The following is a 144,179-nucleotide window of genomic DNA, read 5'->3' as shown; positions in this document are numbered from 1 at the left end:
AGAACACATCCATCACTCAACAACACTGCAGCTCAAAATGCACACTAGTAGCAGCATTAACATACCATCTATGTCATTTTAAGTCATGTCATGAGTCATCTCAGCCACATCAATAATATGGGCCTCACTGTTGTAGTCAATGTAATGTAACATGGAAGTCTAAGAGACACACATGTAAATATGAGGAGTCATGTAAGTCAAAAATTCATGAGGGAAGTTGAATAGTCACAAGGGTGAGTCTAACCCTTGGTTATAAATACCCCTCATTTGTACATGTAAAATAATTTTCACCTTGCCTCCTCCCACATATCCTTTAGAGTCTGAAATATTTTCTTTGAGGAGCGAGTAGTGGCTCCAATGCCCCGCTATCGAGGTTACTGACGTAATGGTTTATAGATGTGTCTTGGAACATTCACTTAATTCAAAAGCCCGTTAACATGCCAACACAGTTTCACACATGTATTGTATTTGTTTGTAAGACTATTCTTTGGATGCTTGTAATGCATGTTTCTTTAACATATATTTAGATAGTTGAACTATTTCAATTATTTTAGTACATATTATATTGGAAATGTGTTGTATCAGTTGTTAATGTTTTCTTGTCCATCTGGGGCTATCCTACTCGACACTTGACAAATTCATTCTGGTAAACTTTTATAACGCTTAGCGCACTCATGTGGACTATTTTGCTAGGTGTTGTATGTGATATCTATTCACCTTATGTTTGTGAATGCCACATCCATATGGAATAATCTGTCAGAAGATGTGCATGTCCTGATGTGTCGTGTTTGTCTAGTAGAGTTGAGACTATTCCCTTTCAACACGAGGCTCACTTCCACCCTCTCCCTCTACAGTGAAAGAAATTTGACACAAGCGAAACTAAGCACTCACTAGGCATGTGAACCTTGTTTTTAGAAGACAAACCAAACCACTCTCACGTGCCAATAAGCAAGAGCTAAGGCATATCTTTAATATAATGGCAACCGATCCATCGTACCGGATGGGACTCCTACACCAAACAGTGTGAGGTCTAGTTGGGACTTCATACCAGGGAGATCCCATGAATGTTGGCAGGTCTAACACCATTAAAATAACCGAAAAAAATAAAAGGGTACCCTTCCCCTTCAAAATGATAATTTTAATTTTCAAGAAATAGCATTAATTAGAAAAATTAATGTTTTATTAATAATTGTAAATATTTACAGTTACGAAAATATTCAATTTTTACTATCAATCTTTTAGCCATTGTTCAATTTTGTAAAACAAAATATAAAATCTTTTATAAAATCCTTGTTTTAATTTCCAATACTCTTGGAAACCATGCCCACTTCACACAATATTTTAATTATTGGTGTTTTATCATATGTAGCAAGAAATCTAAGAGTGGTTTATCTACTCGACATCAACCACATTGGGTGGTTTATAATCCTCCATGGAAGGTACCCCATGGGGTATGACCAAAAAATTTAGATAGTATTCCTCAATCATAATCACATTTTTTTTATCACAATATTTGAAACCAGATCTTAATCACAATAATTTCAACTATTAGTCATTTACGTAATTAAAGGTAATATTTTTAACTATTAATTATTTATGACAATACCTCAGCAAGTACTCATAGAGCATAAAGTTCTCTCATTCACATAAATTAATAAAGTAGTCATAACACCATAAATTTAATTCTCTCTTAGCCCTTACCAAATACATATACATGTTTAGTATCACGAATTCCTAAAAATATGATAGAGGTCACCCTTGAGCTACAGTCCCAATATTTCCTCCCTAAGCACTAGGCTCATTTCCTCCCTAGGAACTAATCATAAAACTTTCATAGATTTACACTTCCTCAACTGAAGCAATGTCATTCTAGATCAGTGTACATGTTTAGCCTGTATTTCTCACTGGTCATTATCTCCCTCAATCTATTTCAAACCTCATCGACCAATAACATTTATCTCTAGCCATGTTAAACTTTGGTCGTCATATCATCCAAACCGGGTCATCCATTTGGCAAAATGGAGGATATTTATTTTCCCTTCATGTACCATAACTGATTTTCATTGTTTCCTAGACTTTAGGAGTCTAACCTCTTAGGAAGTGGCTCCTTTGATATTCGAAACAATAATAATAAATATAATGTTTTAATTTTATCAACAAAATAAATTTTTACTTTCTCATAAATAATATTTACTTTTAACATTTTGACATTTCAATCACATGGCATCTTAGGAAATCATAAAATTCATTTTAAAAAAGATTTACCACTTTGTCTTGATGTTATTTATCAATCTGCATTTTGAAAATAAAAATCAAAGTCAAAATTTTATTCCCATTATCATTGAATGATTCCCTGAAACATTTTCTAATTAGCAACTTATGCTTCCAAGTAGCTCATAATTCCTTGAAATGTTTGGGGCCCTACTACTTGAGTGTCCTCACAATATTAGCCTTCAACTAGGGTGTCCGTGAAATCCAACAATTTGTAGGAATCATGACTAACATTTCATGTCACATGGATGGTGTTCATTTCAAGTTTTCCACAAATTAATCAACTTGCATTTTAGAAAAAGCATCACTATCCCTTCTATGCAAAAACATTGCATGTCATGTTTGCATAATGGTAAACATTATACCTTCACAATTTGAATCATAATCACAATGCATCCTTTTACCTTTGACTGATTATTATACTCTTTGCTTCCAAAACCTTAGTGATGTCACTACGTTTCCATCATGCTAGCAATATTTGTCACAGTGGTAGGTTTAGTAAACCATACGCTTCACAAAATCATGTTATTTACAAAAATGTCTCATCAAATATAGTAAAGATGTATTTTCAATTTTCACATGCATCAACATTTCTCAGTACTTTAACGAAGTAGAAAGGTATTGGTCCCATCAATATTCCATTTACATAAACAATTTACATGCATTAAGCATAAACATAGAAAATAAGGATACATCCTGCAAATAATATACCCAAGGATACTCAAAAAAATGTTTTCCATGATGATGTTTTCAAAATCAACAATTAAGGGAATGAGACCTTCTAAAAGATATATCCATTATAATTCAATCATTAACATTCACCATACTTATAATTAATGAAAAATGACATTTCGTTTTGTGTATATATGTCTAAGCAAAAATGATTATACAAAATTATTAAATGGAAGTCAATAACACAATTTTTTTTTGGCTAAATAAGACAACAAAATCAAGATACCATTTAAATTTTTGTTCATCGATGATAATGAAGACACCACATTTCTACATCATATGGGACCTAAATAATTTGGTTTAATATGTAGTCTCACTTACAATATTCATGTATATTGAATTAATTTACAAAATATGAACGTACCATATTAATTAGATGCATGATGCATAGTATCTAACACCATCACTAAATCATCAATTTTTAGAACTGCATTGTTCTGTGTGAAGTTTGAGAAGACAATGTAATTAACAACATGTAGCCACTATTATGAGTATGAACTAACACAATCACTTTGTTTACAATCTTAGTTATAATCTTCAATCAAAGAGCAAATGTTTCATATTCCCATAAACTTGCTACAATATACTTTTAAGGATAAGTTCAATATTTTTTCAATAGATCACTTACAATTTATTAGTATTTCAATTACCAACAATGACATCAAGCAATGTGAATTCATAAGATATAGTGCAATATACTACATATCCAATCCTAACCAACTATTAAAAACTGAATCAAAATCCTTGACAAGACACAATCGACTATTAGTTATTACAGTTGACACCTACCGCTTGACTCATTTTTTATTCTCAACATTCAAGAGGTTTATTTTCATCTCTTTTTAAACATTTTATTATCCATTTAAAGGACAACCCATTCATTTCTACATCCTTTAAATATCAAATTTTTTCATTATTGACAAAGCAATGCATACATTCATTCTATCTTATAACAAATGTATTACAGTTGTAAGATTTTTTTATTTTAATGTACCATTAAACACTTTTCTAAAAGTATGCATGACAAGGATGGTAGTTAATGAATACTATCACTATTTATAGTGTGAGTATTCACAATTTTCCATGATCTAGGTATAACCAATGCAACAATATTTTTAATTGTCTTTTATACACCTAAAGACTCAAATTCCATGAGTACAATTATTCTTTAAACTAATTATTAACACTGCCATTCTTCAATGCAATTATTAAAGTCATCATGCATCTCATATTAAATGCAGTCTAGCGTATGAATTTTTGTTTAATGTCGTTAGTGTGATACCTGATCTTGCATAAAATAAAATTACCTCTACTCCTCCTTGTTCTTACGGATCCCAAGAGGTGTCAGCATTACAACCTTTTTTTTTATACCACTTGCAACATCCCCTGAATACCTCTTGCATAAATACATAGGATATAATTTTTTACTTGTTTCACGAGCATATAATATTCCCAAATGACTTATTACTTACTCCTTAACTGATAATAAAATAATACAATCGTGATCATTAAGTGAAGTAATATTATGAAGAGAATAGAGAATATCATGAAGTAATAACAATTAATACAAGTTTCTAATATAATTCTTCCTACTGCAACTTTGCATCTTACTCTAATCTACAACTCTACATGACTGAAGACAACCCAACCTTATGATACTATGAGTTTTTCATAGAATTTAAGTTCACTATATGAATGCGACTTGATTCAGTGCTCTTTTTTAACATATAAAGATGTTCTTTAAATGTTTTTCTTTTAAACATTCTATTGTTCTCTTCAAGTTCAACCCCAACTTCTACATTCTTTAGTTATAAAAAAACCATACATGCATTCATTCTTTATAAGTAGTGCATTGTAACTTTCGTCATGTTTTTTTTTTTAATGCACCATAATCATTATTGTAATATTATGCATGCAAAGGATGGAAATTAATCCTCACTATAATTAGTGAGTGCTCAAGACTTTTCATAGATACAACAAAGGTTTTATTGTTTGTTATCCACATCAATATTCAAATGTCATGTGCACAAATTTTAAAGCAACATTATTGCCTTTTATTCTTTAATGTGGTCATTAATCATGCATCATGCATCTCATGTCAATTACAGTATACTACAAGTTCAGTTAGAATCATACATGAGATGATGCCCACTAACATCATACCTCTACTTCTTTTAGGCTTAACGATTTCCAAAATGTACTAGTGTTGCAACCTTTTTCTCTGATACCACTAGTAACCTCACAAGAAAATGCATGGAGTTAGGAATTTTTTTTGGCATTTACCAATGTTTAACTTTCTAAATTACTTTCTATATTCCCTCAATTATCATTAAAATAACCATCATCATTACATATAGAAATATTTAGTTAAAGAATGGTGAGTTACAGAACCATTAACTGTCCTTATTGTAGTATATTAAATTAAATTTCCTACTATAGCTATGCATCGATTCCATCATTCTTTTAATTTAGTTAGTAAACCACATACTTGATAATATAAATATCACACCATGAAAATAATTAACATCATAAAAATGTCACAAATAATAATCACATCATTTGATACCGATATACCGTAGAAATCTCATAGGGTGAAAACAAACAAACATTTAATTTTATTATATAACACTCGTCAGGGTGTTTACCCCTTACTGAATGGTTATAAGGAGTCCATCGCTTCACCATTGTCATAAAATATTAAATAGAAAAAATAATATTAGATACAACAACTAGCTATAAGCTATTATAATCATCATGGTATCATTTACCCATGAATCCTCAACCTCTATGTTTTTGTGGTCATTGTTTGCATTAGTGGATCATCATGTACTTGGAATTCCATAATCTGCATGTACCAACAAATTTGTATATCCCACAATGTTAAACATGAAATATTCATTGGACAAGTCACCATCCTTTCCTCCCATTTTTTTCATCAACACACTTGATATCATGATTAGATAAAACATAAAATATTGGTTAACTAATAATTAATCCTTATTAATGGCACTTCAACATTTATTGTTTGCATGCATAAAACATAAACAAAACATTGTGAAATTCCTTCTTTAACATTATTTCACATGCATTAATGAAGAGAAATTCATGACCATGCGTTATCTTTCCAACAAAATGCTAACAAAATCTTGCATGCAATTTCATATTCTTTCCGAAGGAAATCTGACATACTAGATAGTATTCTTATGCATGCAAATGCATAACAAGCTTTCAAGAGAACAGGTTCAACAAGCAATTTTCTTTATTCCTACTATTATGTTTTCTTTTCTAATGGGATTGACATAATGGATTATATAATTATGCATGTGAATGTATGATTTTTTCCAAAAACATATTTTCCATATGAGAGTTATTTACAATAGTTATTGCATAAAAATGCAAGCTCTATTTCAACTAAAGTTAACAAAAAATGACATCATAGATTTTTATACTTGGATGTGAAACATATATTTCTTTTCAAAAGGAACTAAATCTTGTATGGAAAAACAAACATTTATTTCCCAAGGGATCAAAACCATAACATTTTTTCTTTCATGTATGAAAAAAGACATTTTATTCTTACCAAAGTATCTAGCCCACTAAATATACATAATATTCTGCCAAAATAAATCTAGTGCCGTATCTAATCACTTTAGGTGTGCAAATGCATATTGTTTTTCAGAAAATAAGCCTAACACAAGCAATATTATGCAATTTCACCTTCCTTTTCACCATAAATCTAGTATCAAAATTATATTTTTCCGCACATGCAAGTGTATATGTTTCTATAAATAATGTTCGAAAGGAATATTAACACAATAAAGCATGTGATCACCAATTTTCCTCTCCAAGAATCTAATTCAATAATGCATTCAAGGACATGCTTTTATATTCCCTCCTTTTTGAAGAGTTGTAACACAACAAATATTTCATTGCATACAAATATATATATTTATTTTCCAAGGAATTTAACACACTACTTATTATTTTTCCAAAAGTTAGCTAACTCACTAGCTATTATACATGCAATAAAAAATATTTTCCTATCATTTAGCACATCACACAAATTTATAATAATTCTTAAAGAAATAGCATGAATTAGAAATCCTTCTCAAATAACACAACCAATTGAATTTTATGCAAAGGTTTTCTGTGAAGTCTTTCTAAAAGAAGTTACTCCTCCTTCAACATGACTCAAGCTTCGCATGCATGTAAAATCATATATTCATTTCTAGTAGATTCAATATACTAGATATCATTCCTATGCGCATAAGCACATATTCCCTTTGGGAGTCCAATATTTCTCTTTAAAACATAAAGGCATATGAATCATGGGAACATCCTTGGTAATATTTGAAATGAAATAACTCAGTTCCTTTTCAAGAATTATGAACATAATTGTTCTATTTTTTCATTCATGCAAATGATTTATTTCTTTTCAAGAAATATCAACACAATTCTTCTATTTTTGTGCATGTGAATAACTTATTTATTTTCAAGAAATATCAAACTTAATAGTTATCTTTTGTGCATGCAATTAATTTATTTCTTTTCGAGAAAATTAACACAATAGTTATCTCTATATGTACATAAACAACTATTCTTATGTGGGTGACAAATCAAATGGAAGCACTCTATTTTAATTTTTTTTTTCCTATTTTAGTCAACAACTTTGGACGTAGTTTTCGAACATTTGGAAATGAATTTTTCAAAACAGGAAGAATTTTTTGGTGGGAAAAATTCATTAAAAAGTCCCTCTCTCAATTTTTACATAGGTGGCACGGTTTGGGAGATTCGAATGAATATTTCCAACCAATTTTTCCATATTTAAATATTAAATAATTTTATGTTTAGTGATCAACTTTGGATATGATTTTTGAGGTGTTGAAAATAAATTTTTCAAATTTGGCAGAGAATTTTGGCGAGAAGGGGCTCATTTACAAAATCATCTTTCAATTTTTACACATATATCATGGTTTGGGAGATAGGAATAGTTATTTAGACCCCATTTTCTAATAACCCATGCAATTCACCCAATTATTTAGCCATGAAAATATTTTAGAAATTCAATACACGTGAAACATTTTAAGAATTCAATGAACAAAAAATTTATTCCTCTTTCAACGAAATTCCTTGGAGGTGTTCCCAAGAAAATAATGTCGAATCTTTATCATATGAAAATTTTTAATCAAATAAATTCAATTCTTATTTTTCTATGTACCATATGAAAACACAATACTAATTTTCAAAGAGCATTTTTACTTATCTTTTAGTGCATGTTTGGAATCTCTCCTTCCTCTCTCTTGGCTTGATTCCACATCTATTATGTCATTAGTTTTCATATTTTCTCATAGGCTTACAATAACTAGTATTAATAAAATGCAATAGCTTTTATAAATCCTAAGAACATTCCATAAATCACCCATAAATCACTCCCTAAATCATATTTTTATAAATTCTAAAATCATGCAATAAATCATCCATAAATCATATTTTTTTAGATTCTAAAATCACTCAATAAATCATTCATGAATCTCTCCATAAATCATATTTTCCTATATTCTAAAATCACTCAATAAATCATCCATAAATATCACATGTTTTTTTAAGTAGATTTTTTTTTGCCTTATGGACAAATTATCACTTATCCATAGTTTTGCTAAAAATATGATTCATTAGTTCTAAAACTCATAAAATATACGAACTTGGAAATATAATTTATTTAGATAGAAGAATATAAATTATTCTCAATATAGGAATTAAGAATTAATTATTGAACACACTCATTTTACAAGTGTTTTTACAGTAGCTTATCTTAGGGATATTACATAAAGTTACAACACTGCTTATAAAGAATGAATGCATGTATGGTTTTTGTGATTAATAAAGAATGTAGAAATTGTAGTTGACCCTGAAGAGAACAATAGAATGTTTTGAAAGAAAACATTCAGAGAACTTGTTTAGATGTTAAGAAATAGAAATGAGTCAAGTGTAATTCATATAATGAACTTAAATTCAGTGAAAAACTCATAGTAGCACAAGGTTGGGTTGTCTTTATTCATGTAGAGTTGTAGATGAAGGTTTGCATTCCCTGTGTTTGACAAAAGTGGTAAATGACTTCCAAAGTTTTTTTGTTTCAAATAATTACATCCCTATGAATTTTGGATTTGATTGAACTAAACATCAGGGCCTATTCATACAATAATACCATGTAACCCCAACTTTGATTCGAGAAAAGTTATTTTTAGACTCAGATTCCTTAATCTAGTCGACTTTTTCGATTTCTCATAGCCTTGTAAGGATTGTTGATTGTGTTGTTTTGCAAAAATTTTACGATCGATGATATTAATATGATTCACACTATTTTGTAAATTCTATTTTTACTATCTCTCTCATAGTTTAAATGTATTTAGGGAAATTTATTTCATGTCCACTAACTAGTTTTTTAAAATTCCTCAATGGCATATATTACATGCTTGTAAATTATTTCTTAAAATGCTTCAATGGTTGTAAATTGCATGCTTCAGAAATGATTTTTAAAATGTCTCAATGGCTGTAGATTTTGTGGTTGCAAACTATTTGATAAAATTCCCAGTGGTTGTAGATTGAATGATTGCAAATTGTTTATCCAAAATTCCCCAATGGTTGTAGCTTACATGTCTATGAACTAATTGTAAAGAAAAAACAATTTAGATTTTGTGTCTTAGTGTTCAATGAGACTGTTATTTCTCTATAATATTGATGGTTGGTAAGGTGGGATCTTACAAAAAGTATAATGTTATGGTAATTAAGATATGTTGCTTTTTTGCTAAGGTGCATGGTTGTTATTATGTGGAAATTTGGAAGGTATACAACCTGTATGACATATGATAATTTTCTATCAATGTACATTTATAAATTGTGGGACCTATGTTGATATTCAAGTATGGATGCATGATGTACATAAATGTTCATTTTCTTTAATGACAATATGCAAATGGAAAACTATATAAATTATAATGGATTTTTAGACATTGAAAATTTTTAGACGTTGAATTATTATTGGATTGAATGGCTATGGAAGTCACCGTGGGATTGATGTGATGATGTAATATTTTCTTTTATTATTGAGTTAATGAATACATTGTTTGGGATATTCAGTAAATAACTCTATAGTTTTAGAAGACTTCTTGCCAACTTATGAAAAGTTATTGGTCATTAAATCCAATATGAACCTTCCCTAAAAGTCTCCTAAAAATTCCTAGGAGACAGTAAGAAAAAAAGAGAATATTAACATAATAGGAGAGAAATATTATGTCAATCACTTAGTTGGAGAGAAATACTAAGTTGGGTGGAATAAACGAAAATGGGAGAGAAAGAAATGTATTAAAGAAAACGAAAAGAATCTTTTTTTCAGAAAAATAAAAACAAAAGGGCCTATGCAAACGGTTGACAGACCTTAAAGTTGGACGTTGCTAAAAATCTGCTGGGAAGAAGCCATGAATGAATCAATGAGGCTTTTGATTCTAGTGGCAAGTATATCTTAGCTCGGAAATGAACTATTGGAGATAGTTCAAGGTTGGGTGGAATTTGCTCGGTTCTTGAATAATTCCAAAACATTAAATATAGTTATGTGAAATTTTGTATATATTTTGTTATTGATTTCAAAATCGTCCAAATATTTTGGATTTTATAATAGACCATAAGTTGCATGTTGTAAATTCACTGTATGTGTTATAGTTTTGCATGCATGATATATTAATTTATATATGTTACAATTTCGATGAAATAGGTTGTGTTTGTAGGCTTTTATGAGCAAACAAACCTATCGTAAAATAATTATCTATATGCATGCATAGACGAAATAAATTGTTGATGTATGTACTTATGATTTAACTTATGATGGAAACAAACAGACCAAAGGAGAATGGTTGGAGATAAATTCCATGAGTTTGAAATTGACTGAAATTACTATGGGAGAGAAAGATAGTAATTTGTAGACAACAGAAGTGGGAAAGAAAGGCAACATTGAATAACGGACAACATTCACTTGATACAATTTTTTTATCATTTTGATTATTATAGGGCCAATGCTCCATGAATACTTGTGGAAGCATTATGACTAAAGTATTATTTGACATTGCATAAATAATTCACAAACAAAAGTATTTCATTCCATAAACATTATTGGTTCTACTTATTAAACATAAAAATCCTTCATTCCGAAGGGAAATGATTGTGTTTTTTGTTATTTGTAGTGTTATATTATGAGTAAAAGTAGGCATCTTACTCTTCATGTAATTATAAATATGTACTTAGTTATTTGTACTCTTCTTTGCATTCCTTTATTGTTATGTGTTTAATTCTCTCACTAATAAACTAAACACATATTGATTTTTTTAGTAGAGTAATACCTTCCTCCCTAGATATGTTTGAATATTAATTACTACATATAGTATATAACAACTATTTATTCAATATATATTATATTCTTACTCTTGTGATACTACATTTTCCCTTCCGTACTCCATATTTTAAGGTTTGCTGCTATGTAAGGAATGAAAAAGTTGATTCTTATGCTTGTTGTATTACACTTAATAAATACGTATTCTATGAAGGTTTTGAATTTTTTACAATATTATGTGTTACCAGAGTTATGTCACCACTTACTTCACTACAGTATTATGCAGGAATTGGCTAGTGTAACATTCATATATATATATATATATATATATATATATATATATATATATATATATATATATGTATATATATATATATATATATATATATATATATATGTATATGTATATATATATATATATATATATATGTATATATATATATATATATATATATATATATATATGTATATATATATATATATATATATATGTATATATATATATATATATATATATGTATATATATATATATATATATATATGTATATATATATATATATATATATATATATATATATATTCCAATGAAATGGATACCTCACAGCATTGTTTAAGAAATTTTTACCATAGATCAGTTTTTAATTTCTTCCCACATCTCTTTACCTCAACCAATCCACTGTTAGCTTCATTCCTTCGTATAGGCCTTAGATTTCCCATATAACGGATAATTTTACTGCAATGAGTTATTAACTTCAATACAATGATAACTTATTGAAGCTCATAAACTATTTTGTATATACTCATAGGCCTTAAATAATTTCCAATTTATAAGCTAGTATATGCCTAAGTTTGTAACAACTTATTTTACGCCTTTATGATATTTTATTTATTACATTTTCTTCTGTCCCCTTGTAGCCCTTCTTTGGAGTTCTAATTTTGTTCATTCAGTAGTCTGTTATCACTAATTTATATATTACCTTCCTAGAACTTCCAGCAATAGCCTTTATTCATTGTTCTTTGTACTATAGATACATTTAGAGGCAAACTCCTCAGTTATTAACTTACTCACTTGAGTTGCAAGCTCATGATGGACTAAGGAGGTTTTGTAGCAAATTTGTGTATAGGGTAACATTTTTTGTGCATTATTAAGTTTGTAGTACTCGACACTAAATAATAACACAAAATAATTAGGAAACCTCATTACACTAATTACATCTCCCATGTATAGTATAATGGTATTGCATTCTCTTTCAATCTAAATATTACATATACCAGTGCTTAATTTTTCTTGGTTCCTTGGTATAATTGTTGGATTAGAACTAGAAACCTTTCTCCTTTTGGAATAACTATTACCAGCTCAAGCATCCCATTTCTTTAAATATTTTCAATTTAGTTGTGTGAGTTATTACTGCTTCTCTCCTTCAACCTATTCAAGAACTATTTTACTACTGGGTAGTTCCAGTTTCTTTTTCTCCTTTTTGCAATTAGATTCTAGGAGGTGATGATTCATATTCTATGTAGACGTAGGTATGATATAGCAATGATAATTTTTGTCATACAATTGTGTGTTGGCCCATAGGCTTCAATATTGAACCTACAACTTTAATATAATATGTAACATACCCAATTTAAGTATCCAATTTTAGCCTCATTTTTTTAATTGTAAAGTCAAAAGTAGTTCGCTATTTCCCATATCTCCTCATTTCTTTCCCATGACTCTCTACTTGAAACAAACCTTTGTAATATTAATTATCACTAAGGACACTATGATTTTGTTTTTTTACTTCTTTAGGTCTTTCAATGTTGTTTTTTAGCAAGTTGTAATATCATATCAATTGAATAGTTTATTTCACACTATGAAGATGGTATAAAATCTTACACAATTATAAAAGTTCATTAGAATTTATTTCCATTTTATTATCTAAGATAAATTCATTAAGGTACCTTAATTTGTTTCCTCGCTTGGCATCCTTATAATTAACTAGTTTTTTTTTGTTTTTACTACTTCCTTATGAACCCATGTTTTGAATACTCAGTATCCACATGGTATAAGTTAAACACCGTGATTCTTCATATACAATTTTTATTGTATATGGAACTTCAAGTCAAGATACTTCCCTCTCATTAGGAATCTCATCTAACTCCTTCATAATATGTGCCTTTTCTAAAGTTTTATTGTATATTTAATAAATAGAAATATACTACTCAAGTCCAAAAAGGTTTAGATATAGACTTGCAGCCAATTTTATAATATTATAGTACAACAACATGGCTTATTTCAAGGTTTTCTCTTGTTTTTCCAGTTTATTTAAGATACCCTACTTTTTATATTAAATGTGGGACATTAAATTCTTGGTTGTCTTCACATTTTACCTATTATCTACTAAGTTTTGCATCCCACTATTCAGTTACTCTGATTTTATATAGGTAGACAATGGAAGGGTCAACAATTTCATTATTGAAATCTGGTCAAGGGTTTTTTAAATATTATCTGAAATATATGGTTTTATCAGGCTCTCCTAATTAAATCGATTAAGCTGTTATATTAGTAGATATATTTATTTAAATGGACCTAGTTTACTTTTTATCACGTTGCATACTATAACATAACCATACTCTCATCGTATGGACCTTGTTGCATAGGTATAATTCTTACTGGCACATTTAAATGCTATATCCATTCCATTTAGACTCTAATGTATGATTTAAGCTTTATTGTTCTTGTAAGTAATTATAGGCTACTTACACCATATAATTGGCAACGCCTAGCTTGTGTCACATGATATCCATCCATGTGAGGTCACATGACAGTCGTACTTACAATGGTTGTGATTCCTCAATTCAATCTAACGGTGGGAAATAACTCGGGTTAGTCAAAATTCCTAACCCTGCTTCTAGAACTTCACTTGCTTCTAATTTTCTCTACTCCAAAGTGCGAGAGCACCGTTCTAGGATTTTACAAGAAGCCATGGCTTTTCTTCTTCATCTTTATTCTTGGTTACACAAAAATGACTCCACCTATAATTTTATGTGTTAATTGTTTTTTCCTAACTATTAACCAGACATTTCCTAGAACAATTTCACTGTGGAGATGAAATGGCTGGATTTTCTTATACAACATTTTCTTGTTTTTCAGAAACTACAAGAGAGGGTTCATTTTCTTGTCCCACGGTTACTTACTTTGTATTGATGGCACACAGGAAACTAGATGTGATAATGTGTTTTCACTTCCATGCACCATATTGTCACAAATTTGGAAGGTTTAACATATCTTTTTGACTACTCATAGCCTCTCTTCTTTGCCCTTGTTTCCAAGGTGTTAAACATTTAACTTTGATGGCTCATTTATGCCACAAACTTAGATTTTTTTTTTGTTATAACAAGGTAGAGACCCTTTCGTCTTTGATTCCTTACTATTAATCTTTATTTATGGAAATGGCTAAAATTTGTATGATGTGGCAAATCTGGGTTATTTTTTAGATTTTATGGATTAACCTTGTTTTCTCCTACCGACGAAAATTTAATTTTCTAGAGTAAGAATTCAATCGTTATTCCTTATGCCCTTGCAGTCATAGTTGTTTTTTTTCTTGTTACCATGGGCAAGGGTTCGTACTCACTTTTCCTCTACAATGTTTTCGGGATGTAACTGGAGTAATATTTTCTTTCACCTTTCTGTAAACTCTAGTAATTTTATTTACCTCCCACTATGGCATCTTGGATTTTTTTTTTTTTTTTCTCGATTAAGTCTAAATCTATTAAGAAAAAATATTGTACAAGAGGGTACATCCCAGAGATGCAAGAAACCGGCAACCGGAAATGATAGACCTATCAACCTCGGTTCCGGAGAAGGAGTTAAGCACGCAAGGAGCTACAACATGACACTAGAAGCTGAAAGAAACAAAGTAAACTACCCTGAGAGGGTAGAGTCTTCAACACGAAGCTTTTTCCCTTTTCGTTTTTTGACTACAACCCAACCATTTTGTGGTGGTTGAGCGATTACAACTTGAAGATTGGGATCCTCCACCGGGGATCCCTCCTTGGGGAAGCCCTCCTTTTCTGAATCCGAGGAGGAGGACACATGGATACGTTTCTGAGCAATGGCTGAGTCAGAGGAAGGCGCTAGACCACCGGTGGAGGGGGCCACGGAATGAGGGGCCTGTTTCAATTCTTCATCGCTGTCTTCATCTTCAGAGCTGGAGGAACCTGGATCCACCACTGGAGGAGGAGAGAAGGGGGTCCAACGCTTGGACTTGGGCTTGGAGGCCTTGGCCTTGTTCTTTTTTGCTGGGCGAGATGGGCATGTATTCTGCAAATGCCCAGATTGGTGGCAATGGCGGCACCGAAAAGCAGTATTCTCGTAGTCCAGAGTCTGGGTCCAGACAAAGTCGTTTATCTTAAGGTTGATTTGTTCTGGAAGGCCTTTGCTCAGGTCTAACTCCACACATATTCTTGCATATGAGTAGAGACCTTTAGCTTCCCGCCATAAATCTCCACAGAGAAAGTTGCCTAAGGTGTCTCATATACCTCTGAAGACATGAGTGCTCCACAGGTGGGTAGGAAAGTTTGGAAGCCTGGTCCATACAGGAGTCTTGGTAATGACTGCAGTGGCTGGATCGAAGTCTGGGAACCAAGGAGTCAAAAATAGCCCTGCATTTCCCATGAGCCAAGGGCCCTCCTCTAAGGCCTTTTCATAGTGCTTGCTGTTATCAAATAGAACAATGAAATAGCCTTTCGAACAAAAAAAGATCTTACAATGATGAGTCCAGTTTGCATGTATCCATGCGTAGAGATCCTGAGAACGCGGCCACAATCCGTTGAATCTGCAGATGATGGCTCTTTCAGCAAAATCTTGATCTTGAGAGGCTAGATCTTCATGGATGAATTCAACAAAGGGAACTTCTTCGATCTTGTCCACCAAGAAGACCTTAGATTTAGGGGCTTCTGGAGGTTTGGGGATATCAGAGTGGACTGCATCTTTGTATGAGAAAGGCTTGGTAGAGGAAGATTGCCCCGCTGCACCCCCCCTTAAACAGAGGGTCGTCGCCACCAAGCTATTCCTGGAAATGCTGTAAGCAGAGAGAGGAAGAGGGTCTTCAAGTTGTTTACCTTGAGAGAGAAGACACAGAAGGCTTGACGGAATCCCCAATCTGCATTCTAGTTTCAGTTTGAGTTCCTGCACCAGATCTGAAGGGCTGACCCATTGCATGATGGTTCTGCCTGAAGGCTGAGAGATTAGAATCTGAAAGGAGTCAGATACAGGCCTTGATCCCATGCCAAGATGATTACAAATCTCTGGATCTGGCAATAGCATGGCCTGTTCTGCCTGCTGGATGACCGGATCTGGCCTGTCGTTGTTGGATCTGAGGCTACAAATGCCTTTCGGAGAGCAGTTGTTCACCCTAGATCCATATGGGGACCATGCGAGTGCTGAGGTCAACTGCTCTGGTTCGTGGCAAGAGCACACATTTATCTGAGCGGCCGAGACCCTAATGGCAGGTGCATCTCTTCCGTTAAGGCAAGGGGACTTCGAGCTGTACTTTCTGCGGCCGTCCTGAACGCTGGGCAGCTTTGCGTGAAGGGCGACTGTGATAACCTGCGCGGCCGTGGGTTGAGATCGAAGCCCCAGTTTGAGTCCAAGCTGAGCATCTGCGGCCTGATAGGTCAGCTCTTTGACCGATCTGCTGCAACAGAAGAAAACATGGACGGTTTTGGCTCTGGACGCCCTCTGATCGAACCCTGACCCCGTCGTCGCTGCTTCTTTCTCTAGAAAGCAATCATCAAGTGACGAGCCCTGGGTATCTGTGCAGAGTTCTGTCCGTCTGATCTGAAATGGTTCTTCCTCCTCAACGGCAGGGAGCCGATGCAAAACGGAGGCCAAGGGCACTGAGTCGGCAGCGGTTGATGGGTTCAACTTCAAGAGCTGCGATCCCTGTGTAGAACTCACATCTGCGTCTGCGACAGGGTCGAACATGGGCCAGGCGGCAGCCGAAACAGGGGAGGCAGCAGAGGAGCTGTTAGGGTTCATCATCGGCCGCGTCCCTCTTCCTAGTCTACAATCGATTAAAAAAAAAAAAAAAAAAAGTTAAAATAAAATAAAATAAAAAATAAATAAAATAAAAAATAAATAAAAAAAATAAAATAAAAAAAAATGGCATCTTGGAATTTTAATGTATTTAACATTTTAATTTTAGTTGACTTTCTGATTTTAGTTCCTACAAACACCGTAAAATAATATGGTTTACCCTATATTTAATTTTTAATTGAGCCTCCTATGAGAATTTTCCCTTAGGAAACTAGTATTTTTTGTTACCCTATATCTGATTTATCTAATAGAGAGGGTTTATAGTGCCTATTTAGGTCATGATGGCCTACACCTAAGGTTTATTTGAAGTCTTTATAGTGTTATAAGGGTTTCTAATCACCATAGCCCTAAGGGTCTTTAGTTTTTCTGAGAAATCATTTAGTTCGATGGCCACGATTCTGAGACTACTATCTCTAATAAAGAGTTATTGTAACTTATCTTTGTCACTTAATATTCATTATTTATTTGACTAACATATATAATGTTTACTTTGCTGATAGATATGAAGAGGAATACTTCAATTTTCACTTCCACGTATGTTTCAATTATGTTCGTCTGTAGACTTAAAGTACCCATTTCTTTGTTTTCTCTCCTTACCATCCTAGTAACAATTTATTTACACTGACACCCACACCGAGTTAGTGCAGGAATAACCTATGGAAAATAGAACGCATTCATTACATAATTACTAAGGGTTGCTACTTATGCTCGAGATTATTTTCAAATTTGTTATTTCCTATAGGTCAACATTTCTGACTTACTTACTTTCCATCTTATTCTACTATATCAAGTTCTTGTGCTAGGATATAAAATTCGAAGTTCCTTCCAAAGTGTTCTTCATTGATTTAGTTTAAGTTCAAACCTTGAAGGGATTCGTATGTATCTATCAATATTGAAATATGACTTTGTATATGATTAGATTTGTTGAGTCTTATCACCTTTGTTAATATATCAATGCAATTTGATTGAATTCAACATGCTTCTACATACGCTATCTCTCATAATAATTCTAGGTTACATCCCTTTTCATGGTATTATTGTTTATCGTTTTTTTTTCTTGTAAAGAATTTGACGTATTACACTAACATGAACATCATTTTGTTTTTCCATTATATTAATACCCATCAATTTGAACCATAACCAATATTCTTCAACTTATAAAATTAAAATCAAGGTCAAGTTCATAAGTTATTTATAAGTTTGTATATTTTTAATTAATAATGGACAACTCCAACGTAACTACATTCAACCATATATGTATTCTTAGTCTTTATTCTAAGATCAATTTTATTTTTAGATTACTTATATTGTTATTCTCGTCGTATGTGATTTCCTCCGACATGTGTTTCTTGCTTGTATGCATATAGAAATCGTTAACAAGTACAATATCCTATAAAGTGACATATATTCTACATGTGGAATCCTACAACATGTATATTTAGCACCAATATGTATCATTTATCTCATGCATTTTATTTTTCATGCATGCATATAGATCTTGAGCGCAGAAAGACAATAACATATGAAATAACTAGTAAAGGATACATGTGTTCTATAGTAATTTCAATGGAGTAAAGATACACATCATTTACTTAAGTCTCTCAATGCATATCATTAAAAAATTCAAAGTCATTCAAAATTAGTCCGAAGATATGAGCCCAATTTCATTAGTCATAACAATTAGTGATAATAATTAAGAGAGTTGAATCTAACTGAAATAAATGGTTGCAGAATAATCAGGAATAGAGCATGCTCCACCCAAACATGAACTGTCACTAGCAGTTCCTCCTGACCTAAGACCCTATTTACCTTACGAATCGACCCCCTTTCGATTCCTATGTGGTTTATTTTATAGATTTTCTTCCCAATAGATTTTTAGCAACGTCCTACTTTAAGGTCTCCCAACCTTTTTCCTAGGGTTTGTGCTTTATTTTTTTCAAAAAGGATTATTTTCTTTTCATTCAAACCATATATTTTCTTTATTCCACCCCACTTAGTATTTCTCTCCAACTAAGTGATTAACATAATATTTCTCTTCCATAATGTTTTTCTTTTATTATTTTCTCCTAGGAATTTTTAGGAGACTTTTTTGGAAGGTCCATGATCAGGACTTGATCGCCACTAGTTTTTTGAAGTGGGAAATAAGTCTTCTAAACTCTAGCGGTATTTCCTAAATATTTCCAAGAAATTTATTTATTAACACAAATAATAGAATAATTTCATCATCACATATCTCTAATCATGGCTTCCATTTCCATTAAATCCAATAATAGTTCAATGTCTAAAAATAGTGAATGTTTAAAAGAAATAGAACCATAATGTTGTGATATCTTCCCCACTTTTAATAAGCAACGTCCTCAATGTTCCTCAATTCCATATTTTCTTACGATGGGAAAGAAACACCTCTTGAATTTCTTCTTTCATTTCTACAACAATATCTTGAATACTAAAGCGCTTTCAATTCACTATATTTTGAGAAATGGTTCAGTTCTAGAGTAAAATATGCTTTTAGTTTCATCTCATGCCCATTCCCTAGCATGGTTTCATACATGTTGAACAAGTGTTTCCTATTTTCATTAGTGCATTCCAACAAAGAATCATCGACTTGCATCCAAACAAAGCTACCCACATGTGCCCAGAAAGGTCAACAATATCAATATAGCATTACATAATACAATACGTCCTTTGGTACATTTATTTTATGGCTATGCCAGTGACATGGGTGTCATGAAATTCAAAAAAAATAAATTTCCATTGATATTACTTACGCAAAGGAAATAATAATGAAAGGACTATTTGCAAAATTCTTGCTTGGGTTGTTATTTTGATACTTTTGACTGTGCTGGACCTGCCAACATCTAAGGGGATCTCCCAGCTAAGAAGTCGAAATTAGACCTCAGACCATTTGGTGTAGGAGTCCTAGCAGTGGGTTGTACGGTAATTCCTTGACCACGATTTCGAACAGAGGCAAGTAAGATGTCTCTGATGGTAGCGAGGGTGTCACAGCTACAAAAAGCCAAGGTATGTGCATGAGAGGTTCTAACACACTAAGGGTGAGGTGAGTGCACCATTGGAAACTTGTAATAGTACATAGCTTGGAAGGGAACACATGAGCGAAGATGCATCACAAGCTAGAAAGAAAGTTAGCAAGCAATCCAAAGTGATGGTTAAACCAACAACACATTTTAGAAAGGTTCATACATACTTATACAAAATAGTGCATACATGCATGAGTAAGCAAACAAATACATATATCATTTAGAGTAAATCATATAGCATAGAATAAAATACAGCGTATGCATGAAACATTTTCTCTCTGTTATATTAAGTGTAAGTTCCAGTCATACAATACATCCATGTCCAACCACTAGTTCCAATAGTGGAACCTTACTACCACAATTGCCTTCTCCTCCAAACATATGTATTAGCTCTGCGCAGTAGAGAAGCCAAGGCTTGTTACAATAATGTCCAAGCTTTCTCTAAGATACTCCTATTGAGGCTTGGCTGACCAAAATCCTTTACAATGAGTTATGAGGTTCTATTTATAGCAAAGGGTGGGGTGACCCTTGACATTGCCCTTTTTGATTGTTCATCTACCCTCATGACTCTTCATCTACTTTCTAACTGTTGCATCCAACTATTGACACTTGAACTTCCACTTGACACGACGTTACATTACAATGCACATGTGCTCATGTGAGAAAAAATGGCCTGAGAAAGCCATGCAAGACATCATTGACACTTGGTCCATTGAGGTGAGACCAACTCTTTGACATGCTTGTGATGGTGAAGGTGGTGAGCTGATGCCAAACTTGTTTGTTCGTGATAGTGTGCATGCGCCCTATGGTGACATATTGCTGAAGTGAACTCATGCCTCCATTGCATCTGGGCGCATTAGTTTGTTAGCATGCACAAGGTCTTCTTGGTGCAACCAGACTGAAAACACATTGATGCATAGTTTTCGTGCTGATCTTATAGTGTGTGTTGGTGGTCATGTGCATCACCTATCAACTACATGTTCAGCTCTAATTGGACTTGCTTCATGTCTTCGCCTTGGTGAGTGTGACGAATGGGTTGGATCACATGCGTGCGCATAATGACATGCATGCTGCTAAATCCCTTGCATGAGATTAAAAACAATGCTGACCATGTCTAATCTGTGGCAGCTACAGGGATGGATCTATAACTTGTATGGGCACAATTTCACCCATTAGTGCATGGTGCACCCCATGTTGTTCATGTTCCTACTGCAACTCATTCTCTTGTCTATGCAGAACAGGTTCTTCCATAAGTTGCTTCTTAGCACATGTAACTCCTTCTTTGTTCCACTCTCTATCTTTGCATGATCTCCATGTCACGTCGTTACCTCATAGCCTAAGTGTCCAAAGTTTCTTTCATCATCAGTGGATCTACTTGAGTTTGCAACTTTGTTCCACCTCTATGATGTCAACAAACTTGCCCTCACTTTCGTTGCATCTGGTATGCTCCCTTTGGCTGATTTCCATGATGTTTTTCACTGTGATGTTGCTGCCATCATATCATGATGTCCTTGTCTATGAACAACTTCATGTCTTCGTGGGTAGGCAAATTCATAGACAATTGATCGACTACATCCCCAAGTGTGCTCTGAATGGTGTCTTCATCTTTGCCTTGCTGGAAACCATTGTACCCATACTCCTAAGAGGCAGATGAACACCTACGATACCTTGAGATATGGCAACACACATGGCAGGAAATATGTCAGTCAAAAACCAAAATGAACTTGAGAAGTGACATGCAACATACCTAGGTAACTGATCATGAAGGTCACACAATTTCCACTGGGAGGTTGAGAGATTGACTACCAAGACTATGCAAGGCATAGTCTCGGCTACTGGAAGGTTGAATGACTACTCAAACTGCATAATGCACAGTCCAATTTGGTTGTTGACTGCTAGAATTATGTAATGCACAATCTCAGCTGGCAATAGTTGTCAGTTCAGTGAATGCATTGCAAAAATTTATGGGCCTGCAGTCACTATCCCTCATAAATGCACAAGGCAGTCCTTGAGGAGAGTGTCTGGGAGGAAATGCATATTTTTGGAGAGGAAGACATACCCTTCCTTCCCTATATTGTTAGATGTGATCTCAGTGAAGGTAGAGTCTTGGTCGAGGTTGCTAAGACTCGTTGATGGGAAATTGAAAGTAAACATGAAAGTGAATGCATGGAAACACTAACTAAAAGTAGAAGAGATTGACAGTGCATGCAAACATTGAATAAAAGATTTAGTAAATAGATGGACATGCATGTGAGTGAGGCGAGTCGCCAAGTCAGTGATCCTTCATGAATAATAGTTTCATGCATGCGACAATAGTGGGATAGCAATGAAAATTGAAATTGTGCTAGTACAAGCTAGTATGTCTTAAAATGACAGCAATCACTCACTGAAATTAGGAAGACAACATTCATACAAAGCAAAACATAGAAAGCACCAGAAATGCAACACAAGACATGTAAAGTGGGCTTACCCCAAAATAGCTGAGCTGAATGTGTCGATACCTCCTAGATGCAACGTGGGATGTTAGAGATGCAAGATTGATGTAAGGAATGAGCTTTGTAGTGTCTGGTTGATGAGTTTTGATAAAATCAAAGTTGCGATGTGCATGCCACAATCTAGGGAAAGCGACACTTGGTGGGAGGTTTCTGAAATCATCCTTGCATGCAACCTCAAACTGCCAAAAACAGATCCCTGAAACAAGGGATGGCTTTGCATGTTGCCTTGGGAGAAGCAGCCCATGCATGCAAGTCTTTTTTCCTCAGTCCGGTAGGGAATTGGTCAACTCAGCTGCACATGCAAGAGGTTGCTCAATCTGCTGGCAGAAAATGCATATTTTTGGCTAGGGGTTGGGCTGAATGCTCCAAATTTTTGTTCAATTTCTTAGTAGAGCAGCTGACTTCTGCCCAGATTTGAACAAATTCTTGGCTAAGTAGCCTATCTGGGAAGGATTGCGTAATTTTTTGGGTGAATCTTACTCAATAGAATTGCACAATTCTGGGGCCCAGTAGGCTACCAGTCAAGATTGCGCAATTTCTAGAGGGAAGGTTGGTTGCCCTCTAGATTTGAGAAAATTCTTGAAGGAGATGCTCAACCTACTACTGGACCAAGTGTGAATGAACAACTTCTGAGGGGAATGCATCAAGGTTTGATCGAAAGATTGTCTTTCTACAAGAAAATCACTGGAGCTTGTGTACTTGATGAAGCAAGAAATGTTATTGTGAATGTTTTTTGGGAGGCTCCAAAACAAAGCTAAGGAAAAATTTTGGAGGGTGGTTATAGCGCTACAACACTTGGTGATACATTGTTAGAACTCTAGCTCTGTGAATGGACCATACTCATGAAAATCATGTTTAACACCTCTGGAAGTATCATTTAGTTCTCAGCTTATCTTGGTTTCACACTAGCTTGATTGTAAGATGTAGCATCCTCCAAGATCTTGGTCGATTGACACACATTCGAAGCCAAGTGAACATAATTGTTTCAATTTGGGTTGAGAGGTATATTGATGCACAAGCATTATAGTTGTCAGAGTCTTAATTTCATTTTTGGTGTTGCTCTACTACTAGCAAGGCTAGACAGTACCCCCGCGGAGACACATAGGACCACAAGCATGGTTTTGCTACTAGTGAGCTTGGTCAGTACCTCAATGGAGTTACTTGCATCACCTCTCTGTGTAGGAAGCCTCTGTCTTCTTTTTCCTTATTCATTTTTCATTTTTTCAAACTTTTTTTCACTTTTTCATTCTTTCATTTTTCATGTTCAAAATTGTGCATAACACTTATTCATTTCAGAGGTGGAAGAGGGATCCTGACTTATTGAGAGTAGAAGAGGTTTTTCCTACAGAGAAGTAGTTTATTATACCTCTAACATTCCTAGTAAGGTTTTCCCGTCACCTTACTCTACTTGACTGAGCTGACGAGGATTAACGGAAAAACAACCAAATAGAGTATGGGATACTAGTGAGCACACAAACATTGTGAGTTCACCAAGGTTCACTTCGAACAATACATATCTTCCATTGATGTATCATGGACTAGAGACAACAACTTCTTAAATAACGGAGTGGACAACAGATAACCAAATGTTGATAGTTGTACAAGTCCTCTTGTACTTTACCAGCTCGTTTCAAGAGTCATAGATGCTTTCATACGAGACTAACCTATGAAAAAAACAAGAAAAAAAATAACAAATCGAAGTAAAAGGAGAAGAAAAAGTGAAAGCAAAGTGAGTAAGCAAACAAGCAAGCAAGAAAACCAACCAACAAAGCAAGTAAGCAAACAAGTATACAAGAAAACATACTGAAAGAAAACACTACTCCTACTCCTAAGCTAAAGGTGCATGGGCCATCTCACGTGAAGTGATACTACCAATGTAGCCATAGTGCATTGGTTGACCCATGTTAGTGAAGGCATGGTTCATGAACAAGACAACTATGCGAGCCATCAAACAAGAAATATATAATAGTGAAGACAAACGCACTCTGATTTTACAAGCAACCACAGAAAAAAGATGAGAGAAAGTGCATGACATGCACTCTGTGGAGTTGCCATGGTATTATTCTACATTGCATGCAAATGTTCAATGTGTGCATTCTCTTGATTGTGACATGCAAGAAAATGTGATAAAAGTAGACCACTTATGTTGTGCATGCATGCTTGCTGTGTAAGATTCCTCCAATGCATGAGCGATGGAATCGTGTAGTTTGAATGGAGGAATTGAAATCTGGGTGTTTGGTTGACCTTCAATGCAAAGCAGAGATTGATGAGGATCCTTGAGTGTTTCAACAATTTCCTGACCGGAAGTGAAACCAACATCAGGATAGTGAGGGCTTGACATAACCATTAGCTCGAGTTGAAGTGCCTCGATAGTCTATGTGGTTTTGACTTCATTGACAGATATATCATTGTACGCCAGTGTCTTAGATATATTAACAATGATTGAATCAAAATCGTGATTAGATCAAGAAGTAGAGAGATCACAACAACCAACATCAGAAAATTTAGGATGTTTTTTGGCATCCTCGTGATTTGATGAATTGGGCAGAGGGGTAGATGAGAAGCAAATATGTTCACCCTCTATGTTTTTAGAAATGATAGATGACAAATCAGACCAATTTCTAGAGGAATATGTGTCCTCTCAGCACTGTGATGATAGATTGACATTTGATGTGTCCTGTGAATGATCGGAAGTAGAAACATTCAAAAATTGGTTTTCATAGGAGAAATCAGCAGCGACAAAATCACAAGGCATGTTAGAAGGAAGTGGATGAGGCGCGGCTGGAAGGAAATCATCCCTCATTTCGGTTTCTTCATTATATTCATGCACACACTCATCATGAATGATGGCACAGGTTGGCTGCATAAAACCAAATCCATCAAAAACTTGATCCTCATTCACAACAAGTGAGAGGTCCAGAATGGAAGAACACAAGACACTACAATTCGCAGGATCAATAGAACGTGGGGATGAAGGTCGAGGGAACGAATCCACATGAAAACAAACAGGCTTGCAAGTAAAGTCTGCACAAATATCAAGAGAAGGTGCGGTGGGAGGATGTGACAGTTCAACAGAGGTATGTGCAAGATCTCCCACATCACTCTGTGGTGGTGGAGTTGTTTGATGAGGTGAAGGTGGACAGTAACTTGTGACAATGATTGTGCCTACTAGTGATTGTGCAGTTCCATCAATGGAGTATGAGTGGGATTCAAGTTATTTCAAGAATTGTGGATTTTCAGGTATGTAAAGAAAATACTGAAATATCCCATCGAGAAATTCCAAATCAATGTAATCTTCAGGAAATCTGTATGCAAGACTTCAAAAGCATGTGTGAAAGTATTCCATGGATTCATTGCATTCTTTTCGTAATTTCCGAATTTCTGTGTTGAGTGCTTTACGATCATAGTGATTGAAAGCACGGTCTATCTCTATGACTAGATGAGCATGAGAATGAATAGATTTTTCGGGCAGTGTGGCACACTAGTGCATTGGGTTCCTATTGATGTCTCAAAAATCGTTGCATCAACATCGGGGAAAACCACCCAGTCTGGACCTTAAAAGCAGCTCCTTTTCCATTTGGTGTGGTGGCTCTGACTGGATATAATGGGACCAATTACCCAATGATTTGTAAATGGGATAGATAAGTGGTTGATTTTCTATTATCTAAAGATAATGATGAATTATTTATTCTAAAATATAAAATTATAAACAACTAATCTATCCCGGGAAATTTCCACTTTAGTGTAACTTTTGATGATCTTTATTTACAAATAGGCATATAGATGACTCCATTGACAAACAAAGACATTCATTCATATGATAATTACTTTGTTCAAGTATTTTAACAAAGTAATCATTAAAACATTATTACATTATTCTTCATATATCATTGACATAAATATGATTGAAAGAAAAACATTCCTTAAACATTCAATAGTGATAAGTCTAAGAACTGCTATTAAAACACATACATATATCCGATGATAACAAGATTGAATAAATGTTGATTCATATAAAAGAATGGAGCAGAGGCATAGATAATAGTACAATATGTTATTTGGATCCCTTATGATATCAATCACATTCAGATTTCGTCTTCTAATTTAGAAATACTCTCACAAAAAGCAGTAGTGCATATCTCATCAAAGTATTCTTCATTAAAATTCAGAATATAGTCCCAGTCTTCATAAAAAAAAATATATCGGAAGCACAATAGTGTGACTCCCGATCCAAGTTTAATACAAAAAGTGAGGATCCTTTCTTAAGATATGAAAGGGTCTACAAATACTATCTAAGCTAACTGATTATGAAATAAAAATGCTATTAGGTGGTATAACCAAATCATGAAAATCTCCTTAAAGTAGGCCTGCTTGGAGTCGGTGGAATGATTCACTGTTTTGGGTAATCATCCTTTGGCTTGAGATGGCAGATAGCAAGCATTGGTTGCAATTCTGGAGCGTGACTCAAACGTGAATGTAGTTGGGCTGTATACGTAGCATCGTGAGATTTGGGGATCATGTAACTGATCGCATCGGTTAAAGATTTGAGTGCTGCCCTTTGACTATATGATTTCACTAGGAAGAACTAAAAGGTAACCCGAGTTAAACTTTGGATGCCTACGATTAATCTCTCCTTCTTTTCCAATTCTTGATTGCATGTTTGTTTCAATGCCTTGGCTGATGGCAATTTAGCTGGAGTGCACTGTGAAATCAAATGGGACAGATAAAGAGTATCATTAATTAACTCAATGAAATTACCGATTGCTGATCTACATCTTGAAGTTTCCCTTTTTGCTTTCATCATTTTTGATTTCCATTCTAGGAAAAGAATTTACTTGTGTGATTCTAGAATTTTAGGTAGATTTGCAGCTCTCCCTTCACTGGTTTCTTTCCAGGCAAGAAAGTTTGTTAATGTCTCATCGACTTGTTCCAAATTCTGTCTTGCGTCAACTGATTTGTCAATCATTGATGAAGCAATCTCTTAGAGGGGCTCAACAAGGGAAATATTATGACATAGTAAATTTAACTATTTAATCAATGCATTATTGATCTGGATAGCTTCGGACCTAAACTGTGCTGGTTGAGGAAAACTTTTGAACCTTTCTATCTGTTGTGATAGTTGAGTGATTTTCTCATATTTTGTTTTGCTCATTTGTTCATTCATTGTCTTTACCTTGGCCAATTCTAAAGATAACTCTTTTTGTTTCTGCACTGCACTCTGATCTATTCTCTAGTTTTCCTTCAGCAATTGCTCATTTAGTTGGTTGTTTATATGCTCTTGTGCTACTAACTGCTGTTCTAATTGCTCTATTCTTTGTTGTCTTTCAGATACCTGTGCCTCCAATGAAACAATTGTCTGATCTTTTTCCTTGAGTAAATTGCTCATTTCTGACGCTTTATCCATAGTGGCTACTGAATATGCCCTGACATATTGAGAGAGCTTTTTGAGGTCTTTGGAAGGATTGAATTCTTCTTTCCATACCACATTAGCCATCTCTTTTTGTGTAGATAAAAGGGAACATTGATCAAGTCTTCTCTTTTTCCTTTGTCTTTTTACAACAACCCTATGCTTAGGGCTGTAAAAGACATCTAAAGGTGGTATTTATTCTATATGCAAAGCAATTTCATCCGATGGATCCCTAGGAATTATCTCTACATCTTCACTTATAGGCAGGCCACTGGTTCCTTCAGTTGGAACCATACTTCTTGCTTTCTTGTGACCAATTATCACTTTAGGTGTGCTGAAACCTTGTGAACTCTCAGGATTGCTTATAATGGAATCGAACTGTTCCCATTCTTTAAGGAGCTTGGGATCAATTTGAGTATCAATATCCATGTATTCACTGTCTTTTCCCTGTTCTTTCTCCTGAGCTGGCGCTTTTCCTTTCTCAAGAATTTTTTTCATATCAGGAGATTTTTCAATAGTTTGGTGTTCAGGCTCGCTTGACTGGATTTTCAGAGTGGTGGCTTGTTCAATAACATTATAGGCAACTTTTCCTGGATCATAATGTCTGTTGGAAGTTGTTGCAAGATTGAGCATTTTATTTTTTCTGTCTCCTTTTTTTTCGTGTTTGTAATCATAGAGAGTGTAAACACCGCATATTAAAGGAAATGTATGCCATAACTGTTTTTTGGAATTTTTAAGGGTTTTGGATGTTCCTTCCATTGTTATCTGGTAGACCAATTCTCGAGCTAACAACTTATCGGGCACATATAGGGGAAGGACATGGGGTTTTGTAAGGCTACCAAAAAGCTTTATATAAGTGAATTTGTCTTATCTCAACCAATTACCTACTGCAGTCAAGTATATCCCTGCTTCCTCGGAAATCCTGGGGGTTGGCTTATCAAAAATAGCATAGTAGACACCCAACATAAAACCATTGCAAATTTTGTACAAATGATCTTTGTAGTGAGCCTTCAATAATATTTTATGATAAATATGGATTGTCTTAGGGTCTTTGGGAGTCCATCTCCATCTTAGTATCGGATATTCAGAATTAAAGAAAGGAGTATCCATAATATAAGCATTCTAATAAAAAGGGGGAATGGTCTTGGTAGTTTTACGTGAATCTAATCTGAATTCAAGAATTGTTGTGGCTAATTTGTCTGAAAAAATGTTTGCTCAGTCCATCACATAACTGTTGATGGCCACCTCCATCAGAGGGACCATTTCAATAATAAACTTGGCAGAGTCATGTATTCCCCACATTCTACACATCATTGCTTCGGCATAATAGTACAGAGAAGCTAATGAGTCCACAGAGTACTTACCTGATGATTCATGCTTGTGCTTCTCGGGAAAATGTCTCCACTACCTAATCGGGGCCGATTCTGTCTTGTTTTCTTTTGGAAATTTTTCGAGGAAGGATTTGCTGTACCGCTTTTTAGGCTCAGGCAAATGATGCATTTTCCTTAGATCGTTAGGTTGAAACAAGCCAATATCCTCTTGTCAATTATGCAAAATGTTTTGTTCGAGACTAGAATTTCCTCTACCAACCATCTCACTATGTTAGTATATAGGAGGATTTTTTCTCATGTTGCTATTCTGTGCAAATATGAACAAGCTAAATCTTTGAGGGACACTTTCGATTTGTTACTCAAGTCAGCTGTAGCTTCCTCTGATATTTCCTCAGTCTCCTTTGCTTCTATTAGATTCTAGATTCTCTCCTAGCTCGTATTTCCAAGACCGAGGCACGTAGTGTCTGAGATTAACCCTTTTTTGCCTGGTCCAGGATCCTTGGCTGGCTGCACTACCGCTGTAGGAGTTGCTGTTGTGGATTTCTTTGATCTCTTTCCCATTTGTTTCAAATTCCTAATTTCAGCGGAATTCCGCACAAGTGATTGGAAAAATAGTGATACAGAGAAATGTTGCTACAAACCAATATGATAATGAAAAAGAGTTATGTCGATCAGCAGGTGGTAATGGATTAGAGTAAGATTGCTGCGGATAAAATATAAAGAAAAGATCTACCCTTAACTTCTTCATTGATTAGCCATTTAACCTGTCAATCATGGTAAAGGAAGTTTTAAATGCCCATCATGTCGTTTATATGCAAAATGATTCATTCAATTGTGGCTTAGATTTTTTTGATGGATAATTAGTGATAATTCACAAATCGGCGATCGGTAGCGTGAAAGGAAAGGATTTAATGCTTTTTTTAAACATCTTCGATCACCTGAAGGTGATATATGCATGCAAACCTTTAAGATATATCCTCAATATACACACCTCATTAATGTATCGCAATTGGGGAATGGATTCGAGCTTTATTGCTATGTCAATGCGGTTTCGCCGATAGCCGATTGCGATATGCTTTATCGCATCAGAGGATTTGAGTCTGCCTACCATCATTTGTTGACTAGTTATTACCGATTGCCAATGGCGATACACTTTATTGCATCGTAGAATTCAAAAGGCTCTATTACATTTCTTCTTTGGCATTTACCTTCTCTGATATCTGATTGCAATATGCTTTTCGGATCGGAGAGAATGGATGTATCTTTGTGCGTGCTTCCCTTTTCATTGCGATATGTGATCTTACAATCAGTTTATCACAATAATGGAGAGTTGTATAATAGTTTAAAGCCATACTTTATTTCTATTCAAAAGGATTTTAAAATTTTCATTTACGTTAAACCTTTTAATAAGAGTTTTTCTTATGATGGGTTGATACCAATTTATTTACACATCTAAGTTTATTTTCAAAGGGACCCATTTCATATTATGATTTTGTATAAAATTTTATGAAATGGGAGGTTGTTGTACAGCACAACAATTTTCAATTTATTGGGAGAAACAGTTATCTCTGAGAAATTAATTAAAATACTTAAACTTTCTTAATCTGGAAATCTTACATGATAGAGAAAATCTAATATAACTAGGTAATCATAAATTTTGAACATAATGATAACTATTTTTGCTATTTCCTTATGTTCTTAAAATTACATACATTCTAAGTTTTAAATAAGCCTTAATTGGTTGATAATGATGAAACAAAATACTTTTCCAACTTAGCTTTTATAATGACTCCTTTGTCATGGGTAGAGCCTTTGCTGCCAACAAAAATTTATAGTCTCGATAGGTTTACCTTTTAACCATTTGATCATTCATTATTCCATCCATTTCAGACTATAATTAAAAAGAATGAATCCAAAAGATATGTTTCCATATCTTTTGTATTACTTTTTCCTTTTTTTCCTTATTTTGTAAGAGAAAAAGCCATTGTCTTGGTTTGGTGGCCAGCTATTGACAATGCCATTCGCAATGTGTAATTTAACTGAAAAAACTGGCTCATGATGAGACCCCTTATCTTATAATTATAAGCCATTACCCTGTTTTGATATGCAATGTTGGTAATGTCAGTTGAACTATTCCCCTTTGATCATAGTAAGCAGGCTTGTAATAAGACCTCTTATCTTTTATATCAAATATATTTTAGAATTACACTCTAAATCATTATAAGCTTTGATGGATGGGAGTAACAATTTTTCTCTTTAAGAGAATATGGATGACAGTGTGGGAGTTGAAGATGCTAAGACTGAATCAGTCTCTGTTTTGTATTGGTAACTATTTTCAGGATACTAAAACTTTAAAATGCTTTACAGTATTTCTAAGTTTTGAGAAGATTTCACAAAAATAAAATGAGATTTTCAAAATCTAATTATACCTAATTTCTTAGAAATTTCTTTTTCCTTTAAGGCTTCCATTTCTTAAAAGTAAATATCAAAACTATTTTCTTTTGGGTAACTTTTTTGATATAGCAAAGACCAATGGGAGGCTTTTGACAACTTTATTTTCCTACGATTTTAAACAAAATAAGTTATTCACACAAATCTTGCTAAAAATTGAACATTTACAGAGCGAGAAGAGGTTACCTCTGCAATTGAAGAATTTTTTCAAGATAAGGTCGTTGACAGGAAGAAGATCTCTCTTTCCTGATAGATATTTCAATATGAATGTAGAAGGGCCTATCTTCTCGCTGATTTGGAATGGTCCAAGCCACATTTTCTAGAACTTAGTGTGTTTTCCTTTATCCTCATGGGCTTTGTCCCACTTCAAAACTAGATCACCAACTTGTAAATGTTTTGAGCCAGTTGAAGTTGCGTCGAAAGATGACTTAATAATCTATTTATTTTTTGCATGTATAATTTGGGTTTTCTCCCTTTCTTCTTCTAATTTCAGGATCTGATCATGTCTTAGTTGAATAGAAGATCAGGGACTTTTTTCAATAAATTGCACTAAAGCTAGTGATGGAAGTACTAAGTTTGCTGGTATGACAGCTTCCTTTCCATACACTAGGTTAAATGGAGAAGTGCTGACGGAAGCCTTCTGTGTTATTTAGTCAGTCCATAGTGCAAATATCAAAGATTTATGCCAGTTTTTATGATTTTGTTCAATAGTTCTCTTAGTGATTGTGATAAGATTTTTATTGGTAGATTCTGCTAAGCCATTACCCTGAGGGTAGTATTTTGCAGAATACTTCAATTTAAATCCCATTTTGATAGCAAACTCAAATATAGAATTTCCAGAGAGGTAAGATGAGTTGTAAAAAATAAGATCATTTGGCAGACCAAACCTGGTAATAATGAACTGATCTATGAATTCAATGATTGCTTCAGAGTTTGTTGTCTTCAAAGGAATTGCTTCAACCCACTTAGTAAAGTAATCGGTAGCTATAAGGATATACCTATGCTATTTGGATGAATGTGGAGTGATTTCCCCAATGATATCCAATCCCCATTGTTCAAAACGCTATTCAATGTTGACTGGTTGCAAAGGAAAAGGTGGTTTCCTTTGTCTTCCCCTAATGGTTTGACGACTTTGGCATTTCCTTACATATTCATGAGAATCTCTGAACAAGGTGGGCCAATAATATCCAGCATGAATGATTTTGTGAGCTATTGTATCAGCTCCAAAATGTCCTCCTGTTGTTCCGTCATGTAGTTTCTGCAAGACATTTTGCACTTCAGGTTTTTCTAAGCATCTTAAAAAAATTGAATCATAATTTCATCTAAATAATACATCGTCTACAATTATGAAGTTTTTTTCTTTCAATCTTATGGCACATTTGTTTTTATAGGAAATATTAGAAGGAGCATGTCCATTTTTCAATTAGAAAATCATATCTGCATATTGGGATTCAGGATTAGAGGTACTTATCTGATTGATTTCTTCAGTATCTTTGGTACTTTCAGGTTCTTGAATGTTAGAAGCTCCTGCTAACAACCTGAAAAAACCTTGGCCTTTGACAATCTTTGCTGGTTTAATTTCCAAGTCATATTCTTGTAATGTTGTGACCCAAGTTGCTCTTTTTTCTCATAATTCCCTTTGAACTAGTAATTGTCTTACTGCTGAAAAAGGGACTATAACTTTTGTGTGAGCTTTTAAGAGAAAAGGTCATGTTTAATGGATTTGTATACAACAAAGGCTTGTTTTGCAACTTCTGAGTAATTAAGTTCGTCACCTTGAAGGTTTGAACTATAAAATGAGATTGGGGCTTCTAAGTTTTGATCGTTAATTTGTGTCAGCACTACTACATAAGATGAATCAGATGCAAGGGTATGTAACATGAAATGATTTGAAGAATTAGGAGTGCTTAAAGTAGAGGCATTTATGATTGATTGTTTGATAGAATCAAATGCCTCTTTTTATGCAGGCCCCCATCTAAACACTGAACTTTTCTTGATCATGGTTTGTAATGGAAAAAGACTTTAGGAGAAATCTAGAACAAATCCTTTTATAAAGTTAATTTTACCTAAAAATGAATGCATGAATTTTTTATTATGATGGAATGGAATATCAGAAATTTCTTGATTCTATCTGGATCAATATAATACCATCTTTTGAAACAATGAAGCCCAAGAGCTTACCTTGATCAGGAGTGAAAAAAGACTTCTTTGGATTAAGTGAAATGCCGTACCTTTTGAAGTGTTGAAAGATTTGTTTCAAATCATGCAAAGGGTTTGACATTTTCTTAGAGAATATAGTAATATCATCCAAATAGACAACTACTAACCTACTGATTAGTCCTTTGAATGATATGTGCATCGCTCTTTGAAATACAACTCCAACATTGATAAGTCCAAAAGGCATTTTTTGGTAGGCACAAGTTCCCACATGGTTCTAAAAATAGTTTTGAGTCTGTCATCAGGGTGTACCAAAATTTGGTTATACCGCGAAAAACCATCTAAAAAGGACATCAGTTCAGAACCTGCTACTGAATGAAGTGATTGTCCCATGGGTAAAGGGAAGTTATCCTTTTGACTTGCTTTGTTAAGATTTCTGAACTCAATACAAATTCTAATGTCATCATTTTTCTTTCATACTGGCACCATATTGGACACCCAGTTTGAATGTCTAACAGAAAAAATTATCTTAGCTTTCAAGAGTTTGTTTAATTCAACTTTTATTTGACTCTTTAACTTAGGATCAATTTTCCTTAACTTATGTTGTACCGGTTTTTGTTAAGAAAACATTGAAATAGTATGTTGAATGATAGATGTATCGTATGTTCTAAAATCATCATATTTCCAAGCAAAGACATTTTTGTATTTATATATTAATCTCATGAACGTAATTCTTTCTTTTGAAGAAATTCCTAATCCTAAAATGATGTTTTGTGGATTACGCTCAATACCAAGGTTTATTAATTCAAATCTCAAACTGGAACTCTGGATCTTTGAATTAGTAACCTGTTTAAACCTGTCTTTGATGTCATAAAGATCTTCAAGTTGACCACTGGTTTAGGTATTGAGTTTTCTTCTTGCTTTCCCTTCATTTGAAGGTCATGATCACTTTCATCAATAATTTGATCATGATAGGATTTGTCAGAAGTTAAGAAATTTAAAATGTCTTCATCGTGATTCAATACTCGCCAATTAGTGACATTATCAGGAATTGATGGTCTAAAAATTAACTCTACTGAGAATCTGTCTGGGCTGTAATCTTCAGATGGAAGGAGTTTGGAAGCAACATTAGCTAGTAAATCTATTGCTGCATTAGGGGACCTAGGGATGGGAGAAATATTGAATGATAAAAATTGATATATAAGGTCATGTACCAAAGACTGATAGTGTTTAAGGTGACTAGAAAGGCAATGAATTGTATTTCTGACTTGTTTTATAATAATTTCTGAATCACCAAACACTTTCAAAAATTGAACTCTTAGACCAATTACTTTGTAGATTCCTTGAATCAAGGTTTCATATTCCGTTGTATTGTTTGTTCATTCAAATTCCAACCTGCATGATAACATGGTCATTTCCCTCTCAGGACTATCTAAAATACATTCTGCTCCTGCACCTTCACTAGATTTAGACCCATCAAAATATAATGACCAAAACAAAGGTTTATCTACAATTTTATTTATAGTTTCCTCAACAATTTTAACACATCTTGATGTATCTGTTTGTGAAAAAATTTCAATTTGAGATGTGAAATTATTAACTGAGAAAGGTGATGGTTGAGCGTTAATATTGCTAAAGAATGATCCAGATAATTAATTCCCCAAAATGTTGTTATTGAATGCTATTGGTTGATTTTCTTATTCGAATTCAGTAACAGTATGGGTGATGTGTTTCTCCAGATCAATCTTGATCTGGTTTGGCTTTCCTTTATAAGGTAGCCATATATGAGACCAATCGCTGGAAATATAACCATGAAGTTTATCAGACCAGTCTCTACTCAAAATCAAGCCATAGAATTCAGGTATATTAGCAATTAAAATATCAATTCTCTGAACCACTCTTGGATCAGCTGATAACCTAATAGTAACTGAGTTGATTTCTCCTAAAACCCGGACCTTAGTTCTATCCAATTGGATAATATGAATTGCAGACTTTTGGGGTTCAATGTTCAATTTAGAACAAACCGAAGCTGGCATTATATTAGACGAAGCCCCTGAGTCAATCAAATAGTTGCGTAGATTTCTATTATAGATCTCGTAGGTTAAGAGAAAAGGAGGAGTATGGGAATTGGAGCTCTCCCCGATTAAAACAACATCAGTAGCTTCTACTTTAGCACGAGGTGGTTTACCTGTCTCATTAGCAGCTTTGGACAATACAGCATTGGGAAGAGGAGAAGAAGGTACAACATTTAACTCCTTAAGAAACAATTTTGGTTGATGTTTGAGTTTACTAAGCTCAAACATAGTGATGTTTGCCTTTGTTTTCTTCATGTCTTCAATAATATTGTAGTCCATAGAAGCCTTAACTACTAATGTTTTAGATGTTGGAGGTGGATTTGAAGCTGATGGCCGATTTTGGGATGGGATCGTTGTAGACTTCTTTGTGGAAAAATTTTCCTTGGTAGTAGTACCTGCATTCCTTTTCTTTTGAGTTATTTGAACAGGTTCAGGAGTACCATTACTCCTGGTAGTCACAGGGAAAGCTTCCTGTTCATTTTCTGTATCAAAATTAGGCAAAATAAAATCCCACATCCCATGACATTCTACAGTTTCCTCTTTTGCAGGTTCTTCGGATGATAAAGTTGTTTCTTCCTCTTCTTCCGCTTTGGGATTTGATTTTGCATTGGATATAGCATTTGGTGGTTTTGATTTAGGTTTCTTAAAGTTTCTAAATGGCCTTTTTGTTGAAGTCTCATCTACTTGCTTCTTGATTTCTACCATTTCATTTGACATAGTCTTGAGAACTTTTTGGAGACCCTCCATATCATATGGATCTTTAGGCATTTTCTTCTTTGAATCATCTTTGAAAGAGACATTTTTGGATTTTCTGTCTTCAAGAGCAACTTTCTTTTCTACAGCAATAATGTGTTTCTCTACAGCAAGTGCCTCTTTCATGTTTTCAGCTAGAGTTGGCTTTGTAGCTTTATCTACAAAAATAGCTATATTTGAAGGTAAAGCTGTTATATACCATTTGCTTCTGATTTGCTCACTCAGTTGATAGGCAGTTGGAATGTTATTCAAGAGTTTATTAAACCGTGAATTGAACTCCTTTATGGGTTCTTTAGATTCTACCCTAAGATTTGAGAGCTCATTGATTAACGTTGCTAGAGATCTGTCATCACCGTATTTAGTCAAGAACTGTTCTTGAAAAATGTTCCAACTTGTAATGGATATTGACGGCAAGGAAAAATACCAAGACCCGGATGATCCTTGTAAGGTATAAGGGAAAAGCCTGAAAACAACATCTTCCTCTATCACTCCTTTTAAGTTAACTTCCACATGAAGTTGTTAATATGCTCATTGGCTTATATTCCTGCATCTGGATTAAATTTCGACAACCATTTTTCAGGATGTGCAGGCAATGGATGTAATGGTGCAGGCATCGTGACTGCACCAGGATTATTCCATGGATTCTGAGCCATTGTAGAACTAATACTAGATGATATTGCCGATGAAATTCCAGATGTTTGGGAAGGAAATGATATTAAGGTTTGAGGTGGTTGAGATGTTGAAGTTCCAGATCCCTGTTGGACAACAATGTGTAATGGAGGAGTGGATGGCTAACTTCACACCAGAGAAGATGAAATGGAGGATGATGATGAGAAAATCTAACTATTAGATCCTTCAGTTTTTTCTTTCCCATTTCCTTTTCAGTAAAGGTAAATCAGTAGGTTCAATACTAAGCTTTCCGCTCTGAAGTCTGGTGAGGTGATGAGGTGGAATGAATTGCGAAGTCTCACTACCTTGAGATACCTCAGATTTCTATGGTGATATTGAAAAGCCTTGAAGTTTATGGAGAAGAGACTGCACTTTAGGAGACTCAGGAGTTAATCGTTCTGGGGTATGTTGGGGTTGAGTAGTGGTAGTAGTCTCCTCTTCTTCTCGTTTGAAGATTGGGGTTCCATCATTCAAAGGAGAGGTCAGAGGTGAAGTGGAGGGATATTTAATCTTAGAATGGGTTGTGGGTTTGGGTTTTCTCGCCATTCACACTTCATGCCCTCCTTCTAGTGCCAAAAATGTTGAAGCCTCGAAAATCGTTGCATCAACATCGGGGAAAACAACCCAATCCGGACCTTAAAGGCAGGTCCTTTTCTGTTTGGTGTGGTGGCTCCAACTAGATATAATGGGACCAGTTTCCCAATGATTTGTAAATAATATGGATAAGTGGTTTATTTTATATTATCTAATGATAATGATGAATGATCTATTCTAAAACGTAAAATTATAAACAACTAATATATCCCGGAAAATTTCCACTTTAGTGTAACTTTTGATGATCTTTATTTACAAATAGGCATATAGATGACTCCATTGATAAACAAAGGCATTCATTCATATGATAAGTACTTTGTTCAAGTAGTTGAGCAAGGTAATCATTAAAACATTATTACACTATTCTTCATATATCATTGACATAAATATGGTTGAAAGAATAACATTCCTTAAACATTCAATAGTGATAAGTATAAGGATAGGTGTTAAAACACATACATATATCCAATGATAACAAGATTGAATAAATGTTGATTCATATAAAACAATGGAGCAAAGGCATAGATTATAGTACCATATGTTATTTGGATGCCTTCTGATATCAATTGCATTCAGATTTCCTCTTCTAACTTCGAAATACTCTCACAAAATTTAGTAGTGCATATCTCATCAAAGTATTCTTCATTAAAATTAAGAATATAGGCCCAGTCTTCATAAAAAATATATATCAGAAGCACAATAGTGTGACTCCCGATCCAAGTTTAATACAAAAATTGAGGACCCTTTCTAAAGACATGAAAGGGTCTATAAATACTATCTAAGCTAACGGATTCTGAAATAAAAATGCTATTAGGTGGTATAACCAAATCATGAAAATCTCCTTAAAGTAGGCCTGCTTGGAGTTGGTAGAATGATTCACTGTTTCGGCTGATCATCCTTTAGCTCGAGCTGGCAGATAGAAAGCATTGGTTTCAATTCTAGAGGGTGACTCAGACGTGAGTGTAGTTGGGCTGAATACATAGCATCGTGAATTTTGGGAATCATGTAACCGATCACATCGATTAAACCTTTGAGTGATGCCCTTTGATTGTATGGTTTCACTAGGAAGAACCAAATGGTGTCCCAAGTTAAACTTTGGATGCCTGCGATTAATCTCTCCTTCTTTTCCAATTCTTAGTTGCATGTCTGTTTCAATGCCTTGGCTAATGGAAATTTACCTAGAGTCCACTGTGAAATCAGTTTGGATAGAAAAATAGAGTATCATTAATTAACTCAATCAAATTATCGGTTGCTGATCTACATCTTGAAGTTTCCATTTCTTTCATCAGTTGTGATTTCCATTCTAGGAAAATAATTTCCTTGTGTGATTCTAGAATTTTAGGTAGATTTGCAGCTTGCCCTTCATTGGTTTCTTGCCAGGCAAGAAAGTTTGTCAATGTCTCATCATCCTGTTCCAAATTCTATCTTGCGTCAACTGATTGTCAATCATTGATGAAGGAATCTCACAGATGGGCCCAACAAGGGAAATATTATGACATAGTAAATTTAATTGTTTAATCAACGCATTATTGATTTGGATAGCTTCAGACATGAACTCTGCTGGTTGAGGAAAACTTTTGAACCTTTCTATCTGTTGTGATAGTTGAGCGATTTCCTCATATTTTTTTTATTCATTTGTTCGTTCATTGTCTTTAGGTTGGCCAACGCTAAAGACAACTCTTTTTGTTTCTGCACTGCACTCTGATCTATTCTCTGCTTTTCCTTGACCAATTTCTCATTTAGTTGGTTGTTTATATGCTGCTATGCTACTAACTGCTGTTCTAGTTTCTCTATTCTCTGTTCTCTTTTGGATACCTATGCCTCTAATGAAACAATTGTCTGATCTTTTTCCTTGAGTAAATTGCTCACTTCTGATGCTTTATCCATAGTGGCTGTTGAATATGCCTCGGCATATTGAAAGAATTTTGTGAGGTATTCGGAAGGATTGAATTCTTCTTTCCATACCACATTAGCCATCTCTATTTGTGCAGGTAAAAGGGAAGATTGATCAAGACTTCTCTTTTTCCATTGTCTTTTTACTATAGCCCTAGCTGTAAAAGACATCTAAAGGTGGTATTTTTTTATATGAAAAACAATTTTATCCGATGGATCCTTAGGAATTATCTCTACATATTTACTTATAGGTAGGCCACTGGTTCCTTCAGTTGGATCCGTACTTGTTGTTGTCTTGTGACCATTTGTCACTTTAGGCATGGTGAAACTCAGTGAACTCTCAGGATTGCGTATAATGGAATTGAACTGTTGCCATTCTTTAAGGAGCTTGGGATCAATCTGAGTATCTATATCCATGTGTTCACTGCCTTTTCCCTGTTCTTTCGCCTGTGCATTCTCCTGTGCTTTCTCCTAAGCTGGCGTTTCTCCTTTCTCAGGAATTTTTTCTATAGCAAGATATTTGTCAATGGTTTGGTGCTCAGGTTCGCTTGACTGGATTGCCCGGGTGGTGGCTAATAAGTCTAGAGGCAGAGTTTGCAACCTCTTCTCTCTAAGCCTATTAAACACTTCCAGCCCTTCATCTTGATACCTGACCCTGGCCAATGTCTTTACCTGAAATAATGATTCTGCTAAGGAAAATATATCATCAAAGTCATCCTTCTCATGATCAAACTTTGCAAGTTTGGCTTGTTCAAGAACATTATAGGCAACTTTTCTTGGATCATATTGTCTGTTGGGAATTGTCACAAGATTGAGTATTTTTATTTTTTATGTCTCCTTTTCTACGTGTTTGTAATAATGGAGAGTGTAAAGACCACATATTAAAGGAAATGTAGGCCATACCTATTTTTTGGAATTTTTAAGGGTTTTGGATGTTCCTTCCGTTGTTATCTAGAAGACCAATTCCCGAGCTAACAACTTATCGGGCACATACAGGGGAAGGACATGGGGTTTCTTAAGGCTACCAAAAATCCTTATATAAGTGAATTTTTCTTCTCCGAGCCAATTACCTACTACAGTGAATTCGATCCCTGCTTCCTCGGAAATCTTGGGGGCAGGCTTATCAAAAATAGCATAGTAGAAAAGAAACATAAAACCATTGCAAATTTTGTACAAATGATCTTTGTAGTGAGCCTTCCATAATATTTGATGATAAATATGGATTGGCTTAGGGTCTTCAGGAGTCCATCTCCATCCGAGTATCGGATATTCAGAACTAAAGCAAAGAGTATCCATAATTTAAGCACTGTAATAAAAAGGGGGAATGGTCCTGGTAGTTTAACGTGAATTTGATCTGAATTCTAGAATTGTTGTGGCCAATTTGTTGGACAAAATGTTTTCCCAGTCCATCACATAACTGTTGATGGCCGTCTCCATCAGAGGGACCATTTCAATAGTAAACTTGGCAAAGTCATGTATTCCCCACATTCTACACATCATTGCTCTGACATAATAGTAAGGAGAAGCTAATGAGTCCACAGAGTACTTACCTGATGATTCGTGCTTGTGCTTCTGGGGAAAATGTCTCCACTCCCTAATCGGGCCCGATTCTGTCTCGTTTTCTTTTGCAAATTTTTCAAGGAAGGCTTTGTTGTACCACTTTTCAGGCTCAGGCAAGTGATACATTTTCCTTAGATCATCAAGTTGAAACAAGTCAAATATCCTCCCGTCAATTGTGCAAAATGTTTTGTTTGAGACTAGAATTTCCCCTACCACCCATCTCACTACGACAGTATATGGGAGGATTTTTCTCATGTTGCTATTGCAAATATGAACAAGCTAAATCTTTGAGGGACGCTTCCAATTTGTTACTCGAGTCAGCTATAGCTTCCTCTGATATTTCCTCAGGCTCCTCTACTTCTATTAGATTGTAGATACTCTCCCAGCTCGTATTTCGAAGATCGAGGCACTTAGTGTCTGAGATTAACCCTTTTTTGCTTGGTCCAGGATCCTTGGCTAGCTCCATTTCCACTATACGAGCCACTGTTGATCTCTTTCCCATTTGTTTCAAATTCGTAATTTCAGCGGAATTGAGCACAAGTGATTGGAAAAACAGTGATATAGAGAAATACTACTACAGACCAATATGATAATGAAAAAGAGTTACGTCGATCAGCAGTTGATAATGGATTAGAGTACGATTGCCACGGATAAAATCTAAAGAAAACATCTAACCTTATCTGCTACATTGATTAGCCGTTTAACCTGTCAATCATGGTAAAGGAATTTCTAAATGCCCATCATGTCGTTTATAGGCCAAATGATTCATTCAAGCATGGCTTAGATTTCTTTGATGGATAATTAGTGATAACTCGCAAATCGGCGATCGGTAACGTGAAAGGAAAGGCTTTAATGCTTGTTTTAAGCATCTTCGATCACCTAAAGCTCATATAATGCATGCAAACCTTTAAGATATATCCTTGAGATATGCACCTCATTAATGCATTGCAATCGGGGAATGGATTCGGGCTTTATTGTCGTGTCAATGTGATTTTGCCGATAGCCAATTGTTATATGCTTTATCACATCGGAGGATTTGAGTCTACCTCCCATCATGTGTTGACTTGTTATTGGCGATTGTCGATGGCGATACGCTTCATCGCATCGAAGAATTCAAAATTCTCTATTACGTTGCTGCTTTGGTATTTACCTTCTCCGATATTAGATTGCGATATGTTTTTTAGATCGGAGAGAATGGATGTACCTTTGTGCATGCTTCCTTTGTTATTTTGATATGCAATCTTGCGATCGCTTTATCGCAATATTGAAGAGTTGTATAATAGTTTAAAGCCATATTTTATTTCTGTTCAAAAGGATTTTAAAATTTTCATTTACGTTAAACAATTTAATAAGGGTTTTTCTTATGATGGGTTAATACCAATTTGTTTACACATCTAAGTTTATTTTAAAAGGGACCCATTTCATATTATGATTTTGTATAAAAATTTTATGAAATGGGGGGTTGTTGTACAGCACAACAGTTCCCTCAAAGCGTGTACATGAACAGTGCACAGCTCATGTATTCTTCGAAGAATCCATGTCTTTCGCATGAGTTTACAACACCGACCACCTACCTAATCAAGGCTACTTGTCCTCCACCATAAAATGTTATATGAGACAAGTTATCTGAGAGCTTTTCTATGATAACGAAGTCATTTCCATAAAACATACATTCTGGAATAGAAACTCAGTAATTAGTCATGATAGATGTGTAGAGATTCAAAACATATGGGAGGACTCATCTTGTTATCTAGCCCTCCTTCTAGCACAAAAATGTTGACAGTGTTGGACTCGCCAACATGTAATGGGTTCTCCTTGGTAAGAAATCCGAATTAGACCTCAGGCCGTTCAGTGTAGGAGTCCCAACACTGGGTTGTACGATAATGCCTTGACTGCGATTTCACTCAGAGGAAAGTAAGATGTCTCTAATGGTAGCAAAGGTGTGACAGTTGTAAAAAGCCAAGGAAGGTGCACGAAAGGTTCTAATACACTGAGGGTGAGGTGACTATGCCATTGGAAACCTGTAATAGTACATGGCTTGGAAGGGAACACAGAAGTGAAGATGCATCACAAGTTGGAAAGAAAGTTGGCGACCAATCCAGAGTGATGGTTAAACCAACAAAACATTTCAAAAAGATTCATACATACTTATACAGAATATTCCATTCATGCATGTGTAAGAAAACAAATATATATATGCATGAAAAGTGTTTGCTTGTTATATTAAGTGTAGGTTCTAGTCATATAATACATCCATGTCGAACCACTGTTGGGTGCTAAAAGGTGTCTTTTAAAACTCCTAATTACCTCACATTAATTATCAACCTGGGTAAGTCCTTTTGTTTAAAGAGTGTACATAATATGTGCAAGCTATAAATCCAGAGAGTAGCACTTTTTAAGTTGAAGTATAAAACTTGATACAAGAGTAAACGGATGCATTTATAAAACTCAAGCTGCAACTGTTAACGAAAATATTACATCCAAGCATCAAGACTTAATATTCAACCGAAATCATAATAAAATCTAAAGCAAGCAATTCAATTGAAAATAGCATCAACCGAGAGCATAGTAGCATTAACCAATCTCTTTCAGTTGATTCTATATGAATCACACTCTATCTCAATTAAGTAATTCGAATGGAAATGATGTCAACTGAGAGTTTAGTAGTATTAACCAATCTCTTTCAGTTGATTCTATACTAACCACACTCTTATCGTAATCAACCCAAAATCAATGTCTTAACTGATAATTAATTCAACTTGTAGAGAGCATAAATGAAATCAAATGACAAAGTTGTGAAGTACATGAGATCAGAATAAAGGAAAGTAAACTAACTTCAATGTAAACTCAAAGGAAATCAGAAAATATCAAATGGAATAAACTCGCAGGAAATGCAAATATATAAAATAGAATAACTTTACATGAAATGGAAAAGTATCAAATAGGGAATAGAAGTAAGATCCGCCAAAGACCAGGCCCTAGCCACCAACGAATACTGCTGAGCTACTTCAGAATATCTGAATGAAAATCAACGCAAATTATATATTAATCATTAAATTCACTTCTCATTACAATACGATCTGTCCTTCAGAATAACATTCCATATATTGAAATTACAATTGAGGTCCCAAGCGAAAAGCTAAATCTCTCCATTATCCCCTCTCCTCCTATCATATCTTATCCTATCTCTAATCTATATCCCTCTTTGATCTCTGTTCTCATTTAAATACACAGAGAGAAAAGAGAAGTTACAACTGAGATGATTACAATATGATTCCCATTACAAAATTGGATTATTCACAACAAATTGATCAACAAGATCATATCTGAAATATCTTTCCATCAGCATTCAATAGGAATAGGTAAAATTTGGTATTGAAACTGAGATAATTTGGAAAACGGCCACAACAGTGAATCTGAGAAAAGTGTCTTCAGAGAACATTTTGTTTCTCTTAATATGGAAAAAATTTTGGAAAGCTACCCCTCAAAAAACTAATTCGGTCCGTTTTGAACAAAACCCATGTTTTGGATTTTTCAGATTCTTCTCCATTTGCCCGAAACATCCAAGGCAAAACTATCACTTCTTATTTCGGCGAATTTTTGAGCTGGAATATTTAATTATGAGCTGGAGATCAAATCTGCAATCTGGAAAATATCTTGGAGGTTAAAATGGTGAGTGATGTTACACAAAATTTATGAATAAACCATCATTGGTAAAATCATGCATAATAATCATTATTTTATTAAAAATAAAGGATAATAAATATTTTTTATCCATAAGAGCACAAATCATTATAAAATGGAATTATATGATAAATTATGATAAATGACGTGATAAAGAAGGGTAGAAATGGATGAAATATGTGTTAAAAAGTAATAATAATAATGACATATTAGTGGCCCAACACACCCCCAAATTGAATATAATGCATGTCCTCATGCAACTCGAAGCCTCTATATTAACCAAGCTATATAAAAAAGATGTTCATCTCAAGTCATGAAATTGATGGCAAAAATGGCTTCTTCCTCAAATAATGAATATTCAATTTTAGCAATGTTGATGAAGGCGTAATAATTTTCACATTGAGGTTCAACTATATGTATATGAAGTTGCAGTAAAATATGATATAAGTAACAACAAACATCATTCACCGTTTTCTCAAAAACTACAAACCGGATTTTGCTGTTATGTTGCAAGTAGATTTCTACTATATTAATGCTTCTATGATCCAAAAATCAGATCGTTTTGATGCACGAACCATGAGATATAAAAAAAATGGTTGTAGGTGATAGTGCATGATCTCTGAAATGTCACAAACTAATTTAACTTGAAATATTTGGGTTTGTGTATTTTAAAGGTACCTCTTTGTTATCAAAAAATCACAAGAATTTAGTTCATATTGTTAAAGATATATGCAAATCAATTTTTTCATTGCATAAAAATGAAATTGTATGCCTTAAATGAGAAATAAAGTAGAACAAATTCATCATGTGTAGAAATTCCTCCCCCAAACTGGATAATGAGCATGTCTGCATGCAATGCTAGAAAACAAATTGAGGTGGTTGTGACAATCTGCCGAAATCTATGCTTGGTGTAAAACATCATGGAATAAGGGAGGCGTTGAGAATGAAAAAGAAGATCAATGGATGATTAAAAATATTAATGGCATGGTCATAAGAAAGAAATGAATGAAAGTAACACTCCCCCAAACTGAAAGATGATATGTCTCTGAAAAATGGGAAGTGGTAAAGATGTGGAATGAATGATGATAAATAATGCTCAATGGATTTTCATGAAATTCTCCTAAATCTTCAATAAATCAGAAACTTATGGTATTTTACCTCAAGTTCTACCTATGAAAAAATGTGGAATGACATGTATGGACTAGCATTTGTTGAAATTGATGTATGCTAAGTTGATGCTGAAAGTGATGCACAAGGTGGAATCCAAGCAAGCACATCATGTCTGAACAATTGTTCGCATTCGCGAGTTTCTCGAGCCTCTGCTATTAGGTGCAATAGTGTGGCCTTACTGTGAATAGATTTCCCCTCGTACTTGTTGTTCTCCTATAAACAAATCACTATTTTGCATGCAAATTTCTTGAATCCATAGTTTTAGTTTTGAATAGCAATAGATAAGTTGTATACAAAACTACCAATCAGAAAAAACTTTTGTATCAACGCAATACTAATGTTATTTCAAATCAATAAGTTATGGTAGAGTGCAATAATTATATCCCATGCTATCCCATAATGTATACCTTCCCCCTCCAATTGGAAAAGGGCATTCATGACCATAAAGCACAGGAAAAGTGTTGTTCTGATGGCAAGGCAAGGGAGTGAACAATACGACAGTAAATGAAGAAGAGTACACATATCAATGATAGGACAAAAAGAGGTATGGTTATAATGAGAGTAGAGTGTGTAAAGATAGTTATGAATAAGAGATAGGATGTTTTGGATTGATGATAAGTTATGTGGTAAGCAGAAAGGAAAGTACTATGCAAGAAAGATGCTTTTCTGACGGTATCCCAGCCGAAAATGAAGCGATTGATCGAAAAACCATTCTCATGCGTAAAGGCTTAAAACATGGAAAAATTAAGGAAATAACTTCCCTGATAAAAAGAGAGAATAAGAAAATGGTATTATAGTAATAATTGATGATAAGATATAACTTCAATACCATAAATAGAGCCTCTGCTACCAGTAGGCGTCCATAGCCTCGGCAGGGTTGCTTTTTAACCCATATGAGCTAGGATCCTCAATTTATAAATGAATAGTTCCAGTGTTGTTTTATAGAAGAGATCGGTGTGCTCACGTGGTAACCAGATAACCACACTGCCATTCACTAGGATGTAGCAAAAGTGATCAGGCCAACTCGTGATGAGACCTCCTATTCCAAGGATATTTTGGCTATTCATTGGATCATAACCCTGGTGTGGTGGCCATAATGGGAATGTCACTTTGTTATAGCCTTATGAAAATGGTAGGTTGGCTCTTAATGAGACACCCTATCCTCCATTTGCAAACAAAATTTTTTTGTATTACACATTTTTATGATAAATAAAGGGAGGCTCAGTACTCCTTAAGAGTAGGGATGATGGAAAAAGTTGAAGACGTCAATAGAAAAAAATATACCCATAATCTCATGTATTACAAACAGAGAAGATTATAACCATGAAGGGTGGAACAAATATGGTATGAAGATGATCAATTAGTATCATGTACAATAGAAAACAACGCAATAAAGTAGTATATAAATAATTGTCCCTTTTCTTAAAAAGAATCTCTCATCCAAAAGTTGTCCTGTTAAAGATCATAACGTGAACGATATTAACTCGCTTCAATAGAATCCATAATTATTGTCCTCATACAAGTAGTGTACTTCATGCCATGAAAGGGAATCAGTAAAATGTGGTTGGGAGGAACTAGGAATAATCCCACAAGAGGAAGGAGGTGCTAATCACAACACTCAAAACTTCACAAGAAGAAAAAATGTTGTTCCGAAGAGGGAACAACAAAAACACTCTAAAAGTGATGTTCCCAAGAGGGAACAAAAAAAACTAAAAAATGCTCAAAAAAGTGTTATTCCCTAGAGGGAACAACAAAACTCTATAAGTGTTGTTCCCTAGAAGGAATGGTAGAAACTCAAAAAAATTGTTGTTCCCTAGAGGCAACAACAACAACTCTAAAAGTGTTGTTCCCTGGACAGAACAACAAAAACTTAAAAAACACTAAAAAAAAGAGTGTTGTTGCCTTTAGCGAACAACAATTGTTCCCTTAAGGGAACAACAAAAAACACTCCAAAAAAATGTTTTTCCCTTGAAGTAACAACAAAAAAACACTCCAGAAAAAGTGTTTTTCCCTTAAGGGAACAACAAAACTCTAAAAGTAATGTTCCCTAGAGGTAACAACAAAAACACTCCAAAAAAAGTGTTGTTCCTCTGAGGGAACAAAAAATCTCTGAAAGTGTTGTTCCCTTTAGGGAACAACAAAAACACTAAAAAAAAGTGTTGTTCCTTTGAGGGAACATCAAAACTTTAAAAGTGTTGTTCCCTGGAGGGAACAACAAAAACACTCTAGAAAAAGTGTTGTCCCATTAAGGGAACAACAACACTCTAAAAGTGTTGTTCCCTAGAGGGAGCAGCAAAAACACTCCAAAAAAGGTGTTGTTCCCTTGAGGGAACAAAAAACCTCTAAAGGTGTTGTTCCTTGGAGGGAACATAAAAAACAGTCTGAAAAAAAGATTTCTTCCTTTAAGGGAACAACAAAACTTTAAAAGTGTTGTTCCCTATAGGGAACAACAAAACACTCTAAAAGTGTTGTTCCCTTGAGGGAACAATAAAACTCTAAAAGTGTTGTTCCCTAGAGGGAACAACAAAAACACTAAAAAAAAAAGTGTTGTTCCCTAACTGTTCCTTGGAGGGAACATAAAAAAAATACTCAGAGAAAGTGTTGTTCCCTTTAGGGAACAACAACTGTTCCTTTGAGGGAACAGAAAAAAACACTCAGAAAAAGTGTTGTTCCTTTAGGGAACAGTATATGTTCCCTAGAGGAAACAACAAAAGAAACATTTGGAAAAAGTGATATTCCCTTTCGGGAAAGGGAACAGTAGTTGTTCCCTTCATGGAACAACAAAATCATACTTAGAAAAAATGTAAGAAAAAGTGTTTTTCCCTTGAGGGAACAACAAAAAACACTCCAAAAAAAGTGTTGTTCCCTTTATGGAAGAGTAGTTGTTCCTTGGAGGGAACAACAAAAAAACACTCGGAAAAAGTGTTGTTCCCTTTAGGGAACAACAACTATTCCCTGGATGGAATAGAAAAAAACACTCGAAAAAAGTGTTGTTCCCTAAAGGGAACAACAATTGTTCCCTAGAGGGAACAAAAAAAAAGAACTCAAAAAAATTGTTCCCTAGAGGGAACAACAAAAAAGCACTCAGAAAAAGTGTTGTTCCCTTTAGGAAACACCAACTGTTCCCTGGAGGGAATATCAAAATCATACTCAGAGAAATGTGATGTTCCCCAGAGGGAACATCAAAGAAAAACATACAAAAAAAGTAAAGGGAACAACAAAAAAAGAAATACTCGCATAAAGTGCTATTCCTTGGAGGGAACAACAATTGTTTCCTGTAGAGAACAATAAAAACACACGGAAAAAGTGTTTGTCCCTTTAGGGAAGAACAATTGTTCCCTGTAAGGAACAACAAGTCAACACACGAAAAAGTGTTGTTCCGTGGAGGCAACAACAACTGTTCCCTGTAGGGAACAACAAGAAAACATAGGGAGAGAAAAAAACACAGACAAGCAATCATCCCTACTGCTCTAAACAACACAAGAGAAATCATACATAAGAAAGAAAAACAATAGGGAAAAACAGGGAAAAGAAATTGCATTTACAGAAAAACAGAGAAAAGCAATCATATTTACAGAAAAAAAGAGAAAAGCAATCATATTTACAACAGCAAACAAATAGAGAAAAAGACATAAACCAATCATATTTATAGTTTAAAAAGAAATAAATTTTTACAGAAATGCAGCTGCCAGAGAATTGCCTTCTGCAACTGAAACTTGCATGGTGGGGTCCTCATTTTTTAATTGCAAATGGAGCGGAAACTACAATTTGAAGGAAGCAACACCTGAAACACAAAAGCATAAGAGAAATTAAAAAAGAAAAAATGTTTTATTTTAAAAACAATATATAAATAAATAAATTAAGTTACAACAACTATGAGATTATTTCCTAAGGGAATATCAATTTGTCAATGGAAATAAATGATCTCTCGGGAAAAATGTTTTGGTTGTAGTGACATGAATCTTCAAATGGAAATAAATTCTTCATTTCTTATGTTATTAATTGGCTAGGTAATGAATTGGATGAAATTCCTTTGTTTTATTAAAATTTCTTTCAAGAATCGCTCATCCTTAAATTGACCTTCTTTATTCTCCTAAGACCTGCAAAACAAATGAGTGTCTACTTGCAATAAAACATTAAATCATAGAGAAAGAGAGCTGATCGGGCTCCCCTAGTCCAAGAATTATGCAAAAAACTAACAAGTAGTTACTTTGTAAAATAAATCCATGGAAAAATAACAAAGTAAAATTTATTTGTTACCTGTGGGAGAGTAGTGGCCAATCATGCTAACCTGTTGTGTTTTAATCATAACTTCTTTGTTTTTCGTCCAATTTGAGTAATTCCAAAGCCAAATGAGAGATGATTCAAATATATATCACCAGTATAAATAGGTTTTAAAAATTCAATGATATGATATGTCAATTTAACTTAGAACAAATTGCATAAGAGAGTCATTTTCGATTTCCCAACTTAGAACAATAGTGGATATTTTAAGCATATATTTTTCGTTTGATGATGGATTTGAATGATTAAAATTGGAAATGAAATGAAATTTATTTATTTATCTCCAATATAAACAGGTTTTGAAAACAAAAAGAATTGATCGGTCAAATACTCTAATGAACATCTGGAAAAACAGAGCTTTAAGAGTGCTAATTTACGATAGACAATCAGTATTTTGGTGATAACTTTCTCATACGATATCGAAAATGAGTGATTCAAATTTCTTTGTAAACTAAATTTATAGGGGAATATATTTTAGAAGCATATTTTTAAAATATAGTCATTTAGTCCTCCAGAAACGGACTGTCCCAACTCTATTCCTGAGCTCCCTACTAGACACCAAGTCAATGTTTTGGTTATAAATTTTTTGTTTCAAATCCAAATTGTGTGATTCAAATTGGGTTGAAAATTAGACATCAATGGATACATAGGATAGAAATATGTTTTAAAAATATATTCATTTAGACCTCCAAAAACTGACTGTCCCAACTTTGTTCCTGAGTTACCTCTTAGACACCCTGTCACTGTTTTGGTTATAACTTTTTCGCTTCAAATCCAAATTGAGTGACTCAAATTGGGTTGGAAATTAGACATCAAGGGATACTTTTATAGAAATTGATTTTTAAAATATACCCTGTTTGTCCCTCAAAGCATGACTGTCCCGACTGTGTTTTCAAAAATTTCATGAAGCCCACAAGCCAAAAAATGTGATATTCAAGCATTTTTCCAAATCGATGATAAAAAGGGATATGAGTGTTTGTAGAACTGTCATTTACATTATAATTCATCTACATACACAAATGAATTAAAACATTTATCACCGATGTTCATTTCCGCAATTTGTTGCAACAAAAACAACTATTTTCACATTAAAAAATGTGCTTATTTATGTCCTTATTTTATTTTTTACAATAACCTACTATACTTTGAAAAATGAATATGATTACGTATAAGAGTACTTCTAGTGGAGCCATTTTCTAAATAAGGCCTCAAGTGTGTATATACCCAAATTTGAAAAATGCATGTTAATGAATATTAGGGTATGAGAAGTCAACTTCCCTTGAAAAGATGGTGTCAAAAATTGTTGAGGTATGGAGCGATGCTACAAGCAAATGATGGAGTGAAACAAATCTTCAATATATCATTTACTTTCTTGAGTTCCCATAGTCATCATATCATGAAGTTCTTGGGCTTTTAAAATGACTTGTCGATGCAGACTAGAAGAAACCACATTTTTTTCCATAACCTCTAGAATTTTTGGATTTGAAACATTCTGAATCTCAGTATAAGTTTTCTCCAATGGTGCATGTCAGATAGGATGGGTGGGAAGGGTTGGTAAATTTTCTAGTTCAACACTGTAAGAATGTTATACTGGTTTATTATGGTGAGGGTGTGGAATGAGTTGAGCAGGAAATTGTGTAGGGAATGGAGCATTTTGATGTTGAGGGAGAATAGTCATGCAATCATAAGATGAACCATGCCAAACTTTTAAACAAGATTTGTGGGTGTTATATTGAGATGGCCATGGCTGCCCTAACACATTAATATTCCATAATGGATTATGCAAGTAAGAGAATGGAGAGGAAGTGTTTTGCACCATACATGTAGGCCACAATTTCCATGGTTTTGACCTTGTTGCAGCTTCCCCATCTCTTTGATATGCTACTTCCATCCTAGATAAGGAAGGACAACAATCTATGGGATGCTCCTTTCAGTAATGAGGGAAAAACACTTCATCAAATTCTTGATTTTTCTGAACCTGCAAAACATCCAATTGTGAATCTAGAGAGCTAATAAAATCAATTTTAAAATGTTCAAATAAATCATTGATTTTAGCTCTTATGTTTCCTTCTCTTGTATCAGATTTGGAAAATAAAGAACAAATGTCTCTAGAATTCTTACTAGCCTTGGATATTCCTCTTGAATACATTATGCACAATTCATAAACATCATCATATGAGAATTGAAAAACATCACCTTTTCCTATCACATTTAAGAGTTATAAAAATTCATCTTTGATTCATTTAAGGAGTGTTTTTAAGATCTCTTTTTCCAAATACTTATGCTTTGATTCTTGAAGGTTATATTGAAATCACTCTACATAGTCCTCCAAGATTTCATCTTCCCCTTGTATCATACCAAAAATATCTTCATTGGATTTGCAATAGTCTTGGTGCTTGATGCAAAATGGATCTAGCATAAACCTCTAAGTCCAAGAAAAATCTTCTTATAGAGGTAAAAATTTAAAAGTTGCTAAAATGGCACAAATGCATGTAAACCCCAATTCAGGTAAGCATAAGGGTCGAAAGTGAAGGATCATGGAGATGGACACTTTATATGCAAACCTTAATAAAGGCAGCAGATCAATAGGTGATGTGTTAAAGCAGCTTGTCATATTGATATATATATATATCTATATATATATATATATATATATATATATATATATATATATATATATATATATAGCAATCATATAAAGGGTGGAGTGTGCAGGACTACAGCCCCGAGAAATTGCAATATGTGATCACTATGATATCGCACCGTGAAACACCATGGAATAGTGGTTGGATCCCGGGGCCATTACAAATTTGATTTCTCGATGAGAGATATGTGATAAGCACCGATTAGGCAATCAGAGAAGCAGAGACACAGTCCATTGGGCCGATGCGATATGCGATGTGCGATATCGGTAATCAGAATGATTGGAGATTGAAGATCGGAGAATGTGAAGGACTGGGAAGCACCAGACCCATGCGACATGCGATTGCGATTTGTGATGAAGGCGCGGACCCAATAAGGTTATGGACGCGATTTCATAATATTTGAATTCCGATTAAAAGGCCCATGATGTGTTTTGCATGTCTTTTCCTGTGTATTTCCATTATTTCGTTATTTTGGCCAGAGGAAGGAAAAAAGATTAGGTGGCAATGCCCACCAGTTCCTTTCCATTTATAAACAGATTCTTGTAATGAAACAGTCGGTCTTCAATTATTGAGGCAGCTATAATTGATGTATTACAAAAAGCACAGGGAGTTGGATTGACAGGGCATCTGAAGGTTGCTGTGATTTGCTTGGAGGTCGAGCAAACCACTAATGACATAAAGAGTTAGAGTTATACTGAGGAGAAGCACAGAGAAGCCTAAGAGGCTCAAGGATTCTTGAATGCTTAGTGTAAGCCCAGAGGAGGCAGTCTGCGGATTCGTGTGACTCAGAAGTAGAGGGTCGGTTGGAGGTCGAGTGAAACCAGAAGCTCATGAAATTCGAGAGCCACTACGAGTTAGGGTGATGAAAAAGGGGTGATTTCCCAGAGAGACAAGAATAGTGGAGTTCTAGAGTGTAGAAGCCCAGAGAGTCATAGATTCTCAGAGTGCCACCAGAGGCTGGGAGGACAGCAGAAGAGCCAACAGAGGTTGGAGGCTTGACAGAGGAAGCCACCAGAGGTTGTAGGCAAAACATCAAAGAGATCAAATGATCAAGCTATTGCTGATGTCTGAAGTGTGCTGAAGACAAAAGAAGGAATTCCAAAGATGGTTAAAAGAATTCTAAGGGAGTTGGTGCAAGCTAGAGCTCAAGATAGCTCAGAGTGCTAATTGAAGGAGTCTAGTCCAGAGAAGCCTAGATCTGTCTGCAGAGTAAGGACAGCCATGGGTAAGATGGTATTCTAATCCCAATGGTTAAGTTGTAAACTATTGGAGTTGAGTCAAAGACAGTTAAAAGAATTCAAACCATAATCCTAAAGAGCCTAATTGATTTTATTAGAGCTCAAGGAGACGTATCCCAAGATATCAGGGTGAACTCCATATTACATTGTTGTCTTTTGTGTTTGCTTATTTACTGTTACATGTATTTAAATATTAGCACAAGCAAAGAACACAAAGCACATAAACAATTTAAAAGCAAACATAAGCATACACCTCTTTCAAGCACTTTTAGTTCCACAATTATCAATCATAAGCATATATCTTGGAAATTGTTTAAGCTTTGGAGTGGGAGACGTTCTTGTTGGTTGACAAGAAGCCTTTAGTGCCCCATTTCAGATCAAGTGGTATTAGAGTATCAGGTTGATTAACCCCACCTTCAAAGAAGGTTATATCAGAGCTGGTTATATCAGAGTAAGTTATACCAGAGCAGGTTGTGTCATGAAGCAGGTGGTATCATGATGCAAGTGGTATCAGATCAGAATGCTTGATTGACAGAGCAATCTATATGCTTGGTTGACTTGAAAGGTGTTTAAACAGTCAAGGATTGATTGTATGATGTTTGTAAACTAACTATTGTTTGATTTTGCAAAGGATCAGGCAAAGCTGTTGTTAGCTAAGTCCATCAGAGGACAAGAAGGAAAAAGGGATGAAGACATTCTTCTTATCCCAATGGACCTCAAGGCAATCCTTGAAGCACTAGAGGTTTGTTGCAAAAGTTTGCTTGAATAAGCTCTTTATCAATCTTGCTTGAAGTTCCTTTGTTCATTTTCGTAATGACTACTTCTACAAGTGAGTCCTCAAATTCTTCCTTAATCACAAGGTTCTTTGATGAAGACATGAATCAAGACTTGTTCATCATGATGGAAATGGTGAGAGAAATGAGTGTTGGACTTCAAGAGTAGTTGAATTCCATGAAGGAAGAGAAGAAGTTGCTTTCTGACAAATTGTAGGAAATGGAGAGGCAACTTCATATTGCAAATATGAACCTGAAAAGGATGCATGAGTTGGAGACAAAGTTCTTTGTTACCAAAGAAGCCTTGATCAAGTATAAGCTTGAAGAAGAGGTAAACAATTCCTGTTTGTCTTCAAATTCTTCTAAGAATGTTTATGTTGATTCTTTTGAAAAACATACCAGAGGCATAGGTTCCAAGTTAATGTCCAAAATGGTCTATGAAGGAAATGGTTTGGGCAAACATGCACAAGGTATTGCTGAGCTAATAATGGTTGAGGAAATGCCTAAGTATTTGGGTCTTGGCTATGGACAATCTTATGGAGAAAGTTCCAAAGATGCGATGAAGACAATTGAAACAGTTCCAAGAAGGGGTTTCATTTCAGGTCTTCAACCTCAAGAGTGTGAAGATTGTATTCTTGGGGAATGCAATAGTGTGAAGCATACTTCATAGAAAGAAGGTGTATATCAGCATACACTTGAACTAGAGAGTTGTCGAAGCTCTAATAGCATTGAAGTGATTGATGGTGTTCCAAAGGGAGCCACTTCTTCATTCAATTCACCCCCTCATGAAGCCAATAAAGGTGAAAGAGAAGGGTATAAATTTGGTTTTAACCATATTCCTTTTGATTATGTAAAGCATGATAAAATTCCATATAAGCATAGGAAAAGAATTGCATGTTGTTGGAAATAATACTGAGAGGGGGGGGGTGAATCAGTATTATTAAGTTCTTTTCAATATAACTTCCTTATTTATACTTTGAATTATTCTTCAGATATTGATCATTACTTTGTATGTCAGTACCATAAAATAATGAGCATGAACAAGATAAATAGATAGTCACACCGAAGAACACCAGATATAAGGTGGAAACCCAATGTGGGTGAAAACCACCTGCTGCAATATGTCTCTATCTTCTTTCAATTAGAAACTTCTTTTACAATGAGATTGTACTAGTGCAGTCCCTTTACCAGTACGCAGGCTGCAACATGCAGAGAGCTACGACTCTCTCTCATTTTCCAGTCTCTCCTGGAAGGGAGCTACAACCCCCTTACTTCTTTCAAGGACCACTTTTCATAAATTTTCAAACTGGATCCAAGAAGATCAAATGATCATAAAGTATAAATGATTCTTCAGAAATACCCAAACCTCAGATCAATACATGTTTTCTTTATACAGCAGATCACCCACGCGCCAACCCAAACACTAGCTATAAATAAATATCTGATCTGGTCACCTTTTAATCAGAGGTTGTATATGCCAGAATCATACCATAATGCAGAGGACATACATGTTATAGAGCACCCAGAGGCTAGACACAAGACAAACCCAATATCCGGACCCAGAGACCTTTAGCGAATCAAAAAAAGACGCTATATCAGAGTTAAGGAATGACTGCTACTTCCCCGCGGTTGGTTGCTCTCAACTGAACTGCAATACCCCCGAAGCGATGCATATCTACCATCCTGCGTGCATTCTTCTTGAATTTGGTTCAGTAGATTGCTCCTTGACAGATCATAAGAATGCCGATCTATTATCCCTTAAGATCTTCAATTAATAATCGATATCTTTCCACCGGATCCCCTTTTTCTTTATATAGTCATGCTTTTGATAATACCATGAATCGAAACCAGAGGATCCGAAACCTAAGGCACAACTGTTTTGACCAATTCTCTTAAGAGAAGGCTTAAGCGGGAAAACTATGATAACGGTCCAAAACCACAAAAGGCGGGCTTTTAAATTAACGCATCCAAACTAATAATATATCGGGTCCAATCCTTATTGCTATCGGTGCCTGCCCATCTCATGGTTTATTCCTGACGTCCGAACCGATGGATCGGATGCGACATGCCCCATTAACCAGCCTTTATTTATATATCGGTTCTGCTCCTCATCGCTAACAATACATGCCCGACGTCCGATCCGATGGATCAGATGTGATATGCCCCATTAACCAGCCTTTATTTATATATTGGGTCCGCTCCTTTCATCGTTATCGGCGATTTGAACTGGGAGGCTATTATAAGATGGGCGAACACCGCGGACGCGATTTAATATGAAATGCTTTTAATTCCTTCATCGGGTTCGACCCCTCTTATCGCAATCGGAGGATTGGGGTGGGCAACCCTTTATGTATTCCGATATACTCTGGACGCGATATTTTTATAAACCATGTTTTGATGCCTTCATCGGGTCCGCTCGCAATCGGAGGTTTCAACGAAGTCCGACGCGCATATATACCGAACTGCGGATGTGATATGATTATATATTTCCTTTAATGCTCCCATCGGGTCCACTACCTCTTTATCACAATCGGCATTCAGGGCTTTTAAGCATTGGACGTGATATTATTATACGTCAAGTTTAATTCCACCATCGGGTCCGCTGAGTTATCGCAATCGGAGGATTTGAGGTGGGTGACCCTTTATGTATTGCGATACTGTGGATGCGATCTTGTTATAAACCATGATTGATGCCTTCATCGGGTCTGCTCCCAATCGGAGGTTTCAAAGAAGTCACTTAGCCGGACCCCCGACGCGCATGGATGCGATATTAATATAAACCAATTTTTAATTCCACCATCGGGTCGATTGTGATATGCCATCGGGTCCATATGTGCCGAAACATATCTAACTTGTGTTGATTCCGCCAAAAAGGAAAAAGGCATTTGATTATTGTAAAAGCATGTATATATGGGTTTTACGCACCCAACCAACACCCGATAATATAAATGCATGCATATATGGGTTTTAGGCGCCCAAATACCTCCGATAACATTAATACATGCGTATATGGCCTTTCTTCTCTAATACATGAGTATATGGCCTTTCTTCTCTCCTCTTGGCTCTTCCTGTCCCCATCATGGTGTATATAAGAGAAATGACCATCTAAGAGAGGGTTGCCATCAAGTTCAACATATTTTCATAATGCCATAATGCCAACACATGTTCCTTTTGTGGTTTGGATAACCATAATGTTTCTAGATTTTGGAAGAGAATGGCCACATATAAGAAACTTTTGAAGGAAATGAAGCAGGAAGCCAAAGGTCCATTGGACAAGCCAAATAATGCTGTCAAGAAGATGCACATGCATTGCACTTCCTGCCATAATCAAGGACATATTGCTCCAAAATGTTGGTCTCTGAATCCAACAATGCTTCCACAAAACTTGAAGAAAGTGGAGAGAGAGAATGGCAGGAATGGAAAAAGAGTTTCCATAAATGATATGTTTCAATATTATTCACATGTTGCTGTTGATGTGAAGATAGAGGTAGCACCTTTGAAATGAATTGGTAAGAAATGGTTAGAGTTCTTATCCAATTAATATTGCATGTCTATTGATATAATGCATCTATTCAGATTTCATTGTTAATGAGATGCAAGTTGCAAGTTTTTACCAAGAAGGTGAGTGGAAAAGTTGAGTAGGAGACTCACTTTATTGCTGCAACATTATGTTCATTTCAGCTTTGAAAATATAGTGTACTTAAGTGAAACTTGAAGGATGAAACATTATATTTCATTTCAGCTTTGAAAGTACAATGTACTTAAGCAAAAGATGAAGGATGAAATGCATGCTTAAAACAAAGGATGAAATGCATGCATAAGCATGAACACAAGGATGTTGATGATTTCCTTGTATTTGAACATGTATGTGTGATTAATTTGGAGGGTTGATTACTTCGTTTTAAACATGCATGTAATGCAATATGGACTTGGAAAAAGTTGATTTGGTCTCCAAGATGGAGATAATGACGAAGTGTTCTGTCTTTGAAAAAGAATCCTAAAGTTCCTTTTCTACATGCTTGACTTGAAGGGTCAATTGTTTTAGAGGCATGTATTGTTGGCTTGTTATCTAGTCAATCATTTGTATGCAGATGTAAAGACATGGAGGTGTTCACAAAATGTGATATCTGTTTCATTTGTTGAAGTAGGAGTTTAGGCCATCCAGTTGTTGTCTGCAACCCTGTTGTTGTTAACAGTTGTTGTTGACAGTATGTCAAACAGGTACAAATTAAAATTTTGTGAAGTAGATGTAACTTCACATTGGTTTGAGCCACCTCGGATCAATTATCAAGGAAGAGAAGTTCAAACTACTTTCCGTGACCTTCTCAGCAAGAGTTCTATAGGAAATCAAGGGGGAAGACAGTTCTTCCCAGGAGGACAAGCACATCCTGGAAGGGAGTGTTCAAAGGTTTTGGTTCAGAGGCACTACGCAAGACAAGTGTATGGAGGCTGAAAGAAGAGTGTGACGTACTCTCAGTTATTGTTCAGATCAATATATTAGTCTTTTTGAGTCAAAAAGCTTTTTAGTGGGAAGGCATGATCCAAAATGGATCTAGCATAAACCTCTAAGTCCACGAAAAATATTCTTATAGAAGTAAAAAGTTAAAAGGTGCTAAAATGGCACAAATGCATGTAAAACCCAATTCGAGTAAGCATAAGGGTCGAAAGCAGAACATGATGGAGATGGTCACTTTATACAAAATCCTTAATAAAGGCAGCAAACTAATAAGCGGTGCGTTAAAGGGCCTTGTCATATATATATATATATATATATATATATATATATATATATATATATAGATATATATATATATATATATATATCTATATATATATATATATATATATATATATATATATATATATATATATATATATATATCGCATCACAATCATAGAAATGGCAGAGTGTGGAGGACCGTAGCCCCAACTGATTGTGATATGTGATCGCTACGATATAGCATTCCAAAACACCATGGAACTATGGCTGGACCCTGGGTCCGTTACAAATGCGATATGCGGATGAGCGATATGCGATAAGCAGCAATCAGGTGATCGGGCAATCGAGTGATCACAGGAGCAGAGACACAGTCCATTGAGCCGATGTGATATGCGATGTGCGATATCGACCATCGAAACAATTGGAGATTGGAGATCGGGGAATGCGAAGGACTGAGAAGCACCATACCCATGCGATGTGCTATTGCGATTTGTGATGAAGGCATAGACCCAATAAGGTTATGGACATGATTTCATACTATTTGAAATTCAGTTAAAAAAGCCATGATGTTTTTTGCATTTGCTTTCCTGTGTATTTCTGTTATTTGGCTATTTCGGCTAGAGGAAGGAAAAAATATCCGGTGGCCATGCGCGTCAGTTCCTTTCCATTTATAAATAGATTCGTGTAATGAAACAGTCGGTCTTCAATGATGGGGGTGACTGTAATTGATATATTACAAAAAGAACAGGGAGCTCAATTGACAGGGCAGCTGAAGGTTGCTGAGATTCGCTTGGAGGTCGAGTGAACCACTGATAACACAGAGAGGTAGAGTTATGCTCAGGAGAAGTGTAGGGAAGCCCGAGAGGCTCAAACATGCTTGAATTCTAAGTGTAAACCTGGAGGAGGCCGTATGCGGAGTTGGGGTGACTCAGAAGCGGAGGGTTGCTTGGAAGTCGAGTGAAACCAGAAGCTCGTGAGAACCGAGAGCCATCAGGGGTTAGGGCGATGGCAAAGGGGTGATTTCCTACATAGATAAGTGCATTGGGGTTATAGAGAATAGAAGGCCAGAGAGCTGTAGATTCGTAGAGTGCCACCAAGGGCTGGGAGGAAAGAAAAAGAGCCACCAGAGGTTGGAGGCAGAACAACAAAGAGATCAAATGATCAAGCTATTTCTAATGTCTAAAGTGTGCTGAAGACAGAAGAAGGAATTTCAAAGACAGTTAAAAGAATTCTGATGGAGTTGGTGCAAGCTAGAGCTCAAGATAGCTCAGAGTGCTAATTGAAGGAGTCTAGTCTAGAGAAGCCTAGATCTATTTGCAGAGTAAGGAAAGCCAAGGGTAAGATTGTATTCTAAGCCCAACGGTTCAGTTGTAAACCATTGTAGTTGAGTCAAAGATAGTTGAAAGTATTCAGACCATAATCCTAAAGATCCTAATCGAGTTAATTAGAGCTCAAGTAGACGTAGTGCAAGATATCATGGTGAACTCCATATTCCATTGTTGTCTTTTGTGTTTTCTTATTTTCTGCATTATTTACTATTACATGTATTTAAATATTAGCTTAAGAAAAGAACACAAAGCACATAAACAGTCTAAAAACACACATAAGTATACACCTCTTTCGAGCGCTTTTAGCTCCTAAATTATCAATCATCAGCATAGACCTTGGGAATATATATATATATATATATATATATATATATATATATATATATATATATATATATATAGATATATATATATATATATATAGATATAGATATAAGATTTGGAGTGGGAGAGGTTCTTGTAAGGTGACAAGAAGCCTTTAGTGCCCCATTTCAGATCAGTACTTCTTCAAGAATACATTCTTCATGTCCTCCCATGTTTGGATGCAGTTCCCACCTAGGCTCATGAACCATCGGAGAGATGCTCCTTTTAAAGTAAGAGGAAACACTTTCGACCTTTGATCATTAGTACAATAATCATATCCTCTAAGAAGTATTTCAAACTGAAATAAGAATGTATATGGATCTTCATTTCTCAAACCATGTAAATTTGGTAGAGAAGATGCGGGAATTATGTGCATTTGTGTCACTCCTCCTAGATCTTTGATAAGGAATCAAAGGATGCAATGTGAGCCATTTCTTACCATAATAGAAGATGGTTTTCATGTCTTTCATCGAGGATCCTCCTTAAAATGTTCATGTCAATTGGTTAGTGAAATGGGTGGTTGTTACATCACCACTTGGGTGGAATTATGATATTCTTTCAAAAATTGTAGTCCTATTCCTATTTCAATTCCTACAAAATTCTGTTGAAAAGTAGGTGGAGGAGCAAGCACTTTACTTGCTCGTTACGCAGGTTCTTACCTTCCTTTTTTAATACCCAATTCTTTCACAGTAGACAAACATCAAATGTGTACTTCAACTTGTATGCAACTGTGCTGAAAAGCAGGTTAAGGAGCAAGCACTTTACTTGCGCGTTACATAGGTTCTTACCTTTCATTTTTAATACCCAATTCTTTCCCAGTAGCAAATATCAAACATACATCACTCTATATGAAATGGAAACACTCTCCTTGGCAACGACACACCAAATGTTAGGTGCTAAAAGGTGTCTTTTAAAACTCCTAATTACCTCATATTAATTATCAACCTGGGTAATTCTTTTTGTTTCAAGAGTGTAGACAATATGTGCAAGCCATAAATCCAGAGAGTAATTCTTTTTAAGTTGAACTATAAAACTTGATACAAGAGTAAATGGATGCATTTATAAGACTGAAGCTACAACTGTTAATGGAGATATTACATCCAAGCATCAAGACATAATCTTCAACTAAAATCATAATCAAATCTGAAGGAAACAATTCAATTGAAAATAGCATCAACTCAGAGCATAATAGCATTAACCAATCTCTTTTAGTTGATTCTATATGAATCACACTCTATCTTAATTAAGCAATTTGAATGGAAATGATGTCAACCGAGAGTTTAGTAGTATTAACTAATCTATTTCAGTTGATTATATACTAACCACATTCTTATCGTAACCAACCAAAAATCGATGTCTTAACTGATAATTAATTCAACCTGCAGTGAGCATAAATAAAATCAAATGAGAAAGTAGCGAAGTTCATGAGATCAGAATAAAGGAAAGTAAACTAATGACAATGTAAACTCACAAGAAATCAGAAGATATCAAATGGAATAAAATCGCAAGAAATGCAAAGATATAAAATAGATTAACCTTCTAGGAAATGGAGAAGTATCAAATAGGGAATAGCAGTAAGATCCACCAAAGACCAGGCCCTAGCGACCAGTGAATACTGCCGAGCTACTTCAGAATATCCAAATGACGAGCAACACAAATTATATATTAATCATTAAATTCACTCCTCATTACAATACGATCTGTCCTTCAGAATAACATTCTGTGTATTGAAATTACAATTGAGGTCCCAAGCGAAAAGCTAAATCCCTCCATTATCCCCTCTCCTCATATCCTATCCTATCCTATCTCTAATCTATATCACTCTTTGATCTCTATTCTCATTTAAATACATAGAGAGAAAATGGAAGTTACAACCCAGATGATTACAATATGATTCCCATTACAAAATTGGATTATTCAGAACAAATTGATCAGCAAGATCATATCTGAAATATATTTCCATCAACATTCAGTAGGAACAGGTCAAATTTGGTATTGCAACTGAGATAATTTGGAAAATGGCTGCAACAATGAATCTGAGAAAATTTTCTTCAGAGAACATTCTGTTTCTCTTAATACAGACTGAATTTGTGAAAATTACTCATAATAAAACTAATTCGCTCCATTCAGGACAAAACCCATGTTTTGGATTTTCCAGATTCTTCTCCATTTGCCCAAAACGTAAAATGCAAAAATGTCACTTCTTATTCCAGCGAATTTCTGAGTTTGAATATTTAATAATAAGCTGAAGTTCAAATCTGCAATCTGGAAAATATCTTGGAGGCTAAAATGGTGAGTGATGTTACAACAAATTTTTTAATAAACCATCATTGGTAAAATCATGCATAATAATCATTAATTTATTAAAAATAAAGGAGATCAAATATTTTTTATCCATAAGAGCATAAATAATTATAAAATGGAATTATATGATAAATTATGATACATGATGTGATAAAGAAGGGTAGAAATGGAAGAAATAGGTGCTAAAAAGTTATAATAATAACGAAATATTAGCGGCCCAACAACCACTAGTTCCAATAGTGGAATGCTACAACCACAACTGCCTCCTCTTCCAAAGAGATGTACTAGCTCTACGCAGTGGAGAATCCAAGGCTCATTACAGTACTGTCCAACCTTTCTCCAATATACTCCCATTGAAGCTTGGCTATCCAAAAGCCTTTACAATGACTTATGAGGTTGTATTTACAGAAAAGTGTGGCATGACCCTTCAGATTATCCTTTGTGACAATTCATCTACCATCATGACTCTTCATCTACTCTATGATTGTTACATCCAATATTGACACTTGAACTTCCACTTGACATGACGTTACATTATAATGCACATGTGCTCATCTGAGACAAAATGGCTTTAGCAAGCCATGGAAGACATTACTGACACTCGGTCTATTGAGGTGAGACCAACTCTTTAACATGCTTGTGATGGTGAAGGTGGTGAGTTGATTCTAAGCTTGGTCATCTATGATGGTGTGTATGCAACCCATCATGACATCTTGCTGAAGTGAACTCTTGGGTGCATTTTGGTGGCTCCTTCATTCAACTTGTCTACTAGCATGCACAAGGTATTGTTGGTGCAGTCGAACCAGAAACACACTGATGCATAGTGTCTATGCTGATCATCCAATGTGTGATGGTGGTCATGTGTATCAAATGTCAACTGCATGTTCAGCTCGAATTGGACTTGCTTCCTGTCTTCGCCTTGGCGAGTGTGCTGAAAGGGTTGGATCGCGTGCGTGCACACAATGAAATGCATGTTGCAGAATCCATTACATTCGATTAACAACACTTCTCACTGTGTCTACTTCATGCCACTGCTGGGATGGATTTATAACTTGTATGGGTGCAGTTTCATCCATGAGTGCATGTTGTGCCCACTGCTATTCCTATTCCTGTTGCAACTTATTCGCATGTCTGTGTAGCTCATGTTATTCCTTGAGTTTCTACCTCACCACATGCAACTCCTTCTGTGTTCGACTCTCTGTCTTCGTGCGATCTCCATGTCATGTCGTCACCTTATAGCCTGTGTCTCCAAACTTGCTTTTATCATCAGTGGATCTGCTTGAGATTGTAACTTTGTTCCGCCTCTATGTTGTCAACAACCTTCCTCTCGCACTCGTTTCATCCAATATGTTGCTTCCAATTGATGTTCATGATGTTGCTCGCTGTGATGCTATTGTTTTCATATCTTTATATCCTTCTCTACGAACAACTTGATATCTTCGTGGGTAGGAAAGTCCATAGACACTTGATTGACGACATCCCCAAGTGTGCTATGAATGATGTCTTCATCTCTGCTCTCCTAGAAACCATTGTACCTGTACTGCTAAGAGGCATATGACCACCTGCGATACCTAGAGACATGTCAACACTCATGGAAATCCATCTGTTAGTCGAAAAGCAAGATGAACTTAAGAACTAACTTCCAACATACCTGGGTGACTAGTCATGAAGGTCACCCAATTTCCGCTGAGAGGTCGAGAGACTCACTACCAAGACTGCATAAGGCATAGTCTAGGCTACTGCAATGCTGACTAACTATGAGAATTGCACAATGCATTGTCCAGTCTTGATGCTGACTACTAGAATTATGCAATGTGCAATGTAAGCTCAGTGATTGGATTGCGCAATATTCTAGGCCAATAGTCACTGTCCCTCAGAAATGAAAAAAAATAATCCTAGAGGATAGTGCCTGGGCCGAAATACACATTTTTGGGGAGGAAGACAGAGCCTTCCTTCCCTAGATTGCACAATGTTGTCTCAGTGAAGGTAGAGTCTAGGTCGAGGTTAGCCAGTCTCGCCGACGGGCAACTGAAAGAAAATATGACTTTCAATGCATGGAAACACTAAGTGAAAGCATAAGTGATTAACAGTGCATGAAAACATTGAATGAAAGATTCAGTAAATAGATCAACATGCATGTGAGTCAGGCGAGTCGTTGAGTCGGCGACGGTTGGTGAAAAATAGTTTCACACATGTGACAGCAGTGAGACAACAACAAAAACTGAAATAGTGCTAGTACAAGCTAGTATGTATCAAAATGATAACAAGCACTCACTGAAATCAAGTAGACAACATTCATATGAAACGAAACACAAAAAGCGTCAGAAATTCAACACAAGACATGGAAGGTGGGCTTACCCCAAAAAAACTGAGCTGAATGTGCCAATATATCCTATATGCGATATGGGATGTGAGCGCTGCAACATTGATGTGAGGAATGAGCTCTGCATCATTCGGTTGATGAGTTTTGATAAAATAGAAGTTGTGACATGCATGGCACAAAAATAGGGAAAGCGACACTTAGTGGGAGGTTTCTGAAATGATCCTTGCATGCAACCTCCAACTGCCAAAGATACGTCCTTAAGGCAAGGGATGCCTTTGCATGCTACCTTAGGAGAAGAAGCCCATGCATGGAAGTCTATTTTCTGCGGTCCTGGAGGGAACCAGTCAACTCAACTGCACATGCAAGAGCCTTCTCAATCTATTCAGAGAAAATGTGCATTTTTGGGTGAGAGTTGAGCTAGATTCTTAGAAGATATGTGCAATTTTTTGGTAGAGAAACTGACTGCTACCCAGATTTGCGCAAATTCTAGGGTGAGCAACCAAGCGGGGAAGGATTGTGCAATTTTCTGGGTGAAGCTTGCTCAGCAGAATTGTGCAATTCTGCGGCCCAGCGGGCTTCATGTTAATGTTACGTAATTTCTGGAGGGAAGGCTAGTTTCCGTCCATATTTGTGCAAATTATCGAAGGAGCTATTCAACATACTGTTGGACCAAGTCCACATGAACATCCGATCAGGGGAATGCATGAAGGTTTGATCAATGGCTGGCTTTCTTCAAGAAAACCACTAAAGCTTATGTACTTGATGAAGCAAGACAGGCTGCTATGAAGGTTGGTAGGGAGGCTCCAAAACAAAGCTAAGGTGAAATTTTGGAGGGTGGTTGTAACCACTACAACAGATACCATCATGTCAAATATGATTTTTTCATCCATATTTAAGTGTAGAACAAAATACTATCTTGCCCACTTCCATGGTTGTTATATTATTATCACTTCCGCTCCAAGGTGGGCTTAGTCTAGTCCATCCTGATTATCTACCACCTGTTTCCAAGCCTTTCTATAATCGCACAAAGTATGGGGAACCATAAATAAGGAATTGACAATACCAACATAGATAATTAAAGTGATATCTTAACATACTCAAGTTTCAGTAAAGGTAACTTCACAGGTCTACAACACTTCTTTTCCTTTATCCACTATTTTCCTTTACCTTACTCCCTTGAATTTTTATTTTCATATGCATGGGATGTCTTAACACCCAGCAAGTTAGTGTAATTGTTTTTATCAATTTCAGACATTTTTGGACACACACATGTACATGTTAAAATCATATGTCAACTAGCAAAATTTAAGCTTAGGAATTATTCCTTCCTAGATATTTATGAGAATGTTCTCCTTACTCTCTTAGGCTACTCGAAGAACTTCTGTCAGCATTCGTAGTTTATCCGGTGGCACCATTGCAACCAACCACTTTCATCATCATTCTAGGTTCCATAAAAATCTAAATTGTGAAATCTCTAAGGAAATAACAATATTGATCTCTAATCCCATAAAATTTTGAGACCATTTCATTCTTAAGGTTGATGTCAATTCAAGATTTCCCTACCCTTCCTAGATTCTATGTCAATTCTTCTTAAGCATTTATATCTTTTCATTCTTGATAGTCTTCCATTTTTCTATCTACTTTGTTAGTTTCGTGGTTGATTTTTTTTTCTTTAACCATAATTTATAGTGATATTCTATTATGTCTCTTGTTTATATCCCCTAAATAGTAGGTCCTTCCCATATGTCACTGTCCCATTTTCCTAAGGTATATTTTTTTCAATCAATCTCTTGGTTGTTATTTCTTTACACATAAATGTCTGAAGTCCATTGTTTTCTTCTATTTTCCAATCAAGAATTTATTCCCCACCCGCCCAATTTTTTTTTCTTGACCATTGAAATTCCCTCTTTCCTGTATATATAATTCTTTGTGTTTTCTTGCTTGGAATTTATTTTTTCATTGGTTAGACTCTGTACTCCCATTTTTTAGGGTAGTCATACATCTGAACATAAATTACTAGTCTACAAGGGAATTAATTCCCAACAGTTATGTTTTTAGCATCTATTTTCTTGATAGAGATGTTTCAGTTGTGCTAATATTAATATTAATTATGCTTAAGAAGACTCATTTATAATTACCTATTGTATAGTGCTAAACTTTATTGTAGTTATATTGGTCTTTATATAACTTATAATTTGTCTTGTATTTTATATATCCATTACCTGCTCTTAGTTCCTAGGGTCGAAACTATTCTGATATGATTGCATATTCTTTTTCTATCCATTTGGATCTAAAAAGTATATGCATAGAACTCAATTTCAGAATAACTTGTTCATGAGTACTATAACATCATTTACCACCTTTATATACTTGATTCTTTGAGTCATGGCCGTGGGCAATCCTTTCTATTCAGACTTGGTCCAAATATTAGAAACTATTATTTTAAATTCCATATGTGACTTTGCCCTTCAAAAAGTGCATGCACATGTAGGTTCAACTATACCCAACATCCATATATGATTTAAACATGAAAAAGATATAAAATCCCTATTTTTTGGTTGGGGTTTATGGGTTACACCATAAGCCTACCTACAGGAGCTTGTGTCCTAACTGTTTCCCAACTGAAAAAACTATTTTGAAGTCATATAAATACACCTCACGGGGAAGTCTTAATGGGAGAGAAAGATAGGATATTGATATTATATCCATCTTGTCTCTCATCAAGTCTAATTTATTCCTTTGGCTCCTACACTCCTAGCCATAGCAAGCCCCTTGCTTTCTCATTGTGATGTCCATCTCCTTTACATGGCATCCATGTGTATGTGCTTGAAAGAGGATTATTGAGGCTTGGGCTGGACGGATCTGGAGGAAGCTTTTGCTTAGAGTCATGGATGAATGAAGTTATATTCTTCCACATTCTTTTGTAATCATCTATAAATAAGCCATGCCTTGGTTCTGATGTTAAGATCTTAATGCTTTAATTCATGTTTTAATCTAACTCATGTATGATTTCATGTTTTATACTTATATGCTTATATGATCTAACACTTATATCATGAACACGAATTCAACTACTTCTGGTGTATATGCTTTTCTTGAAGGAGTTTCAAGTATTGAATCAATGGAGGAAGTAAATGGTTTGAACCCTATGGGAACGACCTCAAATTTAGGACCTTCGGGTAATACTTTTTCTTCCTACTTCAGTAGCTTAAGTATTAACGCTTCTTGTTTTTTTGCTTCTTGTTGGTGTATGCCCTCTACTCTGTTGGGGTGCTCAACCCATACCCTAGGGTGTAATATTTCCATAGCATAATTGGCAACTCCATTGTTGAATACTTCTAGCATTTCCTAGTTTGGGTTGTTTCTTGCTTCATCTGGGCCTTTTTATTTGGTTTCTTGTCTTTCCAATATCTTTGACTTCTCTGCAAACTGGGAAAAAATTCTGATCTTCTGGATCAGACCCAAATTTTTTATTTTTCTTTACTGACTTTTACATATGCGAGTTTTAGTTTAGACAATAGTGTATACACGTACTTTTGTCCAAAGAAACACGTGTATATGTGTGTTTCCTTGAGAATAGTCATGTATACACGCATATATGTCATTATACAATCATGTATGTCTAGTTTTATTTGAATTTTTCAAGGGCTGAGTCTGAAAAATGGTTTTTTCTAATGTTTCTTATTTCTGTTTAGTCATTGATTGTCTTGGAAACTCTTACTTCTAGAAGATTTTCAGTTTCCTATCTCTCTTTGTGAAAAGAGTTGGTCAACCTAGGGTTTGCTATTTGGCAAGGTGTTGGTTTTTGTGTTAGGGTTCAAGGCTTCTCAGTGAAGTTCTTGGCTATTCTGAGCCTTTAGCATAGAGAATTGTTCTCAATTTTCTTATAACCCAGCCTTTGCATTACTTTAACTTGCTTTCCTGAAAGTTGGTGTTCTGAGTTTTTTCTTGGTTTCTGAGAAAGTTTTCTTGCAATCTTAAAAGTTTTCTTGGTCTTCTGGGATTATTTCTTGTTTGCTGGATTTTGTGTGCATCTCTTGAGATCATTTCATTTGAGTTGGTAGCCTCCTTTCACTTTAAGTCTTATCATGCTTGTGATATTTACCACTTGTGAAGTTTGAGGTTCTTTATGATTAAATTTGATATTGGAGACTTTAGTAGTTTTTGTTTTCTCAAAAACTCTTTGTGTCATTAAAAAGAAAAAGATAAAAAACATTATTTTGTTGCCTTTATTTTTCCTTTTTGGTTTCATTTTTATTCTCTTTATCATTTTGAGGAAGTGTAAAGTCTTTTCATTAGGTTAAATTCCCTTGATTTTGGGAAGAGTTTGTGATTGAGTTTGTCCTTAATATTGTCAAGTTTTGCCACTTGATCATTTCGATAAACACATTTGATTTTTTTTAGGCTAGACTTTTGAATCTTTCATTAAGTATTTAGTTTCCATTAGGATAGTAGCACTGTAAGAGTTTTTAGTATTTTTGTAGAGTTTGAATGTGTGAGTGTATGTTTCGAAAAAATAAAAAGAAATTATTGCTTTCATAGTTTTTTCATAGAACCTTGTACAAATCTCTTTTCATCGAAAGAAAAGAAGTTGCATGTGCATGTAGCCAAATTTTCTATTTATTTCTTTTTCATCCATAACATCATAAAGTTGCACATCCATTTTACCCCTAAGCTAAGAAAATACATTAAAATCAAGTGCTTAATTTAAAGTGAACTAGAATTTTTTGAATTGTCATAGTAGCATCAACTAGTCTAGGTCACATTAGGGCCTTGGAATAGGTAAGTGGAGAGTTAACTCTCCAAGGCCACTATAAATTTAAAATGTAGAAGTTGATTGAAAGAGTGAAATCCAGTGTCATGAGTTGACCAGGAAAGCTATTCTCTCATGCGAGTTAAGCACGAGGGGAAGTGAAGGGAGGAAAGAGAGATAGCCCGTCTCCGACTTCTTAGATCCCAACGAAAGATTGTTTTGCACAGCTGCCGATACAAAATGTTGACCTTAGTTTTCTTTCCTAGGGACAACATAGGTGACTATGGGGGTGAATACCTATGGTACCTGGGGTAGATGTTCTATCACTCCCATTAATACTTTTTTAGCGTGCCCTTGCGAAGCTCGGGTAGTTGAACGACAAAGGGTTTCGTCTGGAGGTTAGTGTAACTGTTTCTATTACCTTCGATGGTAGGCTTGGGTCATCATTATCTCAAACTATCTTTGGAAGGTCATTTATATCACCTTCTTGTATTTTGGTGTCTAGTACTAATCACCTGGAGTGGAAATGCCTAAACATAGCTTGATTGATTGTATCTTTAGGGACATTTCAGTGAGTGATGTTTGCTCCTAGATTGCCATAGCTTTATAATTTTTTGAGTCTTTACCAGTTCTCATAATAATTAAAAGTGGTTGATTGACTAGTTCATTGGTTCAGGAGGATTCATTGGCTCTCACCTATGAGTGTCAATCCTTCTTCTATAAGGCGTAGGAGAAATTCTATTAGTGATTTTCAATCAATGGCCGCGAACACATCGAAGATTGATCCTTTGCATCAGGCTATAGTTTCACAGGGAAGACCTAGATAAAGTCGTGATTTGGATAGGTATACTCCTACCCTTTCTAGGGTTATCTTCTAGATGAAAGACGAAGTTGAAGTTGAAGAGATTCCTGAGTCACCTACGACTCCTTCTTCACCTCTTTCTCCTAATTATCCATATGTTCTATTATATGTTGGGACCCTGACTTATAGGCTAGAAAGCCCTGGCTTTTATCGTTGTTTTCCTTCTATGGCCACTTTTGGGAGCACAAATCCAGCTATTAGTGCTACTAGTGAGCATAGTCCTCTTCCATTTCAACTAGGAGGTATTATATCTATATCTACTATCACTTCTAGTAATACAATATTTGGCTCCACTTCCATTCCATCTTTGAGTAGGGGCATCCAAGATTTTCCTTCCCACTGGTTCCTTCCCCTTCAGGATGCATTCTAGTTCAGTTCCCTTGGTTCAGCTATCCATCCCATCTGCTATTTCCATAGCTATGACTTCTATGGTTAGTCGTTCAGCCTCTTTTCATGGTTTTCATTTTGGAAGTGGTCACATACCTCATTCTAATCCTTCTTTAGGATCTCTTCCTTTTTCCACTCAAGGTCAAAGTTATAATCCTTTTCAAAGGTGGACTAACTCTACTTTTAGTGGCTTAGGCACCGGGAATCAGTTTTCTTTTGGTCAACAACGGAACATGCCTTACTCCTGCATAAGTTCCTTTTACACTTTTTCTCCATTCGCTAATGCATCAAAACCCTTACCAAGGGCTCTCCTCTCCATTTAATATTTTGCTTACAGGAAATATTATTGGTCATGGTACCTTTTCGGCAAGGGTTGGTCAAACTCTGAATTTTTCTGGACCACAAGTTTTTCCTTACAGTTTGGTTTCTTCTACAAGCAATCCTTGGCAACCTGGTGCGTCTACAAATCTAGGATACTCTTTTCAGACTGTTGGAAATCCGTCTCATAGTGGGTGGAATTCTCAAGATCCTCAATCCTTACCATTCCTCACAACCCTAAATTTGCTAGATATCTCAAAATTGATGAATGACCCCACCCGATATAATCTAGCGTGGCCTCTGGTTCCTACTAAACTTCCAATATATATTTCAAAATTCAAAGGAAATTTTCGGGAGGATCTGGCTGGCCATATAACAACATTTCATTTATGGTGTTCATCTAATTCCCTAATTGACAATTCAATTAGGTTGAGACTGTTTCAGAGCACCTTAACTGTAAATGTTGCTAAATGGTATATAGAACATAATGGGGTAACATTTGCTTCATTTGCATAATTAGATACTATGTTTTTTAACCATTTTAAATTGCTCGTTTGGTATGATGTTGGAACTGAACTGTTGGCTAGTTTCCAACAAGATACAACAACTCACATTTCTAAGCATATTCAAGAATGGCGAAGAAGGAAGAGCATCATCAAAGCTTATATTCCTAAGGAATTCCTTCTCGAGTGGTTTTTAAAATCTTTACAGCCAGAAATTTCTAAGGATGTGTCACTCTCTAGAGTGTTCACCGAAGTACATGTTATCTTTAGACCGCAACAATTAGAAATTATATATTTTTATTATGAGATTCTTGAGAATATTTTTCCAAATTCTCCTCGATGCATGATCGATTTAGCTAAATTTAAGCCATGTCCCCACACCAATGGGATTGTCATATCAGTCGATAGTAGCACAGCTAAGCTACTAAGTCAATTGCAACATTTGTTTTTACAAACTGCTTCTTCAATTCAGGAATCTTCGTTAGTGTCTTTTCCTTCTCAACCTTCATCTATTAACGTTGTCCAATCTTCCAACCCCAAAGGAAATCGATAATGTGATGGGAAGAAAAAGGGATGAGGTAAGAAGGAAAATAAGGATGGGAAGGGTAATCCAAGCAAACCCAGTAATAATATTGGGGAGACCCGGTAAAAAGGAGTCTAAAAGGAAAGTTAAGTTCCCTTGAAAATTGTGTAATGGAGACCATTTAACTCATATTTTCCCTAAGATTCAGGACACCTAGTGCTTGTTAGCGCAGCAGGCTTCTTCTACCTCCGAGGCATTTCTAACTAACACTTTTCCCTAAGGGCATCAAATGTTTGCTGGCACGAATGCTAGTATTGGAAACCCCTGAGCGGGTAACGCAGAGGGAGAAAATCCATCAAATCTATATATGATGAATACTCATGTTAATGTTGCTACAAGATCACATGATTATGGTGAATTGGAATCCTCCAAGGCTAAGGCTACTCACGATGTTACAAAGCCACTCAATATTGAGAAGTCCACAGTTGATTCTATACCTCGAATGTTATAAGGCTCTACAAAATGTTTGAAGATTAACCCTATTGACAGGGCTGCTCAAAACTACTCCATTGTTGAAGATATGGCCCAAATCCCTTGTATGATGTTTGCATTAGAGGTATTCCAGTCATTTCGGGCACAAAGGAGTTTGTTGCTCACTCTGATCAAGGCTATAGATCTCAAACATTGTCTCTTATTATTACATTTGACATGTCAAATATTAAGAAGAGGCTTCGTCATCATATGGATTTCCAAATTAAATCTACATATCAAAAGATCGATATCTTTTGAACTCTAGTTGATGAGGGAGATTCCACCTGTGTCACGTCCCCATTGCATGTTGGAAATCCATCAGATCTCCAGAAGTTGTTCCTTCAGCTACTCTCTTGATTGCATTTGATGGTCATTCTAATAGACCGCATGGAATTACTCTAGCCATTAGGGGATTTTTGAGGTCTAAAATAGGCCTCCTAAGAAAAATATACAACCAAAATAAACTTTATAAAAACCAATAGGATTCAAGATGATGATGTCAAAAATGGGCGGTGATTCACCATTTTTGGAGTAAGAAAAAAAATATTAAAAAATAATAAAATAATAAAACTACTTTTTCAACTCATATTTTCAACTTATCTGCCTAAGGTTTTACTCAAATTTTGAGCGGGAGTACTCGTTGGATGCAAAATTTGATTCCCCATCCAAAGAGTACCCATGTTACATACTTTTGATGGACCTTGCTACAAAAAAATGAGAAATACATCAAAAGGATGAAACATGGGTACTCCTTGAATGAGGAATCAAATTATGCATCCAATGAGTGTTTATGCTCCAAATCTAAGTAAACCCATATGGAGATAAGTTGAAAATATGAGTTGAAAAGATAGTTTTTTCTTTTTTCCTTCTAAAATTTGATGATGTCATCTAATCTTATCTTTTTATTTCCACTATTATTTTATAATTTCCTTAGAAGGCCGATTTTATTCTTCAAAACCCCCCTAATGCTTTCCCATCTCTATTGGGGGCAAGGCAGACAATATTGAGGTGGAAATAGTCGATGTAAATTTGTATTATAACCTTATATTAGGACGAAATTTGATTTATGAAATCGATGCTATTGTATCATCATTATTTGCATCCTATGCTTTCCCCATGAAGGGAGAATTGTTACTGTTGATCATATCGAGTATTCTACGAAAGAATCCAATGCATCCTTTGATTCCTCCATTCACTTGGTGAATAATCACAAGTAACCTGTTGAGAATTTAGGAGTTGCAATGTATTACTCATTGATGGGTAATTTTGATCTTCCTTTTCCTCTTTCTCTAATAAACTTCATTTCATTTTAGAGGACCTCTTCTCGAAGAGATTTCTTTAGAAGCCATTATTTTTTATATCCTTGGCCATTAACCTCTGCTACACCACACTAAAAGTAGGGAAAGTAGGTGGAATGACATATCCTATATGTGCAGCTGAAATTGCTTATAAATTTATTGTCAACATTGTAGATACTAATCCTACTCCTCTTTCACTTGAGGAATTGGATGGAGATGTGGCTCCAGCTTGGACTCTTGACTCTAGTTCTTCTATGGATTTCATTCATATTGTTTTACCATCTGGGGAAGCAATCTTAGAAGCAATGATGGGTATAGATAGATCACGAGATGATTTGCATCATTGGTCATATTTTCTCCTAGACTTGCGTGAAGTAGAATTAAGTTTGTCTAGTCCTTCATTTACTAGTGATGTTCACAGTTTTAAACCCTTTGGATCCATCACAGGTTTTTTTCGAATGCAACGTGTAAATTATTTCAGAAATTATTCCAGTGAACATCCCCAGGAATCCCAATGTAATCTAGAATGTTTTCATTGCAGCCAAATGCTCCCATGAAGAAATTCAAATCTATACCAATCTTTTTAAATAATTCAGTGACGTGTTTGCTTCATCTTATGAGGAAATTCTTGGAATTGATCCATCAATAGTCGAACATATGAGCAAGACTTGCGCGAATGTGAAGCCTATACAACAAAAGTGTCGACTCGTAAACCTTAGGAAGGTGGAAACTATCAATGCCGAGGTTGAGAAGTTGCTCAAGGTGGGTTTTAAATATCTGGTTCCGTTGACTAAGAGGGTATCGAATCCATTCTCGGTTGATAAAATACAAGGAATGGTCCGCGTATTCATAGGATTTACGGATTTAAATAAGGCTTGTCCTAAAGATAATTTCCCCATACCATTTATTGATCAGATTATTGAGAAATGTGCAGGAAATGAGATTTATCCTTCATGGATGGTTTCTCGAGTTATAATCACATTACTATCCATCTTGAAGATTAGCATAGGACAACTTTTATATGCCCCTGTGGTACTTTTGCATATAATAATATATATTTTGGCCTTAAAAATACTGGATCTACTTTTGAGCAGGCCATGTCCTACGGTTTCCATGATATCAAACATATCATTAAATCTTATTTTGATGACCTACTTTCTCAGTCTCGAAAGATGATTGATCATACTCATAATCTTCAATTGGTTTTTGAGTGATGTCATTTTTATAAAATTGGGTTGAATCCAAATAAATGCATTTTTGCTATCACATATGGTCGATTATTGGGATTCATCATATCCACTGAAGGGGTTCATGTAGATCCTTTCAAGGTTGAGACAATAATTTAGTTTCCTTCCTTGTCTACCATCTGTCAACTTCAAAGTCTCCAAGGAAAAGCCAATCTATTGAGGAGATTTATTGTTAATTACACTAAGATTACAAAGGGATTTATGTGATTGTTGGAGAAAGGAGTTCCAAGTATATGGGATGATTTCACTCAATGCTCATTCAATGATTTGAAAAAAGAATTGACCTCTACTCCATTACTGAGTCCACCCGATTATAATAGTGTTTTTCTCTTATATTACGATGCAGAAGAATCAACCATTGGTAAGGTTCTAGTTTAGGAAGACGATGCTCTTCGAGAGCACATGATTTATTATCTGAGCCGAGGCTTGGTAGGTACTGAACTACGATATTTTCCTATAGAAAAATTATCTTTGGCAGCTAATTTGACTATATTCTTCCTAGAAAAACTTTTGTCTTGGTGATTGTTAGTCCATTTAAGTTTGTTTTGAGTAGGCGAGTGATTGGGGGAAAATGTAACAGATGGATTTTTATTTTACAAGAGTCTGATCTCAAATTATTGTGAGCCAAATCTAAGAAATCATTAGTACTGGCAGAATTAATTTCATAGTTGTCTTATGAAGAGGAACTAGTTTATGAGGAATCCCTCCTTCATAAGCATATTTTTCTTATTTCTTCACAAGATCCTTGGTATGGAGATATTATTATATATATTTATACTTCGAAGCTTACCCTCTCTTTTAGCAAAGAAAATTGTGCCACTTAGCAAAAATTTGTGTTATTATCGTGACACTTTATATCGGTGCAGGGTTGATACAATCCTTAGACACTGCTTAACCTTAGAAGAAGCTGAGTCAGTGATGAATGATTGCCAAAGTGGAGCTTGTGGTGGTCATCTCTCTCGGCTTGCTACAACCAAAAAAATCTTGCGTGAAGGGTATTTTTGGCCTTTGATTTTCAAAGATTGTGTTGAAGCGGTCAAAAAATGACATCCTTTTTAGGTTTATACTCGGAAAATGCACACTCATACAGCTCTGCCTTTTCCTATTATTACCATGGGTCCGTTCACAAAGTGGCACATTAATTTTACAACTTGTAGCCCGCCTTCAGCAAAGGGTCATAAATTTATTATTGTAGCAGTGGACTACTTTACCAAGTGGGCTGAAGTTATGCCCACTATTGTGAATTATGGTTAAACAACAAACCTGTTGCTTTTCATCTAAGTCATTTCTCATTTCAGTATTCCAAAGGAGATTTTCACTGACCATGGTAGTCATTTCTAGAAATAGATGATGGCTAAATTGGCTATCAAGTTGGGTTTCTGACAGGAGCATTCATTCCCTTACTATGCTAAGGCCAATGGTTAGATGGAAGTCGTGAATAAATCCCTTAAATTTATCTTGCAAAGGACAATTAATAAGGCTCGATCCAATTGGCATATCATGTTATATCCCATGCCTTGGGCATACTGGATGTTGGTTAAGACTGCTATGGGTTTCACTCATTTTCAACTAGTTTATTGTTTGGCATCGATGTTCCTTGTGGAATGTGAAATTTCTTTACTTAAATTAGTTGTAAAACTTCTTCTAGAAACCTCTTGTCTTGAAGACCAACTCATTCGTTTGGAACATCTTGACGAGCAGTGTGAAGATGCTCCCACAGTTAACGAAGCTCATAAAAAGAGAGTGAATCTCCAATATGATAAGGCTGTGCATCCTAGGGTTTTCTCTGAAGGTGACCTTGTCCTAGTCTATTACCAAGACAAAGATGCCTTGGAGGCAAGTATGTTTAAAACCATGTGGTACAGTCCTTTTATCGTTAAAAAGTTCTTTAAAAAAGGAGCTTACAAATTTGTTGATTTTGATGGAAACGAACTATCAGAGCCCATAAAGGGCTCTATCCTAAAAAGTATTATGCCTAGGTTCCTACCTAGCATTTGCTTGGTTGTAGATGTTGTATATATTTGTGCATATCTATCTATAAGTTTCATCGTAGTGATATAGATATTTTTTCTGCTTTGGCAAGTATTGGTGGATGATTTGGTACATCTTGGGTTCACCGATGGTGCTAGTCGACATACACTGAATTTGGCTTCCGCGGCTTGGATGATTTACTATCCATCTAGTTAATTGTTGGTTTCAAGAGGCATATGTAGCAACCCTGATTCAAATAATGTTACTAAATATACTATTATGGTTAACCTACTATCTAGATATTATCTCTTGGTATTGATTCATTAGTACTATTATTGGATTCACAACTACTGGTTTCCTAGTTAAACAACTGTATTGCGTGAGAGATCCTTTTTTATATCACCAATTTCTAAGAGTGCATTTATTAAAAAGATCATTTAGTTTATCACATTTATTCATATTCCACTATCATAAAACTCATTTGTTGATTCCATATATAATCTTTTGGGTTGTGTTATATTCTTTCTGCGACTAGCCCCCGTAGTTAACCAAAGGGTTAGAGGGGGGGCAAAGCCCCCCCTTCGTTCTGTCGATTGTGCAGTAGGGGGGTCACAGGGGGTTTGAGGGGGGTGGGTAACCCCCCTCTACAGGGTCTAGGGTAGCACCCTAGTGAAATTTGTTTGGACACTATATTAGGTGGGGTGAACCTACCTATGGTTTTTTGCATGGTTTTCGCACATGGTTTTGGGCGTGATGGTTTTCGGTCCATGGTATTGGATGCTTTGAAATGTATATATATGTATTGTAAGATTCAAAGGAAAATAATGAAAAGTCAATCTAGTAGTACCAATTTTGGGTTCAAGGGGAAATCTCTGTGTATATGTGTTTTTTGTGTTATTCTCTCGCATTGTTTATTTTATGTGTTTCAGAATTCATATGCAGGTAATTTCTTTATGGGGTTAAAACCTACATTTGGTATCAAAGCTATTATGGCTTCAAGGAGATGCCTTTGTTGCTGAGGAATTTTTCTCAGGCCTGTGGTAGACCCTGTTCAGTGGGAGATCTATGGGATCGATTCTGGTGGTGAAAGAAGATGGCGAGAAGTGGAAATTGAATGGTTAGAGTTTTGAGTTATGGAAACTCAGGATGAAGTATATATTGGTAGATAAATATCAGTGGATCATGGTAGATCCGAGTACTAAACCAACGGGAGTTTCCGATGAAGAATGGAAGAAGTTGAATTAGAAGGCAAAGAGCACAATACAAATGTGTGTCTCAGATCCATTATTACTGAATGTATTAGGGGAAGCTATGGCTAGGGATTTGTGGGTCAAGTTAGGGACTTTGTACCATTTTAAGTCTCTAATGAATAAACTGTTCCTATAGAAAAATCTGTATAACCCGAGGATGAAAGATGGAGACTCGGTGACAAAGCATATGAATGCATTTAATACTGTTGTGAGTCAGTTATTATCTATTGATATCAAAATTTTAGAACAAGATAAATGCATCAGTTTGTTGTTCTCTCTACCAAATTCATGGGATAGTCTAGTTATTGCAATAGGTAGCAATGCAACTGCCTTACAATTCGATGAAATAGTCTCATCCTTGCTGATGGGGGAGATGAGATGGAAAAATATGGAGAGCTAGAATTGTGATGCCTTGTTTGTACAAGGACGGTCCCAGAACATAAACAGAAATGAGGAGTGAGAGATCTAAATCTCTAGGAAAACCTATCAAGGTGTGCTAGAAATGCAAAAAGGAAGGGCACTACAAAAGGGACTGTAAATCTAAAGCTCCTGACAAAGGAAACGGATATGATGATGCTCCTTCTGGAGTGGAAAAAACCACATAAGATTAAGGTGGGGATGTATACTTGGCTTCTTCAAGTACACATGTAGATAATGATGCATGGTTGATTGACTCAAGTGCATCCTTTCACTTCACTCCCCATAGGGAGTGGTTCTGCTAGTATGAGAAATATGATGGTCATGATGTCTTCTTAGGGGATGATAGGAAGGCTAGAATCATTTGTCGCGGAAAAGTAAAGTTGAATTTTCAAGGTGGAAGGGTTAGAACACTTCTAGGTGTACTACATATTTATGCATTGGCTAGAAATCCAATTTATGTAAGCAAGTTGGATGATGCAAGTGTAAAAGTAGTGTTTGATAAAGATACCTACAAGATGGTTCATGTAGCACTAGTATTGATGCAGGGAGTTCATATTGGAACTCTGTACAAGCCCCAAGGTAGCGTTGTTATTGATGGGTGCAATAGTTCTATGGTTCCTAAAAGTGGAGCAAAAAATCTAGTGGTCTCTAGAGAAAAGACCATGCTATGGCATCAAAGGATTGGACATATTAGAGGGAAGGGCCTTCGAATACTTCAAGGTAAAGGTATGGTAGAAGGTATGACTAATAGCTCTTTGGATTTTGATTTCTGTGAAAATTGTGAATATGGGAAGCAGAATCAGGTGATTTCCCCCTCTGGTGGTAAGACGACAAAATAGATATTAGAGCTTTTTCACGTGATGTGTTTGGACCTGTGAAGCTTCAATCACTGGGTAAGTTTGTGTAATATGTATCATTTATAGATGACTTTTGAAGGAATAAATGGATATATTTCCTCTTGAAGAAATCTGATGTCTTTGACAAGTTTAAAGAATCTAAGGCTCTAGTGGAAAAAAAGACAAAGAAGAAGATAAAGGTGTTGAGGACATATAACAGTCGAGAGTTTTGCAGCAAGAAATTTGAAGATTTCTGTAAGAAGTGTGGTATAACATGACAGGAGACTACTCCATAAACATTTGAGAAAAATGGAGCTGTAGAAAGAATGAACAAGACATTGATGGAAATGGCAAGAAGCATGGTTAGTGGTGTCGGGTTAGGACAGGAATTTTGGGCAGAGGTCATGGAGACCATAAGATCACATTCATCAGCATTGGAGGATAGGACTCCATAAGAGGTATGGACTGGTAAGAAACCCTCTCTTTCACATCTGAGGGTATTTGGATGTGATGCATATGTACATGTTCCAAAGGAGAGAAGAACAAAGTTGGGTAGTAAATCTGAAAAGTTCATCTTTATTGGGTATAAGGATGGTTTAAAGGGTTATAAGATTTGGAACCCAGTAACAAGGAAGGTTGTGTACAACCAAGATGTGGTGTTCAGAGAGGTGAAAATTTTTATTAAACATGAATTCCCATCAAAGGAATCTGAGAAGATAGAGTTTGAGCCAAAGGAGGAAGAAATGGACTCTACAGTAGAAGAGGAATCAAAATATGAAGAGACACAAATTCTGGTTGTGAGAAGATCAATTTGAGAAAGAAGGCAGATAGAACCGTATAGTCCATCTGCTTTCTGTTCAAATTTTATTTTATCTATTATTATTGATGATCCTAGAACTATGAAGAAAGCAATAGATTCAGAGGATGGAAAACTTTGTAAAGAGGCCATGGTTCATGAAATGGCATCATTGCATAAAAATTAGGCTTTGGATCTGGTGGAGTTTCCGAATGGAAGGAAACCCATTGGCAGCAAATGAGTGTTCAAGAAGAAGACAAACGCAGAAGGAAAGGTGGATAAATACAAAGCTTGGTTGGTAGCAAAAGGTTATTCCTAGGTGCCAGGAATTTATTTTGTTGATATCTTTCCTCCTGTTTCCAAGGTAGCTTCTATTAGATTAATTTTATTTGTTGTTGTTGCTTTGGATTTTGAGGTAGAACAGATGGACGTGAGGACAACATTTCTTCACGGGGATCTGGAAGAGGATATCTACATGAAGCAACCTGAAGGATTTGTGGTGTAGGGTAAGAATGAACTGGTATGAAAGTTAAAGAAGTCTATGTATGGGCTAAAATAGTCACAAAGGATGTGGTATCAGAAATTTGATACATTTATACTGGGACTTGGCTTCACCAGAAGCAAAGCATATCACTTTGTGTATTTTAAATTAATTGGTGATTGGGTTATTTATCTGGTCTTATATGTGGATGGCATGTTGCTGGTTTGAAATGACAAAGAAATTATATAGGATTTGAAGACCCAATTTTCCTCCAACATCAACAGGAAAGATCTTGGTGCTGCAAACTATATTTTAGGCATGGAAATTAAAGGAGATCTGGCAAAGAGGAAGCTCTGGTTAAACTAGAGGAAGTATGTTGAGACAATATTGCATAGGTTTAATATGAAGGACAGTAACCAGTGAAGGTTCCTATTCCTGTAGGTGTAAAGTTATTTGCAGAAGAGTGTCCCAAGACACAAGAAGAGGAAGAGGACATGTCCCATGTTCCATATGCAAGTGCAGTTGATAGCCTGATGTATGTGATGGTCTGTACTAGACCAGACATTGCACATGTAGTGGGAGTATTGATCAGATTGATGTTAAAATCAAGGAAGGAGCATTGGATAGCAGTGAAGTGGGTTTTTAGCTATTTGCGTGGCACTAGTGATTATGGTTTGTTCTACCAAATAAGACCAGGATTGGATAGAGTTTTGCATATTTGTGTCTTTTTTGAGGTAGACTACGGATCGGAAAATATCTACAAGTGGGTATGTGTTTAAACTTTTTGGAGGTGTATTCAGTTGGATGAGTAAGAAACAATCTGTAGTGGCACTATCAACTACAGTGGAAGGAAGCCACTCATGCAAGAAAGGAAGTAGTTTGGTTGCGGAGATTGAGTTCAAGTATGGGGTTATTGTAGGGAGCTATAAGGATATACTGTGACAACCAAAGTGCAATTTTATTGGCAAAGAACCATGCTTACCATTCAAAGACAAAGAACATTAATGTTTAGTATCACTTTGTGACGGATATGATAGAAGACAAAAAAGTGTTGCTAGTAAAGGTGGACTCTTTGAAGAATACTGCAGATGAATTGACAAAATATGTGAGCTCTGAGAAGTTCTCTTGGCGTAGAGAAACAATGGGCATTGCAAGGCTGGGTAAATGACTAAGATATCTTATGGCCCCATGTGGAAAGAAAACAACATGTGGGAGAATGGTGGTTGTGTTATATTCTTTCCATGACTAGACACCCTAGTTAATTGGGGGGTTAGAGGGGGAGCAAAGCCCCCCATTCATTACATCAATTTTGCAGCGGGGTGGTGGAAACCTCCCTGTTGAGTGGGTTTGACAGGGGCGGGTAGCCCCACTCTATGGTGTCTTGGGCAGTGCCCCAGGGAAATTTTTTTTGGAACCTATATTAGGTGGGGCGAACCTACCTATGGTTTTGTGCATGGATTACGCAGATGGTTTTGGGCGTGATGGTTTTTGGTCCATGGTATTGGATGCTTCAACAGATATATATATGTATTGTAACCTTGAAAAGAAAATAATGAAAAATCAATCTAGTAGTCCCAGTTTTTGGATCCAGGGTAAAATCTCTATGTATGTGTGTTTTATGTGTTATGCTCTCACATTGTTTATTTTTTGTGTTTTAGAATTCTTATGCAGGTAATTTTTGTACAGGGTAAAAACTTACATAATCAAGCATTATGTTGGCATATTAATCATTCATCACATCAAAAATAAAAAACAGTCGAACATCATCTATATATATGATCATCACCTCATGAAACCATATTTATATAGATAGAAGTTTTGTGTTCAAAATGTTATACAAAATTGAGACAAAATGTCATACAAGATTAGGGCTTAAGCCCAGTCATGCCTATCAAAATCTAGACATCTGTAATATATATCTATTGGTCCAACCTCGTATGTGCATCTCAGAGGAAGATGATGGCATTATCCACCCATCAGAAGAGTTGCACCCAATCTCGTGGTACTCCTACCATGGGTCTCTGCATAGCCTCTAGTAAATCCTCTATCACTGCCATAGGTACCTAGTGAGTCAAACTCTCAAAGTTCCTCTATACAATATCGAGAAACCTTTCAGTCTGATCTGTGACACTTTCCATGTCTCTTCCACAATTCATATGCCTAGGTAGACCCTCTGGTCTTAGTGATCCTACATCTTTATCATGACCAAATAATTTTGTAAGAATATTATGTCTCACAAAAAGGAATTTGAGTTCATAATTTTTTATATACAAAAAAAATCGAATAACTTTAAAAAAATTAAAATTGTTTTTACCTATGGAACCCCATGCAACATCTGGTGGAAGTACTAGATACGAATCCCCTCTGAAGTCCATACTTGCATAAGGGTAGCCCTGTATGGAAATGAATTGTTCTTCCCAGCAAAAGGAAGAAATCACCATCAAAAGTTGTTCTAGGGACCTTGCAACCCCCTAGTCCCTTCACGAAATCAGCCCATCTACCAATACGCGGATCCCTTGGGCTGCTGATGGTAGAGAGCACTTTGGGTCAAAGCCCTCATATCCTCTCAAAGAAGAGATTGCAAAGGATGGTACCATACCAAAAATTTTTGGTATTAGTATTTTTGATGGAAGTGAGTTTCTTTTTCATATTGATTGGGAGGGTTGTACACCAATAACAGACTATGGTGACACAATCAACTGCTAGGCTCATTATAACACGTGATGCTTGGTGTAATGAAGTTGAACCAACTACCCTCACAATAGTAAAAAGGAGAATTCTGAGGGGTAGACTCTCCACATTCTTTATTGGGATATGTGTCCCTACCTTCTCATTATTCTCGGGAAAATATATGTGAATATAATCATCTATGTTGAGGCTTCCTCAAGCCTTCCCTTGCAAGTCAACTTTTCCCCCTCTCTGGAAAAGTCTAGTGATGAAGTAGATATCTTCTACTTCAATTGACTAGGGTATTTGATAAATCTTAAAATAATCCTCTTCTGGATCCTAGTAATTAAAAAGCATCTCTAGCAACCTTGTGTTGGTTTTCATATTAGGAATTTTGAGAAATTTCAATAATCCACACCCTCTCATTGAATCCAGTGACAGTGAGTCATTAATTAATTCATTGTCTACTGCACTATGCTCTCTTTCTTTCCATGTGATAGTCATCTTGCAATTCAAACATTTTCATCCATTAAAAATTTAAAATCTGAAAATTTTCATTGTGCACACATGGGTTCACTTCATACATAGTCACGTATAGGGCTTACTCATACATGACTTCAATATGCCCAACCCACGTATGCAGAGAGAAAAAATCTAAAAACAAGATCTCTATGGTAAAAATCTTGAAAAAATGTTTGAAATTTACGTAAATTCATTAAAAATTCAAATTTGAGGAATACCTGGATGTTTTGTAACTATTCAAACTGACAAATAGGTTGTATTGTAGTTGTTGGTCTTTGCTCCAGAGCTCCCTCTCTCAATTGTTCGAAACACTAATTAGGTTTGTTGGGACAAAAGATCTATTTATAACTTGTAATTTGAAAAACTTTTAAAAACCCACTTTTATAAAGTTTATCTTTTACTTTTAATAATTTTATAAACTTTGTGACCTTTTGGCATTGAGTGCTAGGATAGCTAGACTTTCAGGTTAAATTGAATATTTTGAGAGTTTTTCTATTGCTTCAATTCCATGACTGTTAACCTTTCATGGCATGTATCATTTTTCATCACTGGCATATAGTTTAGGGAAGACCATTTTTCTGTTGCATTATGCATTCTAGCCTCCATACTATGATATGTTGCCTTATGTTCGACCCCATTGTGTTATTATTCTTAAAACCATTTTCAATCGATGACTTATAAAATCATGACATGCTGGTATAGCCTTCCTTTACATGGGCTTTCTAGTTAGATCATTGCTGACATATGTTTCCCACACTGCAAAGATTGAGTAGGCTTGAGAGTCCTCTTTAGTCCCACCATGACTTTGTGCGATGAATCTTCATCCTCCTTCTTCTTTGTTGTCTTTCTGGCTTTATACCCTCTTTTGTGTTGTTCAACAACCCGCCCATTTATTGATTTAATAGTTAATATTATATTAACACATGGGGACCCTTTATTAAAAATCCTCCAAGACAAATTTAGCACTTAGGTGGTTTCTTTTAAAATTATTAAAAATAAATTAAGATATCAAGTCAAATCCCTTTAAGACTAGCAAAACTTTCTTTTATCGCATATTGCTGGACCAATTGTATCAAAGGGTAATTAACAACCAGGATCTGCAAATTGTGATGGAAGGGATCACTACATTTAACTTAGGATATCATGATACTTTTCATTTAAAAGCTAAGACTTAAAGCATTTGTTGTAAATGGAAGTGTTTATCGCAATCACATATCAGCTTTTATAAAAGACATGAATCACAAAGCCTATCATAATATGTGAACTGCGATATTGTCTTAGAGTGGGCCAATACTTATCACATTGTGTAACTTCACTTAAAAGACAATCTTATGAAATATACAAGTTTTCAAAGTGTGATAGATCCTGGACCCGATAAAAGAAAAAATGTTATAAACTACAAGTTAAGATTGATGCTTAGTAAAAAGGAACTTTATGAAGTAATTATTCATTTAGGAAAAGTACGCTCTAAACCATGAAAATTATGCCACTGATCTCACATCCCCCAGAATTCTAAACAACTCTAGAAAATTGTACAACCAAAAATGTGATAGTGTGGTTTGTGATAATACTTTAATCTTATCGCAATTTCATAATCATCATTTTGTGCTTTAAACTCACCACCTTAAAGTTTTTCCCTTCCCATTTGTGACGCGATAGTTTAAATCAGTAATAAAGGCAATGATAAGAGACCTTAGTGGGTATTTAATAAGTATAATGGAATTTATGTTAAGAGTGGCTCGATGTGATTTGATATCTTTTCATCTGTGTTTTGAATGAAAGCTACTTTCTTGTCACCTTTTGAGGTTAACTGTATCATTTAATTCTCACTGTCATTCTCACTTCGTGATTATCCGATAACTTCCATTTACTCAATTTCAGGAAACCTTCATAGAAAACATCATTAGAAAGAATGGAAAAGAGGGGGAAGGAGACTGCATCTGAGAAATTAGACATGGTACTGCTTTTCTCCGATACCACATGCAGCAAGGACGGAGGAAACACAACATGGGAACCCATGTATAACTTGTTAGAAGAAGAGCAACCTAGGCCACTGATAATAAAGGCCATGACTAATGCTTAGGAGTCATCTGGCGCCTCCTATTTTGAGACAACATGCTCATTCTTACACCGAAAAACTATGAGACCAAAGATAATAGCATACATAGATACGGTAAAATGGGTAATTGGTGAGGTACGCATCTTAGAAAGAACTTTCAAGAATAAAAGTCAATAGGTCATGGGGTCTTTCTCACTGGAAAACCTACGACTAATGTACCAGCTACCAGAGCCTAAAAATCTCTACAACAAAGTGTTTGTTGAGCAATTTGCTAAAGAGAATGACTACCTGTTAGACGCTACACAGACCTGGAGTTCAAGTGGAGGCAAACTCAAAAGTGATAAAACTGGTATGTACTCAATAACATCCATCTCTCCCCCTCAGAGTTTCGCAGCAAGAATGATATGTAGGTTATTCGGTAGACTTAATAGCACCAAATTTTCCATGGAATGGCTCCCGTTAATAGATGTAGAAGCTAATGCAACAATTATGAACTGGGGTCTGATTTCATCAGATAATTTAGCAAAGTCCATTATGCAGTATAGAAAGAAGGGAAGTGTTTCTTCAAGGATTTTCCCCCATTTCTTCATGACTGATTTTGTTATGGACGCAAATTGTTTTAATTCTCAGTTTCCAAATATGTGATGGAAGTGGACTGTAAAGAACCCACCCCCCATCCATATATATACCATAAAATTTTGTGGGAATCTTGATTCCACCCCCATTTTTATAAGATCTATCAGGGTGTTATGCTGCCTATTCATAAAGCAGTTCTTGATAGAACATCCCTAGGTTTTGTAAGGAGGCCGAAGTAGATATCATTCCAGTAGATAGATGGTTTGGGGAAGAGACGTTCACGTAGATTTTAGTGCTTGGGAGCATTACTTCTCTACATGTCCTCCCATATTATTTCCTTAACAAAATTTTGGGTAGAGAAATAGCCTACCAGACAGCAAGGTAAGGTGGTTTAACCAGAGGAATGAAAGAGAAGAAGAAATCGATTTTGCCAACTTTCACATTGCAATGTGGTTCTTTTGCACTACACGATTATGGACATGTAGTAAAGGAAGTAGATAATATTATGTCTTTGAAATTGGTTACAGCTACAGGAAGGTAATATGGCCCAAATACATTGCTAAGGAATTTACTACTATGGTAAAAGTTAAACAATTCACCCATGAAGAGGATGCCTTTGTTGACGTCTTCCTACAAACATAAACATTTTCACAAGTTCTACATATGGCACCATTACTGTTGACCCCTTAAGATATTAATGCTTTCCATGTATACAAGAATAAGAGACTGTTAAAGGTCCCATTGGACCTATTGTAGATTGAACCAATAATAGAGTCAACTCCTAGTGTAAGCTTGGACGGAAGTTCCAAAGGAAATTATGAAAAAGAAACCGAAGAGAATTCAATTTATGAGTTAGACCACTCAGAATGAAAATCTCAAAATGGAGGAGGAAGCACAAATAAAGAGTCTCATAAAGACACAACCAAAAGTACAGAGGAAACAACCAAATAGGCCTTAGCAAAGAAGCAGTCTGAGGTTGTTTCTACTTCAACTCAGATAGGTAAAGCTCCAGTCATTGACCTAGAACAAGAATGGTATGAATTCAATAAGAATCTCCATACAGACACAAATCTGGAGCAAACATCTGATCTACAAACCCCCAAGAAAACCGAGCATAAAGCAAATCCAAAACAACAGGGGAAGAATCTACAGGTACCCAAGATATTGAGATAATTCCTGCTCTTCCTACTTCGGAAATTGTTCTAAGAATTGAGGAGATACCTCCATTATATATATTCTACAGTCTTACTCATAGGGTTGTAGTTAAAAGACAAAGGAAGAAAAGGAAACTTGACGTTATGACTGTTACAACTCTGGAAAATGAACCCATGGATATTGTTTGGAAGGACACGCCTATCGACCCATAAGAGAATCTCACAAATATTTTGCAGTTCATAGGAGCTTATGCCACAACCACCATTGACAAGGCGACAAAAGTTCGTTTTCTTTTGAAGGAAAACAAATAGAAAATTCTTGCTGCTAGAATAGTAATTAGCCCAAGAAAAAACTAATCAAGAAGCAGAATTACAGGTAGCCCAACTTCGAAGAGAATTTGAGTAGATGAGTGTACAACACCGGGCCAGTTTATTAGAAACGGATGCATAAATTCATCAAATCGAAGCTATAGTGGATAAACTCAAAGAGAAAACACAAATTGAGGAATTCATTAAAGAAGTAGTTAACCTAAATTCCCTAATAATGGAACAAGAGGAAATATTCTTCTAGAAAATCTCGCAAATAAATCCTTACTATGAAACAACTGATAAATTAACAAACCAAGTAATTGATATGAAGTTTGAGTATGAAGAAATTGACATTTTTTATTTATTTATTTATTTATTATATTTATTTATTATATTTTATTTATTTATTTATTTTATTTATTTATTTATTTTTTTCTGAATTTATGATGCTTGGTTACCCCAACTTACACCCATAGTATGCATATAAAATGCATAAGCACATTTGTCACCGGAATTTTAACTCTCTAAGGAGTCAAATCTTCATTTAGAATATGGTTAAGGTCCCTTTCTTAATCTCTGCAAAATAATTTATAGACTAACCATGTCTAACCCTTAATCCATCCTTTCCTTTCTATCAGGACTCATTCACCATCATAAACCTTCATTAACCCTTAGCCGCATATTTATATAACCTTCCCACTCTTAACTTTGGTTATGTGTAAACTTAACCCATAAACCTTATCCACGCATTATTTCTATTATACCCCTCTTTAATAGAAATACATATAAACATAGATTTAACCCAGGACTTCAAATCTATCAAAATATATGGGGAAAACTTGACCAAGCACTTAAACTGGACTACAAAAAACATTCACTCGTAACTATAATTATCATTGGGTCTACACTCCCAAGCCATTTTTGCAGCGCTGCTCCTTCCTTTCTCTGATCTCCGATCAAATTAGGACTATTGATCTGGCGCTCGATCCGACTATTGTCGCTTAGCATGACCAATCAAACTTTCCCGAAAATCCTCCATTGTTGATCAAATCCTTTTGATCTGACGGTTGCCGTTAATTTCGGGTAGACATCAAGCACAAAGAATACCCACCCAAAAAAGTAGTTTTCTCTCTCTCCTCCACTGCTACGTGTCGCTCGGTTAGTGGAATCAGGTGACCACTCCTTTTTACCACTTATGGTTTCTACCTCGCCTAAAATACCACTTCCACCTATAAACCCGTTCGGACATGTTCATACCCGATGACCATAGATCTTTAACCATCGATGACTGCGACAACTCCTCTAGATTCCTCTTCCACCAGTGTTTTTAGTTAATCTCCACCGTTCATTCCTTGATTCAAATCTATGCGATTTAATCTTGGCCACTTATCATCTTACAACCTCGTCCGATGATCTCCGAGATCTAATTATTCCTGTCTACTAACACCTCACATCTTCGTTTGTCTCTTTTCTTGACCTCATTATTTCTTCAATGTTTTCCTATGGTTTTGGGTTTCTTCAGGGATTCATTCTTCCGCTTCCACTATTTAACTCACTCTTGAGCTTGACCTCTGCGAATTCTCACATCACAGTCTCTCCAAATCTTTACTCTGATGCTTCAGCTAGATTCAAAGACCCACTATGACTCCTCTAAATCATTCTCCTCCTCTGTGTAGTTCTATAGAACTCTACCTCCAACCTTTGTTACAGAATACACAACTTACATGTAATTCAATCATTAAATACTCATTTCATACACTTACCCAATTATGGAATAAACCTCTATATATATATAAGTATAAACAACTGATTACATATCAAGACTCTATGTCTCTCAAGCCTGATCTTCAATATCAGTGGCCTCCCTTTTTTTACAATCTTCCTGTAGGCTTATATTTATTCCAAAATTTTCTGTTGAACTAATTTTGGTTCAGATCCTTAATCTACTAAACTGACTCGTAAATTTCCTCTAAGTCCACTTCTATCTCCAGTTAATCCCTAGGAATCCTCTCCAATTCCTTGAATCATGAAACTACCTTAAGAGTTATAATTGACTTCTAACTCTCTCGTCATTAATAAACACTCATGTTCTCCTTCATTCGAGAGCATTTACAAAATATCACACATTATCTAATTAATTCCTTTCCTACTCACTCAAAAGCCTAAATATTACATTAATTCAACACAAAGGAAGTGAACTTCCTTAAAGACATGACCCCCCTATGTCTACTAAAATACAATGATTTTCTCTTGGGTTGAATGCTCTTGTATCAGACTCCCAAAGTAGAAAGTATTCATGATATCCTAATCATGTGTCTTCATAAGTTGATAGAAAACCTTCAAGGTCCCAAACTTTAGTTTGTATCTACCCAAATGCCTTGCACCTTTGTCGCTATTGTATGTCTGTTGTATTCTATTTCATCTTCCTCTCCTTGTCAATCAGGTTCAAGTTCTGATTGATCATGCTTCCTGCTACTATCAATTTCCTCCACATGGATAGTTTCATCATTAGGCTGCCATAATTCTTCAATCTCTGTCTCCAATTCATCCTTGGACTGGTCCATATTCTGCCTCTTACTTATTCCTCTTTGTTTTTACTTCAGGTTGTTGCTATTGTCCACTAACTCTTCAAACTTCTATAGGTTACTCCCACTTTGAAGTTTATGGTTTACTTTTTCTTCTACTTTTGCTCTTGCTACCATTGTAGACATTGCTCTTTCTCTTGCTCGAACTTTTACTTTGACTCCTACGCTTACTACCTCCCTTTCATCCTTACCTTCTTTCATGATTATTTCTATCTGCATTGAGTGATGACTTTCCAACATTCTCTCCAGAAATTGAACATCTTTGTTCCATGGATTAAATTCTTCCACATCATCTTCTTCTTTCATATTTATTGGGCTGCTCATATGTGCCAAATTGCCTCTGACATTTGCAACTAAACTTGCACTCACAAAACACTTGTTAACATAAAAAATGTAAGGCTTCTATGCCTTATCTTCCTTTGGCAACAATTCGGTTTGCTGCTCTGTTTCTTTCACCTCTATCAGCACATCAGTATGCTATTTTGAATTCTCAAAAGAATTCATGACACTGTCAGCTAGTCTCTCCTCCACATCATCTACTCTAAAGATTTCTTCCTGCTCTTGTTCACTGTAGTGAACTTCTTCCTCTGCAATCACACTGTCATACTCTGAATTTCCTAGAAAATAATCTAGCAATGCAATTTCTCTTTGGAACTTCACAAGTACTTCATCATCACTTATAATCCCTGCATTTATAAGCTAATTTTCAGTTTGAAAATTACAAGGCTCAAAAGTTTCAACTGTTATTTCATATATCAGTTCTTCAAATTGAACTTCATCTCTTTTTCCCACAAGAAATCATCCATGTGTGGTAACAGTTTCATTATTATGTTATTTATGCTCAATAAGTCATTGCCTTCCTCATTCAAGAGATATTCTCCCTTATCCTTTACTCCAGAGTATTCATCTTCTGAAAGATACTTTTCCATACTTTTGACAGCTTCAAAAGATCGTTCATCCTCTGCAAAACCATCCGTTGTTAGTGACCAATCATCAGATGTCCTTTCTCCCAAGGTTAAATCCTTTGCATCGGTTTCTTCCTTCTTAACATCTTTTAGTAGATGTTCTTCTTTTTTACTTACTGTCTCAACAACTTCCATGATTATTTCCATTGTGCCTATCAACATGGTGAACTGATGATCCTTTACTATGTTTTCATCTAACATAGTCTCTTCTTCAACTTTGTCTTTAATCTCTTGTTGTTTACCTTCTCCAAGAGTTATCCTTGTCTCACCATATGCATTAATATTCTTCGGCATTTTTTCTGCATCCGCAGACAAACTATCAGTCTTAAAACATAAGGCCTTGTGGTCCCACTTGATGTTTTAACCATCATATCTCCTTGTTGTTCCAAGTTCTCTTTATGACTCAGAAATTCTTCGATGGCCTCCTCTTCAATCTCCTCAAACCCTTCACTTGGTTGCTTGATATCTTTCCCTAATTGTATATGAGACATATCTACCTAATCTTCCTCCAGAATAGAATTTAGATTTTGCTTGTCTTCTTCCTCCTTTATGACAATATCAAAAAATTGTCCTTCTTTACATGTTTCACCTACAAATATACACAAATTGTCAGATTCAAAAACATGTAACCTTTTGGACTCACTTGAAGTTTCAGTCTTCAATTTTTCATTTCCACTCAAAACTTCACCCTGTTCTGCTTCACAAATGGACACTTCCATTTTCATTTCCAACTCAGCGTCTTTGAGTTTTTCCCCCAACCACCTTACTTGCCTCTCTTGTAGCCTTCTCTGCAACTTTTTCCACTTCACTGGTTTCTTCCTAAGACCCAGCCTGGTCTCTGGCTTTCCTCAAGTATTCTCCTTAATGCATCAAGTTGTACTTTTAACTCTACAATTTCCTTGTCAATTTTCTCTTGACTCATCCTCTTTCCATTTGCCTTGGCATCCTCTTTCTTCATCTTTCTCAGAACCTCTACTATGCATGTTCATAGCCATCTTCTTCTTCTCTATCTTCATGAGCTCCTTACTCACTTACTATGAGCTGCATTAAAGCCTCTACAACAACAAGTCCTCCTTGTTGCAACTTACGTCACCAAGCTTTCCTCTATACTTGGTCTTTTCGCAAGCACTTGGTTCTCTATCATGGGAACCTCCTTTGAGCACTTCTCTATGCTCCTTCTAGGCTTCAACTCTTCTACACTTCTCAAGAACATAACTGTCCTCTTCTATTTCAATCACAATGAAATACTTGGTTCTGACCACCTCTTCTTTCACCTAGAAAGTCTTACTAGCTTCTTCATCCCTTAGCAATTCTACCCACATCCTTTGTGGAATTGCCTTTGCGAGCTGCAACACTACCTCTGCAGTAACAAGTCCCCTTCTTGCTACATATGCTTTACTAAGATTCTCTCCTCTAAGCTTAGTCTCTTAGCATTTCTCTGGTTCTTTCCTATGGACCAATTCAAGCACTCCTTTTTCTAGATGTTGTAACCTTCTCACATTCTTTTGTTGTTATTTTTGCATCAATGTACAAACACACATTCTCCAATCAAATCAAAATAGAACATATCACCTCACCTTCAAGATCTATGCATGATCTTGTTCCACCATTCCACCTGCGCCTTGAATGGATTATCCTCTGTTTCTTGCACTAAAAGTTCTTCTACACATCACCTTTGTGTGCCTACTTTCTGTCAGATTAGAATCTGATTTTTCCTTGCCTACATAAACGTCTTAAACATAACTTTGTTCTCAATTCTTTCACATAGAATTTCTTTTTTCTATTTTAACACCAATTTTTTCAATTATAGTTTTGCTCTGATACCAAATGATGCTAGGTTACCCCAGCTTACACCCACAGTATGCATGTAAAATGCATAAGCATATTTGTCCTAGAATTTTAACTCTCTAAGGAGTCAAATCTTCATTTAGAATATGGTTAAGACCCCTTTCTTAACCTCTGTAAAGAAAATTATAGAGTAACCAAGTCTAACCATTAATCCACCATTTCCTTTCTATCGGGGCTCATTCACCCTCATAAACCTTCTCACTCTTAACTTTGGTTATGTGTAAACTTAACCCATAAACCTTATCCACACAATATTTCTATTATACCCCTTTTTAATAGAAATACATATAAAATTACCTTTAACCGGTGACTTCAACTCTATCATAATACACGGGAAAAATTCGACTAAGCACTTAAACCGAACTTCGAAAAACTTTCACCCGCAACTATAATTATCATCGAATCCACACTCCCAAGCCATTTCCGGAACAGTGCTCCTTCCTTTCTCTGATCTCTGATCAAATCAGGACCATTGATCTAGCGCTCGATCTGACGGTTGTCACTTAACCTGATCAAACAAACATTCCCGAAAATCATCCACCGTCGATCAACTCATTTTGATTCAACGGTTGAAATTGATTTCAGGTAGACAACAAGCACGGAGAATACCCACCCGTAAAAGTGGTTTTCTCTCTCTCCTCTGCCGCTATGTGTCACTCGGTTAGTGGAATCAGGTGACCACTCCTTTTTACCACTTATGGTATCTACCTCACCCAAAATACCACTTCCTCTTATAAACCCATTCGAACTTGTTCGCGCTTGATGACCATAGATCTTCAACCATCGACGACTGTGACAGCTCCTCCAAATTCTACTTCCACCAGTGTTTTTGGTTAATCTCCACCATTCATTCCTTCATTCCAATCTATGTGATTTAATCTTTACCGCTTATCACCTGACAACCTTGTCTGTTGATCTCCAAGATCCAACGGTTCTTGTGTATTGACACCTCACTTCTTCGTTCGTCCCTTTTCTTGACTTCGCTATTTCTTCAATGTTTTCTTGTGGTTTTGGGTTTCTTCACAGTTTCATTCTTCCACTTCCACTACTCAACTCACTCCTGAGCTTGAGCTCTACAAATTCTCACATCACAGTCTCTCCAGAGCTTCACTCTGATACTTCAACTTGATTCAAAGACCCATTATGATTCCTCTGAATCATTCTCCTCCACTGTGTAGTTCTATAGAACTCTGCCTGCAACCTCTGTTACAGAATACACAACTTACATGTAATTCAATGATTAAATACTCATTTCACACACTTACACATTTATGGAATAAACCTCTGTATATATATAAGTATAAACAATTGATTACATATCGAGACTCTTTGTCTCTCAGGCCTGATCTTCAATATCAATGGCCTCCTTTTTTTTATAGTCTTCCTGTAGGACTATATTTATACCAGAAATGTTCTGTTGAACTAATTCTGGTTTAGATCCTTAAACTACTGAACTAAATCTTAAATGTCCTCTAAGTCGACTTCTAACTCCAGTTAATCCCTAGGAATCCTCTCTAGTTCCTCAAATCATGAAATTACCTTAAGAGTTATAATTGACTTCTAATTGTCTCGTCATTATTATCCACTCATGTTATCCTTCATTCAAGAGCATTTACAAAATATCTCATATTATATATTTAATTCCTATCCTACTCACTCAAAAGCCTAAATATTACATTAATTCAACACTTAGGAATCCAACTTCCTTAAAACACATGACCCCCCTATGTGTACTAAAATACAATGTTTTTCTCTTGGTTGAATGCTCCTACATCAATTTATCACCTGGTAAGAATCAAAATATGGGAGTAGGGCTAACCTACCAAAAGTGGAAGATTCCCGCAAATATATTCTATTTACAGATAGGGATTCTCGTTTGAAATAGGAAGAAATGGCAACAACGATAGGAGCAGGAGAAACAAGCAACATAATAGAAGTCGTAAATGAAAACCTCCATTGTTCCAACCTTGTTAAGGAGTGTGTATAGGGGTTTGTATCAAATTTCAAACAACCAAAGTAGCGGTCGAAAAAAACAACGTAGGAAAAGGAGGAGGAAATTAAAGAGCTAAACGGGATGAATTGGGAGACGTACTAGGAGCTTCTAGTAAAACCACACAATGAGTGGATGAATTTGAGGTGTTTAACAACCTCTACACAAAATATGGTGCCAACATTGGCAGATGCCATATTTTTTGGGCTGTTAAAATCTGCAATCAACCAACTGCATCATTCCAAGGTAATGGTTGATATTTGTGACCTCAGAGATCAAGTTCAAATGAGCTAGTCATTAATTTATTTCAGTTTTAGTTTTATTTTTGCCCATTCTGAAGAGGGTTCTTTGAAACCTCCTCATCTATTTTTTTAATAACTATTTTGAGGCATATATTTCAGTATTTAAACCCCTCTCATGCATTTAGAGAGGGGTCTAGATATTTTATCAAAAACAATTTTCAAGACATTACACTTCTATTCTTTTGAGAAGGTTTTGGTGAAATGAATGGAACAAGATCTATTTTTCTTTGAATATCTAGCATGCTCTACTGAAATGCACTTATGTACTCTTAGAATGTGTTGGTTTGAATGAAATTGGGTCAATATTACTTAAGAAAATGAGCATGACTTATCATGTATGGTACTTTTATTATATGATTATGTTTTATTTATGTATTAAGCAACACTTCTTCTCTCAATTATTTTATGTATGAAACATCAAAGTTATAGTTTTGCATTATTGCACTTTTGTATGATGTTAGCTCTGGTTTCATTTTGAATACATGAATGATTTTCCTATGCGATATATTTCTCTCAATTGTTTTGTCTAATTATTTATCCAAAACAATTATTGTTCAACGATTTCATTTCTTTTGGTAGTTGAATGATCTTTATTACCAATTGTTGTAAGACATCATTATAGATTGCATATCATTTTTTATTCCCAGGTATATTTATAGTTAGATATTGTTAGATTAAGATATATGTATGTGTTTAGTAGTTAGGTTAGATTACGCTTAGTTGAACCATTTCCCATTACATCCTATGTCATCCCATCAACATTATCAAATCAACCCTTACTGGGAAACTGGTCCCATTATCCCCAGTCAGAGCCACTATACCAAGTGGAAAAGGAGTTTCTTTCAAGGTCCGAATTGGGTGGTTTTCCCCCATGTTGTCGCAACAATTTTTTAGGCTTCGACAATACACTAGAGGTTCCCACATGTTGAGTTGTACTATTGCATTTCATGTTGATTATTTGTACCTTTCAGCCTTAAGTCAGCTTCACTTGGACTTGTGTATAAGCCAGTTTTGGACCATGTCTTTTTGCAGAATCAAACTTGCAATCACATAGCCTCTATAGCTTGACAAATTTTTCCCATGGAAGGAACATTCCTTTGAGTGCCATTGACCCATTTTGTCACCTTGCATTGAGTATAGGAATGTCCCCATTCCAGGAACTATCACATCTGTATTTTGACGCTCATTTTTTCCACTCTACCATAGGCATTATTTTATTCCTTTTCAAGGTTTTCAAATATGAAAAGACAAAAAAAAATTATATTCTAAAAAAGATCAGGAATGGGACTTTACTTCCATATTTGATTGTAGTAAGATTCATTTGTGTCGCTCTTATAAAAAGTAGCTAAAGAAAGTCTTTCCTCCATCAGGATGGGCTTTAGTTTGACTTAGGAGAGCCATAACCTTGTTATTGATCCAATACTCCTCGGGTTGGTTATCTCTTCCAATCATACGGAGAGTTTGTTTATGCCTCCTACATGACAAACTTATACAAATTTATCATATGTTTCCATATAGTCATAGTTAAGTCATGCTTTTGCTCAAGGGAAGTAAACCTGACTTGACCTTTTGACAATGTCTCTTGACTCATATTCAGTCATCCATACTGTCTCTGTTACCGTTATGTTCAGTATTACATTAGCTATTTGGTCCTTTGCTCGCATTGGTTCAAGAAGGTCTCCATTGACTTCTTGTTGGCGGTTCTCCTCTTATCGACTTCAACACATAGCTCTGATAATATGCTTAGAGCTGCACCCTGGACCTATTTTCATCATTTATAAGTGACCTTGTGCTCAACATCAATAAATATTATGGGTATTTGACTGAGGGGTTTCCCTTGTGTTTAATGTCATCTTACATTATCACACATTGGGATTTGTACAGTACCTTGGTTTCCATTTGACACTATTGGTGGATTCCTCTCCTCTGTGTCAACTTTCATTACTGGTTGGTTCAGAGGGTTTCTGTTGTGTGCTAGCCACATCTTCTATATAGTACAAATGTGCTTCGATTTGGTTACTTCATATTTCTTCTTCTGATTCCTTCCACATTATTGGCTGATGGGTTACACTCATGGTGGATTGATGTAGGATACCTTAATGCTTGCCTTCTAGCAAGTCCCTTCCTATTGAATCTGACCTATTTATCTGGGAATAAGATCTAGATTCTTTTTTTAGTACCTTAGGGTTTGCAATCACTAATGGCAGAGTCCTTCACTATCGACAATGAGAATACATCAATGTATCCCAATTTATAGACACTTTCAAGTGTTCAACTTCAACTCATTTATTCACATTTGTTAGATTGTACTTGGGTACCTTGACTGTCATCATCATTATCAGTGAGTTATCTCACGTTTTTTAACAATATACATCAATGACAATAATCAAATGATTTCTCACATGGTTGACTTTAGCTCATTTATTCCCATAGTGTAGAACTGTACCATGGCGGTTAGTAAAAACTTGGGGTTGCATCAAAATTTCATGGTTCAAATGTCAGTCCCTCCATTTTACTAACAGTGACACCATCCACCTTATATAGTGCAATTCATCACAACGCCATCCTAGATGTTGGCACTCGAGTTGCATGCAGTACAATTACTCCACTTTTTGACTTCGTACTTTTGACGATCAGTTATGTGACTTTAGTAATCAGATATCTAATTAAACATCATTGATTGGTTCTTATATATGTGATATTATTAAATGGCCTTGATATGTACTTTTGTAGCTACGATAAAATAATCCAATATGTATTTCTCAGTTTCATTTGTACTTGTACACATATTGGATTTTCTTTATACTCGATATATAGACTTGCTTCACTATCTTGGAGCATGGGTATGCCCACCTCAAACATGAGCTTTCTTTCTGATCTCTTCCATTCGTTTCGCAAGCTCGAATCTGATGATCTCCTCCCAAGTCCTCACATGATTCTTTCTATACAGTTAATACATTCGGCCATCATATACCCCTTCTGAACTCATATATTAGCGGGCATATGTTATAGCATCATCTACCACCTCTGTATACTTGATTATCTGAGTCATGGCCTTGGTTACACCTTTCCCTTCAGACTTGGTCCAAATATTAAAAAATATTATTTAAATTCGATACGGGACTCTTCTCTGCAAAACGCGCATGCACATGAGGGTTCAACTATATCCAAACCACGTATATGATTTAAAATATGAAAAAAAAATAAAATCCCTATTTTTTGGGCTGGGTTTACGGATTACATCGAAGCCTGCCTACAGGACCATGTGGCCTAGCTGTTTCCCAACTGATTTTTTTTTTTTTGAGGTCATATAAATACAGCTCATGGGGAAGGCCTAAGCGGAGAGAAAGATACGATATTGAAATTATATCCAACTTTTCCCTGATGAAGTCTGATTTATCCTTATGCCTCATGCACTCCTAGCTATAGGAAACTCTTGTTTCCTCATTGTGATGTCCATATCCTTTATATGGCATCCATGTGTATGCGTTTGAAATAGGATTTTTGAGGCTTTGGCTGGTAAGATTTGAAGGAAGGTTTCTCTTGGAGCCATGGACGAATCAAGTTCTTTCAAATTATTTTCCAATCATCAATAAAAAAGCCATGTTGTGTTCCTGATTTGAAGATATTAATGTTTTAATTTATGTTTTAATCTAAATGATGTATGATTTCATGGTATATACTTATATTCTTATATGATCTAACACTTATATCATAAACATGCTTTCAACTGTTGTTGGTGTATATGCTTTTCTTGAATGAGTTGCACGTTTTGAAGCATTAGAGGAAGCAGAGGGTTTGGACCCTATGAGAATGCCCTCAAACATAGGACCTTCAAGTAATACTTCTTCTTCCTACTTCAGTAGCTTAAGTATTAAGTCCGCTTGTCTACTTGCTTCTTGTTGTTGTATGCCCTCTTCTATGTTCGGGTGCTAACCCATACCCTAGGGTGTACTATTCCCATAGAAATAAGAACACTTTATATCCTTGATTCATAATTTAATTTTGTGCATTTTTACTGTATTCTTTATTCACAATTTAAGTTCATGTACCACATTACATCAACTTACTAGCCTATAAAGCTTATTGAATCCTTTTGAAATGAGATGGTTTGCTAAGTTCCCTTCATATCATGATTATGTTTCAGCATGTATCTCAATTTTCATGCAATTATAGATATGTACTTAGTTATTTGTATTATTCTTGGCATTCCTTTTTTGTTATGTGTTAAATTATATCATTAAGCAACTAAACACTAGATGATTTTTTTTATCAGAGTACTACATTCCTCCCTAAATATGTTGAATATTAATTACTTCGTATAGTCTGTAAACACTATTTGTTCAATATTTATTCTATTCTTACTCTTGTGATGCTACAGTTTCCCTTCCATACACCATATTTTAAGGTTCACTTCCATGCAAGGAATGAAAAAGTTGATATTTATGCTTCTTGGATTACACTTAATAAATACCTATTCTATGTAGGTTTTTAATTTTTATAATATTCTTTGTTACCAGAGTTATGACACCACTTACTTCACTGCACAGTATTATGCAAGAATTGACCGGTGTAACATCCCTCTCTATTTTTTTTTTTCCAATGCAATGTATGCGTCACACTGTTTTCTATGAAATTTTTACTATAAATCACATTTTTCTTTCTTCCAACATCACTCTACCCCAACCATTCTGTTGTTAAGATCATTCCATCGTATAGGTCTTATATTTCCCATAAAAGTGATCATTTTTCTTCGATGTTTTATTAACTTATATATAGTAATAACTTGTTGAAGCCCATCAACTATTTTGTATATAATTGTAGGCCTTAAAGAATTTTGAACTTATATTCTAATAGATACCTAAGTTTGTTAAAATTTTCTCTTATGCCTTTATGATATTGTCTTTATAATATTTTCTTCTACCCCCTTGTAGTCCTTGTTTGGAGTTAAGTTTTATTCATTCAGTACTCTGTTATCACTAATTTGTATTACCTTTCTAGAACTTTCTGCACTAACATTTATTGATTTGTATTTATACTATATATACATTTAGAGGCAAAATCCTCAGTTATTAACATACTCACTTGAACTTGAAGCTCATGATTTCCTCAAATGGTTCTGTAGCAAATTTGTGTATAAGGTAACATTGTTTTTGCGTTATTGAGTTTGTAGTACCCGACACTAAAGACTTACAAAAAATCATTAGACAACGTCATTATAGTCATTACATATCCCATGTATTATATAATGGTATGACATTCTCTTTTGATATAAAGATGTATATATACCAATGCTTTATTTTTCCTGTTTCATTTGTATAATTGTTAGATTAGAACTAGATACTTTTCTCCTTTTGGAATAATTATTACTAGCTCATGTGTTATCCCCTTGTCTCATCCCATTTATTTAATAGTTTAAATATAGCACTTTGAATTGTTACTACCCCCTAGGTTAGATCTACACCTAGGTCTAATGTAGCAATGCTAATTTATGTCATACAGTTGTGGGTTGGCCCATAGGCCTCAATATTGAACCTAGAACCTTGATACCATATGTATCCTACCCCATTTAAGTATCAAATTTTATCCTTTGTTCTTTCTTTAAATTGTAAAGTTAGTAGTAATTTCCCTATTTCCTCTATCTCCTAATTGCTTCCCCATGACTCTCTACTTGAAACTAACATTTGTAATATTTATTATCCTTGACGGCACTGTAATTTATTTATTTTTACTTCTTTAGGTATTTTGGTGCCACTTTTTAGAAATTTGTAATATCCCATCAATTGAACAGTTTATTTCACACTATAAAGATGGTATCAAATTCTACACAATTATTAAAGTTCATTAGAATTTGTTTCCATTTTACACTATAATCTAAAATGATTTGGGTAATACCTTAATTTGTTTCCTCACTTCGTATCTTTGTAATTAACTAGTGTTTTTTTTTCTTTTTCTTTTTACTTTTCTTTTACTACTTCATTATGAACACATGTTTTGAATACTTGGTATCCACATGGCATAACTTAAACACCATGACTCTTCATATATACATTCTTTTTTTGTATAAAGAACTTCAAGTCAGGATATTTCCCTTTGATTAGGAAACTCATTGAACTCCTTCATAATATGTCCCTTTTCTAAAGTGTTATTGTATATTTAATCAATAGAAATATACTACTCATGTCCAAAAAGGTTTATATATAGACTTGTAGTCGAATTTATAAGATTATTGTACCACAAAAAGATTTATTTCAAGGTTTTGGCTCTTTTTCTCCTTTTTATTTGAGACACCTTCTTATATTAAATGTGGGACATTAACTTCTCGGTTGTCTTCACATTTTACATATTATCTACCCAATTTTTCTTTCTACTGTTCAGTTAATCCGATTCTATATAGGTAGAAAATGGAAGGGTCAGTGATTTCATTCCTGAAATATGGTTAAGTGTTTTTATAAATATCATGTGGAATATATGGTTTCATTGGGTTGTCATAATTAAATCGATTAAGGTGTTATCATAGTATATATATTGATATAAATGGATCTAGTATACTTTTTATCATGTTGCATACTATAATATATCCATACTACCATTGTACGACACCTTGGTGCATATGTATAATGTTTATTGGAACCTTTAAATACTATCTTCATTCCAGTTAGACTCTAATGTATGATTTAAACTTTATTGTTCTTATAAGGAATTAAAGGTGGCTTACACCCTACAATTGGAAATGCCTAGTTTCAGCCACATGAGATATATCCATGTGAGGTCACATGATAGCCGTACTTGTAATGATGGAGATTCCTCCATTATATCCAAAGGTGGGAAATATCTTCGGTTAGTTAAAATTCCTAACCCTGCATCCATGACTTCACTTGCTTCCCATTTTCTCTACTCCACAGTGCCAAAGTGTCACTCTGGGATTTTACAAGGGGCCATTGTTTTTTTTCTTCAGTTTTATTGTTGGTTACACAACATTTACCCCACCTGTAATTTTATTTGTTACTTCTTTTCCTAAAAATTAACTTGCCATTTCCCAGCAAAATTTCACTGTGGAGATAAAATGGCTATACTTTCTTATACAAAATTTTCTTGTTTGTCAAGAACTACAAGTAAGGGTCCATTTTCTTGTCCTATGGTTACTTACTATGTATTGATGGCACTCAGGAAACTGGATGTGATAATAGGTTTTTGCTTCCATGCACACTAATGTGACAACTTTGGAGGGTTTAACATTTGTTTTCGACTACTCATAGGCTCTCTTCTCTGGCTTTGTTTCCTAGGTGTTAAATGTTTCACTGTGATGGTCACTTTTATGCCTCAAACTTAGTTTTTGTTTTCCCGAATTTAAAATGGACATTTGGAAAAAGGGAAAAATTGTCTTGGTTTTGTTACTTTGTACTTGAAGGACAGGGGATAGTAACCCCTATAATTTTCTGGTAAAAGGAATTGACAACCTTAACGAGCATATCAAAAAAGTTATATATGAATTTGTACTCATGTTCTAGGCGGTAAATGCTGTCTTTTTGTTTATAATAAGGTAGAGACCCTTTCATATTTTATTCCCTAATCTTCATCTTTATTTACAGAAATGGTTAAAATTCATATGATGTGGTGAATCTCAACTATTTTTCAGATTTTATGTCTTAACCTTATTTTCTCCTACTCACCATAATTTAATTCTCTAACATAAGCATTTAGTCGGTATTCCTTTTTCCCTTGCAATCATAGTTGTCTTTCTTTTTTGTTCTTGCCATGGCGAAGGGTTTGTACTAACATTTCCTCTGCAACGTTTTCAGGAAGCGATAGGAGTAATATTTTGTTTCAGCTTTCTGTAAACTCTGGTAATTCCATTTACCTCCCACTCTGGCATCTTCAAATTTTAGTGTATTTAATTTTCTAATTTGAGGTTGATTTCCAATTTCAGTTCCTACAAACACTGTAAAAGAATATGATTTCCCTCTATTTTTTTTTTAATTGAACATCCTTTCAAAAAATTTCCCCTAGAGAGGTCATAATTTTTATTACCGTGTCTCTTATTTCTCTACTGAAAGAATTTATGTTGATTGTTTAGGTCAGGACGACCTACGGCTAAGGTTGATTTGAAGACTTTACAATTTTATAAGTGTTTCCCGTCACCATAGCCCTAAGAGGCTTGGGTTTGTTGGATAAATCGTTTAGTTTTACAGTCACGATGTCAAGACTACTCTCTCTAATAAAGACTTTTTGTAGCTTATCTCTATCACTTAATATTTGTTATTTCATTTAGTAACATATATAATGTTTATTGTGTAGATAACTATGAAGAGGAATACTTCAATTTTCACTTCTTGGTATGTTTCAATTACGTTCGTGTGTAGACTTAAACTACCCATTTCTTTATTTTCTCTCCTTACCATCCCAGTAAGTATTTACTTACACTCATACCCACACCATGTTTATGTAGGTATAACCTATGGAAAATCGAACAAATTGATTATATAAGTACTAAGGGTTGTTACTTATCCTCAAAATTAGTTTCAAATTTTTAATTTCCTACAAGTGTTATTTCTAACTTACTTATGCTCCATCTAATGCTACTATATCGAGTTCTTGTTTTAGGATATAAGATTCAAGTTTCTTCCAAAGTGTTTATAAGAACACTTTGATTTAGTTTAAGTTGAAACCTTTAAGGGATTCACATGTATCTATCAATATTGTAACATGCCTTTGTATATAATTAGATTTGTTGAAGCTTATCACCTTTCCTTAATACATTCGCGCAATTTGATTGAATTCAACTTGCTTCTACATAACCTATTTTTCATAATAATTCTAGGTTACATCCCTTTTCATGGGATTTTTTTATTTTTTTTCTTGTAAGGAATTTGACACATTACACTAAGGTGAAAATCAATTTTTTTTTTCCATTACCTTAATACCAATAAATTTGAACAACAACTAATGTTCTTCAACCTATAAAATTAAAATCAGGGTCAAGTTCATAAGTTATTTATAACTTTGCATATTTTTATTTAATAATGGATAACTCCAATGTAACTACATTCAACCATATATGTATTCTTAGTTTTTATTATAATATTAGTTTTAGTTGTAGATTACTTATATTGTTATTATCCTTGTATGTGATTTCCTTCGACATGTGTGCAATGCTTGTATGCAGACAAAAATTGTTCACAAGTAAGATATCCTATAAAGTGACATATACTCTACATGTAGAATCTTACAAAATGTATATTGATCACCATTATGTATCATTTATCTCAACAATTTTATTTTCCATGCATGCATATAGAACTTGTGCGCATAAATACAATAGCATATAGAATAACTAGTAAAGGATACATGTCTTATATAATAATTTCAATTGAGTAAAAATACACATTAATTACTTAAGCCTATCAATGCATATCATTAAACCCTTCAAATTCATTCAAGATCAGTCTGAATGTATGAGCACAATTTCATTATTCATAACAATTAGTGTGAATAATTAAAAGAGTTGAATATACCTGAAATAAATGGTTGCAGAATAAGGAATAGAGCACGTTCCTCCAAACCATGAAATCTCATTAGAATCCCCCCCCCCGAGATAAGACACTCTTGCCCTTAGGAATCCACCCCCTTTTGATTCCTAGGTGGTTTATTTTATACATTTTCTTCCAAGCATATTTTTAGGAGCGTCCTCCTTTAAGGTCTACCAACCTTTTTCCTAGGCTTTTTGTTTTAATTTTTTCAAAAAATATTATTTTCCTTTCTTTAAAACACATCATTGCTTTATTGCACCCCACTTAGTATTCCTATCCAACTAATTGATTAACATAATATTTCTCTCCAATTATGTTATTTGTTTTTAATTATTTTCTATAGGGATTTTTAGGAGACTTTTTGGGAAGGTCCATGATGTGGGATTGACCACCAATAGTTTTCCTGAGTGGGCAAGAGGTCTTCTAAACTCTAGTGCTATTTTCTGAAATATTCCAGGCAAATTATTTATTAACCCAAATAATAAAATAATTACATCATCACATAAGTCTGATCATGGCTTCCATTTCCATTAAGTACAATAATAGTTCAATGTCTAAAAATAGTAAAGGGTTAAAAATAGAGAACAAAATGGGTGTTACATTAGAAAAATATTATTTATAGAGTGATTTATGGTGATTTATTGGGTTATTTTAGAGTTTAGAAAAATATGATTTATGGAGTGATTTATTAGTGATTTATGGTTTTTTTAAGGATTTAGAAAATCTATTACATTTTTCTAATTCTACTTAAGGTAAGACTATGGGAAAATATGAAAAATGATAACATAATACATGTAGAATCAAGCCAAGAGATAGGAAGGAGGGATTCGAAGCATGAATTATAAGAAAATTAACAATGTTCTTTGAAAATTATTATTGTGTTTGCATATGGTGCATGAAGAAATAATAATAGAATTTATTTTCTTCAAATTTTTCATATGATAAACATTCCAGATTACTTTCTTAGGAAAACCTCCATGGAATTTCATCCACAGAGGAATAAGTGTTTTTTTCATTTAATTCTTAAAAAAATTCTTGTACATTGAATGCTTAAAATATTTTCACGGCTAAATGATTGTGTGAATTGCTTGAGTTATTGGAAAATAGGGTCCAATCTATGTATTTGTATCTCCCACACTGTGATATATGTGTAAAACTAGAAAGAGCTTTTTGTAAAGGAGCTCGTTCCAATCAAAAACCTTTTATATCTTTAAAAGATTCATTCTTAACCTCTGAAAAATAGTTTCCAAAGTTGATGACTAAAACAAGGAAAACATAGTAAAACTGAGTTCTTCCATTTGATTTGTTAGTCAGATAAGAATTGTTGTCTATGTACATATAGATATTACAATTGTGTTCATGTTCTTGAAAATAAATAAATTAGTTACATGCATGGACCAATAACTATCAAGTTTGATATTATTTGAGAATAAATAAGTTATTTGTAGGCACAAAAACAAAAGAATTATGTTGATATTTTTTGAAAAAAATAAGTTATTCGCGTGCATAAAAAAATAGAACAATTATGTTAATAGTTTTTGAAAAGGAATTAAGTTATTTCATTTAAAATATTACCAAGGATGTTCTTGTGATGAATAAGAATTAAAATTTTAGAGAGAAATATCAGACTGTTAAAGAGAATATGAGCTTGTGTGCATAGGAATAATATCTAGTATATTGGATCTACTGGAAATGAATATGTGACTTTACATGCATGAGAATTTTGAGTCATGCAAAAAGAGATAAGTGAATTTTTGAGAAAGAGTTCACATAAAACATTTTCATAAAATTCGAATGGTTATGTTATTTGAGAAGGATTTGTTATTCATGCTATTTCTTGAGGAAATATTACAAGTTTGTATTATGTGTTAACTGATAGAAAAAGGTTCTGTATTGCATGCATAATAGCTAGTGAGTTAGCCAACTTTTGGAAAAATCATAAGTAATGTGTTAAATCCTATGGAATATATATATATATATATATATATATATATATATATATATATATATATATATATATATATATATATATATATATATATATATATGCAAGGAAGTATTTGTCGTGTTAAAATTCTTCAAAAAAGAAGAGAAAACCGTGTCCTTGAATCCATTATTGAATTATATTCTTGGAGAGGAAAAATGGTAACCATATGCTTTATTGTGTGAATATTCCTTTGGAAGGTTCTTTAGAGAAAAATATACACTTGCATGTATGGAAAAATATAGTATTCGTATTAGATTTATGGAGAAAATTAAGGTGAAATTTCATAATATTGATTGTGTTAGCATTTTTTTGGGAAAAATAATATGCATTTGAACACCTAAAGGGATTAGCTATGGTATTAACTTTCTTTTGGGACACGATAATGTATAGTTCGCAGGCTAGATCTTTTGGTAAGAGTAAAGCATATTTTTGCATATATGAAAGAATAAATGTTATGTGTTTGATCCCTTGGAAAAGAATCTATTTTTTCCATTCAAGATTTAGTTTCCTTTCAAAAAACAATATATGTTTCACATGCAAGAAGAAAAAGTTATCATGTTATTTTCTATTGGATAGGACAAGTAGTTGCATGCAAGAAACTATAACTATTATGTTAACTTTAATTGAAATAGAGCTTTCATTTTTATACATAATAGCCATTGTGAATAGCTCTCCTATGGAAATTATGTTTTTGGTAGGGACAAAGAAAATTGCTTGTTAGGCTAGTTCTCCTGAAAGCTTGTTATGCATTTGCATTCCTTTCAAAAAACAATATAGGTTTCACATGCAAGAAGAAAAAGTTATCATGTCATTTTCTGTTGGATAGGACAAGTAGGTGCATGCAAGAAACTATAACTATTATGTTAACTTTGTTTGAAATAGAGCTTGCATTTTTATACATAATCGCCATTTTGAACAGCTCTCATGTGGAAATTATGTTTTTGGTAGGGACAAATAAAATTTCTTGTTAGGTTAGTTCTCTTGAAAGCTTGTTATGCATTTGCATGCATAAGAAAAATATCTAGTATGTTATATTTAATTTGGAAATAATATGAAAGTGCATGCAAGATTCTGCTAGCATTTTTTTTTAAAAGATGACGCGTGATAATCATTTTCTTGTTATTAATGCATGTGAAATGATGTTAAAGAAGGCATTCCATGACATTATGTTTATGTTTTATGCATGCACATGAATATATGTTGAAATGTCATTAATAAAGATTGATTAATTAATTATTTAATATTTTATGTTTTATCTAATCATGATATCAAGTGTGTTGACAACAACAATGACAAGAAAGGATGGTGACTTGTGTAAATAATATTTCATGTTTAAGATTGTGGCAGATACAATTTTTTTGGTCCATGTATATTGAGGAATGATAAGTGCAGGATGATACACTAATGGAAACATTGACCATAAAAACATAGAGATTGATGATTCATGGGTAAATGATATCGTGATGATTGTAATATCTTATAGCTACTTATGTTGCATCTAAGATTATTATTTTATCTAATATTTCATGACAATGGTCAAGGGATGGAGTCCCTTATAACCATTGAGTGGGGGATGAAGAACCTCATGGGCATTTAATAATAAAATTAATGTTTGTTGGTTTTCACCCTACTGTGTTTCTAGGGGATAATGGTGTCTAATGATGTGATTGTTCATTGTGACATTTTTATTATGTTAATTTCTTTCATGATGTGATGGTTATGTTATCAAGTATAAGATTGACTAATTGAGTTAAAAGAACCATGGAATTGATGCATAGTTATAGTAGGAAATTTAAGTTAATATGCTACAAGAAAGACAGTTAATAGTTGTATAACTCACTATGATTTTACTAAATATTTCTCTATCTAATGATGACGGTTGTTATAATCATCAATGAGGGCATATATAAAGTAATTTAAAAAGTTACACATTGGTAAATGCTGAAAAAAATTCCTAACTCCATGCATTTTCCTGTGAGGTTACTAGGGGATGTTTGAATTAAAATTGGTAATTTAATTGAGCTTATTAATAACAAATTGAATGATGTAAAATGAAATGCCATGCAAGGTGGAAACATCATCAAGATAAAAAAAAAATAGGAAAAGACATATATGGACACTGATACACCCTAGAAACCCTTAAGGGAAAAACCAACAAACATTTATCAAATGTTTTGTGAAGGAGTTCACCCCTCACACAATGGTAACAATGGAGTCCATCCCTTATCCATTCTTAAAATTTCACAAAAGAACATAATATTTAATTCAAATATAATTATATAGAGGTCAATACATTTAAGATTATGTCATTTTTCTCAAACACTTTACCCCAAATTTTTCATCCACAACAACTTTGTGAAATGGTTGCTTCCTTAAGTAAGTTATCCCTTTTAAATTGTGTTTGAAGATCCTTCACTCTACATGAATCAATATCCAAGCATAATGACCTCATTTCCTACCATAACATTAGTTATAATCCATCTTGTAGGTTTTTTCCCCTTGGAAAAATTGTAATTTTATTAATAAGACAAAATTACATGTTGTAGATGCTAAATAGCATATGCATACGATTTGTTCCTATTTTACATGATACGAAAAAAAAATTAAAAAAATTACAGTTGAGCCTAGTCTTTTCTACCTTTCTACTTTTCCACTTTTCTCAAACCTCCAGTGTTGGGAGTGGATGTTAAAATGGCCAGTTGTTTTTCATTTGGATTTGTGGGGTATTCTTTGTCAGAGCTAGAGCATTCTGATCCATGAGCTTGTTTTCTTCCACTTATTTACATTTGGGTCTCAAGTTACTGTGGGAGGTTGTCGGGATCGTCCTTTTGTGTGTTGTTTTGGTCCTTTTGAGTATTTGGTTCTTCTTTGTTTTCTGTTGTTTTTGCTATTTCTTCTTATTCTTCTAGGGGGTCTGTGTATTGCCATCCTTTTGGATTTTTCTGATACTTCTTATTCCATTTGGGGTATTTTTTGGCCAGTGGGTAGGTGTTATGTAGGTGGCCTATTTGTAAACATCCACAACATCGAAAATATGTTCTTTCATAGTCCAATGGTTGGGTCCACTGTGAGTTGTTGAAATTCAATGTGATACTATCTGGTAATCCTTGGCTGAGATCTAATTCAACACATATCTTGGGAAAAGTAAATATCCTGCTTGTAAATCTGTACCCTTCAATCTTTAGGAATTTTCCAAGGGAGTTCCCAAAGGCAATTAATTCATTACGATGCTAGAAGTGTAATGGGAGATTATGCAACTTGACCCAAACTGGCATTTTTGATACCACAATAGTGTTGGAATCAAAATATGTGAACCATGAGGTCATGAAGAGAGGAAAATTTCCCTAGAACCATGGCCCCTTATTGAGGATATGTTCCTATTCTTGTGCTGTGTTTAATCTGACTATGAAAAAACCCTTAGGACATAGATAGATTTCACAATTTGGTGACAATATAGCATGTATCCATTAGTGTAGAACATCATATTTTGGCCAATAGCCATTAAATCTACATATAACTACAATGTTATAGTGATCTAAATATAAGTTATCTACCTCAGGCATTGAGGAGACTGTGAGGATAGGGTTTTCAGATTTTTGTTCCATGATGTAAGGCCCTGGCACATCAACCATTGTTGTTGGTTTGGTTTGGGCTTTTGCCTTTCATTTGACTACATATTTAGAAGAGCCCGTGCTTATTGTTCTGGTTCCAGAACATCTGCCCCACAGACGTAGATTGATTATGATAGTCGAATCTCTTATGATGCCATAATCTTGTAGCGTGTCATTTTCCTGTAAGTTGTGTCCTGAATAAATCAGATTTTGACTACTTGCTGGTATCTCGTGGTGAAGCTGTATTTCTTGCCTTAAGTCTAGTATCCTCATTCCTTACTGGAGCTTCCAACAGAGATGACTGCCTTCCAACATTTTTATGAACATCTATATCGAGTCTGCCATAGTAGCATGCTTGGGATCACCCTTTGTTTGATGCCCACCTGTGAGTTCCATGAGGCCTCCTAGTTAGGGCTTTGCCCATCCTGTGTTGTTTCTATGCAACTCTTATCTTCATTGAGATCTTGTTCATGAACTGGAAACCAATTTGGCTCTCTTTTACACAGAAGGCTCCTCAGGGCATAGTGTTGATAGTCTTGTAAATAGATCACCCAGGTGGATATCCCAGGCACTCCACTGCTCTGCCCAGTCCACCAGAAAGAAGACATTTGTCGTAGATCTGTCGAGTCAGTGGAGGACAGGGAGAAAACAGTTGTGATTGACTGGATCTTCCCAGTACATCAGCTGATCCACTGTCTCACTGCCCGCATTAAAGATCCTTTGTTTAGATCTATGAAGAATGCCTCATTTTAGAAAGGGATAGGTCGTCCATGTCCACTATGGGTATTGTTCCACCTCTGAGGGTTCGTGCTCTAGCTCATGGTGCAGCATGTCAATTGCTTGCTTTGCAGAGTCATCATGTACCTTTTTTAGCATCTTGGGTACTCCATTGATGCTGAGATCTATGGTCGGTAGAGATTCATCGATGCTAACAACGTCTTCAAGGACCTTTACAATGATTATATCTCTAGGTTTTGATGTCTGCTGTGCCATACCCATTGAGGAAAACAAAGATCATAAGCCCTCGAAGAGAGGCCCGTGGGTGCTTTGAAGGGCTTATTCTAGTTTAGAGCATGATGAAAATGATCAATCAGTTGCTAAACTAGACCTTCTGCCTTTCCTGAATTCTTTTGGGGGTTCAAAGTGGACTTTCATGCATTTCCGGGAAGAGGCTAGAAGGAACGCTCCTATTCCAAGCACTAGAATATACAGGTGTTGAGGTATAAAAGGTGTCTTTTTAACACCTATTTATCCTACATTAATTATCAAGCTAGGTGAGATTTTCTATTTCAAGAGTATACTCAATCTGAGGTGGTCAATTCAATCCAAGAGTAATGTTTTCCAATTTGCAACTTAAAGTGCTTCAAATACACGAGTAAAAAGATGCTTGAAATAAAATCTACTTGCAATTTAAAAGAAACTCAACGCTCTGAAACTAAATCATTGACTTAAGAAATTAACAACAATTATTAGTCAAGGATGCAGTAGCAATCACTGTTTCCTTTGTCAATTGATGTAAATGAAATCAAACGTAAACAGGATCCTTAATCTAAGAACTCTGATAGTGATAGCCAATGTTCTTTACAATTTTTGATCTTACACCCCACACTAAAACAACTAATTGGAAATAGCAAGAAATTAAATCAACAATTCTGCCAATAGAAATGGAATAAATATGCTAACTGTAATAATGCTAAAAGGAAAAACTAAATACTTGCAGAAAGGAAATGAGCAACAATGCTATTGAGTAGAAATGAACAACGAAATCAATTTATTGGAATGAACAACGAAGCTTTATAATTGAAATGAACAACATAACAATATAGTTTGCAGAAAGTAATAATCTTATTATGATGAAAAGGAACGACAATGCAATTCAGTTACAATTGCAGTAATTTATAAACTCTGGAAACAAACAACAGTAAAGTAATGTGATTTAAATGAATGAAAACCAAACCAAACCATCACACGACTGCGATTGTAAAGTAATGGTACAGATAGCAAGTGGATCCACCAAGGCCGGGCCCTTAGCCGCTAGTGAAGCACTCCTAGACTACTTCATTATAAAAGAACATACTACCAACTGAATTATGTATTAATCATGCGAAAATGTTATAGGTAATCATACTCTTTTTTAATAAACGAGAGTCGATGATCAGAGAAAGACAATAGAGAATTTTAAATAATGAAAAGTGATCCCCCAATCTTTACAAGCGTTGTCCCCTTTATGTTGGAAAAGCGGACAAAATAAGGAATAATAGGTAGACTGTAAAACAATGATCCCTTAGGATCTAGAGATCCTAAGGGATACGCTCCATCCTCTAACTCTAGTTTATCCCTTTGTCTTCTTGCACTGATGCTGTGATTTTCCATCCTTATCCTTAACTGTGCAGTCTGATCCTGATCTTCTTGTCTGGATACAACTTCTTGGTGAAGGAACAACAGTTACTATGTTTTCTCTTTTCCTTCAAAATGGTATTTTTCCATTTCTTATATTTTCTGCATGGAAAAAGACAATATTTAACTAATTCACAATAATCAATAACTCCCTCATTTTTTCTATAAATCTTTGATCCATTATCATGTCAGGAATAAAAGGAGTTATGATAAAAGGAAAAGATAAGGAAATAAATGGAAAATTCATACATTTTCCATAGCTCAACACACCACCTTGCTTACCATTTTTCATGGCCTCATGAAAGCCATATAATTGGCATGCAAAGCAATCAAGGAATAGGCTGGAGATGGATTGTGATGCAGTGGTCGAAAACCATGATGTAGCTAGAACTTCAAAAATGGGCCCTGCCTGCCCTTCATGCAATTCATATATGGCCTTGTAGCCTTCTGCAGGATACCAGATAATATGGCTTCAAAACCTACAACCAGGCCAATAAGGTCCTTCCCTCAAAATGAGGTTACTATAGGTAACCAGGCAATCTGTAGCTAACTTGAAGTTCTTGTAATTGAATGGATCTTCGTCTTGTATATTCCGATTGAAATTCTTCCGTCTGCATTTAGCTGCCGCCAAGGAATTGTCTTTGATAGAGAGGAAATATTCTACCCCTTGCTGGACAATTTATTTATGTATGGGTCCTACGGTTTGAATCACTCCTTCCTTTCTCATTAGGCTTTCATGTTTAGCCCACAGTTGCAATGGGTTTTTCGGTTCACCCCTAACCCAGAGGTCTAACCCCTTTTCTTGTCTCTAAAAAGTGTTATGGGCCTTGAGCCACTTAAATTGGTTAACATCAAATGAAATAAATGCTCGAAACTATATATCACCCACAAAAAGACTAGGATTCTCCTCGATTTTCACTTATAATATAAAATTATGTAAATAAAACTCACAGAGTAATCGTTGAACTTTTACTCCATGGTGTTTACAGCAATTTATAAAATCATCAATAGTTTTTAGTTCTATAGATTTACCTGCCTTCACAACCTTAATTTTTAATTGTAAATAACTTTCTAAGAGAAACAAGACATAGTTTTTGGTAGGTGACCTACATGCTAGAACATCTGTATATAAAGAACAAAGAGTATCCATTTGATGCCTGACTGTTTTCAGGCTATTTTTTACCTCTTCAATATTTTCTTCTACCCTTCGATATTTATCGAAGGCTTCATTCTCTGATGCATTGATGCTCTTTAATTGATGTTGCAATTCTTGATATTTCTTCTGAGGGACAGTTTCTTCTTCAAACTTCTCTATAGTCCATTGAGCTTTTGACAGATCCTCTTAGAGTTTTATTATACCAAGGTGGTTGTTTATCAAAACATCTTTGGGTTGAAGATTTATCTGGGTGCTCTTATCACAATTCCGAGTGCCCATATTCTGTGTCTCTTTATCACAGAATGTCTGAGTGGTCATATTGTTGGAGGATAGTGCCTCCATTTGAACATTTATATCGCAGACATACATTTTCTATTTGGACAGTTGTGTCTGTAATAGCTACATGTTGTTCCTTACCATCCTAAACACGTATAATCTCGGTTTGAGTCTCCGCGGCCTTTGTATCATGAGGTTTAGTTTGTATGGCTGCATCCAAGATTTTCAGGGTTCTTCTTGCAGTTTTCCCCTTTTTCAGTGCCTTTATCTTTCATTTGAGTTGTTTTACTAGATTTTTCAAGTTTCGTTGTTCCTTTCACAGCTTCTTAATTTCACTTTTCTTCTTGTACTCACGAGTAACAACTATCTCCCTAACTATCTCTAAATAGGCTCTAGTGCCTCCTTCCTTCTCCTATTGTGTCATATTTGTAAATCCTTCAATCGTATCCCAAGTTGTTCTTAAGGGGGGGTGTTAGGATATTCCGACACATAGGAAATAGTTAAGTACAACTTGGTCTAGTATAGAGTTAGGTATAGAGTTAGGTAAAGTGTGTACATTTTGTAACTTACAATCCGATGGTCACGATATGTAGTGATCCGATGGTTCATTCTCTCCTCGGTATTACCGACACTTGATCCTTGGCTTAACACCCGATTGGTCCATGATCTCTATTTAAAGAGCATGGAGGGTCATTTGTAGGGTGATCCGTCTATGAGAGAAGCTTATGTAAATTTTCATTCTTTTATTAATAAATTGCCTGAAGTGGCCACGTTGGCTCAGGCCGTGGACTGTTTCCCTCTTTGAGGGTTTTAACCACGTCAAAAATACTGGTGTGTTGATCTGTGATCTGTTTGTGAGCGGTGTACCTTGGTGTTCTTTCTGAGGAACTTACCCTGTAAATTCCTACACTCTATTCTTTCTGAGCTCGACTGTTTCGTTGGATTTTTCTCTTCAAGGGTTGTGCCTTTGCCCTAACTAGTCTCCATATCCTCTGTTTGGAGTGTCTCTTTAGTGTTTAAATGCTATGGACTAGGTTCCTCTGCAGGAATATCCCTAGTTTGGTCTGCCACTTCCTGAGTGGCTTGTACTCCTACTTCTTAATCATTATTTATTTCTTCTAATGAATTCTTGGTGTGGGCAGATTGTTCCTGTGATTGCTCTGCCTCAATATTGAGGTTGAGCAGACTTTGGGGTTGGATATACTCACTCATATTGGCCAAAATTTGGGCCAATTTTTCCTCCTCAAATGGGTTTCGTGATGGAATTAGACTAGGGTTTAAAGGTAGTTCAGTTCCTTCCCTCTCTTGTTCACTAGAGTGTTTAGTTTCTTCTTCTAATTCTGACTCTTGGTTACTTTTCCCTTTGGTTTGTGAGGGTTGATCGTTTCTCGAACTGAGTAATTCTAAGAGTTTGCTACTGTTATGCTGAAGGCTCTCAAACATTCCCGTACCTATTCTTAATATGGAGGAGTGTCTGTGTTTCAGAGGCCCATTTGCTGTATTGGCAATTCTCTTTCTTTTTAGGGCTGGTAAGGCTAGTCCCCCATCTATGGAGAGCACCAATTCTTCCCAACTGGTCTGTTGTTGAGCAAGGTTGTAACTTACTATTAATTGAATTAATCAATGGTGGCTCACTACCGTATCTATATGATGGGACCTTTTTATACGCTTAGTAGTATCATGCAACAAAAAATTTAGGTATGTAGGCAGATTTACAACACATTTATGTTTTAATACTGATAATAATTTGAGGTGGCATGGTCTTACCACATCCCTTCTTCCGTCACATGTAATGTAGCACTGCACTATTCTAGCTAGTTCCGTGCATGGTTCCCCCATAGATGAAGGCTAGACTCATTTTCCTTTAACGATCAGGTTGTATCCCTTGTCCCGAAAGGTGGCCATGGCACCTTGAAGTCTCAATTTCTTATGTGTCCATATGGGTTCCACTGCTGGTAGTCTAGATACCTCTGCAATCACTATATATGTCATTGTTATTCACCTTCCTCTTACTATGGAATGATCGTCCAGCAAATTTTGCAAAGATTCAATAGCCACAAATTCATGGGGTTTTTGTAGTCGTGTAAAATAGGTGATCCATCCTGTTCTTACCAAAATTTCTTGTGCAGTGTCAGAAACTGTTAGTACCTGTGGCTCACTGCGTATTGATCGACCTCCCATTTCATCTAAGTTCTATATATTGCTAATTTTACACAACAATACAGAGAGGTAACAATGGAACAACAAATTGTGCGTATCAAATAATATCCCAATAATGTTAAAACTTTGCTATTAAGGGATCTAATGCAGTATAGTACCTCCAAATAGGAAAATGACATGTGTGCAGGAGTATTTTGGAAATCACCCACACCCCCCTGAAATGTGATAGGTCATCCTCGACTGATTAAATGAAGGAGCAGTGTATTGGACGGAAATTGTAGAGTATAAAATGGAAAGGTGTACATATTTATGGCAAGATCACAAAAAGTATCAAGTTGCTGAAATCAAGGCTTATGATGAAAATCGTGAATAGATATGGAGATTTTATGGAATGATGTGAAAAGGGAGAAGGACAACTGACATAGGTAAAATGCTTATGTGATCCTCATCCCATTTCAACTGTTTATGATTGATTTTAAACGATATTCATGCATAAAAGGTTTGAAAAGGAATTTGGGAACATAAAGTTTTTTGAAATAAATATAAAGAAATAAGAAAAGGGTCTATAATTACTATTGGTGTTGAAAAATATGACTGAAATACCATCAGCAGAGCTCTGTTATCCACAGGTGTTTATAACCTTGAAAAGGTTTCTTTTTCACCCTTGGAACCATAATCCTTTATGTATGCCTAAGAAAGTTCCTCGTGATGTCAGAATGGAGGCCATTGTGCTGGCATGGTAACCAGTTGAATCACAATGCCATTAACCAGGAATGAGTGAAAAGTGGGCAAGCCGACTCGTGATGAGACCTCCTGTTCTAAGGACTTTTTTTTTTTTTGATGTGCCCATTGGATCATTTCCCTAGTGTGGTGGCCATAGTGGGAATGCCACTTCACTGCTTCCTTATGATCATTGTAGGTTGGCTCTTGATGAGACCCCCTATCCTTCATTTGAAAAATCATAGGATTGTTAGTAATCATATAGATATATTTTTTCTTTCTCTTTTCTTTCATATAGAACTTCCTATTTATAGATAGAGGATGGATAAACACTCCTTAAGAGTAGGGATTGTGGAAGAATTCTCAACATCTTAATAAAGGAAAATATGCCCTTATTCTTATTCAATAATAATAATCAAAGAGAATTATGAAAATTAGTGAAGAACCAACATGCTAAAAATAATCAATAAATTTAAGTATAAGTGAAGATAATGACAACAAAGTGATATAGATAGTTGTGCCCTTTCCTTTTCGTTATCAATACAAAGAAATCTCTTTAAAGATGATAATTTTTCTTTAATTTTCTTATTTCAGTAACCTCTAATTTTTGTATCCTTGTATAAATTTGTATCTTTGCCTTGGAAGGATCATGAAGAGTGAAACGTTATTCACAAAAACTCCCAAAAAATATTTTGCTCTTTAAGAGAAACAATGAAAAATGCCCTCAAAAAGTGTTAGTCCTTAGATGGAACAACTGTTGTTCCTTAAGAGGAACAACAAAAAGAACATCTTCATGAAAAAATTGTGGTCCCTTTAAGAGGAACAGAAAAAAAGAAAAAAATTACACGCGAAACTGCTATTCCTTAAGAGGAAAAGTAGTTGTTCCTTAAGTGAAACAACAAGTAAAACAAGTGCAAAATAAAGTGCTGATCCTTCGGCGGAACAGCCAAAAAACACTCCAAATCGAAACTACTGTTCCTTAGAAAGAATGATAGAATGTAAGAAAATAGTGAAACCACTCTTCCTTTAAAAGGAACAGCAGTTGTTCCTTTAATGGGACAACTAAAAAAAAATGCACGTGGGGTTCTTGTTCCTTAAGAAGAACAACTTCTATTCCTTAAGAGGAATAGTAGCTATTCCTTAAATGGAACAACAAAATTATGAATCAAGTAGAGTTGTTGTTCCTTAAGAGGGACGGCTATTGTTCCTTAAGAGGAACAATAGTTGTTCCTTCAGAGGAACAACAAAAAAAATAGAGACACGCGAAGTGTTGTTCCATAAGAGGAATGACTACTGTTCCTTAAGAGGAACATTGAAAATAGAAACACGCAAAAATTTTGTTCCTTAAGAGGGAAAGTTGCTATTCCTTAAGAGGAATAACAATTGTTCCTTAAGAGAAACAACAAAAATACAGTCAAGCAGAAGTGTTGTTCCTTAAGAGGAACGACTGCTGATCCTTAGGAGGAACAACAGCTGTTCCTTAAGAGGAATAGAAAAAATATAATGTAGAAGTGTTGTTCCTTAAGAGGAACAACAAAAATACAATGCAGAAGTGTTGTTCCTTAATAGGAACAACAAAAATACAATGCAGAAGTGTTGTTCCTTAAGAGGAACAACAAAAATGCAAACTCCAAATGGGACATACAAAAATGTTGTTCCTTAAGAGGAACGGTTGCTATTCCTTAAGAGGAACAACAGTTGTTCCTTAAGAGGAACAACATGAGAATAATAAAGAAATCATCTAATCCTCCTTAGATGGAACGAATACTATTACTTAAGAGGGACGACAACTATTCCTTAAATGGAACAATGATAAAAATATGTACAAAAAAACCAGTTTATACAAGCGAAAAAAAAAAGGAAAAGTTTATGTACAAAATTCAGAAATAAAGGAATTTCTTAGTGAATTAATGCTGAGGAGGGGTTATCTTCCTCAACAAGAATCTATATAGTGAAATCTTCCCGTAATTACTGGTAAAAAGATTCTTGAGTAAGCGGTTTGTGATAAAGTCGCACTCGATGACTGTTTGCTTTGAGATAATGTCCAGATCCATCAATGGAAGTTAATGTAATGGTGCCATTGTCATGAAATTATGTATCTCATAAGGTCCAAGCCATCGTGTCTGGAGTTTTCTGAGAAAATCGTGAAACCTGGAATCGTATATGGGTGCCCAATCTCCTTCGTGGAAGATTTTCTTTTAATCAGGTCATCATGCCATTTTGCTCTCTGTTGTTGAATTAATGAAGTGTGTTGAAGAGTTGAGAGCCTTATTTCATCTAACTCATTGATTTTCTATAATCTATTAGTCTAGGCCTTATTTAAATTCAAACCCACCTCCTGTGTTGTTCTTAAAGTTTGAATTTTGAATTTGATTGGAAAGATGGGTTCTTTTCCAAATACTAATTGATATGGTGAATACCCGATGGTGCTTCTCCACATTGTTCGGTATGCCCACCAGGCTTTCAGAAATCTTGCAGCCCAGTCACGTCTGTGTGATGCAACTATTTTTTTAAGTATTGCCTCAATTACCTTATTAGTGCTTTCTACTTGGCCATTCACCCGTGGGTGCTATGGGGTTGTAATTTTGTGCAAAATGTGTTAATTTTTTCATGTTGCGATGATTTTATCGCCTAAAAATTGTGGTCCCCATTTATAATTTTCTCCCTCGAGAGGCCATATCGCACAAATAATTGGAAAATAAAATGTATTACAGAATCCTCTATAGCTCTTGGTAGTGCCTCTACTTCAACCCATTTGGTAACATACTCTATTGCAACTAGTATGTACGTTTTCTGATTTGATGATGGGTTAATAGGACCAATAAAATTGAGCGCCCATCGCTCAAATGGCTTAATTACTAACTGTGGGTTTAGAGGCATTTCATCAGATTGTCCAGGGCACCCTACCCTCTGGCAGCTATAACACGCTTGAACAAACTTTTAGCATCTTTAAAAATAGTGGGCCAATAATAGCCTATTTGTACAACCTTGTGACCAATCCCGCGGCCTGCGAAATGTCTGCCACAGGACTCATCGTGCCATGCTTTCAAAGTGTCAAATATTTCATCTTCTTAGACGCATCTCCTGATGTGCATATATGCCCCTGTATGAAATAAGTAGCCCCCAATCTGAGAGAATCAGGTACTGTGTTGCACTATCTGCTTTCCTTCATTAGGCATTAAATGCTTATGTAATTAGCCTACTACTAAGTAATTTGCAATGTCAACATACCATGGTGTTCTGATAGTAACAACAAATAATTTTTCATCTGGAAATTGATCTTCCATTGCTTCTACATCCACTGGCTTTGGCATTTGTGAGTGAAAATCAACTATAGGATTCTCTTTTCCAGGTCGGTCCTTAATTATGATGTCAAATTCCTGCAAGAGAATCAACCATCTTGTTACTCTACCATTTGTAACTAGTTTATTTGCTAAATATTTTATGGCAGAGTGATTTGTATATAAAACTACAGGATACGCAGTTATATAATGTCTAAACTTATTTAGAGCATGTATTATAGCTCAAAATTATTTTTCAATCACAGTATAGTTTAATTCAGTAAGAGATAGATTCTTGCTAATATAATAAATTGCATATGGATTTTTATCTTCTTCTTGCCCAAGAATTGCTCCAATTGCTGTGTCTAAAGCATCAAATGAAATTTGGAATGGAAGATCCCAATTGCGGCCCCTAGGCACCCGAGTTGTCGATCCGAGCTTTTTCAGATCCTCAAAAGCACGATCACACTTATCTGTCCAAACGAAATCAACATTCCTTGTTAGTGCATATAAAGGTGCAGAAATTTGAGAAAAATGCTCTATATATCTTCTATAATAACAAGAAAAACCCAAAAAACTGCGTACCTATGTTTGTGTGGTAGGAGTAGGTATTAAAAAAATTATCTGAATTTTAGCCGAATCTACCTATATTCCAACTGTTGAGATAAAATGACCTAAGATGAGTCCCTCTATCATCATCAAATGACACTTTCCATGGCTCAAGCAGAGCCTGGTGGAAATACATCGTTGTAGCACCTTTTCCAATGTTTGTATTGCTAGCTCAAAATCATATCCATAAGTTGTGAAATAATCCATATATACTTCAAGCCCTTCATTTATTAAATCTAAAAAGTGCTGAGGGTGGCCCTCTGAAATGTGGTAGGAGCATTGCATAACCTAAAGGGTAAGACTTTGTAAGCAAATTTTCCCCAAGGGGAGGTAAAAATGGTTTTATCCTGATCTTCAGGGGCAATCTGAATCTGATTGTATCCACTGAAGCCATATAGGAAAGAAAAGATTTTCTTTCCTGCTAATGTGTCTAATACCTGATCAATGAATGGAAGGGCGAAGTGGTCTTTTTGGGTGGCTTTGTTCAATTCTTTGTAGTCTACACATATCCACCAATTTCCACTCTTCTTTGGCACCACTACTAGTGGAGGGACCCACTTGTTGTTAGATATTTGGTAAATAAAGTTTACATCTAAAAGTTTTTTTAATTCAACTTTCAAAATATCCTTAAGATGAGGGTTTAATCTTCGTTGGGGTTGACGAATGGGTCTAGCATCCTTTTCTATATAAAGGTGGTGGGTACACAACTCGGGATCAATTCCTTTCATATCAGGATAATCCCATTCAAAAGCTTCCTTATATTTTCTCACTAGCTGGACCAACTTTTATTCTTCTATAGTAGTCAGATTTTTGTTAAAGTTCAAAGTTTTTCTTAGCTCAATTTCTATAGTTTTGTTGTTGTAAACAGAGGTGGTAGGTATCGATTGATCATGAGTGTATTTCAGGGGATCTTCTTCTACATCATTATTGAATGCTTCCTCAATCATGTGACATTGTAAATGGGATCTGGTTTCTGATTGGTTAATGAAGCTGTTAATAATGTCATCCTCTGTTTGGTCTTTAAATTCAAGGGCATCTTCAATGGTTAATGGTAATCTAATATTTTTTGTCAGGTATGATACATGTTGTCTCTTTATTTTAATTATTGTGAGGCTTGGTTGGGTTGGAGGGTATAAGGCTAAATTCTTGACATTACTCACTCCTGCTATAGTCATGCTGCCTTGTCAACAGCCAATGTAACCGTCAGGAGTTGCTAGCTACGGTCTACCTAAAATTAATGGATGTCCATCTAATCAGTTTTTGGGATTAATAACTAGAATGTCCGCAGGGTATTCCCAGGAATCTATTGATACCATTACATCATGTAATGTAACTTCTAGTCTGACTACCGATGGGTTAGCCAACAACAGTAAGGTTGTGGTTCGGTCTAATGATGTAATCCCAAGCTTTTGACAAGTGGTGGTTGTTAAAATGTTTATTTAGCTCCTAAATCAACCACGTAATTTGGGAAGGAGCATCCATTGCTTTGCACCATGACTATAGTATTCCCTGGGTCCTCATATTTTACAGGTGCTTCTCTTCCTGATAGTAAGTCAAATAGGGTGCCGACCGTTCGGACAGTTAGGTTAGTTATTATTCTCCTCTTGGGCTTTTTTATACATAATTCCTTAATGGTTTTTCCGTAAATTGGGATATCTTAGATAGCTTGGAGGATTGGAATTTTTATACACAAATTTCTTAGTTCTCCCATAAAATCAAAATCAGGATGTTCTATTGGTATGATTAATCATTCTGGGAATGGAGGCGAAAAGGTGGTTGCTTGTTCATGAGTTTGTTGTCTAACCACATTCTCTTCTATAGTGTTTTTTATAAAGGTAACGAGTTTTCAACTTGATCATTTGTGTCTCCCTCTATTTCTATAATGCACCCAGATCTTAATTGAATGTCATTGCACTCGCTTAACTTGGTTTCTAGTTCCAGTCCTTCAATTATTTGAATAGACTAAATCAGTCTATTGTTGGGGTTCAGGATGGGTTGGGCTGGGAGTTGCAGCCTTAACTTGGTCTAGGGATTTTGTTGCAATGTATAAGGTGCTGGCAATGTAGGTTAAGGGAGAGGAATTGTTCCAGTTCGCTAATTTATCGGTATCTACTAGTTTGACTGCCAAGTTTAGCTCTACAAGGTGGAGGGTGAACATTGTGTTGGATCTGCACTATTTTTCCAAAATGGTGGAGAGTAAGGAATGTTTGGCTAGTTGGTTTGGTTTGTTTGATTTGGCGATGATGATATGGGAAACGGTTGTTGTGACTAGTTAGGGAAAGGTGGCTGACTCTGCCACATTCCATTATATTGCTGAGCATTATACTGAGGAGACTAAAAATATGAGGATGGATCAATGGGCATACATGTTTGTCGTGGCTACCACTGACGGCACCGATTGAGTAGGTAAACTAGTTTTGCTTCTTCTTCTACTTCCTTGTAAATTGCTTTCAATCCTGGGAGTGAGGGGCAACTTTCTGTGGAGTGATCTTTCCTGCAGGAATAAAAGGTAGACTGTAAGACAATGACCCCTTAGGATCTAGAGCTCCTAAGGGATACGCTCCATCTTCTAACTCTAGTTTATCCCTTTGTCTTCTTTCACTGATGCTGTGATTTTCCATCCTTATCCTTAACTGTGCAGTCTGATCCTGATCTGCTTGTCTGGATACGACTTCTTTGTGAAGGAACAACAGTTACTATGATTTTTCTTTTCCTTCAAAATTGTATTTTTTCCATTTCTTCTATTTTTTGCATGGAAAAAGACAATATTTCACTAATTCACAATAATCAATAACTCCTTAGTTTTTTCTATAACTCTTTGATTTATTATCATGTCAGGAATATAAGGAGTTATGATAAAAGGAAAAGATAAGGAAATAAATGGCAAATTCATACATTTTCCGTAGCTCAACACACCACCTTGCTTACCATTTTTCATGGTCTCATGAAAACCATGTAATTGGCATGCAAAGCAGTCAAAGAATAGGCTGGAGAGGGATTGTGATGCAGTGGTCGAAAACCATGATGTAGCTAAAACTTTAAAAATGGGCCCTGTCTGCCCTTCAGGCAACTCATATATGGCCTTGTACCCTTGTGCGGGATACTTGATAATATGGCTTCAAAACCTACAACCAGGCCAATAAGGGCCTTCCCTCAAAATGAGGTTACTATAGGTAACTAGGCGATCTATAGCTAACTTGAAGTTCTTGTAATTGAATGGATCTCCGTCTTGTATATTTTGATTGAAATTCTTCCATCTGAATTTAGCTGCCGCCAAGGAATTGTCTTTGATAGAGAGGAAATATTCTACCCCTTGCTGGACAATTTCTTTATGTATGGGTCCTACGGTTTGAATCACTCCTTCCTTTCTCATTAGGCTTTCATGTTTAGCCCACAGTTGCAATGGGTTTTTCGGTTCACCCCTAACCCAGATTTCTAATCCATTTTCTTGTCTCTAAAAAGTGTTATGGGCCTTGAGCCACTTAAATTGGTTAACATCAAATGAAATAAATGCTCGAAACTGTATATCACCCTCAAAAAGACTAGGATTCTTCTCCATTTCCACTTCTAATATAAAATTATGTAAATAAAACTCACAGAGTAATCATTGAACTTTTACTCCATGGTGTTTACAACAATTTATAAAATCATCAATAGTTTTTAGTTATATAGATTTACCTGCCTTCACAGCCTTAATTTTTAACTGTAAATATCTTTCTAACAGAAACAAGACATAGTTTTTGGTAGGTGACCTACATGCTAGAACATCTGTATATAAAGAACAAAGAGTATCCATTTGATTCTTGACTGTTTTCAGGCTATTTTTTACCTCTTCAATATTTTCTTCTACCCTTCAATATTTACCGAAGGCTTCATTCTCTGATGCATTGATGCTCTTCAATTGCTGTTGCAATTCTTGATATTTCTTTTGAGGGACAATTTCTTCTTCAAACTTCTCTATAGTCCGTTGAGCTTTTGACAGATCCTCTTAGAGTTTTATTATACCAGGGTGGTTGTTTATCAAAACATCTTTGGGTTGAAGATTTATTTGGGTGCTCTTATCATAATTCCGAGTGCCCATATTCTGTGTCTCTTTATCACGGAATTTCTGAGTGGTCATATTGCTGGAGGATAGTGCCTCCATTTGAACATCTATATCGCAGACATACATTTTCTGTTTGGACAGCTGTGTCTGTAATAGCTACATGTTGTTCCTTACCATCCTGAACACGTATAAGCTTGGTTTGAGTCTCCGCGGCCTTTGTATCATGAGGTTTAGTTTGTATGGTTGCATCCACTATTTTAGGGGTTCTTCTTGCGATTTTCCCCTTTTTCGGTGCCTTTATCTTTCGTTTTTTGTTGTTTTACTAGATTTTTCAAGTTTCGTTGTTCCTTTCGCAGCTTCTTAATTTCACTTTTCTTCTTGTACTCAGGAGTAACAACTATCTCCCTAACTATCTCTATTCTTTCTGGGCTCGACTGTTTCGTTGGATTTTTCTCTTGAAGGGTTGTGCCTTTGCCCTGACTAGTCTCCATATCCTCTATTTGGAGTATCCCTTTAGTGTTTAAATGTTATGGACTCGGTTGCTCTGGAGGAATATCCCTAGTTTGGTCTACCACTTCCTGAGTGACTTGTACTCCTACTTCTTCCTCATTATTTATTTCTTCTAATGAATTCTTGGTGTGGGCAGAGTGTTCCTGTGATTGCTCTGCCTCAATATTGAGGTTGAGCAGACTTTGGGGTTGGATATACTCACTCATATTGGCAAAAATGTGGGCCAATTTTTCCTCCTCCAATGGGTTTCGCGATGGACTTACACTAGGGTTTAAAGGTAGTTCAGTTCCTTCCCTCTCTTCTTCACTAGAGTGTTTAGTTTCTTCTTCTAATTCTGACTCTTGGTTACTTCTCCCTTCGGTTTGTGAGGGCTGATCGTTTTTGGAACTCAGTAATTCTAATAGTTCGCTACTGCTACGCTGAAGGCTCTCAAACATTCCCCTGCCTATTCTTAATATGGAGGAGTGTATGTGTTTTGGAGGCCCATTTGTTGTATTGGAAATTCTCTTTCTTTTTGGGGCTGGTAAGGCTAGTTCCCCATCTATGGAGAACACAAATTCTTCCCAACTAGTCTGTTGTTGAGCAAGGTTGTAACTTACTATTAATCGAATTAATCAATGGTGGCTCACTACCGTATCTATATGACGGGACCTTTTTATACTCTTAGTAGCATCATGCAGCAAAAAATTTTAGTATGTAGGCAGATTTACAACACATTTATGTTTTAATACTGATAATAATTTGAGGTGGCATGGTCTTACCACATCCTTTCTTCTGTCACATGTAATGTAGCACTGCACTATTCTAGCTAGTTCCATGCATGGTTCCCCCATAGATGAAGGCTACACTCCTTTTCCTTTAACGATCAGGTTCTGTCCCTTGTCCCGAAAGGTGGCCATGGCATCTTGAAGTCTCAATTTCTTATGTGTCCATATGGGTCCCACTGCTGGTAGTCTAGATACCTCTGCAATCACTGTATCTGTCACTGTTATTCACCTTCCTCTTACTATGGAATGATCGTCCAGCAAATTCTGCAAAAATTCGATAGCCACAACTTCATGGGGTTGTTGTAGTCGTGTAAAATAGGTGATCCATCCTGTTCTTACCAAAATTTCTTATGCAGTGTCAGAAACTGTTAGTACCTGTGGCTCGCTGCGTATTGATCAACTTACCATTGCATCTAAGTTCTTTATATTGCTAATTTTACACAACAATACACAAAGATAACAATGGAACAACAAACTGTGTATATCAGATAATATCCCAATACCGTTAAAACTTTTCTATTAATGGATCTAATGCAGTATAGTACCTCTGAATAGGAAAATGACATGTGTGCAGGAGTATTTTGGAAATCACTCACACCCCCCTGAAATGTGATAGGTCATCCTCGACTAATTAAATGAAGGAGCAGTGTACTGGACGGCAATTGTACAGTATAAAATGGAAAGGTGTACATATTTATGGCAAGATCGCAAAAAGTATCAAGTTACTGAAATCGAGGCTTATGATGAAAATCGTGAATAGATATGGAGATGTTATGGAATGATGTGAAAAGGGAGAAGGACAGTTGACATAGGTAAAATGCTTATGTGATCCCCATCCCACTTCAATTGTTTATGATTGATTTTAAACGATATTCATGCATAAAAGGTTTGAAAAGGAATTTGGGAACATAAACTTTTTTGAAATAAATATAAAGAAATAAGAAAAGGGTCTATAATTACTATTGGTGTTGAAAAATATGACTGCAATACCGTGAGGAGAGCTCTGTTGTCCACAGGTGTTTATAACCTTGAAAAATTTACTTTTTCACCCTTGGAACCATAATCCTTTATGTATGCCTAGGAAAGTGCCTCGTGATGTCAGAATGGAGGCCATTGTGCTGGCTTGGTAACCAGTTGAATCATAATGTCATTAACCAGGAATGAGTGAAAAGTGGGCAAGCCGACTCGTGATGAGACCTCCTGTTCTAAGGACTTTTTTTTTTTTTGGTGTGCCCATTGGATAATTTCCCTATTGTGGTGGCCATAGTGGGAATGCCACTTCACTGCTTCCTTATGATCATAGTAGGCTGGCTCTTGATGAGACCCCCTATCCTTCATTTGACAAATCATAGGATTGTTAGTAATCATATAGATATATTTTTTCTTTCTCTTTTCTTTCATATAGCACTTCCTTTTTATATATAGAGGATGGCTCAACACTCCTTAAGGGTAGGGATTGTGGAAGAATTCTGAACATCTTAATAGAGGAAAATATGCCCTTATTCTTATTCAATAATAATAATCAAAGAGAATTATGAAAATTAGTGAAGAACCAACATGCTAAAAATAATCAATCAATTTAAGTATAAGTGAAGATAATGACAACAAAGTGATATAGATAGTTGTGCCCTTTCCTTTTCGTTATCAATACAAAGAAATCTCTTTAAAGATGATAATTTTTCTTTAATTTTCTTATTTCAGTAACCTCTAATTTTTGTATCCTTGTATAAATTTGTATCTTTTCCTTGGAAGGATCATGAAGAGTGAAACATTATTCACAAAAACTCCCAAAAAATATGTTGTTCTTTAAGAGAGACAATGAAAAATGCACTCAAAAGGTGTTGTTCCTTAGATGGAACAACTGTTGTTCCTTAAGAGGAATAACAGAAAGAACATCTTCACGCAAAAATTGTGGTTCCTTTAAGAGGAACAAAAAAAAAAAAAAAAAAAATTACACGCGAAACTGCTATTCCTTAAGAGGAAAAGTACTTGTTCCTTAAGTGAAACAACAAGTAAAACAAGTGCAAAATAAAGTCCTGATCATTTGGCAGAACAGCCAAAAACACTCCAAATCGAAACTACTGTTCCTTAGCAAGAATGATAGAATGTAAAAAAATAGCGAAACCATTGTTCCTTTAAAAGGAACAACAGTTGTTCCTTTAATGGAACAACTAAAAAAAAAATGCACGTGGGGTTCTTGTTCCTTAAGAAGAACAACTTTTGTTCCATAAGAGGAATAGTAGCTGTTCCTTAAATGGAACAACAAAAATATGAATCAAGTAGAGTTGTTGTTCGTTAAGAGGGACGGCTATTGTTCCTTAAGAGGAACAACAGTTGTTCCTTCAGAGGAACAACAAAAAAAATAGAGACACGCGAAGTGTTGCTCCATAAGAGGAACGACTATTGTTCCTTAAGAGGAACATCAAAAATAGAAACACGCAAAAATTTTGTTCCTTAAGAGGGACAATTGCTATTCATTAAGAGAAATAGAAGTTGTTCCTTAAGAGAAACAAAAAAAATACAGTCAAGCAGAAGTGTTGTTCCTTAAGAGGAACGACTGCTCATCCTTAGGAGGAACAACAGCTGTTTGTTAAGAGGAAAAAAAAAAATATAATGCAGAAGTGTTGTTCCTTTAAAGGAACAACAAAAATACAATGCAGAAGTGTTGTTCCTTAAGAGGAACAACAAAAATGCAAACTCCAAACGGGACATACAAAAATGTTGTTCCTTAAGAGGAACAACAGTTGTTCCTTAAGAGGAACAACAGTTATTCCTTAAGAGGAACAACAGTTGTTCCTTAAGAGGAACAACATTGGAATAATAAAGAAATCATATGCTCCTCCTTAGATGGAATGACTACTATTACTTAAGAGGGATGACAGCTATTCCTTAAATGGAACAACGATAAAAATATGTACAAAAAAACTAGTTTATACAAGCGAAAAAAAAAGGAAAAGTTTAAGTACAAAATTCAGAAATAAAGGAATTGTTCAGTGAAATAATGCTGAGGAGGGGTTATCTTCCTCAACAAGAATCTACATAGTGGAATCTTCCCGTAATTATTGGTAAAAAGATTCTTGAGTAAGCGGTTTGTGATAAAGTCGCACTCGATGACTGTTTGTTTTGAGATAATGTCCAGATCCATCAATGGAAGTTAATGTAATGGTGCCACTATCATGAAATTCTGTATCCCATAAGGTCCAAGCCATCGTGTCTGGAGTTTTCCGGGAAAATCGTGAAACTTGGAATCGTATATGGGTGCCCAATCTCCTTCGTGGAAGATTTTCTTTTAATCAAGTCATCATGCCATTTTTCTCTCTGCTGTTGAATTAATGCAGTGCGTTGAAGAGATGAGAGCCTCATTTCATCTAACTCATTGATTTTCTATAATCTATTATTCTGGGCCTTATTTAAATTCAAATCCTGTGTTGTTCTTAAAGTTTGAATTTCGAATCTGATTGGAAAGATGGGTTCTTTTCCAAATAATAATTGATATGGTGAATACCCGATGGTGTTTCTCCACATTGTTCGGTATGCCCACAGGCTTTCAGAAATCTTGCAGCCCAGTCACCTCTGTGTGATGCAACTGTTTTTGTAAGTATTGCCTCAATTACCTTATTAGTACTTTCTACTTGGCCATTCACTCGTGGGTGCTATGGGGTTGTAATTTTGTGCAAAACGTGTTAATTTTTTAATGTTGCAATGATTTTATCGCCTACAAATTGTGGTCCCCCATATATAATTTTCTCCCTCGAGAGGCCATATCGCACAAATAATTGGAAAATAAAATGTATTACAAAATCCTCTATAGCTCTTGGTAGTGCCTCTACTTCAACCCATTTGGTAACATACTCTATTGCAGCTAGTATGTATGTTTTCTGATTTGATGATGGGTTAATAATACCAATAAAATCGAGCGCCCATCGCTCAAATGGCTCAATTACTAACTATGGGTTTAGAGGCATTTCATCAGATTGCCCAGGGCACCCTACCCTCTGGCAGCTATCACACGCTTGAACAAACTTTTAGCATCTTTAAAAATAGTGGGCCAATAATAGCCTATTTGTAGAACCTTGTGACCAGTCCCGTGGTCTGCGAAATTTCTGCCACAGGACTCATCGTGCCATGCTTTCAAAATGTCAAATATTTCATCTTCTTAGACACATATTCTGATGTGCATATCTGCCCCTATATGAAATAAGTAGCCCCCAATCTGAGAGAATCAGGAACTGCATTGCACTATCTGCTTTCGTTCATTAGGCTTTAAATGCTTAGGTAATTTGCCTACTACTAAGTAATTTGTAACGTCAACATACCATGGTGTTCTGACAGTAACAACAAACAATTTTTCATCCGGAAATTGATCTTCCACTGCTTCTACATCCACTGGCTTTGGCATTTGTGAGTGAAAATCAACTATAGGATTCTCTTTTCCAGGTCAATCCTTAATTGTGATGTCAAATTCCTGCAAGAGAATCAACCATCTTGTTACTCTACCATTTGTAACTAGTTTATTTGCTAAATATTTTATGGCAAAGTGATCTGTATATAAAACTACAGGATACACAGTTATATAATGTCTAAACTTATTTAGAGCATGTATTACAGCTCAAAATTCTTTTTCAGTCACAGTATATTTTAATTCAGTAAGAGATAGATTCTTGCTAATATAATAAATTGCATATGGCTTTTTATCTTCTTCCTTCCCAAGAACTGCTCCAATTGATGTGTCTAAAGCATCAGATGAAATTTGGAATGGCAAATCCCAATTGGGGCCCCTAAGCACCCGAGTTGTCGATACGAGCTTTTTCAGATCCTCAAAAGCATGATCACACTTATCTGTCCAAACGAAATCAACATTCCCTGTTAGTGCATATAAAGGTGCAGCAATTTGAGAAAAATGCTCTATATATCTTCTATAATAACCAGAAAAACCCAGAAAACTGCGTACCTATGTTTGTGTGGTAGGAGTAGGTATTAACAAAATTATCTGAATTTTAGCCGAATCCACCTATATTCCAGCTGTTGAGATAAAATGACCTAAGATGAGTCCCTCTGTCATCATCATATGACACTTTCCATGGCTCAAGCAGAGCCTCTGGCAATACATCGTTCTAGCACCTTTTCCAATGTTTGTATTGCTAACTCAAAATCATATCCATAAGGTGTGAAATCATCCATATATACTTCAAGCCCTTCATTTATTAAATCTGAAAAGTGGTGAGGATGGCCCTCTGAAATGTGGTAGGAGAATTGCATAACCTAAAGGGTAAGACTCTGTAAGCAAATTTTCCCCAAGGGAAGGTAAAAGTGGTTTTATCCTGATCTTCAGGGGCAATCTGAATCTGATTGTATCCATTGAAGCCATATAGGAAAGAAAATATTTTCTTTCATGCTAATGTGTCTAATACCTGATCAATGAATAGAAGGGCGAAGTGGTCTTTTTGTGTTTCTTTGTTCAATTCTTTGTAGTCTACACATATCCACCACTTTCCATTCTTCTTTGGCACCACTACTAGTGGAGAGACCCACTTGTTGTCAAATATTGGGTAAGTAAAGTTTACATCTAAAGTTTTTGTAATTCAGCTTTCACAATATCCTTAAGATGAGGGTTTAATCTGCGTTGGGGTTGATGAATGGGTCTAGCATCCTTTTCTATATAAATGTGGTGGGTACACCACTCGGGATCAATTCCTTTCATATCAGGATAATCCCATGCAAAAGCTTCCTTATATTTTCTCACTAGTTGGACCAACTTTTATTCTTCTATAGTAGTCAGATTTTTGTTAAAGTTCAAAGTTTTTCTTGGCTCAATTTCTATAGTTTTGTTGTTGTAAACAGAGGTGGTAGGTATCAATTGATCATGAGTGTATTTCAGGGGATTTGTTCTACATCATTATCGAATGCTTCCTCAATCATGTGACATTGTAAATGGGATCTGGTTTCTGATTGGTTAATCAAGCTGTTAATAATGTCATCCTCTGTTTGGTCTTTAAATTCAAGGGCATCTTCGATGGTTAATGGTAATCTAATATTTTTTCTCAGGTATGATACAGGTTGTTTCTTTGTTTTAATTATTGTGATGCTTGGTTGGGCTGGAGGGTATAAGGGTAAATTCTTGACATTACTCACTCCTGCTATAGTCATGCTGCCTTGTCAACAACCAATGTAACCGTCAGGAGTTGCCAGCCAGGGTCTACCTAAAATTAAAGGATGTCCATCTAGTCAGTTTTTGGGATTAATAACCAGAATGTCTGCATGGTATTCCCAGGAATTTATAGATACCATTACATCATGTAATGTACCTTCTAGTCTGACTACCGATGCGTTAGCCAACAACAGTAAGGTTGTTAAAATGTTGATTGTAGCTCCTAAATCAACCAAGTAATTTGGGAGGGAACATCCATTGATTTGCACCATGACTATAGGATTCCCTGGGTCCTCATATTTTACAGATGCTTCTCTTCCTGATAGTAAGTCAAATAGGGTGCCGACTATTCGGACAGTTAGGATAGTTATTATTCTCCTCTTGGAACCTTTTATACATAATCCTTTAATGGTTTTTCCATAAATTGGGATATCTTGGATAGCTTAGAGGAGTGGAATTTTTATACACAAATTTCTTAGTTCTCCCAGAAAATCAAAATCAGGATGTTCTATTGGGCATGGTATGATTAATCATTCTGGGAATGGAGGAGAAAAGGTGGTTTCTTGTTCATGAGTTTGTTTTCTAACCACATTATCTTCTGTACTGTTTGTTATAAAGGTAACGAGTTTTCAACTTGATCATTTTTGTCTCCCTCTATTTCTATAATGCACCCAGATCTTAATTGAATGTCATTGCACTCGCTTAACTTGGTTTCTAGTTCCAGTCCGTCAATTATTTGAATAGACTAAACCGGTCTATTGTTGGGGTTCAGGATGGGTTGTGCTGAGAGTTGCGGTCTTAAGTTGTTCTAGGGATTTTGTTGCAATGTATAAGGTGCTGGCAGTGTAGGTTAAGGGAGAGGAATTGTTCCAGTTGGCTGATTTATCGATCTCTGCCAATTTGACTACCAAGTTTGACTCTACGAGGTGGAGGGTGACCATTGTGTTGGATATGCACTATTTTTCCAAAATGGTGTAGAGTAAGGAATGTTTGGCCAGTTGGTTTGATTTGGCGATGATGATATGGGAAATGGTTGTTGTGACCAGTTAGGGAAAGGTGGCTGATTCTATCACATTCCATTATATTACTAAGCATTATACTGAGGAGACTAAAAAGAAGAGGATGGATCAATGGGCATACCTGTTTGTCATGGCTGCCACTGAGCGCACTGATTGAGTAGGCAAACTAGTTTTGTTTCTTCTTCTACTCTGTTGTAAATTGCTTTCAATCCTAGGAGTGAGGGGCAACTTTCTGTGGAGTGATCTTTCGTGCAGATGGTGTAGAATTGGATTGTATCCAGTGGGCACTCTTTGTGGCTATGATTCTTTTTTCATCTGGGGCGAAATATTTCCAAATTTTGCTCTGCTTCTGCTTGATTTTGTTTAGCTTTCATGATGTCGAAATTCTTTGATAGACTCCCTAGAATATCAGTTTTGAAATCTTCTAGTAGATTGTCGATTTCTACGCAGGTTATACCTCCACTAGGAACCTTACTATCCCTTGTGATCATGTCACATTCTACTGGCTTTAGTCTTGTGCTACCTGTCGAGCTCCTAATACACAAATTAATGATGTTAGCAAAATTTTCCTAATATATGTCACCTTGCCGATAATATTTAATGTTTCAACCCATTGTTGTTTCATCCCTTTAATTAATGTAGTTTTTAACACATTGTCTGGCAAGGGTAAAGATGCATAAGGAGATCTCTGGAGATTGTATTGAAAGCATTCTACATATTCCTCCAGTGTTTCATTACGTCTCACTATCATTTGAAATATTTCATCCTTTAATTCTCTGGACCTACAATAATCTTGACATTTCTTTAGAAAATCACCTTTCATCTGATCCTAGTCATTTATAACACCTCCACCTAATTCCATAAACCATCGTAAAGTTGCTCCTTTTAATGTGGAGGGAAATAGTTTTAGTTTTTAAGGATCGGTGGTATAGTAATACCCCTAGCATAATACATCAAATTAGAATAGAAATGCATCTGGATCTTTCGTTGTTATGGCATGGAATGTAGGAATATGCTAGAGAGGAATGGCCTTCATAGGTGCATTAGCTGTAGTGTCCAAAATGGGATATTGTAGTGTAGAGGTTTGAGGTGTTTGCTAGTTCTGGGCCTTTTGATTAAATATGTGCCAATATCATTCTATGATTTCTTGGGAGTTGTTCCTAGGCTGAATAGAAGGAGTAGGAATGACCTTGACAGCACTTCCTTGGTCAAGGATAATGAGTGGTCCTTGTTGAACTATTATCTGGGGGGATTTTTACTTTTAAGGTTCTTCTACTTTGTTTTGGATGACCTTAACAACACTTCCCTTATCTGGGTTGTTAGGTGTTAGAACTATTTCAAGAGGGGATGTTGGCCCTTCTATTCCCCTTGTTTCTACTCCTCCCTCGTGGAGATTTCTAGAGTTCCATTCCTGAAAAGAAATTGGGCGAGAATTCTCAATTTATTGAAAATATTGCTTGGTCTCTTCTGTTTGGCTATGCACCTCAGCAAAGTCTACAGATGGTGAAACTGTGGCCCAAAGGGAACCAATAGGTTGTCTAGAAGCAACTTTTCTAGTGCCCATTGATGGTTGAGATTTGGCTTGCTTAATGATTTTGTCTATTAAGGTTGATCTACAAAGAGTCACTAGTCCCTTAGCTTTATCAAGGTTTGGTAGTAGTTTAGGAATATTTTCAAGTTTTTTTTTCTTAGTCATACACACAACTAAAATTTTTATTTCTACCCAAAAAGAAGTTAACAAATCTGTTGGAAAGCGGACAATGGAGCAGGGTTGTTACATGCTCCATAAGCATGTTCTTACCTTCTGTTTTTAATACCCAATTCTCTCGTAGTAGGCACACACCAACTGCACACTACTCTCTGAAGAAAAGAAATGGCTACACTCTCCCTAGCAACAGTGCCAAAATGTTGAGGTATCAAAGGTGTCTTTTTAACTCCTATTTATCCTACATTAATTATCAATCTAGGTGTGATTTTCTATTTCAAAAGTGCACTCAGTTTGAGGTGGTCAATTCAATCCAAGAGTAATTTTTCCAATTTGCAATACAATGCTTCAAATACAAAAGTAAATGGATGCTTGAAATAAAACCTACTTGCACTTTAAAAGAAACTCAACGATTTGAAACTAAATCATTCACTTAAGAAATTAACAACAATTATCAGTCAACGATGCAGTAGCAATAAATCATTCCTTTGTCAACTGATGTAAATGAAATCAATCATAAACAAGATCCTCAATCTGAGAACTCTGACAGTGATAGCCAATGTTCTTTACAGTTGTTGATCTTACACTCCACACTAAAACAACTAATTGAAAATAGCAATAAATTAAATCAACAGTGTTGCCAATAGAAATGGAATAAATATGCTGACATTAATAATGCAAAAAAGGCAAAACCAAATACTTGCAGAAAGGAAATGAACCACAATGTTGTTGGGTAAAAATGAATAGCAATTTGTAATGAACAACAAAGTTAGTTTACTATAATGAACAACGAAGCTTTATAATTGAAATGAACAGCATAGTAGTATAGTTTGCAAAAAGTAATAATCTTATTATGATGAAAAGGAACAACAATGCAATTCAGTGACAGTTACAACAATTTATAAATTCTGGAAACAAACAACAGTAAAGTAATTGTATTTAAATGAATGAAAACCAAACCAAATGATCACATCACTGCGATTGTAAAGTAATGGTATAGATAGAAAGTGGACCCACCAGCGTTGGGCCCTTAGCCGCTAGTGAAGCACTACTGGACTACTTCAGTATAAACGAATGAAACAACAACTGACTTATGTAGTAATCATGTGAAAATGTTATAGGTAATCGTACTCTGTTTTAATCAATGAGAGTCGATGATCAGAGAAATACAATAGCAAATTCTGAATAATGATAAGTGATCCCCCAATATTTACAAGCGTTGTCCCTTTTATAATGGACAGGCAGATAAAATAAGGAATAATAGGTAGACTGTAAAACAACGATCCCTCAGGATCAAGAGATCCTAAGGGATACACTCCATCCTCTAACTCCAGTTGATCCCTTTGTCTTCTTGTGGTGATGCTATGATTTTCCATCCTTATCCTCAACTGTGCGCTCCGATCCCGATCTGGTTGTCTGGATACGGCTTCCTAGTGAAGGAACAACAGTTACTTTGTTTTGTCTTTCCCTTAAAAATGGTAGTTTTCCATTTCTTCTTTCACAATAATCAATAACTCCCTATTTTTTTTTTATAATTCTTTGATATATTATCATCTCAAGAATAAAAGGAGTTATGATAAAAGGAAAGGATAAGGAAATAAATGGAAAATTCATACCTTTTCCATAGCTCAACAACAGGACTAGGCTCTGGCCGCATGCAGGGTTGTTGTAGGTTGCAATGTCGAGATTTACCAGTGTGTCGGCGCCCAGCTCAGGTTTAAAGAGCTGATGAACCCTAACTCTGCGCGCCATCCTTTCCCGCTAGTTTTAAACTCCACCAATCCATCTTTCAGTTGTTGTGAAAGGGATAGATTAAAAACTATCAATTCATTCTTCACATACATCATGATTCTTTCCTGAAATTTCTATCAAGAACAGCTCTAACATAATGATTAGGTAAGATATCCATTTAACTAAACCCAAATAATCAATATATACTACTTCTATTAATAATCTTCTATGCATTATACATATTTTCATGATTCACTTTCTTGAATATACATAATAACATTGAAAATCATGCCTAATGTTTTACTTTCACATGCATCTCCAAGTGCAAGGCCATTTCATTTCACATGCATAAATAGCATTAAAAGTTTTATTTAATCTCTTACTTTTACATGCACCATCAAGTAAAAAACCATTTTTGTTTTTACAAATGTCATTACATTGGCTAACAATAGAAAATATAACTAAAATCTTGTTGTTTTTTAATTTTAATGCATTATAAAAATGCACATACTTACAATTCACATCTAATTTTTCATATTTATAATGCATTAATAATTGCAGATGAAAACCATCCCTACTTATCTTGCATTAAATAAATTCATATACTTATAAAGCATGTTTTTTTATTCATATTTCACATACTTTAAATACATGCATAAAAGTATAAAAGCATTTTTTCTTATCCACACCACACATGGATTAAATAAAATCCATAAAGAAAATCAATTAAATGCATCCAGTTATAAAATCTCCCCTATTCATCTGTATTCCAACTACAAAACCAACTTTAATTCTATAATAATAACTTGCAATCTGCATGTAAATGAAGAGTGAGCATGAAATTACAAAACCATCACTTTTTGTCTCAAATGCAAACCACATTTATATTACCTTGCATTTGACTTAAAAAAATATGCATGCAATTACAAAACCCCATTTACGCAAGAAATTACTATTGTGAACATATCTTTTTCCACATAAGCCACATGTAATATTTTCAAAAAAAAAAAAAAATTAACTTATATTGATTCTGAGATATCGGAAATTGCTACACAGTGGACATTTTTACTGTCGATGTTGTTAGTCAAAACCCATTATCGGGTCAAAGCTGAAGAAGAAATAGAGAATGGTGAAGAAATAAATATAGAGACAGGAAGAAAAATGGTCGACGATAAGAAGATAAATGAATGATAACTAATTAGTGCGTATTGACGTTTGTATTTTTATATCATGTTTTATTTTATATTTTGTTTTCTTTATAAAAACCTTTTATCTTAAAAATAGGTTTATATATATATATAAGTTTAAATATATTAAAAGTATTTAAATATATAATGTAACCCTAAAGTTAAGTTAATATATTTAAATTTAAATTTAAAACTATATTTTAAATTAATATATAATAAAAGTTAAATTTTTAGATTCCCAAAAATGAAGTGTTTTAAAAAGATATATATATATATAGACACCCTAAGAGCACATTAATAATTTTAAATTTAAATTTAATTGTATTAAAAATTAATGTATATATCAAAATCAACAGTTATGATAACCTATTAATTCATTGGTTATGGAAATTAATCAATATATAAATTTCGTTTAAATATCAATACAATTAAATCTATTTAAATATATTAGTATGTTCTAAATGAAATTAAAATGTACTAATATATTTAAATGTTTTAATTATATTCACGTTCTAACATTTATCAAGATTTTTAAATTATATTAGATTCATGAATGGAGTTATTGAAATGAGCTATTAATTTAGGGAAAGGCAGGGAGGGAGGGATAAGGGAGGGGGACTATGTGTTTGAGTAAGAAAGGGTACCTAGCTCTAGTTGACTTCCATCTCTTCGTCTCCATTGAGATTGTTGGGATGATTTATAATTTCAAGCACCTCGTGTAGTTTTCTTTTATGGTAGTGATTTTCCTTCGAGATTATTTCCTCATGTTCGAGGCAAAAATGCAGGTTGGTCTTATAGTAATGCTTGAAGAATGTGGAGGATATAACTCGCCCCCTCTTGATATATGAACCATGGTCCTCAAGTGTGATTTTGAAGGATATTTGTGTTTCACCAATGTAACAATTACGACCTAAACATTTTATTTTATAGAAGCCTTTTTTCTAGAATTGATCTAGGTAATCTTTTATCGATCTAATCCTATGTTGGATAGTACTTGAGGGCTTGAATGATGTCGATATTTCTTTCTTGCTTAGAACTCTATCTAATTTACCCGTGAAAGCCTAGATGTAAGGGAGATAGGTTTTACCAATTAGGGTTTGAGAGCTACAGAGGGGTGCATATTTGTGGCTCTTGATTTGTCTCTTTTGATGCACAAGAAACTTATATTTTTGTGCACAAGAAACATGCTATATTTTCAACAAGGTTAACTTATGGAATACATTCAAAAAACCAATGAATTTAACTAATATTTTTACGAACAATAATCCATGAAATCCTTTTCAATATATTAACACACATGAACCATGAAAATTAACAAAAGTATTCTATCTTTCCACACACTCATAACCATACACTTTTTTACAAACAAATGACATGGATTCTTATATTCTTATGCACAAGCTTCATAGGAAATCTTTTTCAAGAAAATAACATATATTTTTTCATTTTATGCACAAGATTCATATGCAATATTTTTCAAGAAAATAGAATGGATTTTTATTTTTAATGCACAAGATTCATATGCAATCTTTTCTAAGAATATAGCACGTGTTTTTATCTTTCTATGCACAAGATTCATACACAATATTCTTCAAGAAAATCACATGGACATTTATTTTTTTATGCATAAGTAATAGATATAAGAAAATTCCATAACTTATATTACCTCTGAGCATAAGAAATACTTATCCTCTTCAAAATATAGTCATATGTGTTATATTATCTCTGAGCACAAGAACTAATTCTTTTTGAAAAAAGGTCTTCTAACTTATATTTTCTCTGCACATGAGATAAGCATATTATTTTCAAAAGGAAATCCCATAAATTATTATCTCTGTGAATGAGAAATATAGATTATTTTCATAAGGAAATCCATAACTTGTTATCTTCATGAATTACTACCTTTTTCTCCTCGAAAGAACCTTTAAATCTTTTCAATGAAGTTGAAAAATATAGTTATCTTTCTCTGCATATATCTTTTTGTGAGTTCTTTCTCTATTTTCACAATATCAATGGTTGTTGTGTACATTGTTATGATGTGTGGCATTGTTGAACCAAGTCTGATAAACTATTTAGAAGGTTAGAATTTAGTCCAATACTTCAAGCCACAAACACAAAAGGTAGGAAGATAGCTGAGGTGCTTTACAAGACTCCACAATTTCTCCCTTCTAATAGGAATAAGGTTAACAATGAAAATTTTCGTTGAAAATGTAATATTGGTGGGTTTAATGGCCATGGTTAAACAAAGAAATGAGATAAGGAGAAGTTGCAAGTTTCAAAGTTTAAATGTCAATGAGTCCCTTAATGCAACAAGTTTAACATACTTACCACCCATAAATCTCCGATGGTTAGGTGTGAATGGAACGAATTAGGTGTAGGAGATCATAATGGGAAAGGGAAAGTTAACGCAACTATTTGAAATACTCGAATTGAGCCTCCTTCCATAACGCCAAAAGTTGACTTAGCAATGAATGTGGAGTTTCACGCAGGCATATCAAACTCCTATGATATTGCAATCATTTTACAACTAATTCTTGCTTCCAATTGGATCATGCTAATAATATTTAATTCAACAATGTTGTCATATATTATTTAAATTGTCATGTTCAGTTTAGTTGGAATATTAAAAGCTATTACATTTTCTAAAGTGTAAAATTTTTCAAAGTTAAGGTGAATTTATGTTGACTTTTTATCACATTGAGAGGTGTTCTATAGTCTACTATGGGAGATGTCATAGTGTATGTAAATGAGTCTAAACATTTAATATCGACTATTCCAGTATGGAAGATATGTTGTAGTTACTATAAATGAGTGTGTGGGAGAGATATAATATCCGTAAAATGAAGCATTACATTAAAAAAAAAAAATGCATTATTAGTTAAATTAAAAATGTAATGAACATAGTAAATTGATTCAATTCAATTTGTTTTACGATATTTTTAATAACCATAATATTTTAGAATGTATAATTAATAGATATATAAAACCCTATCAAGTGGGTGTAGCTTAGGTGGTTGCGAGGAGTTTCTCTTATCCTCCCCACTCGAGTTCCTATGCCAACAATATTGACATGCTCGCTCTTTGGGAGTAGTTTACACATGAAGGTTATAAATAATAAAAAAATAAAAATAATAAATTCTAATTTGTTATATTGTAATTTTATTTTTATTGATAAGAATACTAAAAACTTGTTATGAGAAATTTCTTTCAGTGAAATCACACGATAATATCTGGTCAATGTGTTTCAAACCATCAACTGTGGTTCGTCATTAGGACTAAGATGGAGAATCTAATCTAGTAATGAAGTTAAATAATGCAGATATGAAATATAATTGCTACTGTCAAATATTAATCGTAAAGAATTTCAAATTGAATAAAAATATTTTAAAGTAACGTCTAAGAACAAGTTAATTATTAAAATATTTAATAGAAACTAAATAAATCTAATTAAGAAATAATGAAGAAT

The sequence above is a fragment of the Pinus tabuliformis genome, chromosome 8, assembly GCF_031772625.1.
Source record: "Pinus tabuliformis cultivar Carrire ecotype Pingquan chromosome 8, CPIR1, whole genome shotgun sequence".
In the NCBI taxonomy this organism is placed as follows: Eukaryota; Viridiplantae; Streptophyta; class Pinopsida; order Pinales; family Pinaceae; genus Pinus; species Pinus tabuliformis.
Note: the sequence above shows the minus strand (reverse complement) of the source record.